Source organism: Sciurus carolinensis, chromosome 8, assembly GCF_902686445.1.
Source record: "Sciurus carolinensis chromosome 8, mSciCar1.2, whole genome shotgun sequence".
Lineage (NCBI taxonomy): Eukaryota > Metazoa > Chordata > Mammalia > Rodentia > Sciuridae > Sciurus > Sciurus carolinensis.
This window is the reverse complement of record NC_062220.1, coordinates 130,756,235-130,898,638: the sequence shown is the minus strand read 5'-3', so window position 1 is coordinate 130,898,638 and position 142,404 is coordinate 130,756,235. Positions and strand designations below refer to the sequence as shown.

Here is a 142,404-nt window from a genome sequence, read left to right as displayed (position 1 = left end):
CCTGAGTGAGTTAAGAGCATATTAAGTAGCTTCCCCAAGCTCCCTGAAGGAGGAAGCGTTACTTTCTGCTTTCCGTAGGCCAGAAATTCTTGGTCCCAGAATTCATTTCAGCCAACCTGCTGGTTGAATGGCCACCCAACAGAGCTCCCCACCAATACACAAAACCCTCTGAGGGCAACCCCTTCACCTCTGGCAGGGGAGCTAAGCAGATCAGAGAGGACGTGTGGGCAGCCAGGGCAGGGCAGCCCATTGGTCCCGCCCCCTGCTTAGCGCCAGGGACACAGGACAGCTGCAGGTGGCTGCTTCACCCGCACCTCGCTGCTGGCTCTGCTCTTGCCTTCTCTGCCCTGAGTCCCAGGGGAAGGCGCCACCCTGCGGGTATAGGTGTACACAGCGTGTAGCACATGCATTTGTACATACTTGGGCGCATACAGCTCGAATCGATTACATGTGTCGTTTCTCTCATCCACACATCTGCCATGTCACCCGAGCTACAAAGGAATCACCTGGACATTGTGGCATGGTGCCGCCCTGGGCCCTTCCCAAGGTGGCCGCCTGTGCTGGTTTTGCAGTGGGTGCCGAAGCCCCACCTTCAGCCCCTCCCTGAACAGGACTCTAACAGACGCCCGGCCGCTGGGCCTTGCTGCGTGAGAAGGTAACTGCTTCCTCCCCTTCCTACACTGTAATTATTGTTTTACAATTGAGTGCCTTAATAATAGTTTACAAATACTGTGTATTTATGGGAAACTGTTAAGCTCTCATCTTTGGTGATTGGGTACTTGGTCTTGGTGGTGGTTGGTGTGGGACGTGAGCTGTCCTAGGCCATGCTTGGGTCGATCCTGCCATGCAGTTGGACATGGCGTGTTCACAGCTACTCCAGGGAGCCTGGCTAGAAAGAGCACTGGTAGTTCCTGCGGGCCAGGCCGGCCTTGGCCATGGCCGCGTCCCACAGTAGCACCCAAAAGAATGCTGTGTGGTTTGCAGCCAGCAGGCGGGTGGCGCAGGCCAAGCTCCCGCGCAGCACCTCACCTGTCCCCCATCACAATGTACCCTGTTGAATAGAGGTGTCATCGCCACCTGGCCACCCTGTTCTTCCTCTCGATTAGTGTCCTAAACTCTTCTGCAACAAACTGTAGCTACAGGTCCCCCCAGTAGGACACCACCGGAAGAGTTAGTCTTTGGTTTTACAGAAGCTGCTGGTGGGTTCCTGTGCGTTGTGTTATATTCATGATTTTTAATTGTTTTTCTCCTTGTTTTTTATATTATATATTTAAAAGGCAGTATCTTTTGTACTGTGAATTTGCAGTAGAATATGCATAATGCACTTTTTTTTTTTTTTTACTTCCGTTGGTGTGTATTGTACATAGTCTGTGTGCTTCTCGTGATGAAATAAACTTTTCTTTATAAACGCCTGAATGACTACGCATTTGTTCAACAGGAAACTACCTCTTCAACCCTGGCCAAGACAGTCTGATGCATCACAGTCCTTCCTGAGTGCCTGCTGTGTACTGTGCTTTGCGTCTAGACCCTGGACAAGTTAGACCAGAGGGGAACCAAACAAAGAGTTGTCAGGTCTTCCCGGGACGCGTCCCTCTCCCTGATCCTGTCAGGAAGGAAGGACAGGCCCTCCGACAGGCCGTCACTGGACACCAGAAAAAATGTTCCTACCAGGATGGGACTTGGCCTTGGGGTGGTTTCTCGAGTAGAAAACAGAAAGCCAGAGGCACGTGCTAGGGACCAGGCTGGTGGGGGCTGAGACTGCTCGCTGCCAAGGCAGGAAGCCCAGGAAATTGTCACTGAGCTTAGCCAAGTCCTACCTTGTGCTCATGTCACACAGGCAGCTCTTGGTGGCTCTCTTCCTCGGTGAGTCAGCTTTCTGTCCCGGTGACGGACACAAGAGGAGGGAGGAACTGTTCCCTCCCCTCCCCATCCACGCTGTTGAGGACCAGAGCCAGGGCCTGGGCTGCCGCTGAGCTAAGTCCCACTCCCAGCAAACTCTGCTTGGGCTCGTGGTTCCAGAGGTCTCGGTCCACGGCCAGTTGGTCTGGTTGCTCTTGAGTCGGGCAGGGCAGAATGTCATGGCCCAAAACGTGGAAGAAGAACGCTGCTCTCCTCAGCGGCTGGGGAAGCAAAGGACCCAGGAAGGGACCCAGGTGGCAGTTTCCCTTGGAGGGCAGGTGCCCAGCGGCTCACCGGCCTCCGGAAGGCTCCGTCACCTCCCCATGGCACCATCAGCTGGGGACCAAGCCCTCAAGACATGACCTTCGGGGAGCCTTTCAGATCCAAACCATAACAGTTGGTAAAGCTGCACAAGCAACCAAATTAACAGCCCCCCAAAATACACACGTGAAGCCAAATCATGGCTGGGAATTGCCCGACGTGTATGAAATCAAAGCAAAAGGTTGGTGTCATCAAGCTGCAGTGCAGGCCTGTCTATCAGGTGTTGGAGGACCCACTCTTAGAGGGCTGGAGGTGCGGCTCAGAGGTAGGGGGCCTGCCTAGCATGCCGGGGCCCCGGCTTCAATCCCCAGCACTGCCGAGGGAGGGCGGGAGGCCCTGGTTTAGGAACTCTTCCTTACAACCTGCAGGTACAAGCCATTCCTCTTTGGGTCCTAAACACAAATCAGAGGGCCCAGCAAGCTGTATGTAGATTCCCTGGGAATTCTGATGGCCAAGTTTAGCAACTACCAAAACAAGACTGATGCAATCGAGCCCGCTTACACTTTACACTTCACATTCCACAGGGGTTCTCGGGAGACAAACCCACATCCCCTAACAGAACATGGGTATTCCCAAGACTCACCAGACACTTGCTTATTCAGGGTTCTCAGAGAATGTTCCATAACTGGCCGGTTTTACCCTGATTTCATCTCAGTAAACATCCAAGGCTGGGTGTGATCCCAGATCACACCTACGGTGGGGGGGTGGTTTGCAGGGGAGGATCCGGTGCCTGTTTAAGTCTGGGAAAGCCCCTCTTGGCAAGATGCTTGAAAAAACCTTCCAGAAGGCAGAGTGCGGAGGATGCCTTCGCATTTTCGGAGGGTTCCTGGGTTGTGTGGAGGCCCTTTCTAAAGGAGATGTCCACCCAGGGCGCACAGAGTGATCCCTGCTCGGAAACACAACTCACCCATCCCCGCACCCTAAAGCCAAGAACCGGAAGGACACAGTCAGTCCTTGGTATCCTTAAGGGACTGATTCCAGACCTTCCTCCCCGTGGATAGCACAGTCAACAGATGCTCAAGTCCCTATGGCAAATGGCAAATGGCATAGTATTTTGTAAGTACCCTTCGCACGTCCCCCTCTGCTTTAAATCGTCTCTAAATTGCTTATAATATTGAATACAGTGTAAATGTTCGGGAAATAATTGTTTATTGTTTAGGGAACAGTGACAAGAAGTCTCTGTATGGTCAGTGCAGACTCAGGGTTTTTTCCTGATATTTCCTATGGCTGTTGAACCCCCAAAGGCAGAATGCAGGGATGCAGAGAGCCAGCTGGGCTCCTACCTCTTCTGTGTGCTGGACATTAGGAATCCCTCTGAATCCTCCACACAACCGGTGCGCATTGTCTTCAGTTTATGGATAAAGAAACAGGCCCGCAGAGCAGAACTAATTTGCCTTTGGTTACATCAAGAAAGCGATAAACCTGATTAAGACTCCTGTCCCCTCTCTGAATCCTTTCCTAGAGCTGAGTCTCCGAGACTAGGAGTAGAAAGAAGCAAACAAGATACATCCTGGGCTGGGGCTACAGCTCAGTTGGTAGAGAGCTTGCTGCGCAAGCGCGAGGCCCTGGATTCAATCCCCAGCACCTCAAAAAAAAAAGCATCCTGATCTCCCTTTAGGTACCAGCAATAAAGCAGTGGGGTCAGAGAGGAAGCCTCCAGCCCTGAAGAAATCAGCCCCACTTCACGCTCCAGAGGCTGTCGGGGCACACAAGGCCCGTCTCCTGCTCCCAAATCCTATTCACCATGCTTTGCCTTTAAAGGGAAACTGCTCATGCATCCTGAAGTATCCTTGTAAAGAGTCCAGTTCCAGCTTTGAATTCCTTTTTTTTTTGTAAACTGTTCCAGCAAATAAAAGATCAACATACACATTAGCAGCCTCTTAATACGGGAAAGGATGTGCTGGCATCTGACACTAAAAGTCCAGTTCTCTGAGCTGGGGATGTAGCTCAGTGACAGAGCGAGTATGTCGCATGCACAGGGAGGGCCCTGTGTTCCAGCCCCAGCACCGCCCATAAAAACAGAAAAGAAAATTTCTCCCTAAAGTGGTACATTGGAGCAAGGAACTCCCTCTGGTTCTTGACATTGGATATCAAAATGAGGCGAGAACAATGCTGTCTACCTCCTGGGGCCAGTAATTTGAGAATTAACTAATAACTGGGATATGCAAGGCCCCTCCCGCATGGCCTGCTGTCCATGCTGAATGGTCACTATTGTGGGTCCTTGTGAAAGAGGAAGGAGCAGAGGATGGTGAGAAGAACTATATCTCTACCAGTAGCAATGGTTTCGTATACAGCTGTCCCTGGGGGATCCCCTACAAATACCCAAATCCAGGATGCCCACGTCCCTGGCGTGAAAGGGTGTTGCATTTGCGGAGAATCTACACGCGTCATCTCTGGGTTACTTATCACGCCTAATACAATGTAAATGCTCTGTAAATAGTGTTATGCTGCAATGTTTAGGGAAGATTGGCAAAAAGGCCTGTACTTATTCCATACAGATGGAATTTTTTCCCCCAAATATTTTCAACCTGAGGTCAGTCAGATCCTTGAATGGGGAACCCGCAGATATGGAGGGCCGACTGTATGTTCCTGGGTTAATCTTTACAGCAGATGTTGAACCTGTTTTACAAAAGAAGAGGTGGACGCTGGGATTAGGTAGCATGGGTCAGAAGCATGTCTCCAGGAAGGGGCAGAGAGCCAGAATGCCCCCAATTACAAGTTCATGCCCTCTCTACCCCACATCTTCTTTCCAAAGAAAATAGCCCCTAATACACTGGGTGCAATGCTTCCTGGGTAGTAGGTTTCAGCGGGTATCTGCTGACAGGGTGAGCCAATGAGACGTACCGTGACGGGAAGCCTCAGCTTCGTTCTCCAAGGCTTTGGAAGTTTGGGGACACCCCTGATTGCTTAAACCAAATTCTTCTGGGACAGGGGCTGCGTCTCCGTCTCCTCAGGGATCCCAGTCAAGGTCTGGCACTTTGGGACTGAACCCCAGGCATTCACTGTGAATCGAAGCACCCTGAGTTTTCCAGAATTTTCCAGAAAAATGGAAAAAGCGATGCCAGTCAAGCCTCTGTATCGCACAGGTGATTTTGGCACCCTTTCCCCGTCTCTGGAGCCCCTGCCTGTGCCAGACGCTGGGAAAGAGGAAGCTCTTCCATCACTGGGGATCCTGAGCCCCTTCTGTAAGGCCCTGCTCACAGCGATGGGGTGGGCGGGAAGCGTTTGAGGTTGGTCGGTTGGTTTTGGTGCTGGGGACTGAATTCAGGGCCTTTCACGTGCCAAGCACACCTTTGAGCCCCAACCTCGGCCCCTGAGTTTCATTATTTATTCTTATAACTGTTTTCCAAAACCCCTGCAACAGGATTATTTTTACTTTTATAAAAAACTAAATATATCATTAAATATGTTGTAAAAATATATATTATCCTGGTACAGTGGTGCACGCCTGTTAGTGCCAGCTACTTGGGAGGCTGCGGTAGGGGGATTGCTTCAGCCCGATAGTTTGAAACCAGCCTGGACTGCATAGTGAGACCCTAACTCTTAAAAAAAAAAAAAAGTTGAATTCAGCATATCATACCAAACACCAACAGCTAGGTGTGGTCACATGTCTCTAATCCCAGCAACTCAGAAGACTGAGGCAGGAGGATCTCAAATTTGAGACCAGCATCAACGACTCAATGAGGACCTAAGCAACTTGGCGAGACCCTGTCTCAGGACAAAACAAAATTAAAAGGGCTGGGGATGTAGTTCAGTGGTGAAGAGCCCCTGGGTTCCAGCCCCAGTTCCAAAATAAATACATAAAAATAAAAAATAAAGGTGCTGGGGAGATAGCTCAGTTGGTAGAGTGCTTGCCTTATAAGCACAAGGCCCTGGGTTCAATCCCCAGCACCACCAAATACATAAGTTAATAAATAAAATAATAAAAATATACATAATAAATTTAGAATATTTTTTTTCTGAATTAGGAAAATGCTAAGATTTGAAAAACAATATGATTTTGTATTGAGCTCACATTTGCTCTCTGACGCGTGGTTCCAGGGTAGTCAGCATAACACTTTGGCACAAGGGTCTCTTGTCCCCTTAATGAGGCACAGGTCCCCAAGCAGACAGAGAACTCTCAGACTGCAGTAGCTCAGGGGTGCCAGACTGGGGCTCCTCTCCTCCACCAGCCCCTCCAGGCTGCCCGTGCCCAGCTCTCTGAGTGACCACAGCTGACAGTGAGCTGCATAGCAGGGTGGGTGCCCAGGACTGGCTTCAGGGTTGCATAGGACGTGAGTCTGCCAAGCCCCCGTGCCTGTTCTAACGCTCTGCCATCACGGTCCTGAAATTCCCAATAATTCTTTTTTTTTTTTTTTTTTTAATTTTTAGTTGTAGATGGACACAATACCTTTTTTTACTCATTTATTTTTATACAGTGCTAAGGATGGAACCCAGTGCCTCACACATGCTAGGCAAGCATTCTTACCACTGAGCCACACCCCCAACCCTCCCAATAATTCCTTAACAGTGGCCCAGCCTTTTCATTTTGCACCGAGACAGACAAATTGGAGAGTTGGTCCTGCAGTATGACAGGTGCATCAAGGAGCAAGACAGCCCTGGGCTCTGATCCCAGCTCGGTAATTTATGCACTCAGTGATTTAATCTCAGTTTCCTCATCTGAAGAACAGGACTAACCTCACAGTGGTGTTATAAAGATTAGAACCGTGTTATGAGTACAAAGTAAACACCCCTGAAATTTTTCAGGGTGGGGGCTGGGGATACCAGGGATTGAACTCAGGGGCACTCGACCACTGAGCCACGTCCCAGCCCTATTTTGTACTTTATTTAGAGACGGAGTCTCACTGAGTTGCTTCGTGAGCCTCACTCCTGCTGAGGCTGGCTTTGATCCTCCTGCCTCAGCCTCCTGAGCTGCTGGGATGACGTACATGCAACACTGCACCCGGCCACCCTGGAATTTTTATATTATGCATTACACATGGAATTTAGCCCAGGTGGTGGCACAAAGTAATGCCTAGAGAAGTGCCTTGACAGTGGGGGGCAGTTGTCCCCTCCCCTCGCCTCCTTGGCACCTCTCTGAAGGGCAGAGGGGTGGAAGCGCCAGCATCCTGGAGAAGGAGGCCCTCAGCGGGGAGGTGTGCTCCTCTGCCACGGACCCGCAGAGGACACGGATCTGCCTCTCTCCAGACACAAACACCATTTGTCCCCATCCTGGGCCTGGGAAGCTCTTCCCCTTGAGCCTTTGAAGAGGGAAACACATGGGCGGCCTGTGCGCGTGGGCTTGTCCCCGCTGTGATCCAGAGGTACATCCTGTTCTGCCGTTGCCATGGTATATCCAAAAACATCTGCCACAACCAGGCTGCGCCTGGCGGCTGGCAGCGGGGCCGTGGCCGGGCAAGGGCCCGGGAGGACTGAGCACCAGAGGCCAGGCCAGAGAGTGCCAGCATGAGCCCGGCCCGCAGCTGGACAGCGACCTGGGCAAACTCCCCGCTGCATCCCACATGCCACAGACGCGGGCACAGAGGCGCCGGGGCCCACACAGGCAGATTCCCCACGGGGAGAGTCCCTAACTCAGTGTTCTTCCTGGAGAGGCTGAGAACAAAGCCCAAGCCAGGGCCGGGCCCTCCCGGCTCTCACCCCGTCCAGTCCCCGTCCAGTTCACGGTCAGGTCGCACCCCAGGTCCCGTCTCCCTCTGCAAATGGAATTGGCTTGTCTGGTTGTCATTTTTTTTCTGATCAACGGGTAAACACAGCCATTGTAACAAATCACGTGACGGAGAGGCGCAAGGGCTGCTGCGAGCTGGCTACTGATGTGGTCTGAGCCATCGGTGGTCACATGCCTCTCCCGAGCCACATGCGTGTATAAAGTGCTCGGCACAGTCCCTGACCCCAGGGCGGTGCTCGGCACGCAGGCATCTGTTAAATCAAACAACTGTCCACATGATCTCATTGGGCCGGACACCCTGGTGATGCGGGTATTCCTAACACGTTGCTAAACAGAGGAGGCGGTTATAGGAACTTCGAGCTCTGAGCTCAGAACCCCTGCCTGTCCCCACTTTCCTTCACTCTTCATCCTCCAGGTCTCCGGGTCTCACTCAGGCTGCACTCCAGCCCTGACCTCATTCCTGCAGGGGGGCTGCAGGTGCACCTGAGATCACACACTGGCCCCACACTCACTGACGTCACGCTGTCTGAGGCCCTCGGGGATTTTTTTTCATTGGTTTACCCCTTGTTCCTGGGGCTCTGAGGGTCTGTCTTCTCCCAAAGCCTGAACTTGGGTGGTGACCACCCCTCCCTGCCAACTTCTTTCTGCTCTGCAGTGGGGGCTCAGCTGGGATCATAATTGTCACTGGGGATGACATCCCTGGAGTCACACTGGACAAAGTGGACTTTGTAGTCACCTTTTCTCAGATGAAGGGATTCAGAAGCGAAATAGCTGGTGAAGGCCCAGCCAAAAGGCAGACAGAATTGCAGGGCCACCTCTTCCAGGAGCCCATCCATAATAGTCTGGTCTAAACTCTGAAGAGACGTCCCGTGGTCTGAACACCCCAAGGGCATGCCCAGGGCTGTGAACTCCCTGAGCGCAGGTCTGGGTCAAGTTCATTGGGGTCTAACCTGTTCCTGACATCGTAGGTGCTTCCTAACGAAGAAGACATCAATAAATAAGTGAACGGTGGGGCTTCTCTTTTTTCTGTCTTTCTTTCTTGGTACTGGAGATGGAACCCAGGGGTGCTCTACTACTGAACTACATCTCCAGCCCTTTTTATTTTCAGCTAGGGACTCCCAGAGTTGCTGAGGCTGGCCTCAAATTTGCAGTTCTTCCTGTCTCAGCTTCCTGAGTCGCTGGGGTTACACGTATGTGCCATTGCACCCGGTTCTTTTCTCTTCTGAGATATGAGGGTTTTGGGGGAGTTAGGTAGGCCTGAGTTAGAATCTTCCTCTGCCACTTCCTAGCTGTGTAGTCTTGGACAAGTTACTTGAACTCTCTGAACCTCTGTCTCCTTCTCTTTAACATAGGGTTATAGTCTATGGGAGGGTCAGAGAGGACCCATATTGACTGACATATAATAGATGGTCAATAAACAGCACTACAGGGAGACAACTCAGGCCTTGAGGTAATCTGGGGTTCAAACCTGCTCCAACACTGACTGTCACTGAGCAACCTCGACAAATACCTTCTCCTCTCTGGGTCTCATTTTCTAGATGCCTTACTTGGGGACGGTAAGAGCACTGACCCCGGGGTGGGGATGGGGATCAACGGAGACCCTCTGCATAGTTAAGTCTCCTGTGAACAGGGTTTCCTTGATTTAGGCTGAGCTCTCAGAGGGCAGGGATGTGTGCCCCTTCTTCACCCCACCCCTAGGGCCTCACTCAGTGCCAGGCACACAGTAGGGGCACAGGCGACTGAAGGAACTGAATCTCCATTTCTGCAGTTGACTGTGGACGCAGAGAACCAGTGCCAGCTCCCAAGACGGCCTCCCTGGCTGGCCTCCCAGGCTGGCCTCCCTCACGTGTTTTTCCATCTCACTTCCTGACTAGGTGGAGACAGAGCAGCAGTCCGGCTGTGGCCTTTTGAGCTGAGTTTGGTGGAGGCTGGTGGCAGCTGCTCCTCCAGGAGAGCCCTGGAGGCTGGGGAGGAAGGAAGGACGAGGGGAGGGCTGAAGGGAGACCGAAGCCTCTACAAACGGACCGGCCCCAAGGGGACCGAGCTGCTCAGGAGAGCAGGACCGAGGCCTCCGCTCTGCCTCCAGCTGTGTGACTGTGGGTGTGTCACTTCAGCTCTCTGAGCAACTTCCTGTACAGTGGGGCTGTTGGTAACCGGGACCCGAGGGGTTGTGGATTGCAAGTGAGCCTGAGGCATACAGTAAGTGCTCCATAAATGTACCAGTCACTTCTGCCCCTCGGAGAGGTTGCAGGGTAGCCTCTGTCTTCTACACATGGGGATACTGAGGCCCAGAGAGGGGCAGTGACTAGTCCGGGGTCGCAGAGCCTGTATCTTGCTGGTTCCAGTTGGGGCTTTAGCCGTCTCCCTGCCTGAGTCCCAAACGGCCAGCAGGGCTGGGCCCTGGGCAGACCAGGCAGGAGAGACGGGTGGACCGAGGGTGGGAGCGGGGACAGGCGGAGGCTTGCCAGCCCCTTTGCTGAGGGCCAAGTGCTTTGGTGGGTTTCTCACGAAATCCTGAAAATCTCGGAAGTCAGTAGCTTCGAAGTCTCCGTCTTACACATGAGGAAACTGAGGGTCAGAGAAGTGAAGCCACTTGCTCCTGAAAGCCCATGATGGTGGGAGAAAGGGTCTCCCGGCCCAGATCTGTTCCTGAATGAAGGAGGAGACAGTGGCCAGGCCAGGTGTGCGGGGTATTTTGGGAGCGAGTCTGCCTCCCCACCCCAGATGAGAGGTGCGAGGGGGGACACAAGGCCAGCTGCATCTGGGCTTGTGATGTCCGCGAAGCTGTCAACGGAAGGGGACGAGGGGCCTTGTCATCCTCATTCCACCCCACCCCTCCCCACCCGCGCCAACCCGGTCTTGCTGTAACAAACCCTGGGAGGCGGCCTAGGCGGTCCCGGGGGCGGGGCGGGGCCAGAAGGGGCGGGTCCTCTCTAGGCCCCGCCCACCAGCGCTCTGGCCCGCCCCCTCAGTGCCGGCATAGCAGCCCCAGGACCTGGTTTATCCCCGGGGCGCGTCATGTACGCGTGGGGGAGAACCCACTGCCTGCGCCTCCAGCACCTCCGCCTCCAGTACGAGGGTCCCCTCGGCGGGCCCCGCGTGCCTGCGACATCGGGACCCCTCGACTCCTGAACGCCCCCAGGGGGCACCGGAAGGCATTTCAGCTTCGGATTCCCCCAGGGAGGCTCTAAGTCCCAAGGTTTGACCAGAGAAGCACAGTGGTCTCGTTCCGAAAAGGCCGAAAAGGTGCTGACCTTTGGGAGATCCCTCCCCTTCACTGGATCTGCAGATTCCGGATACTTTGAATCCAGAGGACGTCCGCAGACCTGAGGTCTCAGGACTGCCACCCACTTGTCCAGTGCCTTTTGGCAAACTCCTAGCGCTCTCTGACCCTCAGTTTCCTTATCTGCCACCAGGGATTGGATTTGGATCTTCCACTCTTAAAACAGACCTGACTTTGTTTCTGTGGGAGGAGGTTTCCTGTGGAGTATAAGGACGGTGTGCATCTGCTCCACTAAACCCCCACCAGATGACAGTTCTTTCTGGGACCACATGTCTAATTCTCACAAGCGCCCTCCAGGGAGCTGCTGGTACCCCATCTCACTGGTATGAAAACCTATGAGTGAATGACAGCTGCAGAACTGGGCCCCCCATCCTGGCCAGGCCTGCCTGCTCGACTTCAAAGCCCCCCTTTTCGCTACAATGCAGGTCATTTCCTCCAGCCCCACAAGGACCGATTCTCTGAAGGGGTGGCTAGGGGTCCTTGCCCTTCTTGCTGGTGGCCCCCCTCCGCTCCTTGAGGCCCACTTCCTGCATTACCGCTGGGGATCCCTGGGGAGTATCCCTCATGGGCGCCTTATCACCATGACCCAAGCTTTCAAACCCAAGGGAGCAGGCCACCCTCACACAAAATCCAGCAGGGACCGTAATTTGGGAATCAAAGGGTGAGGTGAAGAAGTGGGGGGCGTTGCATGCGGAGTCAGAGAAGGAATGTTCCAGCGGGAGGGGCTGGTGCAAAGGTCCTGAGGCGGGGCGAGCGCTCTGTTTCCACCGACTCTAAGCAGGGAGGGGAACAAGTAGAGAACCTGGCCTGGCAGGAAGCGTGGCACAGATCATGCAGAGCCTGGTATAGGCCACTGCCAGGAGGCTGGACTTGATTGGCACCGAGGGTGCTGGGGAGTCATCGAGAGACTGCAAACTCCCTGGGGAATGGTCAGTATGTCCCTCTAAGGCTGTGCTATCAAAAATTAGCCAAATTTAAAATCATAGTTCCATTCCTCGGTCACACATGCCTCATTTTAAGGTCTCATTATCTCCATGTGGCTCCCCTCCTGGACACAAAGACAGCACATTTCCATCATTGCAGAAGGTTCCATAGACAGGGCTGAGCTAGAGAGAGCACTCAAGGTTTGGGGCGGAAAGCGTTTGCAGAGAAGGGAGCCAGGGAGGATAGGTTCCAGGGATTTGGTGAGAGATGCCAGTGGCCAGTTCCTAGCATGGTGCCTGAAACACAGCAGGTGCTCAATGTGACACCACAGTGTGGATGAATGGCCTGGGTCAGAGCAAGGATATGGTGCCCAGTGGAAGAGGCAGGGTGGGTGTGGGCAGCTGGGTGGGTGGTGGGATTGTTTCCCAAGATGGTATCTTAGTCTGTTTTCTGTTGCTATAACAGAAAGCCTGAGGTTGGGTAATTTATAAAGGAAAGTTTATTTAACTCCTGGTTCTAAGAAGCTACAAGTTCAAAATGATGAATGCCTGGGTCTAGAAAGCTGGAATTTCAAGGCCATTGGGCAAGGGCCTCCTGCTACATTGCCTGTGGCAGAAAAGTGGAAGGGAAGCTGGCAGAGGGGGAAGAGACAAATCGAGCAGGGCAGCCTCACTTCCCGACAAACCACTCTTGCGGTAACTTGCCCTGTGGGCGCAGAAACTGTGGTTGTGCCTTTCAGTGACCTCTTCAAGGTCACTCTGCCCTCAGCCCTGTTGGACTGGGACCGAATTTCAACATGCTTTTCAGGGTGGGGGAGAAACCATATTGAAATCATAGCAGATTGGAACCCGGGAGGAAGGGGGACCAGGATGAGCTCACAAGTCAGGGGCCTGGGGAAATGTTCACGGGGACATGTGCAGGAGGCTTTTGGATGTTTGAACCCAGACGTGTGGGCCAGGCTAAGACTTGGGTGAGGACACGGATGCGTGAAGGGGCAGGGAGGGTCCTGGGGTGGTCAGAGGAAAAGGGGAAAGCCAGGAAGACCAAGCCATAAATGTCAGCATCGCCCGGAGAGACTCGATCCAGCCCAGGAGGTCGTCAGAGCCCCAGGAAGGTGGGAAGGGACAGAAAGTCAGAGCAGAAGCTAGAAAGAGGCACGGGGGCTACAGCCTCTTGAAGGATTTGAAGGGGTTAAGGCAGGTGCTGAAAGGAGTTGCGGGAGGCCGGGAAGGAATTTCTCTCTTTGAGATTGGAAGGATCTGAGTCTGTCCACAGGTTAACAGGAAACGGGGTGGGGGTTGTGCTTGTTGACTGAGTCCACAAATGGTGCTTGTGATATGCGTGCGTGTGCATCAGTGCTGACAGCTGATCCCCTGAACTCCGGAGGCAAGATGAGTGGCACACACCTGTCATCCCCGGGGCTCTGGAGGCTGAGGCAGGAGGATCGCGAGCTCAAAGCCAGCCTCAGCAAAAGCGAGGTGCTAAGCAATTCAGTGAGACCCTGGCTCTAAATAAAATACCAAATAGGGCTGGGGATGTGGCTCAGTGGTCGAGCGCCCTGAATTCAATCCTCTGTACAAAAAAAAAACCCAAAAAAAAAAGGCCGAGAATGTAGCTCAGTGGTAAAACGCTCCTGGGTTCAATTCTCAGAACTCAAAAACAAACAAAAAAACACCAAAATTCCCAGGAGGGAATAATTTAGCCAGAGACAATGAGTGAACATGGGAGGCGGCTCAGGGTACTGTGGGTATTTTCAAATTTACTTCCTACCATCATCTTCTCCCAAATATGGTGTCTTGTGAATCTGTAACCCTATAATAATATAATCGTGGCAACCATTTATTATGCTCTATTATATACTTTGCTTAGCATTTAAATGTTATCTTATTATCTCTCACAGCAACAATGAGAGGCAGGCCCTATTATTCTCCCTTTTTGAGGTTAGGAAATGGAGACACAGAGAGGTGAAGTGACTTGGCCAGGGTCACACAGCATACCTTTAGCCAGAGTTGAAAGTTTTTTAAAAAGGGTCTTTTTGTCGCTAAAGCCAGTGCTCATCTGTCAGACTGGTTCATGAATGTTAAAGTGATAGCAGAAAAGTTGATTCTTTTTCTCTATCACATCAAGCTTGTCGACTGAGGTGGGGGAAAGTTATCGCCACTTCTTTCGTTTGACAGGCCTTTCTTCCTTTGGAGGTAACCATCCCAGGCCCCAGGGAAGGACAATGTTTGGTCTGCGGGGAGATTGCAGCGATCTGTCTGGAAGGAGCCTGCACTTGTGATCACAAAAGGCTTTTTGAGACCTGAGATCCTGAGGGAAACAGGGACAGATGGGGCCACCGATCTCTTCCAGAAGTCGTCTCATTTTCTTTGCAATTCTGCATAATGAACACGTTGGGGTCAAGAAAGTGGCCCGTCATTTCCCAATGAACTGGGGGAGTGAGAGAGGCAGGGGATGATTATCTGTAATAATCAACAGGAGTCCATGGCCTTTCTTTGCCTGGGGCGCACAGGGTTGATCACGGCGGGTTACGGAGAGGATCAGAGAGGGGTCTGAGCGCTGACCCCTGACATCCAGGTGGGCAGTGGGCAATCTACCACTGGCAGTCCAGCCCGGCTGGGGGCTGCTAAGCCTCTACTTTGAAAAGGCGCAGCCAGGGTAAGGGGAATTTGAGCCCCGTGTGTATTCAAAAGCCAAAATGCTCAGCTTCGGTTTTCTGGGGTTGAGGGGAAAGCAGCTATGGCAGAATCCGCCATCGGTTCTGCCCCAGGACTCCTGAGCCTCGGTTTTTCTGATGGTACAGTCAATCCCATGCGCCTCCCTGGAAGAAGCCAATTCTGGAAGTGTGATGATGTCTTCCTATCCTTCTCCCGCCACGTCCTTACGGAACACCGTCGTGCACTGGGCGACCGCGCTGGAGTTAACTCAGCCACACTCCTATAATGGAAGAGCACATTGTTTCCCATTTCTTACTATTAGAAACAGCACTGTGCCGACATCTTTGTTCAGCCTAAAAACCCTGGGAGCACCTGCCATCTTTCCTTGGGTCAGAGTCTCAGAAATGATGACCGACTTGCAAGATGGCCCCCAACAAGCCCGGACTTGTAAGTGCCATGCCCATGACAGACTGAATGTGTACCTCTCCAAAATCCACATGTGGAGCCTTAATCCCCAGCATGAGTGGTGGGACTTTTGATCTGGTTACTCAGATTTAGATCAGGCCATGAGGGGTAAGCCCCCAGATGGGATCAGTGTCTTTATAGGACAGTGAAGAGACCAGAGCTTCTGTCTCCTCCAGGTGCAGATGCAGTGAGGAGAGGACCTCACCAGAGCCCAGCCATGCTGGCACCTGGCTCTCAGACTTCCAGCCTCCAGAACTATGAGTGAAAAGTTTCTGGGGCTTGAGCTACCCGGCCTCTGGTCGTCTGTTCTAGAAGCCCCAAGTGCCTAGGACAACACCCTCATGAGACCGTCCATACTGAATTAGGCCTGAGTGGACAATAGCATTTGGGGTGAAAGCAATCATATGTGACCATCAAGGCTAGGTCAACGCAGCTTCTGCCTCCGTCTCTTCAATCTCGCAATCAGAGGAAATCAGCCACCACATCACGGGGACACTCAGCCTGTAGAGATAACCACTTGACAGGATCTTAGCCCTCCTGCCCACAGCCAGCACCGGCGTATGAGTCATGTGGGTTGAACCGTGCCGGGACTGGAAGTGGGGTCTCAGTCAACCCTCAGCTGACTGCGGCCCCAGACGCGACCTGTGACCTCAGGCCAGGCCGTGAACCAGGCCAGGCAGGTTCTGCTCCAGATTCCTGACCCATAGAAATGAGCCATGATTTCGCTGTTTTAAGCCAATACATTTTGGGTGATTTGCTTCACAGCAATAGATAACGAATGTACTAGATCAAAGACCAGAGCTCTTTAGGACTTAAAAATGACTTTTTTTCTTCCCTGTTCATATCACTAGATTGTCGTTCTTCGTTGGACATGTAATCAACCTACATGTGATCTAAGATGGCTTTGCAAAAGGAGTTCCTATCAGCTCTGGGGACGTGGGGTGTATTTGGAAAGCCCCCCTGTGCCCTATAGCCCTTTCCATGCTGTTTCCCAGAGGAAGACTGGTTTTGGATTTGTGGCCGTGAGCACTTCCAGGGCAGGATGCTCACAGCTTGCTACTGTGCCCTGCTGAACCATCTGAAAGCCCAAATGGGACAGTCAAGAAATGGGACAGTCAAGAAAGCCCAGCCTATTTTAAGTTAATTGCTCCTTTCTTCTTCGGATTCTCAAAGTGGGTTTTAGGAAGTGTAACCACATCTGGCTTGTCGAAGAACGCTTCATCGGCTGGGCAGGGTGGTGTACACCTGAAATCCCAGCAACTCGGGAGGTGGAGGCAGGAGGATCACAAGTTTGAGGCCAGCTTGGGCAACTTAGCAAGACCCTGTCTCAAAATAAAAAATCAAAGAGAACTGGGGATGTAATTCAGTGGTAGAGTGTCCCTAAATTCAATCCCCAGCACGAAAACAAAACAAAACAAAAAGCAGAGGCCATGTGATTGAAATAAAGGTCACGTTGCAGGGTGCGGTGGTGCACGCCTGTAATCCAGTGACTCGGGAGGCTGAGGCAGGGAGGATTGCAAGTTCAAAGCCAAGCCTCAGAAATTAGCAGACCCTAAGCAATTTAGCAAGACCTGTCTCTAATAAGAAATAAAAAGGGTTGGGGATGAAGCTCAGGTGGTTAGCACTTCTGGTTCAATCCCTGGTACCAAAAGAAAAAAAAAAAGAAATCATCTTCTATTTCTTTAGCCATATACTCGAAAGATACCCATGTGATGCACAGACTCAGGAATCCCGCATGGGGACATGGAGACATATCTAGGCCTCCATTCATTGATGATTAATATGTTAATTAAATATTTAGCATCCCAGACTCTGTTGGGCTGTGGGAGAATTCAAAGATGTGGCAGTCATCACGGTAGCTGTACTTGAGATTGTTCATAGAGGCGGCACATGGAGGAAAAAATCTTCAGATACTATAGTTCGAACTAGGTTCCAAGTTCAGCTACCCCGTCTACAAACCGTGTGAACCTGGGCAGGGTTTAGACCTCTCTGAGCCTCATTTTCCTCTTCTAAAAGAGAGGTTAATAATAGAGGATATTTTGAGGATCGAATGAGACATGCCCATAAAACATTTAGTGCCCAGCCTAGAGCGGGTCATGTGTTCACACTTGAGATGACGGTGACAATGACGAGGTTGAGGGGTGTGGTATTGGGGATTCAGCCCAGGGACACTGCTTCACTGAGCCACATCCCCAGCTCTTTTTATTTCTTTCTTTATTTTGAGAGAGGGTTTCACTAAGTTGCTTAGGGCCTCGATAAATTGCTGAGGCTGGCCTCCCAAGCCCCGGATTTACAGGCTGGTGCCACGGAACCTGGCTGAGGTGCTTCCTGACTCACCTAAGCACAGGTACCTTGCTGCACAGTTGTGCAGATTATGCGAAGCAATGGATGCATGGGATGCTCAGCACAAGAAGATCAGTGCAGGGAGCTCTTTCTATAAGTAGGGAGAGGAGACCAGAAGGGCAAAGAATGCAGCACCGTGGAATAAATGCTGTACAAAGGTCTTCACATGGATTTGGAGTCCTGATGCAAATTCTGAGAAACCAGGCTGCAGACCCTTTGTATAACTAGGGCTTTTTTTTTAAAAATGGACTTTTTTTTTTTTAGTTGTCAATGGACACTTACTTTTTGTTTACTTACTTATATGCGGTGCTGAGAAACTACCACCAAGCCACAACCCCAGCCCTAACTAGGATCTTTTTAAACTTAAAAAAAAAAATTATTTTTGTGGTGCTGGGGATTGTATTCATGGATCCTCAACCACTGAACCAAATTCCCAGCCCTTTTTTTTATTTTGAGACAATGGCTCACTAAGTTGCTTAGGGCCTGCCTTGCCAAGTTGCCAAGGCTGGCCTCCAACCTGCAATCCTCCTGCCTCAGCCTCCTGAGCCACCACACAGGGCTCCTGGCTTCATTTGCAAAGAACCAGATGGCTGTTCTGCCTGTCAACTGTGTTCCAAGGCTGAGCACAGCTGAGTCTGTGCTTGAATGAAAGATACGGCACCTCTTCCTGTCAGAACTGAGACGTGCATCCAGACGTGGAGGGAGAAGTGCTTCAGGTACCACATGGCAAAATATTGCTCCCTGCTCCTAATAAAGTTGGTGGCAAGAGCGTCTGTGGTCCCAAGCACACGTCCCCCCATCTCGGACCATGGGAAAAGCCATTTTCTCACCTTGGGGAAAAAAGAGGTGACTTCACTTGGGGACAGAACAGATCATCAAATCGAGATCTAACTTCTGCTGGGGAAGGCAACTGGGATGGAGGGCCAGGGCTAAAACCCGGGAGGCAAAAGGGAACCGTGGAAGGACCTGAAGGCGGTGCGCATGCGTGCCCGAGAGCCGTGGCCCGGCGTGAGGCACCTTGGGAATTCCAGGAGTCTCAGTTCTGCAGGGAGGAGTGCGGTCCTGGACGTCGTACCCACAGCCCTGACTCTGAGCGGGGGTCCGTGGGGCCTTGCTCCATTGGCTTCTCCACTTTGATTGATTCCTGAAAGTTTCCATAATTAAAAATATAACAGCAAAAAAAATATAACAGCAGCAATAACTCAGCAATTTGGGCCTGGGGGTAAGGAGAATGCAGTCACTGACGTCAGAAATGTAATCGGATTCCTGGTTGTGCAAGCTTTAGCTATGGATTCTCCAGTTCCTGCCACTTTGGCAGCCTCAGTTTCCTCTTCTGTAAAATGGGCGTGACAATAGCCCCCCCACCCCACCCTTAGCCCCAGGATTGCTGTGAGGGTTAAAGCCACTCTTTCCTGGAAAAACCAGTGAGACTTAGCAAGACTTCCTGTGTCTGAGTAACCAGAGTTTCCCAAAGTTTGGGCCAAAACCCACTTTGTTGTAGGGCGGGGTGGGGAGCTATCCTATGCATTATAGGATATTTATCAGCATCTTTGTCATTCACCTATAAGATGCCAGGAGCTTGCTCCTACTAGTAATAATCAAAAAAATGTCTCTGGACACTGCCAGATGTCCCCTGGGGAAGGGGGAAACAAAACCGCCCCCACCCACCAGTTGAGCCTCACTGGTCTAAGCCTCTGTGGCTTAATGAACAATAATTCTCTTTATGCTAGGCTGAGACGTCTGATTTGAGCGGGGAACGCTGGCCAGGTTGGGCATTGGATGCCTTAGCTCGTGCTTTTGCAGAAAGCACAGTCGCAAGGTTTAGTGCCTTCATAAGAAGATTTATGTAGATGAACAAGCACTTGAGGTGCCAAAATCATATTTGAGTATTTTTTTCCCCAGTACTGGGGATTGAACTTGCTAGACAAGAGCTTTACATATTTCAGTTTTGAAAAATCTGCACAGGTGAATTATAAGGACATCCTTCTAACTGGGGTCATACTGAGGATATCCAAGGGGGATATCGGGCTTGGGGTCTTGATATATATACTACTTTGAATTTACTGGATACTTCCCCATGGTGATGGTTAATTTTTTGTGTTAACTCGACTGGGCCAGGACATGTGCAGACGTCTGATTAGACATTATTTCTGAGCAGGGCATGTGTTGCATGCCTGTAAGCCCAAATGCTCTGGAGGCCGGAGGCAGAATTGCAAGTTGGAGGCTAGCCTCAGCAACTTAGTGAGCTCCTGCCTGTCTTAAAATAAAATGTAAAAAGGGCTGAGGATATAGCTCAGTGAGGGGTAAGCACTTGCATGGTATGCTGAATCCCTGCGTGGAATTCCCAGTATTGAGGAAAACAAAAAGCAGAAAACACTCTTTCTCCAAACCACATTATTTCTGGGTATGTTGGTGAGGCTATTTCCCCAAGAGATAAGCATTTGAACTGGTGGACTGAGTTAGGCAGTTGGCTTCCCCATTGCACATGGCTGTATTCAACTCACTGAGAGCTGCGCAGAACGTTCCACCCGTCCATTTGTGCTGGAACCTCAATCTTCTCCTGCCCTCCTGCTTTGCAGGCCTTTGAACTATACCATGGGTCTTCAAGAATCTCTAGGAATGTGAGATGGCAGACTGTGGGGCTTCTAGGTCTCCAAAATCACACGCGATAAAACACATAAAAATCAATTAGCCAGACGTGGCAGCACATGCCTGCCATCCAGTGGCTTGGGAGGCTGAGGCAGGAGGATCAGAAGATCAAGCCAGCCTCAGCAACAGCGAGGCGCCAAGCACTCAGTGAGACCCTGTCTCTAAATAAAATACAAAATAGGGCTGGGGAGGTGGCTCAGTGGTCAGTGCCCCTAAGTTCAATCCCAGTACCCCTCCATGCCACACACAAAACATCATCATCTATCTATCTAACTCCTACTGGTTCTGGTTCACTGGAAAACACAGACTGATACCTTTATAACCCTAATCCTGTCACTCAGAGATGATTTCTATTACAGTGTGTTTAATCTCTGTGTTTATAAAAATGAGCTGGGTGCGGTGGCACATAACTGTAATTCCAGGGGCTTGGGAGGCTGAGACATGAGGATGGCAAATTAGAGGCCAGCCTTAGTAGTTTAGTGCAGTCCTCAGCAACTCGGCAAGACCCTGTCTCAAAAGAAAAAATAAAAGGGCTGGGGACATGGCTCAGTAGTAATGCCCCAAGGGTTCAATCCCCAGTACGGAGGGAGGGAGGGGGAGAGGGGGAGGGAGAGAGGGGGAGAGGGGGAGAGAGAGAGAGAGAGAGAGAGAGAGAGAGAGAGAGAGAGACTATTGTTTTCTGACTTGTCCTTTTCATCTAACAGCACATCTGGAACATCTTTACATATCATTAACTAACAAATATTCTTCACCAATACTTTTATTTTTCCTGCTTAAGAAGCTTCTTTGGCTCCCAGTGGCCTGGGAATACTTGATCTTTGCAAAGAGAACAGGCTGAGGCTGCATTCCCTCTTCCTGTTGACCTGCAGTCCTTTAGAGACCTCGCCTGCTCAGTGAAGGCCAGAGACCATGGACTTCACCAGTGTGGAGGCCAGCAAGTCATTTTTGCCTCCAGGATGAGGTGCAGACATTGGTACCTGCTGCTCATTCTCAGTCTCTCAGTCTTTTTTCTTTTCTTTCCTTCTTTCTTTTTTTTTCTTCTTCTTTTTTGGTACTAGGGATTGAACTCAGGGGACTTAACCACTGAGCTGCATCCCCAGCCCTTTTTTATATTTTATTTAGAGGCAGCGTTTTGCTGAGTTGCTTAGGGCCTCACTAAGTTGTTGAGGCTGGCTTTGAACTGGCGATCCTCCTGCCTCAGCCTCCCGAGCCAGTGGGATGACAGGCGTGCTCCATGATGCCCCGCGGTCTGTTTTTTCTGATTATCCCGCATTTAGAGCACTGGAGTGTACGGACCCCGCTCCTCTTCTTGTGCAGCAGAGGTGGTTTCCATACCTATCAGTGCTCTGACAAATGTCCATCCCCATACGCAGCTGATCTTCTTTGTGGATTCCCAATTTGTGAACTAATGCTCTCACCTTTGGGAGGCGCTGTGGTTTGGATACGGAATGAGTGAGTCTTCCCAAGTTCATGTGCTTGAGGCTTGGACCCCAGTGTGACTGCTGGGAGGTGGTAGAGACTTTAAGAGGCGGGGCCTAGTGTAAGATAGGCCATTAGGGCGTCTCCTTCGTAAGGGTTAGTGCTGGTCTCTCAGAGGGCATGTGTTCTTGTAAGAGTGAGTAGTTATAAAGGGACACCACCCCATGGACTTGGCCTCTGGTCACATGGTTGATTCCCTTCCTGTTCTTCCACTATGTTCTAATGCAGACCAAGGGGCCCTCATCAGAGGCCAAGCAGAGGGCCATCTAATCTTTGACTTTATTATTTATTATTATTATTAATATTATTATTTTGGTGGTGGTGCTAGGGATTGAACCCAGGACCTTGTGTTTGTGAGGGAAGCACTCTACCAACTGAGCTATATCCCCAGCCCTAATCTTGGACTTTAATCACCAAAACTTTGAGCTAAATAAATATCTTTTCTTTATAAAGTACCCAATCTTGGATATTTTGTTATAGTGACAGAAAATGAACTAATACAGGAGACGATTAGGTCATACAGGTAGAACCCTCACAAATGGTATTACTATCCTTAAGAAAAAGTTTCAGGAGTGACCCTTTTCCCAGGAGAAGGCAAGATCTATGACTCAGACAATGAACTCTCTCACCTGACACTAAATCTGCCTTGATCTACGATTTCTGTGTTCCAGGATCCCATCGGAACACCACATCGCACTTGGTTGTGGTGTCTCTTTGGGTTCCTCTTGGTTGTGAGAGTTTCTCTGACTTCCCTTGACTCTTTTGAAGAATGCTGGTCATGTATTTGTAGCACGCCCCTCAAATGGGAACTGATAGATGTTTTTCTTGTGATTAGAACGGGAGTTATGGGGTTTGGGAAGGAAGACCACAGACGTTAACTGCCAATCTCATCGTGTCATCTCAAGGCTCCAAACTATCAATGTGACTTATGACTACTGATGTTGACCGTGATCTCTGGCTGAAGTAGAGTCTGTCAGGTTTATCCACTTGGGGAAAGTGTTTTCCATATTATACTCCCTGGAACTGCTATGCACAGCCCACGTTGAAATATTGGAGTTATGTTCTGATGTAAAAATACAGAGAGGTTGCATACTGTCGGCTTCTTATTCCCTCCGTGAAATAAAAATCTATTAGTGTTCCTGCTGGGCGCGGTGGCACATGCCTGACATCCCAGAGGCTGGGGAGGCTGAGGCAGGAGGATCGAGAGTTCAAAGCCAGTCTCAGCAACAGTGAGGCGCTAAGCAACTCAGTGAGACCTGTCTCTAAATAAAATACAAAATAGGGCTGGGGATGTGGCTCAGGGGTCAAGTGCCCTGAGTTCAATCCCTGGTACCTCCCCCAACCCACAAAATCTATTAGTGTTCCTATGCAGTACAGCAACTGTTTTATTCCTGTTTTCACAAAGTGCAGAGAGCTTAGACAACTTACCCAAGGACCCTTAGCATCTTGGTAGGATGTTCGCCCAAGTCAGCCTGACCTGACACTCTCAGCCCCTGCATCTCCCTGAGCTTGGGGACCAGGAGAGGGCTCTCCCTTCACTTTTACTCCTAACTCCTGCTTACCTCTTTGTGTGCATGTGTTTTTAACCCAGAGCCATGCATATGCTAGCAGAGTGCTCTCCCACTGAGCTACACCCCAGCCCTTATCTTCTTTTACTCTTCGTTTTGAGACAGGGTCTCGCCAAGTTGCCCAGGTTGGCCTTGAACTTGCCATTCTCCTTCCTCAGTCTCCCAAGCAGTTGGGATCATGGGCCTGCGCCACTCTGTCCAGCTTCCACCTACCTTTCATCTCCTGCCCTCTGATAGGTGCTGTTGTCTCTGGCCCAGAGTTTTTTCTCTGGCAAATAAGATCTTCCCAACCCTGACAAGGTTTCTATCCTAGAGAAAGCACACAGTCTAGCAGGCAGTAGTGTCAATGCCACTGTCAACAGTATAACCAGGGGCAGGTGACTTTGCCTCACTGATCCTCAGTGTCCTCTGTAAAATGGGTATAAAAAGTCATAGAGCTGTAATCCCAGTAACTCTGGAGGCTGAGCCAGGAGGATTGCAAGTTGGGGGCCGGCTTCATCAACTTATCGAGGCCTTGAGCAATTTAGCAAGACCCTGGGAATATCTCAGTAGTAAAGTGCCCCTGGGTTCAATCCCCAATACCAAAAATAAACAAGATTTAAATGGTAACTGCAGTTTTATTCATAAGAGCCCCAAGCTGGACACAACCTAGATGTCCTTCAGTGGGCGAATGACTAATAAACCGTAGTATAGCCACTCCACAGCACACCACTCAGCAATGACAAGGAATGAGCTGTTCATACACACGACAACCCGGGTGCCTCCCCAACACTTGCCCCAAGTGAAAAAAGTCAGTCCCAAAAGGTTACATATTGTATGATTCCCGATTCCACTTATATGACATTCTTTTTTTTTCTTTTTCTTTTTCTTTTTTTGTACTGGGGATTGAACCCAAGTGCACCTAACCACTGAGCCACATCCCCAGGCCTTTTATTTTTTCTTTTGAGACAAGGTCTCACTACGTTGCTTAGGGCCTTGATAAATTGCTCAGGGTGGCTTTGAACTTTTTTTTTTTTCTGTACCAGAGATTGAAATCAGGGGCACCGGACCAATGAGCCACAACCCCAGCCCTATTTTTTTTTTTTTTTTTTTTTGTAGTTTATTTAGAGACAGGGTCTCTCTGAGTTGCTTAGTACCTTGCTGTGACTGAGGTTGCTTTGAACTTGAGATCCTCCTGTCTCAGCCTCCAGAGTCACTGGGATTACAGGCATGTGCCACCACACCCAGCAATATGACATTGTTGAAAGGACAAAATTGTAGAAATGTAGAACAGATGAGGGGTGGTCAGGGGTAAGGAGAGGATAGGTGCAGGATGGGAAGTGGGTGCAATTATAAAAGGGATTGCAAGCGGGCAATCAGACAGATCCTTGTGATGGAAATACTTTGCATCTTGAGTGTATCAATGTCAATATCCAGGTTGTAATATCGTGCTACACTTTTGCAAGAGTGTTACCTTTGAGGGAAACTGGGTAAAGATTTGATATTTGATCTCCTTTATTTTTTTTTCTTGGTAGTGGGGAGCCAACCTAGAGCACTCTACCACTGAGCTAAATCCCCAGCCTTTTGTTTTGAGACAGGGTCTTGCTAAATCGCTGAGTGTCTTGCTAAATTGCTAAGACTGGCAATTTGCAATCTTCCAGCCTCAGCCTCAGCTGGGATTACAGGCATGTGCCACCATGCCTGGCCTTTCTTCTTTCTTTCTGGTGCTGGGTATTGAACCTAGGGCCTTGTGCACGCTAGTCAAGTGCTCTGCCACTGCGCTACATCCTGGGTCCTTTCTACTTTTATTTTGAGACAGGTCTCAGTAAGTTTCCCAGGCTGGCCTTGAAGTTGATCGCATGATCCTCCTCCCTCAGCCTCCCAAGGTCACTGGAATTACAGGTCTTCTTTGTATTATTTCTTACGCTAACATATGAATATATAATTTTCTCAATATGCAAATTTTAACTTAGAAAGGTGCTAAGGTCGGGGGCATGGCTCAGTGGAAGAGCTCATGGTAGCCTACACCAAGGCCAGGCTCCCATCAGTGGGTAAAAAAACATTCCTCAGGCACCTTGGCCAAACATTCAGCAGCTTTCTCGCCTCTGTGTTGCAAAACTAAGTATCCAATGCAGAGAGAATCAAGATTTATCAATGGAGGGTGGATTTTAATATTCTTCAAGCTTCATCTTCTTCTATCCATTAGAGATGTTACCTTCTGAGATTACCTTAGGGTCTTCCAGTCTCTTGTCTATTTAACATTATTATTATTTGTTAATGCTTCCATGGGGACTAATTCATCAGCTTCTGGTTGTCCTGGCAACCTGACTCATAGCCCCGTTGGTGGTAAGAGAAATGGGGAAATGATTTGCTCAGGAGCCTCTGGATGCAGGACCCACAGTGCTCTCTCTTCGTTCATGAGCTGAATGTGGGGTTTAGAAGCATTCTTCATTTTCCTGATCATTAAGTTCCTCTCTAGCATCTGTCACTTTAGGAATTACCAGCTTTTGAGAGTGGGAAAGCACTCAAATCCAGCATCGTACCTGGACTTAATTCTCTCCACTTAGGGCCAATTTGGACAGAGGCCAAGGTGTTTTTCAGGCCCACAGAGGGGTTGTTACAGATTCAGGAAGAGCATGGTAATGGGCTTTTCTTCTAGCAAAGGCTTCTACAATGTTCCTACGAGCTGGCCACATTTGGGGCAGGAGCAGAGGGAGGTGGTGAGGTGGTATTGCTTTTGGCTTTGGAAGTTCCCTGTGCCTGAATCATCTCCTTGAACTCAGGGATAGGATGAGGAACGGAAACTGGCAACTGGGAGGCAAAGTCCTTGGGATCCTTCTATCTCAGCATATTTCACTGATGGCGTTGTGGAGAGGAGATCGGGTGTTACTGGTAGTCCTCTAATTTTATCATTTAAAGAACTGAGAGAAGGGAATCAATATGTTTTAGACAACTAGTATGTGCTGGGTGTTTTGTCCTGCCTTAATTTGTTGATTAAAAGCTTCTGGGAAAGCCAGGTGTGGTGGCGCATGCCTGTAATCCCAGTTGCTCAGGAGGCTGAGGCAGGAGGATCAAGAATTCAAAACCAGCCCAGCAACTTAGTGAGTTGCTTACTCAGTGAGACCCTGTCTTTAAATAAAATATAAAAAGGTCTGGGGATGTAGTTCAATTCCTGGTCCCTGGTCAAAAAACAACAACAACAACAACAACAACAACAACAACAACAACAAAAACCCCAGAAAAACAAAAACAAAAAACAACTTCTGGAACTGGGGGTGTAACTCAGTGATAGAGCACTTGCCCAGCATGCATAAGGCTCTGGGTTCTGTCCATAAAACCCAAACAAAACAAACCCCCTGAAAACTTCCGAATCTTCAGAACCACTTCCTGAAGTAATCGTTGACGTGATCCTCACCGTACAAATGAGAAAAAAGGGCTCAGCCAGGGAAAGTGACTTACCCGGTATCATATGATCTCTGAATTCAGCACGAATTTAAACCCAAGTCTGTCAGAATCCAAAGTCCATGGTTTTTCTTTTTCTGTCATGCTGCCAAAGAGGCAGTTTATTGTCATGACTAACTGGCGGGCTCTGCAGATAGATGGATGTGATTCTACCTGGTTCAAGCCATGTGATCTTGGGTAACTGAACTTCTCTGTGTCCATTTCTTCACCTTCATAGTTGATGATTAAGAATTCTTTTTTTTTGGGGGGGTACTGGGGATTGAACTTAGGGGCACTCAACCACTGAGCCACATCCCCAGCCCTATTTGGTATTTTATTTAGAGACAGGGTCTCACTGAATTGCTTAGCACCTTGCTTTTGCTGAGGCTGACTTTGAACTCGCCATCCTCCTGCCTCAGCCTCCCGAGCCCCGGGGATGACAGGCATGTGCCACTGTTACCAGTAAGAATTCTTTCTATGAAAAAAAAAAGAATTATTTTATGGTCACTGTGTTGTTGAGGGAATTTCAAATGGCTCCACGTGTAAGACACTCAGTCAGTGCCTGGCATATGGAAGTGTTGGATAAAGATTAGATATAATCTGTTTCCAAAAAAAGAGTTTACTCGGTGGTTCACAGTTCCATCTTAAAATGCTTTATCAATTTTCATTTTCCCCAACTACTCAGAATCTGCTGCTGTGGATCAATGCCCTTAAAGATAGGAATTGTAATCTCAGTGGTTTGGGAGGCTGAGGCAGGAGGAATTCAAATTCAAAGCCAGCCTCAGCAACTTAGCGAGACCCCAAGCAACTTGGGGAAGACATTGTCTTAAAATAAAAAAAATAAAAAGGGCTGGGGATGTGGCTCAGTGGTTAGCGCCCCTGAGTTCAATCCTGGGTACAAAAAAAAAAAAAAAAAAAGATAGGAATTGTAAACTGGGTGCTGGGGTGCACATTTGTAATCTCAGCACTTGGAAGGCTGACGCAGGAGGATCGCTAGTTCGAGACCAGCCTGGGCAACTTAGTGAGGCCCTCAAAATAAAATAAAAAGGGCTGGAGGTGTAGCTCAGAGGTAGAGTGCCCCTGGGTTCAATCCTCTGTACCAGGAAAAAAAAGTCATAATAACAACAATTTTAAAAAAGCATTCCCCATTCTAGTGACTGCACTAAACAAACACTTGACCACCTTTATCTCATTGAAATGAAGTGAGTAGCGAGGCTTGCTGTGGAAAAGGTGCTGTATCCCTCTTGTTAGCAGCGCTGCTGCTACTGTTGAGTCACAGCAGTTAAGTGCAACAGGTGCCATATGTTTATTACAAGCCAGACACTGGGTGCATTACTAACATGAGTTCATGGAACACTGAGGGAAGGGGCTGCTATTATTCCCATTCACTGACAAAGAAACTGAGCCCGAGAGTATAAGTAATTTGTTTCGAAAGCTATTTTTGTCTAGGTGGACCTTGTTTTATATTACACTCTCTTATCTCTCTTTTTCTATCCCTCTTTCCCTCCCTCCTTTTTTCCTTCCATTAGGAATTGCACCCAAGGCCTAAGCACACACACACTCTACCACCCATCCACTCCTCCAACCTCTGAAACACAATTTCTGATTGCTTAAAGTGGAAAAACAGGCCCCCTCCCCCCACCTCCTGCACTTCAGTAATTGCAAAGATTCCTTTCTTTGGGAAGGAAATAGCCCTCCCCTTCAGCAGGCCTGCTGTGTCTGTACCCCAGGTCCAGTTTCTCCAAATCTTGGTATTTCACGAAAGGACTCTGGCTTTCAGTTGGACAACTGTATGCTAAAGATTAGGAAATCTTGGCCCCAAGAGGTGAAGGAGCTGCCCCCAGGCCACAGACGGGAGCAGGGAGGGGACTGGAATCCCATCTCTTAAGAACTAGAGCTGCCCAGTTATCAAGACGCTTTTGCGAGGGAAAGGAGGACGCTGAAGTTTCCAGTTCAGTCACCTGCGAAATGGGGTGAATCACTGGCTGTCTTCGTGAAAAGCGCGGGGGCTAAGCGTGTGTGGTCAGCCCACGAGCGGCCACCTGGTAGTAGGAATGGGACCAAGACCGGTAGGCCGAGGGCTGGAGCATGTGGAGTCCTCAGAGGTGGCCGAGGAGGGCGTGGCGGGTGCGGGGCGGAGCCCCCGAGGCCCGAGGCTGGGAGGGCGGATGGGGGCGGGGACTGCAGTTGGAGCCTTTGGACGGGCAGTGGGTGGGGCCGGAGATGCGGCAAATAGGATCGCGCGACCCTGGGCGGGGCTCCTGGAAGTCCCGGCAGGGTTTCGGGTCGCGGACCGGCCAGTCTGTACAATGGGAGGGGACCGGTGCCTGGGGAGCAGGGAGGCCGGCTTAAGGGCTTGATGGGCATGGGCGGGGCCCAGAGGAGCTGGAGTTCCAGTTTGAAGGGTCTCTGAGGGAATCTCTGAGGAGCCGGCGGACACAGCCTGACCGAGCCAAGCAGGTCAGTGGGCGGATTCCAGGAACCCCGCTCCAGGTTCTGAGGAGCACTGGGCGTGGCTCGGGGGTGCCTGTGGGCGTGGCCCCCAGTCATTCAAGGGAGGGGTGCGTCTGGGGCACCGCCTTCTGCGGCCCACTGCATCCCTCGTCGCTACCAGAGGGGGCGCTGGGAGCCCGAGGCGTGGAACTCAGGGTGGGAAGCGGGCTTCCCCTCCCGGAAGTGGGCGTGGCGTGGCGCGGGTCCACGGCCCGGTTGGGCGCGGCGCGGCGCGGGGGCGGGGCCAGCGCGTGGCGGCAGGGGCGGTGGCGGCTGCCCTCGCCCCTCCCCCGCGCGGCGCTCAGTGCCAGGCGGGAGGCGGCAGCGGTTGGAGGCTTCGCCGGGCTTTGCAGCGGGGACTTCGGCGGCGGCGGCGGCGGCGGCGGTGGCGCCTCAGGCACCTCGGCCCTGGTGAGCGGCGCGTGCCCGGCAGGACCGCTCGGGAGCGAGCCGGGCGGGCGGACCTGTCCTCTCAGCATGTGCCGGCGCCGGCTGACAGGAGCCGGCGGGGCGAGGGGCAGGGCCGGTGGAGGGGAGAGGGCTGGTGGCGCGCGGGGCGCGGATCCTGGGGCGGTGTGCAAGGGGTCAGGGCCAGGAGCTGCTGCGGGGGGCTTGGGGTCGGCCCGGTTGGCCTGAGGAGCGGGAGGCGCGGTCCGGGTGGGGAGGAGGCGGCCCAGGGGAGGGCTTCGGGGGTCGCTGGCCGGAGGCAGCGTGAGGAACCGCGGGCCGACGGGACTCCGCTGCTCGAGGGAGGTTCCAGGGGTCAGGGGCCGGCGCCCGGTGGAGCGAGGTGCTGGGTGGGGAGGGGCCGCTCGGGGCTGGGGCGCCCGGGCCGGGGGCGGGGCCTGGGCCACCCCGGGGAGCGAGTGGGTGGGGGTGGGCTGGGGCGAGCCGGGCCCTGCCTGGGAGCGGCGGGCGCGGCCCTGGCCAGGGGGCCGCTTGGCTTTGGGTGCGAGCCCCCCGGGGGCCCTGAAGGTCTGGGTCGGGGTCCCGGCAGGGCGGGGCCGGGCTGGAATTGGAGTAATGATGGTGTGGGGGGGGCGGTGGCCTGGGAAGAGATCGCACGGGGTCGCGGGAGCCGAGGGCTGAGACTGGAACCCAGCAGAAAGGCTGCAGGCTCGGGGGCCTGGGGCGAGCTAGTCAACTGGTGATTCGGGACGTGCTGCTCCATTAGCGGGGCAGCTGGCGAGGGACCCAGTGAAAAGGAGCGAGGTGCAGGTGGGGCTCCGCCGCGCTGGAATGACTGAGGATGAGCTCAGATGTTGAGGGTGGAAATGCAGGAACCGAGCCCTCCCGCCTGTCCCCACAGGCGCACGCACACCCGCTTTTGGTCTCAGACGATTTGAACGTACTGGGGGAAGTGGGAGGCTGCGGGGAGAGCGGAGAAGAAAGGGGCTTCCTCTTGGAGGGTGGTGCTGGCCCTGCCGTCCTTTTTTGGGAGTGTTCAAAGGGTTTTGATCGCTGGAAAAGGAAATGTAGGCTTTACGGCATCGTGGTTTAGAATCACATCCTATATTTGGCTTTAATGTAGGCTGCCCTTGTTTGTGGTGTCTGAAGTGCTTGCTCTACATGTTGCAAACGTGGGATTCAGAGTGAGAAGCAAATTGCAAGTTGTTCATCTCCCTCAGAGTAACAGCATACACTGGCATTTCCTTCCTGTACAGCGTTTTATTTTTTCTATAAAATATTTTAAAAGAATGGAATATAGTGCATATTTATTGAGTCATCCTGGGTGGCGAATATATTTACTCTTGAAAATAGTTACCACAAAATATTAGGCCCTTTTACCACAGCCTTCCTGCCTGGGATTACATTATAAAGCAGTACTTATAGGTCTCTTAGTCACTCCATGTAATAAAGCATCTCATTGTCCTTATCTGGCAGAACTCTCCTGACAACAGGACCTGCTAGTATAGACAAAAACATGATTAAGTTTAAGTACTTGTTTCCTACTGTCTTTTTTAGTTGGGAAGGCAAATACATATCTGTTTAGTATTTTTTTTCCCACATTCTCTGTAAAGCTGAAGAAATGGGCAAACTATTTCAGACTTGACTTTATCATTTCAGAAGACGGATGTAAGAATTCTTTTTTTTCCTAAGCTAGAAGGTATGCTTCATAGTCTTGATGTTTGGCTAGAAAGCCTAATATTAAATGTTGATCTGAGAGCTTGCATAAATAGTAAAAAAGTGAAATAAAACTGAGAATTGTGTTGTATCATAGCCTGAAAGTAGAGTGTCTTGCAGTAGGTGATAGGCATGTGTACTGAGGATTGAACAAAGATTTGTTGTGAAGATTAAGTACACACATTAAAAAAAAAATCTAGAATGTGGCTTGTCTGTATTTTTGATTACTAGTGGATGGTACTCTGAAACCTGATGAGTTTTAATATGCCAAGATTCAACTGCACACAGTTGAATCTTATGATTGTTACTTTGTTTGCAGATTGTGTTAATTAGCATTTATGTTTATTTATGTATAGTTTAGGATTAGATTCAGGGTCAAGAATAGCAATTTTTAAACACTTGGATTTTTTTGATACAAGTTTATGTTTGACACATCTGTCACTTCTGGGATCCACTCCAACCATTTGGAAAGTCACTGTAATGTCTATGAGATGGAATGTTCAAAATGATAAATTATCAGTTCTTAGTTAATATAAGGGGGAATGTGGAAGATTCAGTTCTTTATGATGGCAGAATATTTATTTCTTAATATTTTCATTTGCCACAAACTAGTAATTTAGAAACATAAATTGGACTTCTTTACCTTTGACTTCTTTTTCAGGGGCAGAGCAATAATAAATTTAAGTGGGGCTTTCATATTCAGGGTACAAATCCATGTGATACAACCTTTTAAACTTGGTTTTCATTTGCTGATTTCTCTGTTAGTCTATCCCAGAGTTATGAAAACTCTTTTCGGGCATTAGTGAGTATGTCTTTTTAAACCTAAGGTACTTTTCTGTATTAAAACATGGAATTCTTCATGAATATTTCAGTGTGACCTAGTACCTAGAATGTTAAGTAATAGAATCTCTCTGGGTTTTCATTGCCCTAGTTCAGATCCCTTAAAGTGAGTGAACAAGATTCTTTAGTCCTTTCTTGGCACTTTGCATTTTGACACCATCTAATGGAATCTTTTTTTGTAATAACAGCTTTGTTGAGATATAATTTATGTGGCATTTAAAGTGTACAGTTCAAGCTGGGAGTGGTGGTGCATGCCTAAGGAGGCTGAGGCAGGAGGATTGCAAGTTCAAAGCCAGCCACAGCAACTTGGCCTTAAGCAACTCAGGGAGACCCTGTCTCTAAATAAAATACAAAAAACAGCTGAGGATGTGGCTCAGTGATTAAGCATCCCTAGCTTCAATCTCTAGTACCAAAAAAAAAAAAAAAAAAAAAAGTGCAGTTTACTGGTATTTAGTGTAGTCCCAGAATTGTACAGCCATTAATCATCATAATTAGAACATTTTCATTACCTGAGAAAGAAACCCCCTACCTGATAGCAGTTTCCTTCCACTGTTCTGTCTTTTCACTTCCCACCTAGTAACCACTAACACCTCCTGCAGTTTGCCTATTTTGGACAATGGTGTAAGTAGAATCATTCTGATATTTGGTCTTTCATGTCTCAGATTTTTTTGTTTGTTTTTTGTTTTTTGGTACAGGGATTTAACCAGGGAGCACTTAGCCACCGCGCCACATCCCCAGTCCTTTTCTATATTTTACTTAGAGAGGGTCTCGCTAAGTTGCTGAGGCTGGCTTTGAACTCGCAATCCTCCTGCCTGAACTCTAGCCATCCTGCCCCTTGCCAAGCTGCTGGGTTTACAGGCGTGCATCACTGTGCTCAGTTTATTTCTCACTTCTTTTATTTAGTATGTTTTTAAGGTTTATGTATGTTGTATGTGCAGTACTTGGTTTTTTGTTTTTTTGTTAAATAATATTCCACTGTATGGATATACCATTTTTGTCATTCATTCGATTGATGGACATTTGGAGATTTCTTTTTTGGCCATTATAAATAATACTGATATGAACATTTATGTACAAGTTTGTTTGTTTGTTTTCTTGTCTTCTGGTTCTAGGAATTGAATCCAGAGACATTATTCCACTGAACTACATCCCCAGCCCTTATTTTTTAATTTTATTATTAGTTAAAAATTTTTATTTATTTATTTTTGTACTGGGAATTGAAGCCAGGGGCATTTAAGCACTGAGCCTTATCCTCAGTCCTTTTTATTTTATGACATAGTCTCACTAAGTTGCTTAAGGCCTCACTTAGTTGCTGAGACTGGCCTCCAACTTGTGATCCTTCTGCCTCAAAGCTTCTCAATTGTAGGTGTGTGGCACTGTACCCCGATTATTTACTTTTTATTTCACAGTTTATATCTTTATTTTTCTTTTGGGGAGTGTTAGGGTTTGAACCCAGGGCCTTGTATATGCTAGGCAAGCACTTTGCCACTGAGCTACATCCTCAACCCCCACAATTTAGTCTGGTAAACTAAAGCAGTAACAACATATTTCACAAACTATTTTACAACTTAAGTCTTATGAATTTAATTTCACAAAAAATTAGGTTCATATTTTAGGCTAACCTAAAACCCCAGCTTTATTTTTTATCTTGTGACAGGGTCTCTTTATGTTGCTGAGGCTTAAGTTTCCTTAAGTTTCTGAGGCTGAACTTGAACTTTGTATCCTTCTGCCTCAGCCTTCTTCCTGAATTGCTGGGATTATGGCGTGCACCACTGTGCCCAGCTCATGTACAAGTTTCTGTGTGAACATCTGTTTTCATTTCTCTTGAGTATTGACCTAGGAGTAGTGTTGCTGGATCATATGCTAGCTCTATTTAACCATTGGAGGAATTGCCAGACTGGTTTCCAAAGCAGATGTACCATTTAAAAGTTTCACCCATAGGTTCCAATTTGTCCACATTATCACCAGTACTTGATATTTTCTGATTTTTTTGACTCTTGTCACCCCAGTGAGTATAAATGGTATTTCATTTTGTGCCTTCCCCCCCGGCGGTGGTGCCGGGGATTGAATTTAAGGATATTCTGCCACTGAGCTACATCCCACAGCCCTTTTTATTTTTATTTTGAGACAGGGTTGAGGGCATCATTTGTGATGCTCTTATCTCAGTCTTCTGATTGCTGGGGTTATCGGTGTGTGCACCTGTGCCTGGCCTTTTTTTTTTTTTTTTTTTTTTTTGCGGTGCTGGGGATAGAACCCAGGGCCTTATGCTTGCAAGGCAAGCACTCTACCGACTGAGCTATCTCCCCAGCCCCTTTTTTCCATATTTTTTATTGGTATATTATAATTATACACAATAGTGGGATTCACTGTTACAATTTATACATGCAAGTGATGTAACAATATAGTTTGGTCAATATCACTTTTCCCTTTCTCTCTCCTCCTCCTGGACTCTTTACTCTACTGGTCTCCTTTCAATTTTCCTTTTTGTTTTTTTCTTTTTCCTGTCTAGTTTCCACGTAGAGAATATTCATCTGACCCTTGAGTTTCTGAATTTTTGTCTTATTTCATTTAACATGACTGACTAAAACTCCATTGTGTATATATACCACTTTTTCTTTACCTATTTGTCCATTGGTGAAATTTAGTCTGGTTCCATAATTTGGCTATTGTGAATTGTGCTGCTATAAACATGGATATGCATATATTGCTATAGTATGCTGACTTTAATTTTTTTTTTTTTTCAGTGCTGGGGATTGAACCCCAAGGCCTTGTGCTTGCAAGGCAAGCACTCTACCAACTAAGCTATATCCCCAGCCCTAATTCTTTTAGATAAATATCAAGAAGTGGTAAAGATGGGTAATAGGGTGTTTCCATTCCTAGTGTTTTGAGAAACCTCCATACTGATTTCCATAGTGCTTGTACAAATTTATGGTCCCACCAACAGTGTAAAAGTGTTCCCTTTCCCCTACAGTCTCACCAGCATTTATTATTGTTGGTATTTTTTCTTTTCTTTTCCTTTTTTTTTTTGGGGGGGGGGGGCTGTGTCCAGGGGTGCTTAACCACTGAGCCACATCCCCAGATGCCCCCGACCCCCTTTTTATTTAAATTTGAGACAGGATCTCATTAAATTGCTAAGGATCTTGTTGTTGAGGCTGGCCTTGAACCTGTGGTCCTCCTGCCTCAAGTTTCCAATTCCCTGGGATTACAGGCATGTACTACCTTGCTTAGCTATTGTTTGTATTTTTTGTGTTTTTTTTTTGATGGCTACCACTCTGAAATCTCAGTGTGTTTTTTTTTTTTTCCCTCCAAAGGCACAGACAGAGGTTTATATCAAGAGAGAGGTCTTTGAGGGTAAAGCAAGAAATATGCTTTCAAGGGGGAAGGGAATATGAGCTATCTCCAGAGGGATAGTGTAGTTTTGATTTGTATTTCCCTAATTAGTAAAATGTTGGACATTTTTTCATATATTTGTTGGCCATTTGCATTTCTTCTTTTGTTAAGTCTGTTTAGTTTATTTGCCCACTTATTGATTAGGTGTATGTGAGTGTGCGTGTGCACATGTGCGTGTTTTGAGTTCTTTATGTTTTCTAATTTGTTTTGGTACCAGGGATTGAACCCAGGGGTACTTAACCACTGAGCCACATTCCCAGTGACTTTATTTTTTATTTTGAGACAGTGTCTTTAAGTTCCTTAGGGCCTCACTAAGGAACTGCTGAGGCTGACTTTGAACTTGTGATCCTCCTTGCCTTAGCCTTCTGAGTTGCTGGGATTACAGGTGTGTGCCAGTGTGCCTGGCCTATATATTCTGATTATTAATCTTTTGTCAGAGGAGTAATTAACAAAGATTTTCTCCCATTCGGTAGGTTCTGTCTTCACATTTTTTTCCCTCCCCTGTACAAAAGCTTTTTAATTTGATGCCATCCCATTTATTAATTCTTGGTGTGATTTTCTAAGCTTTAGGAGTCCTAATGTGAAAGTCATTGCCTGTGCCTTTATGTTTGAGTGTTGAATATATTTTATTCTAGGAATTTCAGAGTTTCTGGTCTGATTCCTTGGTCTTTGATCCATTTTTGAGTTGACTTTTGTGCAGGGTGAGAGATAGGGATCTAGTGTCATTCTTTTACATATGGAAAACCAGTTGTCCCAGCACCATCTGTTAAAAAGACTGTCTTTTCTTCAACATATGTTTTTGGAGCCTTTGTCTAGGATCAGATAACTGTAGATGTGTGGTTTTGTCTCTGTATTTTCTGTTCTGTTCCATTGGTCTGTGTGTCTGTTTTTATGCCATTTGCATGTAGTTTTTGTTACTCTACTTCTCTGGTATGATTTGAAGTTAGGTATTGTGAAGTCTCCAACATTCCTCTTTTTGCTTAGAGTTGCTTTGGTTATTCTAGGTCTTTTATTTTTCCAAATAAATTTTAGGATTGTTTTTCCAGTTCTGTGAAGAATATCATTGATAGTTTGGTGGGGATTGCTTTGAATCTGTGTATTGCTTTTAGGAATATCACCTTTTTTTTTTTTTTTTGTGGTGCTGGGGATTGAACCCAGGGCCTGTGCTTGAGAGGCAAGCACTCTGCCAACTGAGCTATATCCCCAGCCCTGGGAATATGGCCATTTTAATATTAGTAATTAATTGCCTGCCCATGAACATTGGAAGTCTTTCCATCTTCTAGTATTTTCTCAATTTCTTTCATTAGTGTTCTGTAATTTTCATTGGAGAGCTCTTTCACCTCCTTGGTTAAATCTATTTCTAGGTTTTTTTTTTCTTTGAAGCTATGATGAATGGGATTGTGTTCCTTGTTTTTCAGTGAATTCATTATTGGTATATAGGAAAGCTATTCTTTTTTTGGGGGGGGGGGCGGGGCAGGGGTATTGGGGATTGAACTCAGGGGCCCTTGACCACTGAGCCACATCCTCAGCCCTACTTTGTATTTTATTTAGAGACAGGGTCTTACTGAGTTGCTTAGTGCTTCACTTTTGCTGAAACTGGCTTTGAACTCTCCATCCTCCAATCAACCTCCAGAGCTGCTGGGATTATAGGCGTGTGCCACCGGCCCGGCAAGCTATTCATTTTGTATGTTGATTTTTCAGTCTGTTATTGTGACTTTGATAAATGTTTCACTGATGGTCAGTGGTATCAAGCATCATTTCATGTGATTAATGGACATTTGTATATCTCCTTTGGAGAAATTTCTATTTGGATGCTTTGCCTATTTTTTTGTTTTGTTTTGTTTTGTTTTGTTTTGTTTTTTTTTTTTTTTTTGGGTGCTGTGGATCGGACCCAGGGCCTTGTGCTTACAAGGCAAGCACTCTACCTACTGAGCTATCTCCCCAGCCCCTCAGATGCTTTGCCTGTTTTTTAAAGGATTGTGTTTTCATTGTTATAAGAATTGTTTATATATTCTAAGTACCTCTTCAGAATTATGATTTGCAAAATTTTTCTCCCATCCTGTGAGTTCTTTTCACTTCTTGTTAGTGTCTACTGAAACACAAACATTCATAATTTTAATGATGCCCAACTTACAAATAATGGAGTTTTACTACTTAGAAACTAATTAGACCTTAAATTTTACCCTCATCAGTATTCTGGTTATACAAATTAAAAGCCAAATGTGAAAGGGTTAGGAAAAGATTTGAATCTGTTAATTTTAAGATATGGTATACATCAAAAAGGGTTCATTGGGAACATGTCATTTGCCTATTCAGATATTCTGGTCTTTCCAACTCCATTGCCGCTGGAATAAGGTTCAGACTTCCTAATATGATTGTAGGTCAAGGTGGTTTCTGAGGTTAGCTCGTCTAACCTGTTACTGCCCTCCTTCCTAAGTCTTCATTGTCATTCCTTAACTACCCCAGCTTTGAAGCGTTGTCCTGTACTTCACCCTTCCTCAGTCCCTCTTGGCTTGGGATCCATGTGATAAGGTTTTCACCCTAGAAAACTTCCTTGTCCACACGGGCAGACATTGTCCCTGTCCCTGGTATCTTACAGTCATGAATACTGCCTGCTACAAGGAACTGGAGTTGATTTGAGTTTATAATTGGAAAGCAGTCTTTCCAGAGGAGGCGAGAGAGAGCGACACTGTGGAAGGCCGACTGAGATCCTGTTGTTCACAGTGTGGTCAGCAGTGTCTGCTGGACATTACTGAGTGAATTATTAGTTTTTGAAGTTAACTGGGAAGATCCTGAGGTCAGTATATTTCTTGATATTAACTTCTTTATTACTTATGTTAAAATAACATGAAGAATAGGGATAATTTTCCTCTGCCTTTCTGGCGATTAAGTTTATCTCTTAACCAAAAACATGCTTAGAAGTAAAATTGATTAAAACATTTTTGGGAGGGCAAACTATTCTTGTTCAGGTTTCTTCCCTCCAAGGAACAATAAGGACTGGCACATAGCCTTCTCAGGAAGGCAGATGGCCAGGGAACACATTTAGTTTGGTGTGATTTAGCCTTTCTGAGTGCGTGGAGGCCAGCCCTGACGGTGTTGGGTCAGTCAGTACTGACACTATCCCTGTGTGCTCCCGAGAAGCCGTGTAAATTGACTTTGAAAAGGAATTACTTTATCCTTTTGTTCATGCCCTCTACCTTCTCTAGGAGTACCTGGCTTGAGTTAGTACTCTTTAATTATATTTTGTGTTCTTCTATTCATCTGTAATACTTCAATTAAAGATATTTATCTTAGTATCTTTCTGAGAATTAGGAGAAATGAGTTGGCCATTTAGGGGTGCATGTCGTTGTTTTGTGCTCCTTAAAGTGGCAGGGAGTAAAGAAGAGAAGCCCCCCCGCCAAAAAAAATATCCATGTTTCTTTGTTTCATTAGGCTCAGTGACCTGTGGGTACATCATAGTGTCTTATGGTAAGGAAGCTGCGACCTGTAGGTCTGCAGGCCAGACTGTTTCAGTTTTGGCTGCATTTCTTACCATCTGTGACTGCTGGTTACCTCGCCTCCCTGAGCCTTGCTTTCCTCCTATGTGGCATGGAGACACTGATACCTACCTTGTAGGGTCATTGTCAACATTAAATAAGGCAAAATATGTGAAGTGCCTAATACAAAGTAGATACCGAATACATTCCTTTTCCTCACACTTTCCCCCCCAGTGCTGCTGATTGAATCCAGGGCCTTGACATACATAGGCACTCCCTGTACCACTGACCTACACCCCAGCCCTGGTCCTCACTCTTAAATGTTAAGGAATGGAACTGTGGAGAAGTTTAATATGTTTTACTTATTCAGAAGTTCAGCTGTTAAGGTGTAGAGTCCCTCTCCCACCTGAGCATTTTAGTCTTTGAATCAAAGTTGAATCACTGAAGAGGGCGAAAAATGTCTAATTTTAGGAGGGGAAGGTAGTAATAAAAAGCAGTTTTCTTACATGTGTCTGAATTGGAAATGTCTATTCAAACCATCTTCTCTTATTCAGGCTTTCTGCTTGTGTTTATTGTATCTGCCTGCCTGTCCATCTAGTTTAAGGAAAGGGGTTTAGTTACTGGCACAAGTTTGATGTTTTCAGAGTTTGGAAGGAGACTGCACTGCTGTCTAGATATACTTATCTGGTTATAAAGTGACTGGCAGTATTGTGATAAAGTGTAACATTCTGTGTGGGGAAAGAGCCCCCATAGTTTTGTAGGATGTTAAATTAGACCAGTCGTTTGAATCTTAAATTAGTAACAAAAAAACAGTTTCTTTTGTTTGCTGCGGTAACGAGAAATCAGATCAAAATAATGGCAACCATCAGATTGAAAGAGAAACTGGAATATAAAGGGAGACAGGAAAACTTATATATTGTATGATTTAAAGCATTAATTTTATAATACATATTTATTTTTCCCTTTGGCCATATACCTATCTAATTTTAAAAAGTTATGAATAATGGATTCTATTTAGCACTGGTATCTCACCATCTCATCACCTTTAAAAAAAATTTTTTTTTAGTTGTCAGTGAACCTTTGTTTTATTTATATGCAGTGTTGAGAATCGAACCCAGCGCCTCACACATGCATGCCACCACTGGCTACAACCCCAGCCCATCTCCTCGCTTTTTGTTTTGTTTTATTTTTGGTGCTGGGGATTGAACCCAGGACCCTGTGCATGCGAGGCAAGCACTCTGCCAACTGAGCTATGTCCCCAGCCCCATCTCATCACTTTTTTAAAGAATGTATTTTTTAAGGAGATTTGGGAGATTATTTCTTAGGTCCAGAAGTGCTCATTCTTAGCTGCCTGTGAGGATCAGCTGTAGGCCTTTGTGAGGACAGCTGCCAGGGTTTGAGTTCCCTGGTGACTCTGACTCATAGCCAGAGTCGGAAACTCTGAGCTGGTCTACTCCTGGTTTTACAGATGAGGGGTCTATGGTTACAGGAGCTTAATAGACTTGCCCAAGATTGGAAACCTAACTGTCCCTTCTTCCTTACCCCTCCACCTCCTTCTATATTAGCATGAATTCATTTTCCTTGTTGGTAGGGTGGATTTATAGTATAGTGTGGAGTTTAAATTTTTTAATTTTTTTTAATTTTTAGTTTTTACAATGTGACTGGGTCATGGCTTTCCATGACTTTCCATTTTTAGTCTTTGACCCAGTGTTACAGTTCTGCTCTCAACTTTCTTCTTCTTCTTCTTTTTTTTTTTTTTCCAGGCTTTAGTATTTTTCTTTTTTTTTTTCCTTTTAATTCTTTTTTGTAGTTGAAGATGGATAGAATACCTTTATTTTATTTGTTTGTTTATTTATTTTTTTTAATGTGGTGCTGAGGATGGAATCCAGTGCCTCATACATGCTAGGCAAGTATTCTGCTACATACAGCCCCAGCCCTCTCCTAACCTTCTGTCGTGGTCTCTTGCCAGACCTGAGACTACTTACAGGGCTTATTTTATTATTATTTTTTTATTTTATCACCATAATTAGTAGCTAATATCTGTATCCCCCCCATTTTTAAGTTGCACATATATTAAACTGTGAAGAGGGTTCCAGGTTTTCAAAAGGATTTTTAGGCGCATTTTTAAGAAACTTAAATACAGGGAATCTTTTGGATAAGCTTTTGGCAGACTTGATTTCCTAAGGTTCTTTGATATTATTTATTTATTTATTTGTCGGGGTTGGCATCTTGCTGGGTTGCCCAGTCTGGTATGGAACTCCTGGGCTCAAACAATCCTCTAACCTCAGCCTTCCAAGTAGCTGAGACTACAGGTCATGCCACTGTTCCTGGGTCTTTAGTAGTATTTTATTAGCTATTTTTTATTTTCTCGATCTTATAATTTGCCCATTAATAAGCAGTGATTGTAAGGATTTGTCTTAGGTGTTTCAGAGGCCAGTTAATATTGCAAAGGTACCCTGTATTGTGTCTTGCCAGAAAATTCTGCATTAGTAGGTTAATGGTATATGAAAATGCTAAGTTTGAACAGGAACAATACAAATCCAGTACTGAAACTACACAGATTTTTTTTTTTTTTTTTTTTTTTTGTACCTGGAATTGAACCCAGAGGATCATAACCACCAAGCCATATCCCCACCCCTTTTTAAAAAATATTCTATTTAGAGACAGGATCTCAATGAGTTGCTTAGTGCTTTGCTCAATTGCTGAGGCTGGCTTTGAACTTAGGATCCTCCTGCCTCAGCTTCCTGAGCCACTAGGATTATAGGTGTGAGCCCTGGCGCCTGGCTGATGCTACGCAGATTCTAACAGGCATAAAGATAACCATTTAGGATTAGCAGAACTTTATCACTGTTTCACAGTGTGGTGGTTCTGTTTCTGGGGAACCAGGATAGACTGCAAGTCTGGTCACATGGTAGTTTGTAAGAGTCTTTCTTGCCCCATTATGGAATTGAGCATGGGTCTCACATGCCAACAATTGCTGAGGTCTTAATCCTAGATGAAAAAAACTATAGTTTTATAGTTTCCTGAGAGACCATAGTAGCTACATGTGGGAAAGGAAGTGAAACCTTTGGGGTGTATTTTCCACTCTTGGTGTGCTTGACAAAATTCACAAGTACCCCCTCCTTATAAGAAATGTTTAATCACCGTTATTTGCTTATTTCACACAAAGATACTTAAATTCCTTTTCATAATGGTCAAGCATTCTTTTCTAGTTAAAGATTCTAATTCCTTTCATTCTTAAGAACTTACAGAATTGAGACTAACTTATTAATATGAAAGCTCACATGCTGTCTGAGTGGTGACTGAGGAACACATGTTAACTTGAGCTGTCATCTCTTTTAAGCAGAGGGATTTATTAGGAGACTCGTCACTTTACAAGCTAGATGGTGAATTAGTTTTGTGGTTAGTAGTATCCTTAGCTTAACATTGTCATCCGAGTTTTTCTTGGCAAGCGAGACAGAGGCTAGAGCCAATAAGGGCTGACCACAGCTCTTTGGGGTGATATTTAATAAGATATGTGTTGTCTATTTTAGAAATAGAGTAACTGTCCTTTAGGCTTCCTCTTATGTGGGCCACTGCTGCTTTACAGTGTGATTGTAGGAAAGGGTAAATTGGAAGCCTTTTTCCCCCTTCCTGAGACTGTCAGTCTAATTTTATGCAGTATAGAGATGTCTTAAATCCACTGGGCTAGACTGTGTTGTCAGGTGAAACTCATGATATATTGTACCTGCAAAGGATAGTTGTACCCTGTGTGGTTCTCTGAAAGTAAAAGATTGAGAACCCAGATGCAGTGTGTATTTTAAAGGCAGTGTTTACATTCAGTCCCTTGCATGGGACTGGATTGTGTTCCAGACTAACACACATGGTGGGTTTTTGTTTGTTTGTTTTTTTTTTTTTTGGTATAGATTCAGCATTTTAAGTGTGGGTAAGTTCCTAGCCTAGTCTGAAAGAATCTGTTTAATTCATGGAACAGCTTTTAAATTGTTTTTGGTGATAGTGGAATTCTGGATCTTGAATTGAGTCTTGTGAAAGAGAAGTAAGGAACCTTGCTCCACCTCCAAATGGCCTACACTCCTGTCTGTAGGCCAGGCAGTATTCAGAGGCTTCATGCCACAGCACTCAAGTTCTTTATCTTTCTTCATTTCTGTTTTTGAAGTTCCTTCTTTCCTGGTTGTCTGATTTTTCAGTTGTAGTAGCCAAGCAAATGAATCAGATTCATTTCCACTAATGTATTCATAGATGATCACAGTTATTACTAGACAGCCATGGTAGTGTGTATTAGGACAATGGGCTTTGTATTGTTTCACTCATATCTTTAACCCTTTAGAGATATAATATTAATATTTTTAAAAAGGGACTTCCTTACTGATGAATTCTCTCTGAAACTTTTGTTGTCAGTTGGTGTAACAAGGTTTCAGGGGAAGAGTTGAGTGAAGGCATGCCTGGTCAGGCAGAGCCCATGCATGGAGGTTGGTCCTGGTCCTGGAATCGGGAAGAAGCCCTGTTTTTGAAAAGTTCTTCTGGTTAACCTCTAAAAGAATGAATCTGTACCTAGTGTGCACAAAGCTCTGGGTTTGATTCCCCCATATCACAACAACAGCAACAACAATAATAATAAAGTATTTAGTAGAATCCTTTTTTTTTTCATTTGGGAACCATGACTTGAAAGGTATATTGGCTTGTTTCTGTGACCTTTGGGAATGGGTCAAGGTAGGGTAGTGATTGTAGGTTAAATCAACTTATGGTGGCCAGATGTAGGTCCTGGTCTCTTTCTATTATTCTTTTATCAACTCTTACCAAAAAGTCACTTCTTTTGTCAAATCATAGGAAATTAACAACAACAACAACAATAATAATAGTCTCTTTTGTTATTGCCTCTGTTGAGAGCTTGGACTATTTGGTTTCCAAGAATTCGTTTTTTGAATTTTGAATTTTTGCAGTTCTGGGGATTGGACGCAGGGGTGCTGTACCATTGAGCTGCATCCCCAGTCCTTTTCATTTGATTTGAGACAGGGTCTTACTGAGTTGACCAGGATGACCTTGAACTTGCCATTCCTGTCTCAGCTTCACTAAAGTTTGTTGTGGCAGTCTTAATGTTGTGCTTTGCTTTACGTTTCTGTATGTATGTATGTCTGTGGTATTAGGGATAAGACCCAGGACCTCATGCATGTGAGGCAAGTGCTCTACCAGTGAGCTACATCACTAGCTCATTTTATTTTATTTTGAGACAAAGTCTTGCTAAGCTGCCAAGGCTGACCTCATTTGCTGTCCTTCTACTTCAGCCTTCCTAGTAGATGGGGTTGTAAGCTTGTGATACAGCATTCAGCTTGATTTACTTAAAGAATGTGTTAAAGGTTGGAAAATATATTGCAAGCTTCCTCTAGTTATCAGCTCTCCTTTTTCTCCTTATTTATTTATTTTTGGTGCTGGGACTTGAACTCAGGTCCTTGGTGTGTGCTAGGCAAATGCTCTGTGGGGAGCTTTATGCCTGACCCCATGTGGCTCTTTGATGCTGAATTCTTTGATATGGACTGAGTCCTGCTGGAATTCAGGGGACAGGTGTTGGAGAGTTAGTGTTTGAGGGATGTTGAAAGCAAGCCCTGCCTGAGGGTGTGTGTAAGAGTACTGGGCTGACTTACAACAGGTATAATTGGGAAAGAGTAGTGCAAGACGGGGGACGGGGGAGGTGGCCCAGATTGTGGAAGGTTGTGATAATAGGTTTCTGGGATATGTTTGAGTAAAATGTAAATATAGTTTGGATATGTAGTTAACAGGCAGATAGAAATGTTAATCTGTGGGTGTTATTAACAATAATGATTTCTATGTGAGTACTAATTATTTTTTTGATTAAATGAGTAGAAATTAAACAACAAATGAAGTTGTTGTTTGTAAATGTGAATACTAGTACTTCTGTGTTCTTTGTTCTTTAAAGATAAAGATGTCTTTATATTTTTTTGTGCCTCCATTTCCCTAGCTAGTGCCTAGTGCCCAGTTAGTGCTTAATAAATGTTAGTTGAATAATTAAATTTCACTTTTGCATGGTATACTTGTGGTAGAGACTACGTTCCTATTTTTCTAGAGAGTAAAATGAATAAAGAAGTTCTGTGGGGTGTAGAAGGAGTACTAACAGTAAACATTTATTAAATTATCTTATGACAAACTAACCTTGTCATTGTAAATATGTTAACAAAGTGTGTATGTGTATATGTCCATATATCTTATTTACTTATTTCTTTTTGCAGTCTGGAGATTGAACTCACGGTACCTGCACCCCCCTTTCTTTTAGTGCTGGGGATTGAATCCAGGGACTTGTACATGCTAGGCAAGCAACTTAGTGGGACCCTGTCCCAAAATTAAAAAAAAAAAAAAAGACAAAGGACTTGGGATGTAATTTAGAGGTTGAACCTCCTCTTGATTCAATCCCTAGTACCAAAAAAAAAAAAAATAATAATTTTTTTTTTTTTTAAAGGGGCCTTTAACCACTGAGCCACGTCCCCAGCCATTTTTAAAAAATGTTTAAATTTTGTTGTTGAGGGCCTTGCTAAATTGCTGAGGCTGGCATTAAACTTGAGATCTTTCTGCCTCAGCCTCTCGAGTTGCTTGGATTACAACTATGTGCCACTGGGCCCAGCTCTTTTAAAATTCTGAGACAGGTTTCATTAAGTTGCTGAGACTGGCCTCTGACGTGCCTCAGCCTCCTGAATTGCTGAGACTATAGGTGTGTGCCACCGTGCCCATCTGTAGTTCCGTGTTTGAGAAACTGCCATTTTTTTTTCTTTTTTTTTTTTTTGCGGTACTGGGGATTGAACCCAGGGCCTTGTGCTTGTGAGGCAAGCACTCTACCAACTGAGCTATCTCCCCAGCCCGAAACTGCCATTTTTCAAAGCAGCTGCACCATTTTACATTCCCACTAGCAATGTTTAAGGGTTCTAAATTTTCTGTGTTCTTTCAATCCTTGTTATTTTCTGACTTTGATTTTCACCATCCTGGTGACATGAAATGGTTCCTCATTGCAGTTTTGATTTTCATATCTGAAATGACTAGTGATGTCCATTTTGTTTTCATATGCTGGTTGAACATTCATATATCTTCTTTGCAAAAATGTGCTGTCACACTGGGCTTCCAGGATACCTTTATTTATTGGAACACATTTTGGAGTTTTGGCTATTTAAAGCACTCATTCTGTTGAAAAGCACAGTGACATTACATTTTGGTGCTTTGTTGCAAATTTACTTAAGTTGGCAGCATGGGGTTCTTATGGCCCTGTTTTGTAGCACTGGTTAGCAAGTTTGATTTTAAAAAGAATTAATGATGTGTACTTTCCTAGTGAAGGCTTGTTTTCATCTGCAAAGTCTGTCAAAATAGATATTATTTGAATCGTGGTTTATATCAAGATGAAGACTTGGAGTCGAGATAGGCCATTTAAAAAGCCGAGTTTCCCTTAACTGTCTTACTCCTTTAGTTCTCATCCTTTGACACACTGACTGCCTAGAAAATGTCCTTACCTCACATTGCCCCTGGAGGAGGTTGTGGAAGTTTGTCTACCGTGAACATGTGAGGGTTTCTGGCCCAACCCCAGAGGAATCATAGGGTGGGTCTTAGGGCATTATAGTGACTCCTGGAGCCACTACAGTGTGCTTGAAATTTAATGTGTTCGAAATTTATTTTACTTGAGAATCTGACAAGGACTGAGAGTCGGAGAGATAGCTCAGTTGGTAGAGTGCTTGCCTTGTAAGCACAAGGCCCTGGGTTCGATCCCCAGTACCCCCCCCCCCCCCAAAAAAAAAGGACTGAATAAGTTATAGGATGAATTCTGCACTGTTTCATTGATTAAATGATCTAATCGCTTAAGAGTTCACTTACATATATTTAAGTTTGAAAAACTGTAGGTTTTGGTTTATATAGTATTTGTGATGTTATAAATGGTAACAAAATGAATTGTTTTGTTATTACATGTGTTATTTCTGGCAGTTTTTAGAGATTACAACAAACTATAAATATAGGTTTTTGTTTCTGTTTTTTTTTTTTTTTTTTTTTTTTTTTTTTAAGCCTGTACTAGGGATTGAACCCAGGGGCACTCTACAACTGAGCTATATTCTCAGCCCATTATATATATATTTTGAAACAGGGTCTGACAGAATTGCTGAGGCTGGCCTCCAACTTGTGATCCTTCTGCCTCAGCCTCCTGAGTTGCTGGGAGATGACAGGTGTGTGCCATCATGCCTGGCTATGTAGTTTTTTAAAAGAATATTAGAACTCGATGAGGTGGCACATGCCTGTCATCCCAGCAGCTCGGGAGCCTGGGGCAGGAGGATCATGAGTTCAGAGCCAATCTCAGCAAAAGCGAGGTGCTAAGTAACTCAGGGAGACCCTAAATGAAATACAAAATAGGACTGGGGATGTGAGTCAGTTATTGAGTGCCCCTGGTAAACCACGCCCCCCCCCCAAAAAAAAAAAAACCCTCAAAAAGAATATTAAAGATGGGAAGCTCTTGATCTTTCTGTTAGTCTTCTACTCAAAATTATTTTAAAATAATTCTTCCTACTTTCATTTGAGGCATAGAGAATTTTTCTTTTAGGTGCTATTTGGTAATTAACACAGAGAGTTAAGTGTTATAATTTTCTTTGCAAGTCTTGGTATCGTTTGGAAGGAAAGTGGATTTTGGATAGTTAGGCTTACATTTTTACCAGCTAAGGCTCTAAAATTTTCTTGCAGTTGAAAGTCATTCTAAGAATACTTGGCCCAAAAGTTTCCTCCTGAAATTGGGCTTTATTTGTTTACTTTTCCCATTTTATTGGAAATGGATGTGTGGTGTTTTCTTTCTAAAGAGAGGCCTTCTAAAGTACTAGGTAGTAGTAAAGTGTTTATTTGGTAGTAACTATTTTTTCCCCAGTGAGTTACATTCTTACGGTTTCTTGTACTTTGTTTCTTGTACTTTGTTGAGGATACCATATTGGGTTTTTTTTGGCATCTTCCCCACCCTCCTTTAGAGGTGAACTGATAAGAAAATAATTAGTAATTTTACTAAAAAGGACAAGGCAGACAAAAACATGTTTCTTAAGGTGCAATGATAAGATTGTAAGAGGTATACTTTCCTGTTTCCATAGGATGTCTGAAAATTCCAGAAACAGATTTTTAAGTTACTAATTCTTTTCAAGTAGCATGTGTAATATGTTTTCTTTTAAGTTCCAGATCAATACCTTTTGGGCAGAGTATTGTAATGTGTGTGTGTGTGTGTGTGTGTGTGTGTGTGTGTGTGTGTGTGTAGGGTATGCGGTGGAGGTGGGTGGGTGTTAGGGTTTGAACCTGGAGCCTGTACAAGCTGGGCAAGCTCCGTACCACCAAGCTATACCTCCAGCTCGAGGTTGGCCTCGAATTTGTGACCCTCCTGCCTTAGCCTCCTAAAGTGCTGGGATTACAGGAGTGTGCCACTGTGCCTGGCTGAAAAGGTGATTTGAAAAATATTTATACATATATTTAAAAACATTTTTACTTTGGTTTTATTTGTTTTGGATGCCCTATTTGTAATGAGAATGCTCTTTGGAGCTGCTGCCAAGAGGTGGTAGGTTTTCCTTAATGCCAGAGAGCTCAAGGAAGGCACTGCCACCGTCTTGCCCAAGTCAATATTCAGCACCACTGTTGATGTGTCCTCATATCTGAACAACTTTAAATTCACTTGATGTCAAGTCTTTTTTTTTTTTTTTTTTTTTGTGGTGCTGAGGATTGAACCCAGGGCCTTGTTCTTGTGAGGCAGGCACTCTACCAACTGAGCCACATCCCCAGCCCGATGTCAAGTCTTTTGATTCCATCTATTTGTCTCTATTTCAATTGGGACTGTCACTTACTACCTGGACAAGTGCAATGACTTCCCTGAATCCTTTCAGAAGTTCCTAACCTGAACACACATTCTGTACTTGCTTTTGGAGAGATCTTTTAAAATGTGAATCTGATTATGCCACTCACATTTAAACAATTTTCTATGGCTTCCAACACTTCTCAGGTAAAAATAAAATCCAAACATGGCCTAGAGAACCCTGTGTGATCCAGTATGACTGACTTCCCAGCCTTGCCCAACTTTGTTGTCTGGGCTACAGCCTCTCTAGGCTTTGTTTAGTAGTCCAGGCTCTGACTGGTTCTGCTTTCCCCCGTCCCCCGCAGAATTGGGGATCGAATCCAGGACCTTGCACATGTTAGGCAAGCTGTCTGTCACTGAGTTACACCCCCAACTCCTTTTATTTTATTTTGAGACATGGTCTTGCTGAGTTGCCAGGCTAGCCTCAAACTTGGAATCCTGCCTCAGCCTTCCTAGTAACTGGTACTACAGGTGTGTGCCGCCACAGCCAGCTAGTGCTTGCTCTTGATAAAGACCCTTTTTGGCAAATTAACTTTTTTTTTTTTTTTTTTTGGTACCAGAGATTGAACCCAGGGGCTCTTAACCCCTGAGCCACATCCCAACCCTTTTTATATTTTTTTTTATTTTGAGACAGTTCTCACTAAATTAATTAGGGCCTCACTAAGTTGTTGAGGCTGCCTCAAACTTGCAATCCTCCTGCCTCAGCTTCTGGAGTCCCTGGGATTACAGGCATGCATCGCCATACTATGCTCGACCAATTCTACTCATTCTTTGTTTTCATCTTAAGTATCATTTCTCTGAGCTAATTCTGTACCCCTGATTGTTGATTCTGATCCCTTGTCATCCCAAAACTTGTCTCAGCAGCACATAAACATTTTTGGGAATATTTGATTATGGTGTTTCTCCACCGACTCTGAGCTCCATGAGAGTAGGGGCTAGGATAGCTTGCTTGCTCACAGTTGTGTCTGCATTGTCTTGTTTGGTGCCAGGCACATGGTCAAAGTTTAATACAGTTGTCAAATAAATGAATGAGTGGAATTTAGAAGCTATTCATCATTCACAGTTGAGTGTATGTGTTATTTGTATAACCTGTAGATGTAATTAATTTGGTTCTTAATGTGTGTGTTTTATTAGGGGTATGTGGACTATATTAGTCCCTTTATCAGTCAGTTTTCCATTGTTGTGACAAAATACCTGACACACTTAGCTTATAATGCAGAAAGGTTTATTTCATTTCTTGGCCCTGAGCCTGTCCTGTGTGCCTATGGTGAGGCAGCCCATCTTGGTGGGGAGTGCATAGTGGAGCAAAGCTGCTTACTTCACAACAGCTGGGAAATGAAAGGGGTCAGGGTCCTAGCATCCCCTTCAAGAGCCTGCCCCAGCAATCACTTCCTTCCACTAGGCACTACCTCCTAAAGGTTGTACCACTTCCCAGTAGCAGTTGCTACTGGCAGGTGACCCAGCCTTTAGCACATTGCCATTAGGGTACATTTTGGATCCAAACCCTCACCAGTCCTAGTGAAAGAAGAAATATCTATAGATGCTTAAGCTTAAGCTTGTTATAGGACCCTAAACATTGTTTTTGTTCTCCCCTTTAATAGTTGAAGGAACCAGCAGCTTGAGGACCAGAATGATTTATAGGTGGGTAGGTGACTGTGTCAGGATAAACTTGTGTTTAATACCCAAATCAGAATTTTTCCTGCTTTCCTGTACCATTCCTTTAAAACATTGTATATGTTCACTTAATCCATTTAATTCATGCTTGCCCAGGATATCTTCAGTTGAAGGTGATTTTTTTTTTTTGGACATTGCTAGTTTTGCCTATGTTTGGCTTTATGAGGGTTTTCATAAAATGCCTTTATTAAAAAAATTATTTTTCTAAAGATCTCAGAGTCCAGTCATTTCATTTCCTGGTATAAGAGGATTGCCAAAGAATTATTAAAATTTTATTCCAAGAGAAACCTATCTGACTAGCAGAAAACAGACTTAGCAAGTTTGGACAGTCGTACAGTTTTTTTTTTTTTTTTAAACCTGTTGATAAGAAAAGTAGGTCATCAGTATAGCAAGAGTATTTCAAAACACACTCATGGATTAGTTTTTAAGTGAGATTGCTGGGTCACTTATGTATGTAAAAGTTCTGCAATTGAGAACTCTTGGGATTAATTTGGCTCTTTGAGTGTGTCCTGAGACACAGAGCCCAGCTTCTGAGTCTGGTCTCCTGTGGTGCATTTTAGGGAGACAGCTGCAGCCTCGGATGGTTTTCTGTGGTGCCACAGTGTTCTCTGGGGCTTTGAGATGGAGGTTTCTTCAGCAGTCCTTCAAAGCTCCAGGGATGGGAGGAAGTAATTATGTTTGTAAAGAGCTGGTGGTAAGCAGAAGACTGGAAAATGCGAGGTACTATAAACATGTCATCTTTGCACATTTTCTTGGTAATAAAAATATATATATCTGACATCGAAGAGCTAGAAATGTCTCCTAAGGTCTTAGCATCTCATGTTTTAATAATTGCAAAATTTCTGTCTTACCATTTTTATCATTTTGGGTGAGTTACAGGGCCCATTATGGTATCTTTTAGTTCATAAAAGGTCTCTAATACAGGTGTGAGAGAGTGAATTTTAGAATTTGTCTTTTCTTCAGGATTGTCGTGGATTGCTGTTTTGCTGTTTGCGCTCATTTCATTTCTTGTCAGATGTGATTTCAGCAGTCATTTTCGTAGCTCCACATTCTAATCTAAATTGTCAGTGATAGTTTATGTTTTCTGTTAGATAGTCCCTAACCTCTCTTTGTAAGAAGTTCCTAAAGTGAGTCGCCATTATGGCTAGATTGGAGCTCAGTGGTATAGTGGCTGTCTAGAGGCAGGGTCCCTGATCGCTTGTACCACCACCACCAACCCCCGCCCCCCCCCCAAAAAAAAAAAACAAAACTCTACAGAGTACTGATTGTAAAAGTATGAATTCTTTTCTAAGCTTTAAAAACTGTGAAACATTCATTATATTTTACATTTTAGAAATTGTCACCTGTTAGAAACAGTCACCTGTTAGAAATATATAAATTTCTACTGTTTATGTTCTTTCATGTTCTCCTGGACGATTGAACAGTCATCTGGCTTAAGCCTAAGAGTTTTGATTCTGAAGTAAAGATTTGCTTCCTTCTATATACCTACTGCTCTCTCATTTGTCTCAGAATACTTGAATTTTTGTAACCAGTTTCTGCATCTTTATTTTTCCACTTTTACTCGTTTATAAAATGTAGGCAAATTAAAAATTCATATTTGAACATTGTACAAACCACCCAAATGGAACTGTGGGCTGTTGAGGGAGCATCCCCATGAAAGAGCTCTAAGGATTGCTGTTTACTAACTGGGAGAAGGCACACTGTGTATGTGATGGTGGATTCATTATAAAAAGCATGGAAGTTCCTGGGGCGAGAAGTTGAACTTGGTGCTTCTCAGTCATTGGGTCCCTCTCAGAAGTTTTTTCCCTTTGGGTAGTCACATAATGTCTCTGGGCTGAAAAATGAAGAGCTTGGAATCGATGACTTTGGCACCCTTTCCGTTCTAGGTTTTTGTGAGACCTGGGCCTGGATACTTCATGGTAGATTTTTTTTTTTTTTTTTTGTGGTGCTGGGGATTGAACCCAGGGCCTTGTGCATGTGAGGCAAGCACTCTACCAACTGAGCTATATCCCCAGCCCCTTCATGGTAGATCTTGCTTGAATTTTCTTGTCTCTTTGTTTCTAGAAACATTTAAAATATATAGGGTTTTTGAATTAAATAATTATTATAATGGATAATCTCATTTTTGGCATTTTATTTTATCTTTTACCTATTTGAATAGTGGGATGAAACTGCTTAGAAGCTTTAATGAGTGTGAGTTTTCCCCCCTTTTTCTTATCATTCTTGGTAAACTGAATCAACATCCAGGCTTTTCCATACCACTAGTTAGTCACCCTAAGTGGTCAGCAGGTCATGTCAGCAGTGGGGTGCAAATCTCTTTCAGCCATAGCTGCTAGTTTTGAGGAGTTCTGTCATGTATCTGACATTTTGCTGTGCTTTGTAGCAAATGTTGCATGTGGTCTTTTGCTTCCTTTTTAAATAGCTTCTGCTAAAGCAAGCAAATAAAGCACTTTTTTTTTTTTCTTGGAATTTCTCATGTATGAATCTATTAAAGAGTTGGATGCAATAAAAATGTGTGATTTGTTAGGAGACTTCTTTGAGTGTCACTGGTGGATTTTGTTTAAGCAAATTTGAAAAAGCTCAGCCATCTCATATCCAGAAATGATGAATGTTGCATTTTATATTTAATCACAGTACCTCCCATATTTGCTTGGGATGTCTGCTCTGGTGAGTATGTATTCTGTGTAGGCTTACATATTATTACATTTTCTCCTCCTCCTTAAAAAAAAAAAAAAAAAAATATATATATATATATATATGAGTGTGTGTGTGTGTGTGTGTGTATAAATGGACACAATGTCATTTTTTATTTTTATGTGGTGCTGAGGATCAAACCCAGTGCCTCACCCATGCTAGCCAAGCGCTGTACCACTGAGCCGCAGTCCCAGCCCCTCTTTTTTTTTTTTTTTCAAATCCTACTGGAAATTGACCACAGGGGTGCTCTACCACTGAGTCACATCCCCAACCATTTTTATTTTTTTATTCTGAGAAGGGTTTCATCAGTTTGTTGAAGCTGGCCCTGAACCTGTGATCCTCCTGCCTCTGCCTCCCAAGTAGCTGGGATTATAAGCATGTATCACCACACCTAGCTTATATTTCCAACTTCTTTAAAAGGAATTTTTAACTATTGGTGTTGCCTTTTTTTTTTTTTTTCCTTAGTAGTAGATGGACACAGTACCTTTATTTATTATTTTAATGTGGTGCTGAGGTTCGCCAGTGCCTCACAAGTACAAGGCAAGTGGACTACAACCCCAACCTGGCATTGCCCTTTAACTATCTGAGTGCAGGACATTTATCTGCTCATCTGCTTTCCTGTATGCCTTCTATTAAATAGACATCTGATTGCTTCTACATTGAAAAGTGCTTACCATAAAAGCAGCAGCTTAGAGAGAACTTGTCCTTGTCCTAATGGGACACTTTGGAGTCTTTATTTCTGTGTTTGCTGCTGACTGAGATAACATTCTAAGCCTACTGAGCACTCCACTAATTGACAATTTAGAATGGTCTGGGCAAATGTGCAGAGCAGGATTTTGCTTTTCCTAGGGGTTTTCCTGTATGTGTTCCTAGCAGGATGCATTTCCTTTCATATGAACCATAGAAATACATCTGCTGAAATCTTTAAACAGATAATTTCTCAATAAACAGGAAAATGTCAAAATTATGTTAATTTTTTTATGAGGTTCATGGAAGTAGACTGAAAATATATATAAAGTAACATTTACTCAGATGTTTTGAATTTATTTTATTTGATGCCATTGCCATTATGACACAAAGACACTTATCTAAATTTCTTTTCCTCCAGCACATATCTTGTATGGGTCCATGAGATAAAATTTCTATATGAAACTCAGCAGGACCATAAGAAGCATACCTTTATATTCTTTTTATATCTCTTTTTAGAGATTGGTGATTGTCAACTGATGGTGTGATGGAAATTCTGTTTTAAGAGTGATTTTAGCAAACTCTTCTCTGACACAAAAAATAAGTCCTTAAGCCACAAAGGTAAATCTTATTTTTACTGGTTAAGAGGCTTACCCAACATGTAAAGAAAATGATTTTTTGTTTCCTTAAATGTTAGATATTGTGAGTATCAGTTATCAGCTTAGATTGTTTGGGAACTAAAAGCAGTAATGTATTATTTGTTTATTAAAATTTTATTGTGATAGTTTTGGGCAATCAAGACCTAATCCAATTCTCTCTTTTGGTCTTCAGCATTACCTAGAAACTTGGGCAGGGAGATAATTGTCCATATTTCTAAAATAAAGGGGTACCACACTACCAGCCCCTTACATTTTTTTTTTTTTTTTTGAGACAGGGCCTCATTAAGTTGCCAAGGTTGACCTCATACTTATAATGCTCCTGCCTCAACCTCCCACTATTGCTGGGATTATAGGCATATTATGCTGCCTGGCTCAGACATTTTAAACAAGCCCCAGACAAAGCATGTCATAGTTGAGCCTGTGGGGTTTTTTTGTACCAGGGATTGAACCCAGGGGTGCTTAACCACAGAGCCGTGTCCCCAGCCCTTTTTTATTTTTATTTTTTTGGTGGTGCTGGGGATTGAATCCAGGACCTTGTGCTTGCAAGGCAAGCACTCTACCAACTGAGCTATATCCCCAGCCCCCCAGCCCTTTTTTATATTTTATTTAGGGACAGAGTCTTGCTAAATTGCTCAGAGCCTCACTAAGTTGCTGAGGCTGGCCTTGAATTCACTATCCTCTTGCCTCAGCCTCCTGAGCTGCTGGGATTACAGGCGTGCCCCATTGTGCCCTGAAACTATTCTTCATGGTCTTTCAAAGGCTTCTCAGTTTTTAATTTAGTAAATCCTGTTCTAGATTAGTGCCAGTTTTATTGGAAATATGGATAGAATGTTTAGTTGCATCTTATAAGGACTTAGGTAAGGTTTGTAATTCCCACATGTTGTGAGAATTAAAAACCACTTTGCATTGTTTTCTACCTAAATCAGTTTTTCTTGAAATTTGTATACATTTCTTTTTTTTTCTTTCTTTTTTTTTTGTGGTGCTGGGGATTGAACCCAGGACCTTGTGCTCATGAGGCAAGCACTGTACCAAATGAGCTATATCCCCAGCCCTGTACATTTCTTTATTTCGCTTTATGAATGACTTATTGCTACATCATCTCTGTTTATTACTGAGATGGTCCAACAATTGCTAAGAAAAGATCCTGCTCAGTTTGAGTTTGTACTTGAGAGATCTAATGAGCACGCAGCTTATTCAGGGTTGAACTGTTCTCGGAAAAGATGTTTGAAATTAAACCTAGTGTTTCCTTGGACTTTGTGCCTATTGTATTTGCTCATAATTTTTTCATTTATTTTTGATATTGAGAATTAGATTCTCTCATATAATAGTTTAGTTTTGGGGGACTCTTTAGTTTTGCCACTTGATCAGTTTGTGACAGAACATCTAATAAAGGAACACCTACCAGGATGCTGTGGTGCATTCCTATAATCCCAGCACCTCTGGTGGGTGAGGCAGAAGGATCCCAAGTTTAAGGACAGCCTTAGCAATTTAGTGAGACACTATCTCAAAATAAAAAAGGACTGGGCTTAATGGTAAAGCACTCCTGGGTTTATTCCCCAGTACTTTGTGATACAAAACCAAAAACACCTAAATTTGGTGAGGTGACATCTTAATTTGGAAATTTATAGCTGCACATTTTAAAAAATTAATGCAATAGTAATACCATTTGGCAATGTAGACAGTCTCTTAAGAAGGGAGCCATGGCTTTGCACGCCATGATCCCTACCACTTGGGAGGCTGAAGCAGGATTGCAAGTTCTAGACTAGCTTCAGAAACTTAGTGAGTTTATTTCTCAAAATAAAATGTAAAGAGGGGACTGGGGATGTAGTGCAGTGGTTAAGCTCCCCTGGGTTCAATTCCCAGTCTGCCTCCCTACTGCCAAAAAAGAAATACATAAACTACATAAAAGTACTTCAAAAATACGTAAAAAGGAGTTTTTGTTTAGAATGGTTCCCATTTCTTCCTTTGAAGAGAAATGTTAATGTATTAAATACTGTGCTGTGGTGGGAGAGTTTAGAATGTTGTAGAATCATTGATAACCATTGCTGGTTCTCTTGTGTGAAAATTATCACTGGAGAATTGATTTAGATTTTTGGGTAGGGAAACCTATCAGTGGGCTCTTAAATAATACTTGTTAACATTTATTTGACAGTATTGTACTATATACATTTGAGTCTATGCTAGGCATTACAGATGTTTAAAAGAAAACAGTTTTATTGAGATATTCACATACTATGTAATTCACCTACTTTAAAGTTTATAATTCACTGATTTTTGGTTTGTTCTCAGCTATGTACAACCATCACTATGGTCAATTTTGGAACATTTTTATTACCTTAAAAAGAAATTCAGTCCCCTTTCTTTAGCTGTAGCTTCCTAACCCCCCTGTTTTCCTCCTGCCTCCCAGAAGCAATCACTGAATTACCTTCTGTCTATTTTGGGATTTGCCTATTCTGGATTCTCATGTATATTTAATTATAATGTATGAATTCTTATGACTGGTTTCTTTTACTTATAATATTAAGGTTCATCAAGTTGCCATATTTATTAGTATTTTATTTTTTTCTTGCAGTACTGGGTATTCAACCTACGAGTGCTGTGCCACTGAGCTATATACTTGGCTCTTTTTTTTTTTTTTTTTTTTTTTTTTTTTTTTTTTTTGAGATAGGGTCTTGCCAAATTGCTGGGGCTGACCTTGAACATCGGATCTTCTTGCCTCAGCCTCTGGAGTAGCTGGGATTACAGGTCTGCACCGCTGTGCCTGGCTACTTTATTTATTTTTTATTGTTGAGTGATATTCTTTTGTGTAGATAATATTACATTTTATTCATCCATTTGCCTAATGAATAATAAACATTTGGATGTTTTCAATCCTTTTGCTATTGTGAATAATGGGTGCTATGAACATTCATGTGTAATTATTTGTTTGACTACCTTTTTCAGTTATTTTGAGTATATCCCTGAGTGGAGTTGGTGAGTCATATGGTAATTTTGTGGGATATATTTTATTTTTATTCTCATTTTTTAGTGGTACTAGGGATTGAATCCAGGGCCTTGTGCGTACTAGGCAAGCTTTCTACTACCGCATTATATCCCAGCCCCCCCTTTTTTTTTTCTTTTTTTGGGTGCTGGGGTTCGAACCCAGGGCCTTGTGCTTACAAGGCAAGCACTCTACCGACTGAGCTATCTCCCCAGCCCCAGCCCTTTTATTTTTATTTTGAGAGAAGTTCTTGCTAAATTGCCCAGACTGACCTTGCATTTTCAATCTTCCTGCCTCAACCTCTGGAGTAGTTGAGATTACAGACATGACAATCATGTCTATAATTCCTTTATAAATTGTTGGATTTGCTTTGCTAGTATTTTGTTGAGCATTTTTCCTTGCATACTCATGAGAGAGATTGGTCTGTAGTTTTCTTGTGATGTCTTTGGTTTGGGTATTAAGGTAATACTGGCCTTATACAATTCATTTGGAAGTGTTCCCTCTTCTTTTTGGTGGGGAAGAGTTTGTGAAGAACTGGTATTAATTCTGTAAATGTTTGATAGACTTTAGTGGTGAAGCCATTTGGACCTTGGCTTGTCAGGTATTGGTTTAAATCCTTGTTTTAGGTATCATTCCCTTCATTTTATAGATAGGAAACTGAGCCTCAGAGAGGCAACAAGTGGGAGAGCTAGGATTTGAGTCCATAGTATTTTATGTTAATTACTAAGATGATAACAGTTGGCATTTATCGCATGATTAGTTTTGTGTATCTAACTAGAGTGAATGCTATATCATAGTAATCTACCACCACTCTATCGTATCACCAAATGCTCACTTAATCACTTCGACTTTATATAAATTGTATCTGCGTTCTAATAGATAATCTGACGTAGAGATTCAGCGACTTGCCCTACTGAACCATGGCCAGGAAGTAAATGGTACAGCTGTACTTCTCACTCAGGAGGCTGTCTGAGTCTGCAGTTTGCCCTTTTAATTGCTATTCTCTATTGTGTGCCTGGAGGGCCTGAGACATTCTGTGCAGCAAAAGCAGCTGTGTCATATGTGGACAGCTGAGCCCAGCTCAGGTTTGACCTTGGATGGGATGGGCTCACACTGCTCTTCAAGCTGCATTTCCACATGCCTGATTCAGCACAACACACTGGAAGCCCTGGCGCCTCCGCCCGCTTCTCTGCTCTGCAGCTAACATTCTGCTCCATGAGGGTAACAAAAGAACCTCTTTATATTGTTCTACCCAGATATAGTTAGGATGAGAATAAGTTGTCACTATGCATAATGTGGAAATAATTTTTAAGGCATTTTAGTAAGTCATCCAGCAGATTTGTGTATTATCTTTCAAAGAAGAAATCAGCATTTTACATATTTAGCTTGGTCTTGTGAAGTTAGATGGTATCTAGTTTATTTCAGTGAAGAAGAAAAAAAGTCTCTTTTTTCAAGTTAGAAGTCTTCCTCTAATTTCCATTCACATTTGAAAGTGAGGCTTTAAAAGCTGAGCTGATTCCCGTGTGGGTAGAGGGGCTCTTTGAGTGGTGGACCTCACTAAGGCCAAGTGAGGTCTGATCTCCTGCAGGGTGAGGTGGGTGGTGTCGGGGTGTTGGAGCGAGGAGGAACAAGGGCTCGGGGCCTCACTACAGAACCAGTGTGCCTCCCCTGGCTTCTGCTGGGGAGGAGGTGGGCCACCCCTGTGGTTATTTAGCCCTGGTGGGAGGGGATCTGGGTGTCCAGCTTATCCTAATTCAGGCTTTCAGCCAGTTCTGTCCTCTCCACATCCCTCTGTAGAGACAGTTTCTCTTCCGAGTGTTCTGGGAATTCACCAGGAACTTGGTGTCTCCTCCTGAGTCAGTCACCTGAGTGGTGGATGCTCACACACTATAGCTTTCCATCTCCAAGATTTTGTTATCACATTTGCCCTCTTGCAGGCTCCTTTCCCGTTCTCTTGTCCTTTGGTATTTATACTGCTTTTATTCTTCTGTTTTCACTTTATACTGCTTATTAGAATTTTCAAGAAGGCGGTAAATCCTTTTTATGTTTTTGTAAATTACTTCTTCATGTGTTGCTCAGTTTTTCTATTGGGTTTTGGTTGTGAATTCGTAAAAGTGTTTTATATATGAAGGATATTGATTCACATAGTGCAGTCAGTCCTTTCTCTTTCTTGGTAACTTACTTTTGAAACACTTGCTAGCAAGGATTCCAGCTTTTATAACTTGTACAGGTGGTTACATGTAGGAAGATGGAGTCAGAGATCAGCTGGCGACTCTACGTTGGCTTTTGTATGGGTATGCTTTCCTTCTTGTTTGCACCACCCCGTGGAATCTCTTACCCAACTCATGCTTGAGAAGAATACATAGTGTTTCATAAATGAAAGACCCTGGCCAAATGTAAGCATATCATTTGCCATCCCCTCTACCTAGTACTCAAAATGTATGGTCCTGGGAATCATCCGGAAAAGTCTAGCAACAACAGCTGGATTGAGGAGTGCGGGTGCTTAATTGCCTGCCAAGGGCTGTTGCCTTAGCCCAGCCACATGCCCTGGGGCTGGAGAGAAACCACTTTTGCACATGTCTTTAAGGGTAAATGGAAGCTCTGGCAAAAATAAATTCTCTCTCTTTGAATTTAGCAGTGGGCCTGGGGCCATGAGGAAGAGAATTAGCAACATCCCACTGTGTGTGCCGTTGGCACAAGTGGACAGGTGTTAGTTCTCCTCTGAACATGGGGATCTGTTTTTCAACTGAGTTGTTGGTGTGACCATATTCCAGTTCCATTTAGGTTTTATCTGTGTTCTTTCTGTCCTAACCAATTTGAACAGAATGTCGTATAATAGCAGATAGGAAAATTACGGAGTGCAGTCTAAGAAACCTTAGTCAGATGGGGCCTGGTGATCCTAAGGCACAAAGCTTTGGATGCACGTGTGTATCAGGCAGTCAAGTGGAATTTGGATCTGAAATGATGCATGAGGAAGCTGAGGAACCTAGCTTCCTGTTACCCCCACCTCTCATTCTCTGGTTTATTGGGAAATGACTATGGTGAATGATGAACTCTGGTGTGGAAACCCATCCTGGTTTCATTTCTCCTCAAAATAGTTCCTGCATTTTTCCTTTCCTTAGGTTCTAATAGCCATGTCATTCCAGTTTTGGTTTATTGTCACAGCTTTCTAGCCCAGTACCTAGCTTTTAGCTTCTTCCTGTCTAATTCCTCCACTATGCTAATGCCAGACTTACTTATCATCCTAAACATGGCTTTGATTGCGTTACTTTTCTTTAAATACTTATCTTTCTAAGACCTGGTTCTTGACCCATTGGGCTGCCTTACCCCGACTTCCTGTTTCTTACCATGTGGCCCTTAGCTCTAGGCAGTTGGAACTGAGTTGTTTTAGATTATTATGCCTGACTTAAAAGGAGGTTAGAAGGCTCTTGAAGACAGGGTGGTTGCCTCTCTCTCTTGAATTCCCCGCTTTGCTTAGTGGTCTTGTGGAAGGAAACATTGGGAAGCAGGCACGGTTTTCAGACAGCAGAGTGCTGATGTCTGGGGAAAATGTTTGAAAACTAAAAAAATTACCTTGGCAGACTAAGGAGAAAGCCACAAAATCAAAGTTTGTTTTTGGACTTTCTTCAGCATCATATCTACCAGATAACTTTGAAAGGGGTGAGGGTTGTGATTATCCATCATTTCCCACACAACCATGAAAAGCTAATTTTCCTTCATTCTTCCCTTTAATCTTTCTCCTGAAATTAAAATTGATGAGCTTCTGGATCTTGGATTAGGAATTTTTCATTTTTCTGCAATCCTTTCCTTGACGCATTTTACAGTTTTCTCTGGATATGTGCTGCTAAAGGAAATTTGGATTTGGAATATGGCAAATTTTTTGGAGAGCAAACAAAATACCATACCATTCTGTTTTCCTAACTTGGAGTTTTTTTTTTTTTTCATTTGTGAAAGTTTCAGTTTGCCACATGATCCTAACATCATTCTCGTTCTTCTGCAGACACAATGAGGCGAGTGGTACGACAGAGCAAGTTTCGGCATGTATTTGGACAGGCAGTGAAAAATGACCAGTGCTATGATGACATCCGGGTTTCTCGCGTGACCTGGGATAGTTCCTTTTGTGCTGTCAATCCCAGATTCGTTGCCATAATCATAGAAGCAAGCGGGGGTGGAGCGTTCCTGGTGCTTCCTTTGCACAAGGTGAGTAATTTGACTTCCTGTGCTGTTAGCCATCCTGTTGTAGTCGCCATATTTTTTCGGTTCACCAAGAATTGTGTGTTTTCTGAGACAGACCCTGATGTAAGTGACGTTAAATTCCACATGCCTTACTAATCACATCGGTTTTTCTCCAACAGAGAATCGTTAAATAGAATGATGACCTCTATTCTGGGTGTTCCCTCTGTGCATAAAGAGATTATGATAATGATGCTATATGAGTGAAGATATTCTTTTGGAGGGTAATTTTAAAAAGTTTAAATGGGTCGATGCTTATAAGATGATGTTCTCTTTTTTTTTCTTTTTTTTAATTAAGTCAGAAGGGCTAAGGCATTTTGGTTTTTGAATAGTAAATGAAACAAGTTTTCATGAAAACCTTCCAAAACAATGAAGATTTTAATTCTGGGCAAAAATAAGTTTGAGCATAGAATTTAAAGAGTGCTAACAAGTGGTAGAAATAAAGAATCTTGACTGAGTTGTTTTGCGTGCACTTCGACTTCAGTGAGCTTCCAAGTTCTCTTTTCCTTACTTTATCCTTTACTCAAGAGAGCCTACTTAAAGGTGAAAATTAAACAGGAATTTTAGCTGGCCATGGTAGTCCCTGCCTGCAATCCCAGTGACTCAGGAGGCTGAGGCAGGAGGATCACAAGTTTGAGGTTAGCCTCAGCAACTTAGCAAGACCCTGTGTCAAAATAAAAAATCAAAAGGGGTAGTGATGTAGCTCAGTGTTAAAGTACCCTGATTTCAGTCCCCAGTACCACAAAAGAAAAGATTGGAATTTTGTGCATTCACTATTTGTACATACTTTATTAGCAAATCTTAAAATTGGAAATAATGTGGGAAAAAACTACGAAGAGTGGTGAAAAACCGTTGTTTTCTAGTTAGCTTGAGGAGCAAAATGAGTTTGGTGGGTCCTGAGCGCTGGTGATAAGGGCTCAGTGCTGCTGATAATACAGATGTTGAGTCACATTACAGCTGTTTACAGAGTAGGGGAAGTGGACCTCCTTTGTATCTGAGCCGTGCTTAGTAGGTTGCATTTTATCATAGTGGATCATGGGATTCTGAAAGTGGTCACAGTAAAGTGGATTTTCTGTCACAGTATTGTTTCCCATTATATTTTTATGCTTTTTCCCTTGGGAAAATTTTTTGGTTCCCTTTTTCTCAGAGATGCTCATGACTAACTTGTTTTATTTTAACATCTATATTTTACTTTAGTGACTGGATCGATGTGATATTATACAATAGAATCATCTCTCTACAGAGGTAGGGAGATGGATGCCTTTGGGGGAAATTTTTGATATGTGTTTCCAAATGCATCTTCTTACTGGCATAAGGTGAATCTTTTCCTTAAATTGGAAAAGTTTTAAAGGAGAATCTTTTCATAGAATTGAAATTTTCCATTTACTTTTATTTTTGCAGAGAAATTTTCTGTTGAATGACAAATAACTACATTACATTATTATATCTGTACTTATCCTAATTTTGAAGTGGAGAGTTGAACTAAATGACATTTGTATTTGTATTCACAACTTTTAACTTATTCCTTCTTTAAGAGCAAGGAGCATCTGGAAACTTGACTTGCTACTGGTGGGTTTTAGGGCAGCCAGCATTTGTCAATCCAGGTCAGGCAGTGGAGCATCATGATCTGTTTTGGAGTTAAAAAGTTTCATTTCCCCTTCTATAAACTAAGGGATGAATTTAAGGTATTTTTTTGTCAAAGAAATGGAACAAGCCTATTAAGAAGCCCAAAATAAGCTTTCAAATGACTAATCTTCCACCAAGGTCAGATAATTCCCTTCGAATTCCACATCTTCAAAATGCTGTATGTGTCTGTCTTTTACAAACCATGGGAAATTTTAGATTTCCCTTACACCATTTATGGGGAACCTGTAGGCAGTTTCCTAAGCTATCTGGCTCTTATGATTTGGTTTTCACCTGCATTAAAAGGCCTATACTTAGTAGTTCTTGGTTTTAATAGTGTGTTGCTCTTTAACCAGCTTCACAGAAATCAGAATAGAATATGTTATTTAAAAATTATGTTTGGATTAAATGTTGACTTTTGGAGGAACCTTAAAGTTTTTCTTCCAGGCTATAATACTCTTTGTAGCTTTTGCTTCTTAAATATTAATTTGTTTTAGAGGAGGTGACATTGGTGTAATCTGTAGTCCAGTGACAGCCAATGCTTGGAGTTACTGACTTACATCATTGATAGACTCACAAGTACTAGAGTGATTTTCATGTATTAAAGTGTGCATCTCACTCTTAGTGTCAGTGTGACATAGAGGAAGTATATGATCTTGGAATTGAGAAGCTGTGGAGCTCAGTCCTGGTTTAGTCACTGACTTGTACTGGGAAATGGATGTGTCTTTCTTTTCCATTTTTCTCTCTCTCTCACATGAGTGCTGTATATAAAAGTGACTTTCTGCCTTGTTAATTCCCAATGATTTCAGAAGCGGTTCTCATTGCTCGTGCTTCTCAGTTATAATTTCTGAGCAGCTGGTTTGGCCCTCAAAATTCAGCAAAGAAAACATTGTTTTCCCTTTTTAGTTCAATATATAACTTTTTGATAGTAGATACCTTTTTATTTTGACTGCTTTTCTACCAAGACCAAGGCTGAGCCTAGCAGAGTGGTCTTGTGGTCCCTCTAGACAGCTCTGTGCTTGGGATCTTTCAGAAGGATCTGCTGCATTGGCAAAACCTGGCCATGGGGCCCTGGAGTGTCAGGTGACACTACCCATTCTTTTCCCAAGATACTGGCTGGCTACTGGGGCAACAGAAACTGTGGAAAATAAAGCATCTTCTACATTGTCAGGCAAACTTATGCCTTATGGGATGGCTGCCCTCTTGATACCTACATTTTATTGTGCTATAATCATAAGTATTTGAGTAAGGATTATGAATTTTACACTTTTGTAAAATTTTACACTTTTATAAAATTTTGTTGATATTTGATTATTTATACAAGTCTTCATTGTTCTTTGATTATCGCGTGCAGTTAGTTGGTTGATCCTCTGTAAGCTGAGTAGGACCTGCTCTGTGCCAGTGTCTTCCCTTCAGGAGTACCTGCATCTAGTTGTTGGTGTGGTCAGTTTCCTAATCTCCCCCAGAAAGCATCCTAGTAGATCGTGGTATTGAAGTGTTTGTCTCCTCTTTAGAAGTGCAGGCTTGAAAGAGAAACATGATTAGGAACCCAACTACCTGTCAATTCTAATGTAGGACACTTTGCCCTGGAAAAGATACCTACAACTTTTGTCTTAGCAACTATGTAGGTACTGCTTTTGCTTAAAAGCAAAGAAAATCCAAATTTCCAAATATAATATGAAGTTATGTTGGAAACATAGCTTTCTATGAAATTTTCTTGAAAACTAGTTAGTGTCAGCAGTAAATAGGGCTTATTGTAACCTCATGAGGTTTGTGGTTAGATTCTGGGAGATTGTTAAATAAGTTAGACATGGTCTCTGAATAAGGATTTAAAATCTAAAATGAAAAGAGTAATAGGAACCAATACATTAAAATACACTTGTACGTGCTTATGTACAAGTATATGCACACATGCAGCAAAAAGAACACTTAATAATATATATTTTAAGCTTTTGGTTTACAAGGTTTTTATTAGGAAGGCTTTATTAGAGAAAGTGGGATTATAAGAGGTCACTGCTTGAGGAATAATGAAAGTCCTCAGCCCTAAGGTGGGGTGATTGAGATTAGCACACGTGATTGCCCATCTCTTTTGTAATTCTTCCATCAAGCTCTGGCATGCCACTTTACTGTGACTTTTCCAGGTGTGGCTTAGTACGTTTTTTTATTCCTCAGTCTTTCAGAGGATGAATAATAAATAGCAGTCTTGTTGAACACTAGTTGGCTTTGTGGTTTTGGCTATGAGGGATGCTTTTTTTTTTCCTTGCCATGAATGCACCATCTGCCTTGTTTGAAGGACTCACAGGTTTCCAGCCCCCCGGTGCCGTCTACCACACGTTGGCACGAGCAAGCCTGTCCTTTGTGGAGTAGCTGCATTCATGATGTGTGACTGAAGCTTTGCCCCCTTTGTGATTGATGAAGGCCTAGGCAGAAATCCAGCAGTACTTCTGAAACTTCAGATCACAGCAAACCATAAATCCTGCCAATTAAATAATTAAGGTGGAGGGATGTTGGTTAGAATTATAGGTTCTTGATCTCTTGGCATTCACTTGGATGGAGGATGCAAGCTGGATGACTCTGTCTTTCCTTATTCCTTTCTCCCTTCTTCCCTGGGCTATTTCTATTGTGAAGGAATTTTGGTGTCTTGGAGTGTGTTAGTCAGCTTCTTGTTGCTGTAACCAAAACTGTCTGACAAGAACAACTTGTCAGGGAGGAGGAAAGATTGATTTGGGCTCACAGTTGCAGAGTTTTGAGTCCATGGTTAGCCAGCTCCATTTCTTTGTTCCTGAGGTGAGGCAGAACATTATGGCAGAAGCTTGGAAGAGAAAAGCTGCTTGGCCCTTGGCAACCAGGAAGCAGAGGGGGAAAAGAATCAACCCGCAGAAAACCACTTAAATAACTGTTTTCCTAGTTCTCGCAAGTATGCCATAGCTAGGGCCTTCTAGATGCACAGAAGAGCAATTAACTCACTACCTGTAAGAGCTGCCTTAGGGCATTAGGACTTGAATCTCTTATGGAGGCTATTTTAAAGTGTTTCTGTCATGTTTATTGAGAAAGCAATCTTGATTGATTTCAGTCAGCATTCTTAGTGCCTATAAATATTTGGTTTCTTCTTACCATTTAACATTAGCTTAAATATTACCTTTGATTTGCTGAGACAGAGCAAATCCTTTGGGTTCTTTTTAGTGGCTTGTTCATACCTCTAGTACCGTAGGCTGTTATCACATTCTATTATAATTATTTTCTTATTCACCTAACAGATGGGAGTAGTGGTTAGAATTGTATGCTCTGATCTCTTGACTCACTTGGATGGAGATGCAAATCAGATGCCTTGTTTACGTGGTAGCCTTTTGTATAGGTTCCAAAAAGTTTTGTGCCATACTGTATTGAGGTAGGCAGCTTCCAGGATGGCCTCCAGTGATTCCCATCTCCTGGTATTCATGTGATTCTGTGGTTCCCCTAACACTAAACAGAACCAAACTGTGTGTAACTACAGGATGTGGTATGATTGGTGGAGTTTGACTTCTGAGACTAGATCCTAAAAGCCTATTGGCTTCTTCTTGGTCTCTTTTGGAACTGTCATGTTGTGAACACACCCACCAGCTCTCCCCAACAGCCACCACCAACTTAACAATCATGTGAATGTACCATTTGTGGGGTAACTTGTTACTCAGCAATTGATAACTAATACATATGTTCTCAGACTGTAGTCTTTGACTCATAAGCTGGTTCACACAGAGCTCACACAAGTAATTCAGAATTGTTTAAAAGGCCTTATGGTCGTTTTAAGCATCATCTTTCCATCTCTTTAAAAAATATGATTAGGTATGTAATATAAACGTGTATACCCAAAGATATAAACATATGAACATTCTTAAGTCTTAAAAATTGAGGGATTCTGTGCAACAGCAAGAAAAAGTTATATTACCTGGCAAGATTTTGTTATCCTCTGTCCATGATACCTTAATGTAACCTAAAAAATTGGGTTGTAAGGCCATAGTCAGGATTTTATGTCTAACTCCATATTATGTTATTTGTTTTTAGAAAAAAGTCTGAAATGTTAATACTGTTACGACTACAGGCGATTTTTATTTTCTTCTGTATAATTACTGCACTTATTCCAAAATATTTTACAATGAACTTATTACACAGATAATTTTTTTCTTTTTTTTTTTTTTTTCTTCGCGGAGCTGAGCATTGAACCCAGGGCCTTATGCTTGCAAGCCAAGCATTCTACCAACTGAGCTTTATCCCCTACATAGATAATTTTTAAAAAATATTATTGGTAATGTTACCAGTCTATTTGGAGCTAATTGTTGCTTAAGCTCTAATGAGATTTAAAACACCAGTTTATTTGTTCATATACTGTTTCCTTAAACCTTTGAGTGCCTGCTCTGTGTCAAGACCTGTGCTGGGTTATTGTGTTTAAAAAACCTTTAGTACTGACTGCCCTGATCACTCCTCTGGGGAGCTTGTGTGTGCGTGAAGTGCCCACTCAATCAGACAGGGCCGAGTCCCTCCTGAGGCTTGGCAGAGGAGGTCCTATTGAATTTAGGTTTCTCCTGTGTGTAGGAGCTAGAGAAGGAGCAGAAGAGGAGCCCCACCAATTTACTGAGCTGAAAAGTTGTAAGAGGTGTTTTTACCCAGGAGGGCAGAGAAGGATGTGGTAGCCACATTCCTCATCCAGATTTTAGGATCTCAGAGTTAGATTTACTTTTCTGGTATTGGAGAAATGGGATGTTTCATGGAATGGGATTAAATCATTGATTCATCATGTGGACCAACATTGGGAGTCAAAGGGAGCGGAAGGATAGCTTTTTGGTAGAAAAGTACACATTTCTTGATTTTTTTTCACCCTTCAATTCCAGTGTGAATTATGTAAATCTGGTATTTTCCTTGTGGAGAAGAACCGATGAGCATTTCAGATCATTGTTATAACTAGATCAACAGGGCATCTCTCCTCTGTATCCTTTTCAGGAAGAGGCAGTGACTTCTGTCATATTCATAAAAGTGAGACTCAACAATGAGATCAAATTGTACTTGGAAGGTCTCCTCAATAAATAGTGTCTCACTTTTTGCATTTGGTAGGGTTGCTATCATTCCTCTCTTGTGCAGTTGCAGAACTTAGAGTTCCCACTTCTGAGGGCTTCCGTTAAGTGCCAGGCTCCATGCTGGTACGCGCCTTCTTTCATGGGCTGGTTCTAAAGGAATGGCAGTCTCCTGATGGTGCTTTTCTATGCAGTCCACAGTCTGCCAGCACCTGCTGGATTTGCATTGGCTGCATCTCTGCCTTGCCTACATGCTGACAGGCAATTTTCATTTCTACAAATAGCAGCTCTGATTTGGATGAGGGTAGGAATGCTGGTAGCCCTTTGTACAGATGTGGTTGTTTGGCACTGGGTAGCTTCGGTGTTATGGACAGAAGATTTTATTCGATGCCTTATCCTGATGTGTTGTGAGCTGTCCAGTCACCACCTACTCAAAGAGATTCTGTCTTCTGTCCAGAGCACCTTAAACTGTCAAGTGTGTGGGCCGTGAAAGGCTGGGGGATGGCATGGGGAGGGGTGGAGGATGCAGGGGGAGGGCACCAGGTGCAGAACAATGACTTCCAAATTACGTCCTGAACTGCCAGCCCCAGGAGCTCTGCATGACCTCCTTACCACATGAAGTGCCACAGAAGGGCCTTTTCATTTTCTCCTAATGCCTGTTTTCCAGTCTCACAGGGAAGAGGAAAAGGGGAGGGACACCCTGCTCACCCCAGTTAACAATGGAGCACAAAGTCCTGGCAAAAGGAATCTCACAATGTGCCCCGAGGCTATTTTTGATGACAGTGAGTGGCCGTGACTCACGGAGAGTATGCCCTGGCAGATGATGGATTCTAACCCCCCTCCCCCAAGATGAGCCGCAGCCTGTCCTTTGTGCCTTCCCTTGGCCAGCTTCTGCTGCTGCAGTTCACTGATATGTCCACAGCAGCCGGCCCTCAGGCCTGACAAGCTCTGACAGTGGTTTTTACCATATATGGTCATCAGAGCTCTGCGGCTGACAGCCAGCCAGGATAATTTCCTTCCTTTGCTTTGATTGGCTGCACAGTGGCTCAGAGAATGGTGGGATCTGGGTGTGTGGTGAAGAGAAGCCACCGAGTCAAGTGCAAGGAATGTTTAACTCTTTCCTGGGTTTCTGGAGAGTGCCAGTCCATGCTGAGCATGCAGGCAAGTTCTGTCTGCAGAATCCCTCTCTGTGGAAAGCAGGTAGCCCTAGCCTGGGAAAGTGACTGTCCCAGGTCAAGAAAGGGTTCCAAGTGCAGAATGCATTCCTGAAGTCATGATTGGTCCAGGAGCCACCTTTTAACCATACGTAGCCAATTGTCTGCTTCTGCCAAATTGAATGTCTCTGCCAGTTAGGTGTAGGATCTGAGTTGAGTCAAGGGAAGACTGCACTGGGAGGCAGCGGATAGGGCACATGTCTGCTTTCTCTTAGGAACAGTGACTCTGGTTTCATTTTTTACAGAGCTTTAAGTAAGATGTAAGCGATGCAGGCTATGGAAGTGGTTCTTACTCCAGTCCTCTTGTTTGTTTGCCACCACTACAAGATGTGAACTGCATGGCCATGGAGCACGAGGCATCACCCCTCCCCCAGAGAAGTTTTTAATGTTTTTCTCTCCTTCCCTTCCCTCCCTTCCTATCCCTTCCCCAGGATGCTCCACCACGGAGCTATATAACCAGCCTTTCTAATTTTATTTTATTGTCTCACTATGTTGCTGAGGCTGGTCTTGAACTTGCAGTCTTCCTGCCTCACCACTCCTGGCTGCTTTTCTGTTTTTTCATCTCTACTTCAGGGAGTGAATTTCAGTGGATTTTCATTTTCAGGCTGGTGGGTAAAACAATGCAGAACTGCGAGTGGAGGAGCTAGCCCTGGAGCTTGCTCTTCACTTATAGAAAGTCCCAGCGGAGATGCCTCTAGGGTCCCTTCTCACTAGGAAGGATTAGGCAGCCAGTTACTCTCCTTTCTGATTTGCCATTGACTGTTCTCATTTCCTGTATTTCACTTATACCCATAGTTCTTTTGCTTTTCAGCTTTTGATTTCAAGCTGAATTTTATTTGACTAGGTTCTGCCTGGTCTTGGGTTCCTGGTTTTTGTTTTTTCTTAGTCCAGAAGCATCACATGGAATTACTGGTCTGCAGTGACAAGGAGGAAATGTTAGGTTTTCACTTTATTATTTTTTTTGTTAAGTCAGGAAATAAGTATAAATTCTCTGGTTGCTATTGCACATTTAGTCATTATTGAATAAGGAAATGTTAAATTTTCCACTTTTTTGCTTTCTGGTAATAAAATATTCATAGCTGTACAGTAACTTTCCTTAAGTTCTTAATAGACTTTAAATATGGCCCATTTAATATTAAACCCAGGTTTTAGAGAGAACCTATAGTGTGAAAATCATTTGCCTGGCGTTGCCCCTTCTGCCCTCAAGACTTCTTTTTGACTCCGGCAACCGATGTCTCCAGGACACACTGCCTCTCCCTGGCAGCGCTGGGTGCTGGCCTGCCTTACCTTACAGGGTAACTCTATCTGTGTTTCATCCAGAGCACCTCCTCTTACCCTAAGTGTTTTTGGTTTCCTTAAAGGAAAACTTCCTTGGAATGTTTTGTCCCTTCAGTCACTAGATTGTTAACAAATTGTATATTGGGTGTGGCAGTCCTTTTGGTCTGCTGCTGAGTCCCTGTCTTGTTGAACCTGCCCTTATCCCCTGTCCCCTGATCACAATCACCATAGCTCCTTCCTATGGAGCAGCAGGGGCTTAAGAGATTCCAGCAGAACATGAATCCACATAAATAATTCTGTTACAAGAAAAAGGAAGTTGGGGGAAAAAAAAAAGGAAAACCCACTTCAATAGATATCCTTTTTTGACTCCTTTGAACTTTGCACAGTGTGAGTGAATGGAGCCCTTTATGTTTGGGCTAAAAACTTCCTCTGCTTTCTGAGCCTGTGTTGGACTTCCCATTCTACTGAGGATTCAAGAATCTCTGAGTTGAAATTTGGACACATCAAGTGACTTTAATACTCATTATTTCCTAAAATGAAAACTTTGACAACTACAAAGCAGGGGCGAGCAGTTTGGAAAATATTACCGTCCCTTTGTCCCTGAAGTTGGGTAATGGAAGCCGCCTTTCGCTGCCATCCCAGGACGGGGTGGAGGCTGTTTGGGCCCTCATGTCTTCAGTGACTCCTCTGGTTAATAGGCCCAGAGACTGGGAGTGAGTGGCCACCTGTGCGGGTTAAATGAGGGAGCCAAGTCAGAGAGCAGGAAGAGGCCCTGCCGCAGACAGGGCGGGATTTGTCATGAGCTCCAGAGTGTAAACGAGGAAGAAATTGTGTGTGGAATATCTTGAGCGTGTTAAGGGTAATATTTGATTGATTCAAATGTGTGCACTTTTTATCGCCATGGAATTCATTAACCTTGTGAAAACATACGTTAGTTTTGAGAAAGAGTAAGCCTACTGGGTAGAGCAGTGCGTGACTTCAACAAAAAGTTGCATGTCTTCATTCTTGAAGGAACCAGTTGGTTTATTTTATTTATTATTTTTGCATCAGTCTGGGAATCAATCCCAGGGGTGCTCTACCACTGAGCTACATCCCAGCCCTCCTTTATTTTATTTTATTTATTTTTACTGTGATCCTTCTGCCTCACCCACCCTAGACACTGGGATTACCGGCATGCGCCATGCACCTGGTGAAGAATCACCTTTATAGTTGAGAAATAGTCATTCTGCATAATATTTTTTATATAATACGTAGGACATACTGGAAGCATCCGGAAGTTGAATTTTGAGGACTTAGAAGGGTGAAAATGTTTGCGTTTATATCTATGACACAATATCATTAACTCTTCTAAAAACTCATCCTAGAGTAGAACTCCTTTATTGAAACAGCTGTGAGAAATTTTCTGTGTGTTTGTATGCATTTAAGATTGTGCAATTGCACAGTAGTACGCCTGCAGTGTGTACCAAGAGTACACTTCTTAAATATAGATTCCTTTTTGGCATGAGGTGGGAGACACATAAATAAGATTCACTATTAGGCTTAAGTGGAAAGAAACTTGTGCTTTTCCATTAACTGATGGAAAATATCCTTGACTACAAATATCATCTGAAGAGTTACATTGGATTTTTTGGTAAGAATGGTGTTTGCAGTTATTTAAATTACAGACATTCCTCTTAGAGCAATTTGAGACAGTTTACATTTACTGATGTTGGCTATATGCATTTTTATTTTCACCCCCACCCTCATATCCTTTGGAGGAAGATATTGCATAATTTGATGAGTTTCATCGAAGCTCCAGTGTCTAGGAGTCTTTTTGGCTGCTTTGAAATCTTTCAGGACTTTCCCCACCCCAAGCAAATGATGGTGCTGGTGTCTAGGATGCTTTCTGCCATGATGGGAGTTACTGGCTATAACTGTTCAGAGCTGTCGCCCTTGGGCCAGCCGTGTGGAAATGGTGCTGCTGCCCCTCTCCCTGTGCCAGCTGTGCACATCCTTCAGAGGCTGACTTTCCTCTTGGGCTCAGGTTGCTTGGTTTTGGGCAGGCTGCTGGATCTTTTGGGTACTAATGACTCTGAGCCAGTGTCCTGACCTGTTTCACCAGTGTCCTACGAGTTCACGAACTGGGCTCTGAGCCAGAGCCTTTGGGAACCTTAGTGTTGATCATTTTTGCCAGGTAATCCTAACCACTTGCAATTTTATATAGAGAGGCACAGTAAAAGCCATCCTATGGCAAGTGATTGGGACTAGTAAGTAATGAACCAAAGTATTTAAAGGAGACTTAATGACTATTACATTTAGCTAAACCAGTTTCTATGTTAGAAAAGTGGTAATATTCTAGATGATGTAACTAAAGTGACTTTCCTTAATGAGATAGTACGCTGATGAGCTAGTAAAATGAAATTATTCTGTATATGACCCTTGGAAAATTGATGAAACATTTTAAAAATAAGTTGCCTTTTAGTAAAAAAAAAAAAGAAAAAATCCAAAAGCTGGCATTAACTTTTTGTAATTCATCCTTCCAGCCTCAGTAGTCATTTAAATGCTACGAGGAGGTGCAGGTAAGCTGTGCTGTCACCACATCATGTGGGGGATGGCTTTCTGAATGACCCTTCACAGTGTCGCAGATTAGACCTGGATTCCTTGTTTTATTCACTAGTGGTAAATGAGTGTGTGTCAAGACTTGAATTAGAATTGCATTCTCATTCAATCCTGGCGTAAAATGACTTTCAGAAGGATGTTTCCTTATCTTCACCATGTAAGTTCATTATTAGTGTTATCTCCTTAAGTCTCCATGTATTTGAGCTCTTAGAAGTTTACAAATGCCCAGTTCTGAAGTTTTAATGATATATACTCATTTGAAAAAGTCTATTGTGGTTTTGTTTTGATTTGGTTTTGTTATGAGTAAGAAGATATTTGGAGATCTAAGTCCTTGGAAAGCTAGAGTGCTGATAGTCTGTAAGCATCCAGTGTGTCCGACCATCAATGTACATTTAAAGTATAATTTTTTCGTACTTTCTTTTCACTTTTATTCTTTTATCAGTATCAGTTCTTAGTGAATTCTCTTCCTCATGTACTGCAATACAATGTTACTTTCCCTGTTTTATTTGTCATAAGGATTTATGATGGCATCTCAACCAGAGGAAGCAGCTGCTTGCAAAATATGATTTTTTTAATTAACTGTGTTTCTAGTGGCCAGCTGCCAATAACTTTGACATTACTTCTGTGCCCTTCTCGTTACCCTGGCATACTGGAAATGTTCTTTCCCTATACAATCTAGCATGGATGGTCGTGCTGTCTTGCTGTCTTAGAGCTCTGCTTCTTGACTTTCTCTGTGCCTCATTTTCTTTAGAGAATGGGGATAACAAAGTTTCCAATTCATAAATGGATATAAAGATCTCCAGATAGTTCCTAGCTTGTAGTGTAAATAAAAGTGTTTTTATTATTGTTTGGTTTTGATAGTAAGATGGACTTTCATGTCCTGGGAAAATGTACTTTATAAGTACTTTTATGCTGTAGACTTTCGGGGATTGAGATGGGAATGGCAGAAATGCTTATTATTATTCTCAAATAGTCCATTTGATTGAAGATTACTGGTGAATTCCTATTAACTTTTAGTCAAGATTGTTTAATATGTGGGGGAGGAATTCATTCAGCAAACTTCATAATATTATATATTCAGCACAACTGGTACTAGTAGTTCCAGAGTCCCCTCAAGATTGCTTTGTATATGAACAAAAATTCTCCTATCCCAGATTTGGGGGATACAATCATTTGTTGTTCTTAAGTTCCTATTCAGGCTAGGTGTGGTGGTGTACCCTTGTCATCCCAGCAACTCAGGAGGCTGAGGCAGGAGGATCACAAGTTTGAGACCAGTCTCAGCAATTTAGTGACACCCTTCACAACTTGGTAACATGTGGCTCAGAAAATAAAAGAGGCTGGGGGTTTAGGTCAGTGGTAGAGCCTCCCTGGGTTAAATCCCAGTGAACCCCCCAGTCCCACAAAAACAGTTCAAATTCAGTATTGTACTTTTCCATTAAGGATGCCAAATGTGGTTTGCTGGGGAAAGCCTAAGAATGTGAGACTCTGAGATGGAACAATTCAGGTAGGAAAACTTTTTCTTGGAAGCAGGGAAGAAACTTTAATATAAAATCAGTAGCAAAGCATTGATGTGTTTCTCAACTTCACTACATTTTTAATTTTTTTTCAAAATAGGGACTATATTAAATAAAATAATAGGATACTCAAGTACTGATCTGAAATATTAAACAGATTTAATTTTTCACCAGGTTTGTTTCATCTCTCTTGTGGGGGGAGGGATGAAACATAACAGATGTAGCTAAAAATCCATTCCCCTTCCTTTCCCCCCCAGAAGCGATAATATCCTCAAATATGTCCATATTTTTGTATTATTATGTGTGTATATCTCTGTGACATTTATTTCTGTAAGAAACTTTAATGTAAATATTTATTCTCCTACTGAAGGATAGTGAACTGACTTCTACTTTTGCCACTATTTCTAACAGTTCTTCAATAAATATTCTTGTAAAAGTTATGGGACCATTTCTCTCACTTAGACCACCTAGAAGTGGCACTGCTGGGTTGCTTATCACTTCCACCCATTACCTTATTGCTTGCTGAAGAAATTGTAATGGGACATTCTCCTATGGGCTCTTTAAGAAAGGTTCTCTTTCTGACATTCTTGCTAGCACTCATATTTAGACTTTACATTTTCGCCAGATTTGATAGATGTAAAATATTCTCATTATTTTTAATTTGCAGTTTCCTAATTACAAGTGAGACCAAATATCTTTTCATGTATCTGTTGTTTTTCAGGTTTCTTCTCTGAATTTTTTGCTCATATCTGGCCATTTTTGTTAAGATTGTTCACTTATTGAGTATGCGTATTGCGTATATCTTATCCTGTTTTGTAACTAGTTTTTTCACAATGCTTATTGCTAATGTGCTTTTTTTTTTTTTTTTTTTTTTTTTTGAGAAAAACTCAAATTGCTGAATTTGGTTTTCTTTCTTTCTCTTTTTGTTTTTTACCTCAGTCTTTGTGGCACATCCCTTATGTAATGAGCTCAGTGGCATTCCTCTTTCTGTCCCCTGGAAAAGTCTGAGATGATCTCTCTTGAATGTTTGGTAAAATTCACCTATAAAACTATCAGGGCTTATTTTGTTTTTTTTATTTGATGATTGATTAATTGATGAGGGTAGGTGATGGGTGGAGTTACACCTCTGATTCTTTTATGATGTTCATGGTTTGTAATCTTGAATAAGTTTTGATGAGTTACATTTTCCGCTAAAATTGTCTCATGAAGTCTTCAGATTTCTTATCAAATGTTATTCCTGGTTATTTTCATACTCTGTAAATTTCTACCATAAAATTCCTGGTATTTGCTCCTTTTTTCCCTTGATCTATTCAATTTAATTGATTTTTTTAAAAGTTTCTCTTCTGTTAATTTTATATTCTTTGAGTGTACTCTTAATTTTCTAACTTCTCAGGTTAGATGCTTAGCTCATTAATTTTCAGTCTTTTCTAAAACATGTTTAGGACTTATAAAACTTTCACTGGGATCTGTGTTAGTTGTATGCCACATGTTTTGATATGTCATATATTATTCAGTTTTAACTTTTCCCTTATTCATTATGATTTTTAAACTGTGAATTAGTGAATTTAATTTTTTTCTAGTGTATTGGAGATTTTTTATTAATATGTTCCTATTAATTTTTAATTGTGTTACATGGTATTCAGAGTATGCTTTCCATGATCCTGACTCCTTGGTATTTTTTGAAATTTGTCTTGTGGTCTCATAATTGGTCATTTAAAAAACTTGTTTAATGTGTGCTTGGAAAAAAATGTATATTTTAAAATATTGGCTACAAGGTTATATTATATAGTTTTTATTTTTCTGTTAATTTAGCCACTTTGTATTTTTGATGTGCGCCCTCCCCTTTTAGATACTTTTTGGTGTCATTACTTTAAAAATGTATCTCTTTTTTTTTTGGCACTGGAGATGGAACCCAGCTAAGCATTCTAGGCAAATGCCTGCCACCCAGCTGCCTCCCCAGTGCTAAAGGTCCCCGTGTCTTGTAGCTGGGTTCTGCCTGCCTTGGAGACCTGCCTTTAGCTAGTGAGGTTAGGCCGTTGCATTTACCCCAGTCGTGATCTAGAGGAGTTTGGTTTCCATCATCTTATTTTGTGCTTTCTAGTTTTCATGCTTTTTACCCCTTTTTTCCTTTTATTTCATCTTTGTGGGATCAAAAAATTTTTATTCCTGCTGTCTCCCCTCCTCCGGCATACTTTTTGGAAGTATACATTCTTTTTCCTTTTAGAGTTTACCCATAATTTTAACCTGGTTGTATGACTTGGAATCATGTCAACTAGTTGGTTTTCTTGCTCTTCCCTAGAAAAGGGCCCTGAGGCCCTTTGACTCGGAACACACACCTTCTACTTTACCTGCCTTCCTTTGATCTGTACTGCACTTTGTCATTATTACTGCTGTTTTACATAGTTATCTATTTGTGTTTATCATATTGACCAGTTATTTTTTCTCACTGCTGTTTGGTGTCCCAGTCCTTTTCCTGGTTTACTTCCTTGAACTTGGTAACTTCTTAACATTTCCAACGTACTTCTCTATTTCTTTGTTTTTTTAATTACTTTTCTGAAGTTTGTCCATAGTCATTGAGACATCATTCAGCCTTCTTGTCTAGAATGCTTAAAATTATAAAATACCACACATTCAGAAGAGTAATGATTTCTGTACATACAATAATATTTCCATAAAATAGAGTGAACACTCTAAACACAGCGCCACAAGCTTGAGCACAGAACATTACTAGGGGTACAAGTGAAATGACCATCTCTTATGGTTTTTATGGGGATGCAGTAAGAGAAATCAGTAAAGCTACCTGGCTTAGGTCCTTATTAGCTGTTCCTTTAAGGAAGGACATGATCTGAGTTGTGTAGAGTGAATTCCAGTATTTGTTAAATTTTGGATAGCATCTGTTGAGCACTTCAAGTGGTGAAATAGTAACAAATGCTTTACCTTGATCGTCTCATATTGTTTTTCCATCAAATCTTAAAGAATGAATTATTAACACACTGGTATTACAGCTAAGAAACTGAACTTGAGAGCTGGAGTAAGTTGGCCAAAAACTCACCGCTAGAAAATAACAGAGACATGATTCCAGCTTGGGCAGTCTGGTTCTCAGCTCTTTCTGCTTTGCTGCCTATAAATGACCCAGATGGTGCCTTTTTATAACACTTGGATTTTATGTAATATGATGTTCATTGATATTTCTTTCTTTCTTTTTTTTTTTTTTTTTGGTCATATTGATGGTGGGTGGGGATTGAGCATGCTAGACAAGTGCTCTGCCCCTGAGCTACATCCCCAGTTCCTGAGTTTAGTGAGTAAGACATGAAAAAACCTAGGCCTTAAGTCTTTGGAGAAGGCCATCTTTAAGTCTCATCTTTGAAATTGCCCTTCTCAGCTGACAAACCTTCCCAAGACTCTGACCCTCCACAAGCCTTGTTGAATGTCCTGTTTCTCTGCCCCTCCTCCTGCCTGCATGGGCCAGGTCTTGTGCTGCACTACAATCGGCCATTTAAATGACTCTCTCCAGTTGGATTCCAGTTGTCCTAGCTCAGCTAGCCCAGGGCTGTTTAGATCTGCACCTCCAGGACTCAGCACAATGTCTGGCCCATAAAATTTCATAAATAGTATACATTCATTAATTCTTAATAACAAAGTAATATAAATACTATGACGGAAGAACTAATAATCAGTGACAGTTTGTTATTGAGTTTTTATTATAGTCCAGGTACAATAATTAAATTTTTTACATATTTTACACAGATAATTTTAACACTGAGCTATGATTTACCTAAACATGTTCTCTCATATAATCCTCACCATAATCCTGGGAGTTAAGTATCTGTTTCACAGATGATGAACTGGAACCAAGAGAGATTATTTGACTTGCTTAAGGTCAGCTGCTGTTTAAGTAGTGGAGCCTGGATTGAAAACTGTGTCTGTCTTATTCCAGAGCATGTGGTTTGGCACTTTAGCACTTTGCTTCTCTGGAGATTTCCACAGTTGAGTCAAGTTGGAGAAGTCATAGAGTTTACTGAGCTTGAAAACTTGCCAAGAAGCCTGCCCCAGCGTTGGGACTGTTTGCTAAAATAGGAGAGCAGTGACAACAAATGGGTTCAGTTACACAGTGCAGCAATTCCTTTTGTGCCCCTGCTCTTAGAGCACACGTACCACCTCAGCAGGGCTTGGTTCTGACCTGTAGAAAAAAGGAATAGCTTTTTTACACCTGTTGTATAACAGCAGTTGTCTTGGTTGACACCAAATTGGTCTGATAAGACTGGTTGGCTTGTTAGATTCAAATATGTAAAATGAGAAAATTGTGGTGGCTACAACAAACATTAAATATTTTATTCTTAATGAGATGTGGATCTGGAGAACAGATGAGGTCTAAGTTAGTGCTGATTAGACTGGTTGGCTGGCATTTCTGTTGGAGACAGAGATGGAGACATTAAAATATATGTCCTTAAAGCTGGGTGTGGTGGCACACATTTAGAATTCCTGCTATCTGGGAGGCTGAGGCAGGAGGATTATAAATTCAAGGCTGACCTGGATAATGTAGCAAGATCGTGTTTCAAAATAAAATGAAAAGGGCTGGGAATATAGCTCAGTAGTAGAGTACTTTCTTAGCACATGCAAGGTCCTGGGTTCAGTCCCCAGTTCTAACAAACAGAACACATGCACACAATTAGCTAAAGGTTTTAAAAGAAACTTTTACTTTAACAATGCCAATCATTTCCAGAACTGTTAATTTGTATATTCAAAGATATTATCCTTTTGTATTATGTTTCACATTTTAAGTAATACCAAGGGTTCCCCCCAGCCCAGGTGAAACCTCTATAATTTATAGTTTGGCTGTTCTGGTATTATAGTTTGGCAAAAGACTTATGAATTCTCTGTGCTATGTTTATTAGTGCAAATAAAATCCTTTTTTTGAGATGCAAAAAATAAAATCTTTTTTGTTTCTAAAAATTTTTATTCTTGTAATTTGACAAATGTACTTGGTAGTAACTAATTCTACAAATGAAAGCTGACCTGTCTTACTATTGGCCTTGATGCATGTGAATGTCATCACATTTAGACAACTGAGAGTTTTGGGTAGAATAAGTAAAGAAGGTATAGGCCTGAGAAAACATGTGAGCTCTGTGACATTGATGTTATACAGGTTTGTTTCTCTCTTCTTTCAGACTGGTCGAATTGACAAATCCTACCCCACAGTATGTGGTCACACAGGACCAGTGCTGGATATAGACTGGTGCCCACACAACGACCAGGTCATTGCCAGTGGTTCAGAGGACTGCACGGTTATGGTAAGCTCCTAGTGTGTTGTCTGACGCCAGCCAGTGAGACTCATTGCTTTCAAGTGTGTGTACGTGTGTGTGTGTGTGTGTGTGTGTAGGCTTAAAAAGGAGAAAATCATAGCAGTTTTAACTATCCATTGGATTATATAAGGATTTAGCTACTTTAAAACTTAACTACAGATAAGCCTTTTACAAGCCCTTACATCGACTGGTTGTGTTATATTGTCTTCAGGGTTTGTGTGTGTGTGTGTGTGTGTGTGTTTGAATGTATATGTGTACATGTTATTGACTATTGACATCTGATCTATAGGAAGATTTTGGAGAAAGTAAAATGATTTTCTAAAGAGTCTGTGAATGCTTTTTGACTACATGACACCTCCCTCCCCTATCCAAATAAAAAACTTGCTTGCACAAACTCGCATAATGCAGTAAGATGCCAAAGGTTATGCAGATAAAATGGGAGCTGTAACAGGTATTGAGAGATAGTAAGAGTTTTCATGAAGATACACAATTAAGCAAAAAACTTAAAAGTTCTTTACATTCCTTCATTTAGATTCCCAAAGTAGCTTATGTGTGAAGCCAGACTTGGGGATGTTGTTCTGTTGTGTTGAGGCAGGTTCTTGCTATGTTGTCCAGGCTGGCCCAGAACTTCTGTGGTCAAGCAGTCCTTTTGCATGAGCCTTCCCAGTACCTTGGACTACAGGTGTGTTCCTCTGTGTCTGGCTCCAGGGTACTGTTTAATGTAAAGCTTCTTGTTCTTGATTAAATATGAGGGTAGGTTCGGATCAGTTTTCAATACCCAAAATATGTTGAAAAGTTTAGCTGTAAGTGTAGGGAGCACTGCTGCCCTTGAAATAAGTGAAGCTCGACTCTAGCGAACCTGCAGGGCGACTCACAGATGTCAGGTCGCAAGCTCGAAGGCCATGCCATGCCACGTGTATTTTCCTTTCTGTTATTTGTGGACTGAAACATTGTTTGGAGTACTTCATTAATTAAAACTATTTTGCATAAACAAATTAATTCCTGAACTGTTTTTTAAACATCTACCCACTTTTCCTCTTGGGCTTTTGGCTGAGGATGACTCCTCCTGTGATATTATGATTTTGGCAGCTAAAGCATATTAAAGAAATATGCTGCTGCTAAAAAGAATTCTTCTGTTTGATATGTTTTGGTAAGCTCATCTTTTTAATGGCTGCAGACATACTTTGCTAAGGGAAAAGACCATCCTTTAGAACTGATGCCAAAGCCCTGTGACTTAGTCCTGCCAGTTTAAAAACCTTGATATGTTGTCTTAAGTCTCATTTTTAATCTGTAGGTTCCTCCTCCATCCTTCTCCTTACAGCGTATTGTAGGGAAGAACTCTGGCCTTTGACCCATGCTTTTCTGGATTTGGTGGATTGCATGTTCTTTTGTCTAAATTTCTTGCAGTTCGACAGCCAGATCCCAAAGTGTGGTCAAATCAAGGCTCAGTCCCTGGGCTGTTGTTAGTGTCAGGTTCTTCCACCAGGATCCACTGAGAAGCACATGATGTGTAGTTTTCATTCTTTTTCATTTGTGTTTAATGCCTCCATCCAGTAATTCACCAGGGGCTTGCAAGACAGTGATATTCAATGCTTTCATTTTGTTTTCAGCTTTTAACTGGTGAGGTAAATGCTTGATTATCTCCTTTAATTTACCTAGTTTTCAAGATAACAAATTGGTTCTGTCATCCTCAGAAGGTGTGACCTATTACTTTTGTGGGTTTTATTTTTGTTTTGTTTTTTTTTTAATTTTTATCTTTTATTTATTCTCTGAAGAATGTTATTTTTATGCTGAAAACTCTACAGTGTACTTTTAACCCAGTTTGGTGGCAAGTTCTGTAGCCTTTGCTTTTTCTAGCTTGGCAGTTCAAGTTACAGGTTTGGACCAGGAACATTATCCCCCTGGTGATGGTGGATCTCATATCTGCCATTGTAATTGGTCCTAATAATTTCCACAGGCTTAGCCAGAGCTCCTTTTTCTTCCAGGTTGACCTGCATGAAGGCAACAATGGCATAGGTCTTGCTGCAGCCCACAGGTACCAGTGTGGCCTTCCCCTTGATGATGCAGTTGGGTGACAGCCTTCTTGGTGTGACACAGGGCAGGCAGGGAGATAACCAGTTCCATGGGATCCACATCATGCATAGTCACCTTAGCTGAGCCTGTTCTGCACCAACAGGATTGATGGCATTAATCCCTCAAAGACAGGTGGTCCTTTTTGCTGGCAACTCTCTTCTCAGCCCAGGCCAAGTCTCTTGTTTCTTCTCTCACTTTGTGTCTCATCTACAGTTGTGGGCCAGCTTAAGCGCTGGGTAACTTTTAGACCAAAACCTGGTAAACTGGCAAATTACAGGAGGCACTTGCAGTTGTTGATGCAGCCAGATGTAGTGGGGACAATTTACAAAATGCTAAGGTCCCTTTTGGGCTGGATGTCCTGTCCAGTGCAGTATTCATAAACCTGTCCTAAGGCAGGGAATTTACCCTCTCTTGGCCTGCTTCTTCTCCAGCCCATGCTGGGGCCACCTTTTCCCCTTGGCTTTCTTTCCTCTCAGCATCTTGGGCAGGCAGGGAAGAGAGCGATCTTTTTTTTTTTTTTTTTTTTTTTAAAGGTGCATTATTTCTTGTGTTTGTTTATTCTTGGTTAATCCTCATTTTCAAAGTGATTTTTCTTTTCTTTCTTTTTTTTCTTGTTAAGTTCTGATTTATTTTTCCTGTCTTAAGTTGTTTTCTTCATGTATTTTATCTCATTTTGAAATAGTATTATATCTCTTATCTATAAGCTATGTTTGTTCAGCATGCTTGTATTATCTATAGGGTGTTATTCTGTCCTTAATTCTTTAAAAGTCATTTTGTGGTTCAGTTTTCTTTTTTCTTCTTATTTTTGTATGATTTTTAAAATGTATTTTTTTTTTCAGCACAGGTAAAATGTATTTTTGTGTGAAGATTTCCAAGCTTTTCTTACGGTGTCTTGGCTGAGATCATTGTCCTAATTTCACAGAGTATCTTCAAGCCATGTTCACAAACATGGTGGCTTGCTTTTCTAAGATTTTTCTGGCCTGTTTTTCCTTGTCCTTTCTCATTTCTTTTGTCCCTGTTAATGCTGCTCTAATTTTATTCCATTCTCTGGGCTTCTCCTTAGTGTGTGTAGTGCCTATCTTGGAGGGTCGGTTTTGAGACTCCTGGGTCTAGAGTACTCTTGCTCCCTCAGACTTTTTTTATTGCAGGCTCCTGTGGTCACTGCTGTTGGAAAAGGCAAAACCACTCCCAGTTTCCATTGCTGGTCTTAGCTCTGACAGGTACCCCACTGGTGTTCCCTCTGCACACCCAACGCTGACAGCAGGCAGGTCACGTAGCTGTTGGTGATTTGCCTCCACACACTTGTGTTTTTAGTCAGCACCAAATTTTGTTATCTGAAAACCCTGCTGCCATTGAGACCAGCATCTTTCCAGAATTCTCTCATGTTGCTCCTTTATTGTATTTGCTGGAATGAACATTCTGTAAATTAAAAAATGCCTTGGGGTGAGTCTTCCAAAAAACCTTAAGACCCTTAAGAATGGAACTGATACTTAAATCACTCTTTAATGACTAGTGATTCCCAAATCATGTTATTATTGGGTAATTGAATCTTTTAAAACTTAGCAACTGAAATGAAATTTTAAAGAAATATTTGATCTCCTAGTCTACCTGTTTCTTAATACCTAATTTTCCACTTTGCTGTCCTACAGGTAAACAAACACTGTACGATAGGTCGAATGATTTCACACAACACCTTTTTTTTTTTTAAACAGAAAAACTTTCAGTAGTTTCTTAAGTGTAGGCTATTGGTAGTAGCTCATGAATACAAATAGTAGATAGTCTAATATGGTCTTATTCCAGCTGGAGAAGGACACCAAGAAGAGCCCGAGTCAGGGAGTTGGGGCTCAGGCAGGTTGCTTAAACCCTCTCAGCCCCAGTTGCCTTACATATAAAATGGAGATGTAGTAATAATGCCTATTGAGGATCAAAAGGAAGCTATCAATGTATAATGATTTTTAAATGAGTTTTGATGTGTATCTATAGTGAATTAAGGGCAGCAAGATCACTTTAAATGCATTTTTTGGTAGAAAAACAGGAGAACCAGTTTATCAAATAAAAGGATAAAATTAATTTTGAGATTGTTCTTTTGAATTACTTAAAGTATAAAGTCCATTAAATCCCAAGCACCTAAGTATTGATTTGTTAATTTTTTGAACATTGATTCAGTGACAGTTTTTATTTTGAGACAGAGTCTTGCTATATTGCTGAGGCTGATCTCCTGAGTAGCTGGAATTGTAGGCATGTGCCACTATGCCCGGCCAGAAGCCACATTTTGCTTCTAAGTTATTCAGATTTTTGTTGTTATGAGTTCTTTTTCTTTGACAATATCTTCACATAGAGTTTTTGAGATTGTGGTCTCTGAGTATTTTAAGTGGAGAAATTTTAGCTCCAAGAAAATGATAGTCCTTTAAACAATACAAAGAGCAGCCAAGTTTTGTTTAGCAATTACCCTTATCTGCAGGGTAATAATTAAACATAAATGCAAAAAAAAAATGACAAATTCAGACAATGGGGTTGCATAGTTGTTTCTTCTAGAGTCTGGGAGATGGAAAGATATTTACAAGCCATGAGTTTTAACTGCTTTTCCATGTCCTGAAGAATCCCAAAGTATTAAGTGAACACTTTTCCCCTTCTTCCAAATGAGTCTTATTGTCCTACAGAAAGGAACAAAAATAAACTCCCTGTCTTGCTCATTTTGCTTCTATTGTATATTACCCCAATAAACTTTATGCCTTAAAATAGAAATGGCTGTGATCTGATTCCTTTCAGTCATTTTTCAGGACCTTATAATAGTTCCATTTTGTGCAGATTGCATCTGGGTCATTTACCTGTGGATGTTCTGACCTTGGAAGATCAGAACCCAGCACTCAGTTGTTGGTTTTCCCAAATCCAGTGTTGCTGTCCATGTTGTCATCCATTTGGAAGTGTCCTGCAGGGCTACTGGGTCAGTGTTTTCTGTAGGGGTTTGTGCTGCTCTGCAGCTGCTACCAAGTCTGTGTGCTTCTTCCTCTCTCTTAAGATCATGTCTCCTTTATTTTCCCTTTGGAATTGGTTTAACTTTTTAAAAAAATAGGACCTTTTGAGGGAATGGCCCTTTTTATGGCATTTACTATAGTGCTTAGCCCAGTAGCAAGTCCATGATGGGTAATTAAAATAGGAAAGTAGGGTCTGGAAATGTTTTGTGTGTGCTTTAAATCTGTGCTGTGTTTGAAAAATAAAACCATTAAACTAATTGTCCTTTACTACTTGAGAAAAACCCAAGTTTCTTAATGTTCCTCGTTTCTTGTGGGAACTGTTCTGCGCTGTCCTTCTGCCATGTGCAGAGTTCCACGTGTGAAAACGATGCCAGGGCCACAGCAGCTCCCAGCATGTGGCAAGGCTTTTCCCTGGAATCTGGATGGGTTTTCAATGATTGATTCACTTTTTCATCTGGAAATCCTTGAGATTGATTGTTTTTTCTTTTTCAAAACAAACTAAAACATTGTCATAGTAATGTGTTGTCCAAATAGAAAATTTCAGAACACACAGTGTATTTATTTTTGAAGTGGGAGGGGCAGTCATTGTCACTCCCGCTGTGCTGAGAGGCCCACAGGGCACAGTGGAGGATGGGCGTGTTTTCTTCCTTACTCCCAGCATGTTTTGAGAAAGCTGATTGGTTTTAGAGGACCATTCTATCTGTAGCCATGGGGCAGAGAAAGCTCATGGGCCGCAGAGATCAGGTCTGTCCCCACACAGCTTTCAAACATATGATATCTTGAATGTAAATGTGTATCAGTTAAGTACAGTACTGAATTAGTTGGAAGACAGTACTCATTCCAAGAGATCTTGATGTTCAGACCTAAAAATACACATGGGTCGTAGTGGACATAACCACAGCAGGAAGAATAGTCATGAACATGAAGAAGACTTCTTCTGCTAGCTGGTGTTCCAGGTTTTATGTGCGTGCTTCTATTTAACCATTGTAATAGGACAGTTAAGGCCAGAATATGAGATACTTTACAACTTAGGAAATACAGGTCCAGGGCATGACAATTCTGTCAAAGGTCACACAGCTGATGAGAGAGATAACCAAACCTGATCTTTCCAGCTGCAAAGCCTGTGCTCCTCCCTGTTAGTGGTATTTCCCATTAGGCTAGTGTTATATGAAATGTTTTAGCTCATTTGACCCTTCCAGTAACTCCTCTGCAAGCACAGCTGGTGCTGTTCCCAGTATCAAACAAGGAAATTGAGGCTCCCAGAAGTGAAATCCTTTTTAATGCTAACATGGCCAATTAGTGTCTCAGTCTGCTAGAAGCTGGGGTCCCAGATTATGAAAAAGACTAAACTTGCACCCAGTGGTGTTTCTGATCTTTGTTGTCTCTGAGCTGCAGGAGGCAAGACCTTCAGTTCAAGAAGTAGCAGACCACGCTAAAAAGAGCGGAGAGCCACATCATGACAGGCCTGTGAGTAGGGCTTGTAGGTCACAGCTGGAGGACATGAGTGCTTAATGGAAAGACTCACAGCTCTTCCCACAGCCCACAGTGGAGAGCAGCACCACCTGTCTTTACAGCAGACCCCAGTTCTGTTGTCTTCATTTCGTCTCGCAGACTGTCTGAGTCACTACCTCCCTCTGCCGTCAGTCCCTGTGCCTGTGCCATTACCTTTTTGACTCTAGTGCCTCTTCTCTGCCTTCCCCTCAAGCCTCTTTGAGATGTCGTTTGATGCTGCACGCACTTTTTAGAAGACTGTTTTATGCATCTGTGCTCTTTTATTTTGAGATTGGATACTTGATTTCCTGTTTTCATTTCCTTTCATTAACTCCTTTTCGTTCTTAGAGGTCGTCTCCTTAGAGGGCCTTCCTGGTGGACCAGGCTCGCTTAGCATGAAGGTGACTGGCGCCACGTGCATTTTCATTCAGCACTCAGCTTATGCCAAAGTCGGCACAGTGTTGGCCACACTGTGTGGTCTCCTGGTGAATAATACAGGGTGACAATAGCTAATGCTTCCTGGGTGTCTGCCTTAGGCGGGGCGTTATTCTCAATGTGTTAAATTCACATTACCAACTTAGTTCTTCAACCACCTGCTGAGGGCCAAGTTCATTATTATCCCATTTTATATAGATGAGGAAACAAAGCCCAGAAAGGGGAGGTGAGTGTCGCCAAGGTCCCACCCCTGGTATGTGGCAGAATCAGAGTTTTCACCATCAGTTTGGCTAGAGCCCATCTCAGCTAGTGCTCTACACTTTCCTGCTTTGGGAAGCATTTTGGTATGCCAGGCCCTGCTCCAAAGGACTCTGCACTCTCAGTCCCCGCAGCAGCCCTGGCAGGTGTAGGGATGACGTTACATTTATGTTGTTTACCCAGTCCTGGGCAGCGTTTCAGCCAGGGCTCACTAGCTCCAGAGCCTGTCCTGTAACCTTTATGTCACACCATTTGTATTTGCTGTCTTTACTTTTTCAGTCCAATAAAAACCCTGTGCTTTCCGTTAGACCATTAACTCCCCTTAAAGTAGGGCCCACATTTAGTCTCCTGGTGCCAGACCTGCATTACAGTGGCTACTCAGTGAATGTGTTGCATGAATGTGTGTCGAGGTAGTACAGTGGGTTAGGTGCCTGTATGAAATGCCTAAATCTAGGAGGGACCATTATAGTGCCTGAAAGTGAGTTAATAAAAGAACATCATTTCTTCATTAAAAAATTGCTCCATCAAAATTTCCTCAGTTCAAGCAAGAGATAAAGGAGAAACTAGAGAAAGGAAAAGATGAAGCTCTGTTAAGAGCTCTGTTTCTGCTGCTTATGATCAAAGTCTCCCATCACTTCACCCTCATTCGGGATTTAGAAAGCACGGTGCTTAGTTGATGGTCAGTTAGGCAGAGAAGGTTTGGCAGTCCATGTTCAGGGTGCCATCTGCAGATGGCAGGTGGTATTACCACTCTTTCAAGCCTGGGTCAGATTGATCTTGCAAAATGCATTTCCTGTTGAGTCACTCAAGTCCCATTTCATAATTGTTTCTCTGCCAACCTTATGCTTTGATCAAATCAGTAGCCATTGTTTTCTGTTTGTTCTGCTCAAAATTTTATTCAAAAAATTTGAGTAGCCAAATTTAATTCAGAGCTATTTTGTTAATCATAAAATCCTTGAATAAAAATAACATGTCAGGCTGGGTGCAGTGGTGCACACCTATAACCTCAGCAACAGTGAGGCCCTAAGCAACTCAGGGAGACCCTGTCTCTAAATAAAATACAAAAAGGACTAAGGATGATGCTCAGTGGTTAAGTGCCCCTGGGTTCAATCCCTGGTATAAAAACAAAAATCAAAAAAAATGTCAGGATGAAAGCAAATGTCATGCTGAAGGGGAAGCAGTTGGGGTGAGGGGGGCGTAGTTCAAAGTCTGCCCAGTGGGAGAGGCTGTGGCCTGGGTGAGGAGAGGGCAGGGGAGGCAGTGCTTTTGTTCTCTGTGCTTATTCACACCTGCCTTCTGTAAAATTTGAGTGATGGGGGCTTCTGGGGCAGTCAGGTGACATCTAGGCCTGGGCCCTCAAAAGGCAGGTTTGTTTTGCAATGATTTACATAAGCGGTTATACTTGGCTGGAGTAAAATTTAGCCATAGTAATGAATGAATCTCTCAACTCAGAATCTTCTCCTACCCTTCAGGATGGTGAACTTCATTCTCATTTTTTGCCAGATAACAGAAACAAGTTGAACCTTAAATGTACCTCTAATCTAAATTCTCTGCAATCTCCTCAGTAGTTGAAAATGAACAGTTTTTCATCTCTTTCTAAAAAATCTCAACAGGGATTCCAACACTTGTTCCACTGTTGAATATGATTTTCACTGACTGGTTCTAAGTTTTTCATGAACTATTTCCTTAAAATCTTTTTTTTTTTTTTTTTACTGTAAAATTACTTATTTTCATCCTCATATAAGAAAATAATTATTTTCAACTTGAGCCTTTTCACAAATTTAAATATTTAATACCCTCCAGGGTTTTCAGTGCTCCTCAGCTTACCCTTATCTAGGTCCTTCCTTCTTAAAGGATATTTCTGCTTCTTAACCTTTAAAACCATAGTCTCCTATTGTCAAAGCCTCTGGTTCTTCCATTTGGCTACTTCCCGTTACCTTCTCCCCCTGCTGCCTAGGCGTGTCCCTAGTTAAGGTGTGGGGATCTTCTGCATGTCTTCACCGGTCAAGAGGATTAAAACAGTGACAGCAGCCTTACTGAGAGATGATTCACACAGAACTCACCCGCTTAAAATGTGCAGTTCAGTGAGTTTTAGGAAATGCATGGAAAAATACAACCATCACAATTTTTTAATATTTTCGTCATCTCAAGAAGAAACCCTGTATCTTTAGTTATCACCTCTCATTCCTGCTCCCCAAACTAAGCCACCACTCCTCTTCTTCCTCTCTCTTCCTAGTTTGCTCTTCCAGACATTTTTGCCTATGAAATGCTACCCTATGTGACCGTCTGTGTCTGAGTTCTTCCTCTTTGCATGTTTTCCAGGTCCGTGCATGTTGTAGCATTTATCAGGGCTTTATTCCTACTTATGGCCAAGTGGTATTCCATTGTATGTTTGGACATTTATCAGTGGAGGGACATTTGGGTCGTTTCTACCTTTCGTCTCTTATGAATAATGGTGCACAGCTCCACTAAGACCCACTAGGTCTTAATGGGACTTGGTGCACTCCTGAAATTCCTGCGACTCAGGAGGCTGAGGCAGGAGAATGGCAAGTTTGAGGCCAGCCTCCGCAACTTAGCAGGAACCTGTCTCAAAATGAAAAATCAAAAGTGCTGGGGGTTAAGTGTCCCTGGGTTCAACCCTGGAAGGGGGGGTATTTTTTTTCTGGGCTCTCTGTAACTCCATGTGTAATCATTCAAGGGACGGCCAGATTGTTTTCCAGAGTGGCCATATCATTTAACATTCCCACCAACAGTTTCTGAAGACTCTTGATTTCTCTACATCTTTGCCAACACTTTTCATATTTTTAATAATAGAATGAAACTTTTTTATTCTAGCTATCTTAGGGCTGCGTGCGAATGATACCTAATGACTGATTTGCACTTCACTGTGACTAACAGTGTCAAGCATCTTCTCACTGCCTTGGACCATTCGTATATCTTAAAATGTCTTTGTAGTTTCCTTGCCCATTTTTTCCTAAAAAGTATTTAATAACAACATTTGCAGTTTTAAACTATTGATGTTCATTATGTATGCTGGTCCAATGCCACATTAACTTAAAATTAGTATTTTTAAATTAGTTTTGAAAACCTCAAACACTAAACATTTTGAGGCAATTTGGTCCTTTCCCATTTTTAATTGGGTTATTTGTCCTTATGTTAAGTTTTAAGAGTTCTTGTTATACTCTAGATACAAGCCTCTTATCAGCTATATGATTTGCAGATTATTTTCTCCCATTCTGTAGGTGGTCTTTTCCTTTATTGTGTCCTTTGAAACACAGGTTTTTATTTTTATTTATTTATTTTTTTGGGGGGCTACTGGGAATTGAACTCAGGGGCACTCAACCACTGAGCCATATGCCTAGCCCTATTTTGTGTTTTATTTAGAGACAGGGTCTCACCAAGTTGCTGAGGCTGACTTTGAACTCTTGATCCCCCTGCCTCAGCCTTCTGAGCCACTGGGATTACAGGCGTGCACCACCATGCCTGGCTAGGTTTTTTTTTTTTTTTTTTTTTTTTTTTTGGGGTGCTGGGGATCGAACCCAGGGCCTTGTGCTTACAAGGCAAGCACTCTACCAACTGAGCTATCTCCCCAGCCCCCCAGCTAGGTTTTTAATTTTGATGAAGTCCAATTTTCTCTCTCTTTCTTTGGTTAGATTTACTTCTATAGAATATGTTATAAATATTTTCATCTTCCAAATGTAAAATTATAGAAAATATGTTTTTAAAACTGCACCATCACCTCAAAAACCACAGATGTAATTAAGGGTTTTTATTCATTCCTGTGGTACTTTTAAGAGTATTTCAATCATTTTGTGTTTTATTTCAATTTTTTTACATTTCTAACTGGAGAGTTTTAAACTTCATAAAGAAGTTTTTAAAATCCCAACTAATATTAAATAAAAGAGGAGAGGCATGTTTTATAGGCCTTATTGATATTCTGATCTCAAATATCATACTACATTTTAAAAATAACTGTCCACAGTCATTCACAACAAAATGTGAAATGCCTTTCCTCTAAACACTATCCAGTGCTCCAATTAGAGAGCAAGTCTTCGAATTGGTTGGTCACGGTAAAAATGATAATGAAAGGTGATATGGAGCATCTTCCTTCCTTTTCCAACAGGTATGGCAGATCCCAGAAAATGGACTTACCCTTTCCCTGACTGAACCTGTGGTGATTTTAGAAGGCCACTCGAAGAGAGTTGGCATCGTGGCCTGGCATCCGACCGCCCGCAACGTCCTTCTTAGTGCAGGTAGGCACGCAGCAGTGCTTCCTTGCCTCTGGCCTGCCTTTCTCACGGCCCTGTGTGCAGGCAGAACAGATGTGTTTTGATTGTGTGCTGTAGACAGTTTTGAAGCAGAGAAGTCGTGAACCATGGCGCGGTACACTTACATAAATTATTTTACACAGAGGTGAGTTTGTACACTTCACATATGACCTGCTTTTTGCATTTAGTGGTACATTGTGATCCTTTTCACGTACCATTAAATGTTCTCCATATAATATTTTTTTAAACATTAATCTGCTTTTTTTAAAAAATTTTTTTAGATGTTGATAGTCTTTGTTGTATTCATTTATCTATATGTGGTGCTGAGAAATGAACTCAGTGCCTCACACATGCTAGGCAAGCGCTCTACCACTGAGCCACAACCCAGCCCATCTCCATGTAATATTTGTAATGACTTTCCAACAGTTCATTTTCTGTCTGTATTTATTGAATCAGTTCCCTATTTCTGGACAGTGATGGTTCTGATTTTTCACTGTTACACAGCACTGTAGTGAACTGGTATTAGTGTGCTTACTGGTTTCTCACTTGAGTGTTTCTGAAGTTTGACTCACAAAAATCTTTTCCTTTACTCAAAACCTGAGTTTTTAAATTTTCTTCATAAAATCAAAACAGAGGGCATTAGGGAGCTTTGGGAGTGGTGGAAAGGTTCTGTGACCTGATTGTGGTAGGGGCTCCTTAATTATATACATTTATGAAACATTCTAAGTTGCTTAAATTGCTGCATTGTAGTGTATGTAAATTATACCTTAATATACTGGTTTCTTTAAAAAAAATACTAATGTTAGTGGCAGAATTTTTAAAGATCTTTCCCCTCACCAGTAGAAAAGAGAGAGTTAGTTTAGTTTTTAACTGGGAGCAGAGGATGTTTGTGACTTATGGTGAATTAAATAAATTTAATGCCAGGAGCCTACTGAAACCAAGGACCACTTTTTGATAAAAGATTCCATGTAGGATAGTTTTTTTATAAGCACTGGTTGACCTTGCTTGGGAACTGTTTTAGTCAGCTATTTCCCTGCTGTGACTAAATGATCTGACCAGCACAATTATAGAAGAAGAAAGATTCATCTGAGGGCTCATGGCTTCAGAGGTCTCAATCCATAGACCGCTGACTCCATTTCTCAGGACTTGAGGTGAGGCTGAACATCATGACAGAAGAGTGTGGCAGAGGGAAGCAGCTCACTTCATCAGAAAGCAGAGAGAGAGCGAGAGACTCCACTCACCAAATACAAACATATATATACCCATATTTATACCCCTAAGCCACGCCCCAGTTCCCACCTCCTCCAGCCACACCCTACCCACCTCCAGTAACCACTCAGTTAATCCCATCAGAGATCAATCCACTAATTAGGTTAAGACTCTCAAAACTCTATCATTTCTCCTCTGAACCTTCTTACATTACCTCACACATGAACTTTTGGGGGACACCTCACATCCAAACCATAACAGGAACTGCCCGATGATCTACTCGGAACCTCTGGTAAAGGAAATGTCCTGGAGGTAGAATTCCATCATAGAAATTCTGCTGCCCTTCTCATTTAGGTCACACATAGGATGTCATGAGCAGACTGCTCCTGGTTCTCCCTTTTACAAGTGAAGGGCAACATTTGACTGGAGTGGATTGCGTATTTTAAGACTGTCTGATCCGCCTGCAGTGGCTGCAGTTACCTGTTTGCCTGTGAGAGCAAGGCAGAGAAAGTGTTGACTCTCCATCCCAGATCTTGCTCCAATTTTTTATACTGTTGTGCAGGTTTTTTTATTTATTTTTTTCTTAAATGTCCTACTTCTCCCCATTAGGTAATTTAGGTATCACAGGTATTAGTGATTAGCTTTTCTAAATCACTTATAAAAATGCTTTATTGGCTAGAACTTACCTTTAGGGTATTCTTTCTTTATCTTTGAACTAATGTTCTGGAAGCAACACATGATTATTTACTTACTTGCGACAGTACTGGAGATCGAGCTCAGGGATGCTTTACCACCAAGCTACATCCCCAGCCCTTTTTTAATTTTTGAGATAGGGTTTTGCTGAGTTGCTGAGGCTGACCTCAAACCTGTGATTCTCCTGCCTCAACCTCCCTGAGTTATAGGCATGCACCAACATGTCCAGGTGATACCTTGCTTTAAAGGATATTGGGACAAGATCCTTTAATGATTTTTATTTCTATTATGTATCCTTTTTTCTTTGTCACTTTTAGTTTTCAGCTTCCAGTAAGTAGAGCCCCTTATCCTCACCTTCTTTCCATGCATTTATTTATATCCTCATGGTGCTTCTAGTTTTCTTGCACATATTGTTGTACAGGGGTTTCTGTACAACAGTCTTTCACTTGTTGCAGGCTGTGACAATGCCATCATCATCTGGAATGTGGGGACAGGGGAAGCCCTCATAAACTTGGATGATATGCACTCAGACATGATTTATAATGTGAGCTGGAACCGGAATGGCAGTCTGATCTGCACAGCTTCCAAAGACAAGAAAGTGAGAGTGATCGATCCCAGGAAACAAGAGCTTGTTGCTGTGAGTATGCTGGGACACAGCCCGGTGGTGTGGCGCTTCAGTGACTGTGAACTCCGTGCTTGTAAGGCAGGCAGAACCACTGACTGGTGGGCCTTGCTGAGTGCAGACACCAGCTGTGAAGGAGCAGAGGCGTGTCCCGCTTCTGACGTCCGCTGTCACGTTTCCCTCCAGAGGTGTACATTTGCAGCCTTTACTCACTCACCTCTCTCACGTGGTGACCATTTCTCATGGAGAAACAATTTTCTCAGTTCACTGTGTCCTTAAAGAGTTCACGATTCTGGTGCAGCTAAACCAGACTACATTCTGGTCTTGGGGCTTAGTGCTGACTATTGATTAGTGGTTCTGTACCCTGTTCCAGAGTGATTGCTAAAGAGCCTTACAGAGCTGCAGCAGGTTCTCATCAGGTCTCATCCCCATTTTGGGGAGCAAAATTGATGAAAGGTGGACGTTTGGGTCTTTAATCAGGGTTGCAGTGGCACATATTGAATCCAAGAACGTCTTATTTCAGCCGAGCTCTGAGACCCTTCCTGAGATATGGTTGGTCTGTGGTAGCATTACTTCTGAAGGGTAGTGTGACAGTTGTGACTAGTGATCATTGACCACTGGGGACTTCCCAACCCCGTGCAGCCCTTTTCTACCCAGAATCTTCCTAGGGTGGGTACTAACTAGCACACTTTACTACGTAAATGAGGTTAAAAAAGGGGTTAACTAGCCAGGTGCAGCGGTACACACCTGTAATTTCAGGGGCTGGGAAGGCTGAGGCAGGAGGATCCCAAGTTTCAGGCCAGCCTCAGCAACTTAATGAGGCCCTAAACAACTTAGCAAGACCCTGTCTCAAAACATAAAGAGCTGGGGATGTGTCTCAGTGGTTAAGTACCCCTGGGTTCAATTCTTGGTTCTTAAAAAAGAAAGAGAGGGGTTAATTAGACCAAACTTCTTTATGTCTGGTGGTGTTGGTAGGAATTATAGACTACACCCAACCTTAAGGTTATAATTTTCTTGAAAAATAAAACATTTGGCAGAGTCCTCTTGTGTTTTGTGTTTGCAGTGCATGGACTTGGGGTGGCAGCAGGATGTGGCAGGAGGATGAGGTTCTTGAGTCAGATCCTGGAGCTCTCGCCTGTTAGCCAGCTGGCAGACCTTGGCAGTTCACCTGTGTTGCTCTGAGTCCTCACGGGGGTGGGTCCTGGCTAACACTGGCCTCTCCCATCAGGAGAGTGTGGATGCACGTGGGGGGAGGTGGCGTCAGCATAAGGCTTCCCGCCCACCTTTCTTTCTTGCAGTTTGAATGTAGCTAACGTGCCTCTTTGCTCTCACTGCAGGAGAAGGAGAAAGCACATGAGGGAGCCAGGCCCATGAGAGCCATCTTCCTGGCTGACGGCAACGTCTTCACCACTGGGTTCAGCCGCATGAGCGAGCGGCAGCTGGCGCTCTGGAGTCCGGTGGGTCCCCTCCCAGCTTCCCTCACGCCTTCACTTGAGCTTTCTGTTCCAGGCGGGGCTCTGGGTTGTTAAGTTGTAATTGTGGGATTCCAGCATAGTGTTCTAAACTCCTCCTTGTCTTGAGCTGAATGTGAAGTTCCCATCCTCACTGGGGATAACTGGTAAATGTATTTAAAAAATACTTTCTTTTTTTTTTTGGGGGGGGTGCTGGGGATTGAACCCAGGGACTTGTGCTTACAAGGCAAGCACTCTACCTACTGAGCTATAACCCCAACCCCCAAAAAATACATTCTTGATACTCCCATGGAGTCTTTGCTGACTATATTTTTTTAAAAAGAATGTGCAAAGAATTCAGTGTTTTAGATCTAGGAAATCAGTTCTACACTAATCTATAATCAAATGTCTAAATCAAAATAGTCATGGGAAAGCATTTGTGACTAGCAGAAGTGGAAAAGCAGTCCTAAACTACAGACAGTTATAATGTTCTTTATGTCTTTGAGCTTTTTGAAAGTATGTATACATGTTCATTTTATAAGGAAAAATATTTTCAAAAAAGAAAATGCTCTTATCTTTGTCACACAGTCATACTGATGTGTGCATTAATTATGTTTTCAAATCGTATAATTTTCAGTGAGTTTGATCCCTACTGGTATTTATGTGAATGAAATTATATGTGCATTTTTCAAGCTTTGTATTACTTTTGAAAAATAGCTCACTTAATTCAAGAATGTCTAATAAGGTCATACAAATTTGTCTTTTAAAAATGTATATACATATACATGAATACATGAATATTTTATTTTCAGAAAAACATGCAGGAACCAATTGCTCTTCATGAAATGGACACTAGCAATGGGGTTTTGCTGCCTTTCTATGATCCTGACACCAGTATCATTTACTTATGTGGAAAGGTAAACTGATTCTGATATTCAATTGAAAAGTCCTCACCCATTTAGTGCTAGGGATTAAACACAGGGTTCACGTGCGCTAGGCAGGCACTCTACCACTAAACAAAAGCCCCAGCCCCATCATTTAATGGTTTTGATTTGTCTCATTTGTGTGTCTTAAGCTGAGATAAGGACAGATAGTTTGGGCATGTTTTGGGTCCCTAGACTGCCAGTTGTCACTTGTCAATCATGTGGTAATAACATTCTGTGTTCCATACTTTTGACTGAAGCACAGATTGGGCTAGAGTTTTGGGATGGATGCAGTTGGGAATCTTCACTCCAGCACTCTAGTGAAAAAAAGAGGACGTGCCTGGACAGGGTGCAGCTCACTGCGTCCAGCATGTGCGAGACCTGGCAACACAGACCACAGGAATCCTCCTATGTTCTATTCCCACCTGAGGGTCCTGTAGGATGGTGGTGGTGTCAGATGTGTGACTGGTCTGAGAACCATCAGGTCGCCCTAGATGAGTGTGGGTGTACTCAGTGCCGCATGCCGTGGGCCTGTGAGCTCTGAGCCTCCAAGACTCTCCAGGATCTCCTGGGTGGTTCTGGTTCCCGGGGTTCAGTGGTAGAAACCTGGGCTTAAAGATTGTCAGAAAGTTCCAGAAGGTGACAGCTGTTAGGTATAGGAAGATGCCACACTGCCGTCAGAGCACCTTCTCCTGCCTTAGGACCTCAGTGTCGCTCAATGGTTGATAGCTTCAATGCTGTATTATTTCACTTTTGTAGATGGTAAACTCACAGTTCCTTATTCTTTTGTAGGTTGAACTCCTTAGAACCTTTTGTAGTTGACATAAAAGTTAATAAGAACAGTAATCCTGATGTATGCCCCCAAACTGTTAGAAAGCCACCTTTGTGGTCGATGTTTTCCTTTCTGTAGTTGATGGAGCGTGCTTCTGAGCTGCTTTGCATATTTTTTTAGATCAGTTACCTAGAGTCTTAGGTCTTGTCTGTTTCCTTGAAAGTCACTCTGCTGCAGATGTTAACAGCTGTTAAGTACATATGCCTTAACCTTGCTGCATCAAAATCAACCAAAGGAGCACGTAGCAGGGGTTACTGATGTGAGGTGGAAAATCACTTGGGGTATGCAGAAAATGGCCAGCATGTGCTGAGCTTCGTTTCCATTGCTCTAGATCTTTAGATCACTGAAACAGATGGAAATCCGAGAACCGAGAGTCTGCCTAGCTCTCTGTCTAGTGTGCACACGTGCATGCGTGTGTGTTCTCTCTCCCAGGTAGGGCCTCCTTCATGGTTTAGGTTGGTGTAAGGGTGTGACCATTATTTATACTTAGATTAGCATATGCCTTAGACTTCAAATTTCCCCAAAATATGACTGTTCTAAACAAGGAAACTGTAGAATTTAACACATTGCAATGAGGTAGTCCTATTTTTTGAAGTTTAAGAATAGTCATGAAAACTGATGTTTTTTAATTAGAAGAATCTCAGTTTTTATTGTTATCTGCTTGTCTGGTATTGATGTTGTCAGGCCTGTGAACAGTACTGTCCTGGATCAGTGAGCAAATCATTAAATCAGTCATTGCACGCTCAGCAATTTGACTCCTTTTGTTTGATCTTTGTGGAATTGCAGGGCAGTTTTGGCAGAGATGCAGAGGAGATCTTTAAAGGGCGTGGTAGTGATCCATCAATAGTGAGGGCTTAACCTCCGAGGAAAAGAAACGTGCCTACTTCAGTTAGGCCTCTTTATGAGGGAGAAAAGGTCAGCCACTGAAGCTTGGTCCCCATTAATGCTGGAGTCATACAGGAGAGACACCTCCCAAACCAGACGTTTCAGACACCATTAAACAAACTCATCTCTGATTTCTTGCAGGGAGACAGCAGTATTCGCTACTTTGAGATCACGGATGAATCCCCATATGTCCACTACCTCAATACATTCAGCAGCAAGGAGCCTCAGAGGGGCATGGGTTACATGCCCAAGAGAGGACTCGATGTTAACAAATGTGAGATTGCCAGGTAAAGAACGGCCCTGTGAGGTGTCACAGTTGTCTGTGCCATGCTGCGTGCCCAAGGCGCCCCCCCCCCCCCCGTGGTATGGAGTCACAACTCCTTTCCTGCCCGTGCAGCTGGAAGCACAGCAGTCCAGTGGCAGAGCCGAGTGTACTGTACACTTAATGAAGTAGTGAGACCTTCCTCTCTTGACCTCGAGTTGAGGCTGTGGCCACTGTTCCCTGGTAGGCAGACGGCTGAGAACCTGGCCCTGGAATGGAAAGGGGGTGGCTTCCTGCTCTATGGGGGGATAAGAGCAAGTTCCACTATAGACTGTGGATCCCACTGGTCCTAAACTAGAGAATTCAAAGGTTCTACAATGAGTTGTGAGGTGAGTTTGATTTAGGAAAGTCAGCTAGGTCATGCTGTTTTTGCTTGTCTGTACTACTCTTACATTTGAAGTGTGTATCCTTTAACACTAGTGGGCTTCCCAGGGGCCCATTTTTTCTCAACTGGCCAACAGTAGATGCTGAAAACCCCATGGCCCTGACCATTTTAAACAACAGAATAGCACCACAGTATCAGATATGAGGTCATACCACACATTGGTTTAAAACAAAGTTCATATAGACTTTTAAAAGTTTATATGGGTTCAAATCCCAGCACCCTAAAACAAGCAAAGCAACAGCAACCAAAACGTTCTCTCTTCTGGTCACATGATTAAGAATTGATGCTTAAATCTTTAAAAATAATAGGAAAACAATCTTTATAGACTTTAATTTATTTAATCATTATTTTTTTAATAGCTGGGGTAAGGAAGGAAAACTGTCCCAGATAATCTAAAATTCCAGTTTGACCAAACTAATCAAAAGTGAATTTAAAAGAAATTGAATCTGAACTTAAGATTACACCCAATTATTTAGAAACACATTTATTTTACCACCATCTAAACATTTAAAAAAGCCTGAGCACAGCTGTTTGGGACCTTCCTGTCCGTCTGTGTGGAGCCTTGATCACGTGTGGGACCCTGAACCCAGCTCCCTGCGTGGATCGCCTCTTCTGCGTCTGGTGATGACCTGGGACGGAGTGTTCTTATGCCTATTTTATGGAGGGGAAGCACGGGGCTCGGGAAGCTGTCCTGCAGAGGTCGTAGTCGCAAGCCCGACATCAGTGCTGGCCGTCTCCTCCACTGTGTGGTTTTCACTAAATCATTCTTTAAAAAGACTTTTGGTTTATCTGTGACCCAATTGAAATAGTGAATAGGCAGGTGCGACATGTCAGTTTTTTTGTTTTTATTTATTTATTTATTTATTTATTTTGTGGTGCTGGGGATCGAACCCAGGGCCTTGTGCTTGTGAGGGAAGCACTCCACCAACTGAGCTGTCTCCCCAGCCCATGTGTCAGTTTTTTAAAGGGTTTGGTGAACACCTTTCCCACAGAGCTACACTCGACTCTCTTTTGGTCCGAGTGTGTGTCCCGGCAGCCTGTCGCCTCTGCTGCAGCTCACTGTGGCTGCCTCTCTTGCCAAGAACTCTAGAGAGAACTCTCGATTATGCTCCTTCCTGGCTGGAAATAAATTGGCTTGCTCTCATCACTTTCATTATAATTTTTTGTTTTGTTTCTTATGAGATGCAAAAGAAAATTCTACCCCTTTCCCCCACCAATTAGAGGATAATTTTTTGCTCCCTCCATAGGATAATGCAAGTTTCTTTACATTTCTACTCTTTCCACATTTTAGATCATTTCAAATTTTCCTTGATTTAGTTTGCTGGATATCAAAATGTTACCAGGTGTGGTGGTGTACCCCTGAAATCTCAGCAACCTGGGAGCCAAGTCAGGAGGATTGCAAGGACCTGCTCCCCCCACAAACAAACAAACCAACAAAAAGTTTACCCCAAATCAAAATCTTACTTTCTAGGATTGCTTTCTGTTTCTTTTCAAAAGTTGTATTCATACTTCACAAATGTTTGATTATGTCAAGCTGGCAGAAGACATAGCATGCAGGGCATAGAGACTGCCTCATGTCAAGGGTGTGTCCTCACCTGTTCGCTGACATGGGAACTTTTTCACAAGTGAATCATTACCTGGGTTGCTACTATTTCCACCACGATCCACCTGCCCCAGGTAATTGCAGTCTGGCAGTCACAGTAATCCATGGACCTCTACTCATGTTCTTGTCTCCAGTCTGCCATTTTCTGGCAGAGATTCTCTGAGCCTTGGTTTTCTCATCTGTGAAATGGGAACACCAAGTACCAGGGTGGATCAGAGGTGAGGGGTAAAGATGCACTCATATCCCATACAGCACTGTGGAGAAGTTACTGATCCTGTTACTCACAGTCGTATTTCACTTTATGCAACTTTGCCTTTATTTTTCCTTTAAAGATTCTTCAAGCTTCATGAGAGAAAGTGTGAGCCTATTATCATGACTGTTCCCAGGAAGGTGAGTGCCCAGTTTTCTAGGCAATCCCTGTTTGTTTGTTTTAAATCCCAGACCCAGAACTTTCTCCTTGCTTACTGAAGTGTTTCCCCAAATGTCTTTGGCAGTCTGACCTTTTCCAGGATGACCTGTATCCTGACACCGCAGGGCCCGAAGCCGCGCTGGAGGCAGAAGAGTGGTTTGAGGGACGGAATGCCGACCCCGTCCTCATCTCCCTGAAGCACGGCTACATTCCAGGCAAGAACAGGGATCTCAAAGTGGTCAGGAAGAACATTCTGGACAGCAAGCCCACTGCAAACAAGAAGTGTGACCTGATCAGCGTCCCCAAGAAAACCACAGACACGGCTAGTGTGGTAAGGAGCACAGCAGCTTGAGGAACGTACCTGGCTGACGCCAGCCGCGTCCCCTGGAAAGCCCTCTGTTGTCCAAGGCATTGTCAACTAGTGTTCCCCCGTGGACACCCGGGGGTTTTCAGTAGCTGATAACGTGGACGGGGCATATGAAAGTCCTGGGGCATGCGACTTGATGGGTCATGGTCACCCTCGGCTCCTTCAGCTCTGGTTATTCTCTGTTGATTATCTGCTTATTACATTATGTCCTCATCATACACACGCCTGAGTAGGTCAGTCCACTACCATCTTTGAGAGTGAATAAGACATTTGTGGGTTTTTCTTAACGGTCTTTCCCCAAAACCACCTGATTTGGGTAGAAATGAAACAACAAGGGGGTGCAGGGTCACAGGAGCCAGGAGGAGGGTCCTGAAGGAGGCTGGGTGCTGCTGCTTGGCATGGTAATGGCAGGACCGGGCGCTGTGTGGGCTCACAGCAAGATGCCCTTGGCGAGAGCCATGGCTGAGGGACGGAAGTCAGCCTGCCTCTGAAGACCTGAGGCGGCCGCTACGGAAGATCAGGCCCTGGCGAGAGACGCACAGGCGGTGCCTGGGCTGTGGAGGGGAGTCCGGGGCAGAGGGGAAAGGGGCGGGTTTTGTCACTGAGAAGGGGAGAGGAATGAGGAGGCTGAGCGCCTTGAGGAGCCTTGACCTCAGAGCCAGTGCCCGGCCTCGGTGGCTGTCGGGTTTCTGGGTCAGCTCCAAGTGAGGCTCAGTCCTCTTTAGGAAAGATCGTTATCAGAGGCCCAGGAATTCCACTCCAAGGCCTCCCTCGGGGATGGAAGGAATCACCCCTCACCTGGAAGGGTAGTGGGGATGCAGGGCAGCCTTGAAGGAGCCAGTCTTATCCTACAATTTGTGACCTGACAGAGTCCTTGTCTGGCTCAGTGCACAGGCATGGGGACAGAGGTAGTGCCATGGGACGGTCGTTTTTCTGTGGAGTTTCAGAGGGACAGACCAGCATCAGCTGAGTACTCATCAGGCTTACATGCGGCAGTTTAGACTTCTTTTTCCAATTTGGTGACTTTGGCTTGCCATTTGCAAAATAGAAAATTACGTTTAAGTCTTAAAGTCAGAATTGTGTTGAAGTTTGTTTACTGCTTTTTAATTGATGCCCCCTTCTTTATTTTTAGCAAAACGAAGCCAAGTTGGATGAGATTTTAAAAGAGATCAAATCTATAAAAGACACAATCTGCAATCAAGATGAGCGTATTTCCAAGTTAGAACAGCAGATGGCGAAGATAGCAGCCTGAAGGTCCCATCCCCACCCCTCGGAAACATGGGAGCAAGAACTTGTGCTTTGGTAGCTGGTTGTTGGTGTGGTCCTAGGGAGGGGAGAGGGAGGCACTGCCATTTGGAGACATTCCATTTCAGAGTTGTCAACCACGGTGATAGGCCACATTCCAGTAAGAACTCGATCCGTCTCCCAAATTTGCAAAAAAAAAAAGAAAAAAGAAAAAAAAAAGCTGAGCTTTTTATCAGAAAGCTTTTTTGATGTTTTAAGTGTTATGTGACTTGTTGAACTCTTAAAGACAAAAGTGCTACTTTTAAAATTCCAGATATTCTGAATTTTAGAAAACAAATCAATTCCAATTCAGTGTCATGCCCAAGTACCTTTTTTTTTTTTTTAAATGAATAGGGACCAATGCCACACTGCTTTTTATATTTCTTTCTTTTTTAATGTTGCCAAAACCAAAAGTAGCTTTTTTTCTTTGTATTTTGCTACTTTGCAGTATTTGTGTGTGATTTTTTTTTTCCTTAATTTGAAAGGGACAGCACTGTGTATGTTTATAAACTAGATGAAGATATTATTTTGTATAAACATTCATCTGAGAACAATCAGAGCAGTAGCCACACGGTGCTGGCTCGCTGGCAGCACAAACCTGGTCATCTTAATGACTGTACAGAAGGAAGACTTGAAAATCATGTGGACCCCTCTTACTTCCCCCCATTCTGTTGAGTCTTCTGATCAAAAAAAGCTCTCATCATATCTCTTCCTTTCTTTCCTTTCTCTTTTTTTTAGAAATTGGGTGGTTGTACCAGATGAAATTTTGCTCCTTGATTCTGTGCTTCAGATGATTATAATCTAACCAAACTAGCATGTGTTTCTGCAGTTTGTTACCCAGAGTCTCACATCCAACCCCACCGCTCAGGCTGCGGTCCTACTTGACAAGGGCACCGGGACGAGAGTGTTGCATCGTCGCGTGTCCCCTCTTGCCCAGCTCAGCAGCTTAGCCGGGCAGGGAGCTTGGAGGGGAGCTCTCACCCCTGGTGGCCTCCACTGTCTGAGCGTTGCTGGCGAAGGAGCGGCTCCCCTCACACCCACAGGGCCCCTGCCTTCTCCTCGTGGCTGCTGCGTCTCCCTCGGGGCCCCAGCAGTCCTGCCTGTCTTCCTGCCTTTTAGCCCCGATCACATTCAGCAAAATGAGGCCAGAGGATGCTGTCGAATGTTGAGACTGAGGAGAATGGTCTAGAATGAAGCAGAAGAGGGAGAGCAGACCTCTGCCCTAGCTTGAGCACGTGTGGACATGCCCCTTTGCACCCCGCACACAGAGCAGGCTGCTGCAGCTCACTCACAGCTGCGGTGAGGTACGGAGGCTCCCTGGACCCGGAGGAGTCAGGAGAGTGCTGGTCCCCTGTTGCCATGTTCTCAGTTGCATGTTTGCAAAACCAGACTTAACGATCCTCTGTCCTGGAAGGACACGGGCCATGGAGGGGACACTCCTGTGTGTGTGCACTGGGCGGGTGCAGGGCTGACTGGAAGCAGTGTGTCCAGGAGCCAGGATGGAGCGGAGAGTGGTGGCAGCCGGTTAGACGGCACGACCCCACTGGGTACTGTCCCAGCAGAAGAGGTGCCATATTCTTGACCAACAATATTGGGACTGCTGTCTCCTCAATTTCAGGGCATCTGAGTGTTCGGTTTTGTGTGTATGTATGTGTGTGTTTTTAATATAAAAGTGGATAATGAGATGTAAAGAAAACAATAATTACAGTGACATAAGTCAAACTTACATTTTTTTTAATCAATGTAATCTGCTGAGGACCTTCATTTCTAAGATTCAGAAATGGTTTAAGGTTCTGATATCAAATTAAGTAAAACAGGTTGTGGTTGGTGGAACCCTGTGGGGAAAGTGGTTTGAAGAGGAGAGGGAGGGCGAGGGAAAGTCACCCCGACCTTAGTTTGTAGCTTCTGACTTATTTAATGAGCGGATGCCCGTCCAGGCCCAGAGTAGGTGCCTGAAGCCTTGTGGATTACTTTCCTGTTTTGTCTTCTTTTTTAAAAAATGCCGTGGCATCCCGGAGGAGGACGGCGAGTCACTCCTCGATCGGCTCTTATAGAGCGCCATAGTGTCCTGTGAAAACACTTGCTTCCATTTTCAAAGATAAAAGTCATGGATTACAAATCGGTGTCCCGTGTTTCTTTCACGCCTCGCTGTCTCTTTGAGGCAGCCTAGGCCTCTCTGCCCTGCGCAGTTTCTCCGAGTCTGGGAACCAGCCTGGTGACTCTACTCTCTGAGGTAAGGACGGGGGCTGGGGCGGGCGGCTGAGTGCACAAGGGGCCTTTCAGGGAGAGTTCCTGCTCCAGACCCTGCAGACCAAGTCTGGCCCTGCAGCCAGCTCTGCTGTACAGCTCGTGGCCACCAGGTCGCGCTGATTCCTGGCGTGGCAGCAGTTAGTATTCCCGAAGTGTCTCGGTGCCGGTTGAGCTGCACGGTCTCTTTTGACTTCCCTTTTTATATTTCTCCATTGTCTCATGACATTTCAGTGTTTGTAGCAAAGAATGTCCCACTGTTGATCTTTTTCTGAGCGTTTGTAGCCATGACAAACGGTCGTCACGAAGGTGCCTCCTCAGTACCTCAGGCTAGGTGCCTGGTGGTGAGCAGAGCAGCCGCCAAGGCTGTGGTCAGCCGAGGCTGCAGGAAGCAGAAGTTGGCAGCCACTCTGGCAGACCTGCAGTCAGGGGGGAGACGCATGGTGGTCTGTTTACAACTGGCTTGGTTTCTGGCTTCAGCTGCCTTGATTCTTTGCCAGAAGACCTAAAATGCCATCATGTTGTCCCCAGACAGCCAGCCAGACCTTGTCTGGGGAGAACTTCCATTTTTTAAAGGTTACTTCCCTTGCTCTAGTGTCCTGTGTCCAGAAAAACTGTGTGGGCTCTTAAGAATCTGTTGACTCCAAGTGACCCTTTTTCCTTCTGCGGACACATTAAAATGAGTTGTCCTCAAAGGCACAACCTTCCTTCCTAAGGAAGGTACTTGGTGCCCAGGCTGGACAGTGCCCTGTGTTCCAACCCTGCCTCCAGAGGATGCCAGGGTGCTGGGGCTTCGCTGCACTGCAGGGTGGCAGCACCTTCCTGGGGGGCAGTCGGCCAGGCCAACCCACAGTCAGGATTTTCACCTGTGGGAATTCTGTCTCCCAGGAGCCAGTGGAAGGTAGATGAAAGTTAGAAGGAATGTGTTTGAATTACGTGTTACCTGTTACGTTGAAACACTGTAACATTGTGTGGTCATTTACAGTCACTTTAAAAAAGTATCACATAGGAAATAATGAATACATTGCTGAATGCAGTTGCTTCCAGTTTGGGGCTCAAGGATGTTATTTCTGGGTGTTGAGTGTCACCACCCACCGTTTCTGGATATTCGAAGTGTCTCACCATGAACTATGTTGCTGATATCAGAAAGAAAAGTTAAATTTGCGTCTAAAACGTAGTTGTTACATCTCTCCCGTGAAACCACTTGGCCATCAGTGACACTGGGTGGCTTATCTGCTCAGCAGAGACGTACAGGAAGGTGGTGCCTGTTAGGACTTTCAAGAACATAGACGGGCAGGCTGCTTCACTCAGACAGCTGCTTTGTGACAGAGCCCTTTAAGAATCTGTGTGAGCAGTTCACATTTATGTGTAGAATAAACACCAGAAATGTTCCTGCAAGCTGTAGGTAGAAGTTGTGAGTCATTATTAAATTCAGTTTTTCTTTTTTTTTTAAAAGAAAAGAGATTTAATCCAGGGGCACTTTACCACTGAGCCACATCCCCAGGGAGGGAAGGTCTCGCTAAATTGCTTAGGGCCTCACTAAGTTGCCAGTGCTGCGTCTGGCCTCAAACTTGTGATCCTCCTGCCTCAGACTCCTGAGTTGCTGGGATTACAGGGGTGTGTCCCCACGCCTGGCTTCAATTTTTCGGAAGGGTTTTTGGTTAATTTCTTCACTTCCCAGAAAGAATAATTAAAGTATTGGTGATAAATGAACAATTATTAAAATAAGCATCATAAGTTAGTGGGATATAAATGGTGCCATGGCATTAACCCCAAAGTGTGGAGTGAATCACAAAGGAGACGTTAGATTGACCCCACAAAAATCAAATTACTTAAGACTTTAATATGGCAAGAGATAAAGGCCACAGAAACTGGGCAATATGTTTTTAAAAATGATAGGGATTAAATAGACTTTGCTAGGCTTCATCTCGATCCCAGCTGTCTCCTGATTATCACTGGATGGGTGTGTAAGATTTTAAGTCTGCGCTGGGTGCGGCGCTGTGTATCTAGATCCCAGCAACTTGGGAGGCTGACGAGGAGAGTCACAAGTTCAAGGTCACTTAGCAAGAGCTCCTCTTCAGAAGGGAGGGGCTGGAGCTCGGTGGTGGAGCACCCAGGCTCATTCCTGGTGGTGGGGGTGACGTCTGAGTTGGCCACCATGAAGATGGGGAGCGGGATGTCACGCCCTGCCCCGAAACCAACAGGCAGCACACATTCTTGGGGAGGGAGTTTGCTAGGAGGCGTGAGCCTGGGGCCCTGGTGAACCGTTTGCCAAGGTGCTGGGGGGCTGGGAGCTCCCCGGGTGCCTTCCCGATAGCCCTGCTTCTGCTCCTTCCCCGTTTCCCACCCCACCCCCACCGCGCCCCACTAGGCCCCTTTTTTGCATCTGGGCATCCACTGGATGAAGACTTTTTTTTTTTTTTAACCTTGTTAATATATATTTTTAGTTGGTGCTGGACCTTTATTTACATGTGGTGCTCACACCTGGGAGGCAAGCACTGCACCACTGAGCCCCCCCAGCCCTGAAGGCTGCTTTTGGCAGAGTGTGAAGTGGACCAAGTGTCCAGCCGGGAAAGGTTCAGACTACAGTGCAGTGAAAATCAGCCATCGAGATTCCAGCCACACATTGCCAGCTTTGGGGCTGCGGTGGTGAGGTCAGAATTGGGAAGTTGCTTCTACCTGACAGGAAGTGCTGCGAGGCTCTGGGATAGCCGGTGAAGTGCCCCTTCATTTGCAAACTCCTGACTGCTTATTACTGCCTTCAAATACAGTTCCCAGAATGACAGATGGGTCGTTCCCAGACCCAGTTTCTTCCGGGGGTTCACAGTTCCACGGAAGGAGACAGGCGGAGGTTCTGAGGGCCACCTGCCAGGCACCCTCCTCCTGCCCCACAGAGAAGCCAGACCGTTGCCTGAACAGCCTCGTAACTGGTCTATCTCCAGCAAGCTGTTCCCTTTTTCACTTCCAAATAATGTTTTCTAGAACAATCTGTCAAGGTGTCTGAAGAAGAGTGGTTCTCCCCTTGTCTAGCACACAAAGGCCACACAGTGTTTGACAAGCATCTGGGTGCCCGTTGCCTGGCAGCAATGACCAAACTCGCCATCATAGCTTCCTGAGCAAGCCTCCTTCCCCAGTCTGTTCTCAAAGCAACAGCCAGGCTGACTTTTGAAGGTTAAAAAGGAAAACTAAGGCCAAATCCACCCTGCTGGAAGTTTCTATATGGCTGGCCCATAAAATAAGAATGGGTTTTACATTTTTAAATGGTGGACGGGGGGCAAAGGGTGAGTGGTTGGTTGGTAGAAACGATGTGCAATTCAAATGCCATTTCCGTAAATAAAGTTGATTTGAGCACATCACGGATTGTCCATGGCTGCTTTGACTCTGTTCTCAGAAAACTTGGATGGTGGCAGACTGTATGGGAACAGCTTAAGAAGTCCATACTGCCCAGTCACTAAAGAGTGCCCAGTGGCCCACGTAGCTAGGCACAGCGCCCTCCGTGGCCTCCTGTTCCACTCAGTAAAACCTAAGACCCTTAGGATCGGCTGCGAGGCCCCGTGTGACCTACCCTGCCACCTCGGCCCCTCAACCGATGCGCCCGTTGGGGGGTCCATCCCTCCCCAGCTCCAGTGTCTGCACCCAGCATTCCACCTGATACCCCTGGGAGCTGGCACCCTCCCTCCCCTGCCCACATTTTCCCACGACAAATACCTGACCCCCGTGGGGTCAGCAGCTCACTGAAATTGATTTGTTTCTCAAATGAAATATAAGCTTTATAAGGACAGGGACTTTTTTCCTTAATTGGGATCCCCAGGATCTGGCACAAGGTGTCAATAAATATTCGTTGGTTGAGAACAGCCCTGTCTGGGGTGCGGCGTCTGTGGGATTATCTGCTCAGCTCTACTTTTTGTTCCAGAGTATGACCTCTGACCTTGTCAAGCTCAGGCTGGGCCAACCTCCAGGGCCACCTGCAGTGGTGGCAGATAGGAGTTTTCCTTTACGGGGACCTGGGACTTGGGGAGCATGTGGGCAGAGCAGGTGCACAGTGATGGAGGAGGGGCTCCGGGCTCTGGTTCCCCAAGTCCATGCCCGAGGCCCGGCTGCATTTCCAGCGAGGTACCCTAGGACGCCCGTTGCCATGTAAGCCGGTCTGAGTTGAGTTTGCAGCCAAGACACAGGCATCATCCGGAGAGATGCCCCATCAGATCTGCAGACTCCTTGCGATTTGAGGTCTCTTCTGCCGGGTGCCAGCATAGACCCGGTGCTCAAGGACACCTGCCCAAGCCCTGGGTTCCTCCTGCAGCCACCCTTGTGGACAATCACCGGGTTAGGAGCGTGACGTTTCTTTGCCCTTCAGCCCTCCAGGTTTGGGGCCAGCCCCCTCCTGACCTCCGGTTGCCTAGGCCGCCTGCGAGCTGGGGGAGCCCCTGTTCTCGTGTGGGGATGGCTTTACACTGTCTCTGCAGCTCAGAAACCAGCTCCTGGTGCTGCAGACGAGCAGCTGGAATCTGGGGCTGGAAGTGAACCCCTGAAGTTCTTTTCCCACTTGAGGAGGGGAATTGAATCCTGGCCCTGGCAAGCCCCAAGTAACCATTTCCTCTTCTGATGCTTCAAATCAGCAAACGCGGGTGTCCCTGAGGGCGGGGGGGAGGCGGTGGGGGAGGGCGGGCAGTTAGGGCCACTCGCTCCCAGGTCTGGGCTTTTTGGAGGACAGCAGCTCTGCTCTTGGCCTCTCTTATGAGAGCTTTGCTGAACACAGGACTGAAAACAAAACAAAGACCCACTGCTCTGGAGAAACGGACCGCAAGACCAGCTGGACTCGGGAGGAGGCCGGGGGCTTGCGTTACAGTCCAGCCACCCTGGGCCTTTGCAGAGCCTTGGCTTTCTGGAGGAGAGTGGGCACTGGGGAACACAGGGGGCATTCTCTAAGGGCTGTCCTCCATGTCCCTCCCACCCCCGGTCACGGCATCCTGTTGGGGAGCAGCAGCAGTTCCCCATGAATTAAAGACAGGTTATAAAATCATAGGTAATACCTGACACCTCAGGTGTGGTCCTTGCCCATCGCCGTATTTCCAGGATTCCACACGTGCTTAATTGTTTTTCCTCATTTTCCTTAACTGAATATGTGCTTGACCATCCCAAACAGCAGGTTGCAGCTCAGCGGCTCTGGCTTTTGGTCACACAGTGCTTCCTCTTTGTTCTGTGGGATTATTAGGTTTTTATTAGAGCAGTGATTGAACAAATTGCAATCTGAGGTCACTCCACAAATGCAGCTTGCAGGCCACAGGGGTGCCCAGGGGGATGTGGTGCCCTCCAAAAGCTATGAGCGTTTTTATCTATCCACCGCTCAAATAAGGGAGCCCGGATTTAGTGCAGGGACTAACCCTTAGGAGTGTCCAAGTCGAACGAGGTTGTTTGACAACCAAATCTTGCACAGGATCTGCTTGCAGCAGAGCTTCAAGTAGCCATGTCTTCTGCTTTAAGATGGGGCTGTCGTGACAGTATCAGGCCCTTAGTCAACACCAAGGGGCACACTTTCCCCAGAAGGCCCACAAACAGCCCTTGGTTCCCAGGCTAGCCCACTACTGGGCTCCAGTACAGAGGAATCTAACAGCCACTGGCTGAGCTGACTGCGGTTCCTTCTCCACCCCGGCAGTTCTCATGCAGGGGAGGGAGGTGGGAAGTGTTGCATCCCCACCGACCAATCCCAGCAAGCATGCTCAGCAAACGATGAGCCAGACACACCGTGTTCTTCTGGAGCTTCCAGGGAAATAGGCAACAGGCAAGAGAGGGTTCAAAAACCATGGAGTAGGGGTGGGATCTGAAGAGCAAGTGGCAGTTGTGGGACAGTCAACAGCCAAGAGTGCTCCAGGCAGAGGAAATTACATGTGCAAACTTAAGAGGACTTGTTGGGCCCCTGCGATCCCAGTTACTCGGGAGGCCAAGGCAGGAGGTTCATGAGTTAGAGGCCAGCCTCAGCAATTTGACAAGACCCTGTCTCAAAATAAGTCAGGGGGGTGGCAATAAGTCTCAGATGCTAGGAAGGGCACTTTCCTAGCAGGCACGAGGTTCTGGGATTAATACCCAACACTGGAAAACCAAACAAAACTGAACAGAAAGAGCCATCACAGAACAAAGGGACAGAGGACAGAGAGTAAGAGAGAGATGAGCTGGAGGAAAAGAAGGGTGTCAAGGCATCTTGAGAATTTAAGTCTTTAATTTTAAAAGCAATGGGGAGTCATTGACTCCTGTGTAGGGAGAGAGTCTCTGTACTTGGAGCAGGAGAAGGGCTTCTGTTCCTGATACACGGCACACCAAAGCCTAAAGCAAACTTTGCTCTTAAATTTGACAAGAGAAAGACTCAGGGAGTCCGAGGTGAGGTGACCGGGCTGGGTCTACATCTGCAGGGCAACCTTTGCTGATGGCTTGTTTTGTTTCACATTAAGAAAGGGGCTGGGGATATAGCTCAGTGGCAGAGTGCTTGCCTAGCATGTGTGAGGCACTGGGTTGGGTTCTCAGCACCACGTATAAATAAATGAATAAAATAAAAGTCTATCAACATTAAAAAAAGATGGCTGGAAATGTGGCTCAGTGGTTAAGTGCCCCTGGGTTCAATCCCCAGTTTAAAAAAAAAAAAAAATGGGGGCTGGGGATATAGCTCAGTTGGTAAACTTGCAAGCACAAGGCCCTGGGTTCAATCCCCAGCAACCCCCCAAAAAAAATAAAAATAAAGAATTCAAAACTGAGTCAAGCTCAGAGAGCCCAAGCAAATTCCCTGCAGCCACACAGCAAACTCAAAGCAAGGATACAATTCTGATTCTCAGGCCTAAGTTTTTGACCCAGTCATATGCAACAGCCCTGGCTGGTGGCTTTTGACATGACCACTAATGTATAGGCCCCACAAGGGCAGGGATGGCACTGCCCTGTTTGTGGCTCATCCCAACTCCTGACACCTGTTAGGACTCACTAACTCATTGCTCCAGAGACATGATCTGGAGCAATTCTGTTTTAACTGCCCATCAGCAGGGCAGCGGGGCATGGTGTCCACTTTTTTAGGTCAGCCCACTACAGCCCATGAGTCCATTCTGGCCCTCCACTTGTTTTTGCAAATAAAGTTTTATTGAAACGCAATTTTGTTCATCATTTACATATCAATTGTGAACGCTTTTATGATATAATGACAGAGTCAAATAATTGTGTCAGATCCACAAAGCTGAAGAGTTTACTCTCCGGGCCTTTCTAGAAAAAGCTCCCTGACCCCTCCTCTCAGTAATGAGTTGCTCTTTGGGGGTTCAGTCCATGATGTCTGATCAGGTCCCTAAACCCCTCCAGAGAATCTTCTGCAGAGACGATGCTGAGGAACTTTTGGAGAAGCGATGGGATTGGACCCCTGGCTGTGACAGAGCAGTCCTGGGAGGGACAGTGCTGGGAGCCCCAAGAAACACAGGGAATCTGGCGTTTCTTTCCAACTACCCTCCAGGTGCCCACACAGCTGAAATTGCGTGGCTCCTCTGCAGCCTTTCTTCTCATTTTTTATTGGTGCAACACAGTTGTGCACATGGATGGGATTTGCTGGTCCGTGCTTGTACGTGCACACGGTGCAGCCAATGTCGCTCCCCGGCACTTTCCCCCTCCCTCCCACCCCTTGTCCCTTTTCTCCACTGATCTCCCCTTGATTTTTAGGAGGCCCACCCTCCACCTTTCTTTTCCTTTCTCCTCTCTGGCTTCCACATAGGAGAGAAAACATCCGACCCTCGACCTTCCGAGTTTAGCTTATTTCACTTAACATGACGGTCTCCGGTTCCATCCATTTTCCTGTAAATGACATAATTTCATTTTTCCTTATGACTGAGTCAAACTCCAGTGCGAATACATGAAGGTCACATTTTCTTCATCCAGTCATCCAACGGTGGACACCTCGGCTGGCTCCACAAACCGAGCTGCTGTAAACACAGGAGTGCGCGTGTCACTGTAGTAAGATGACCTTAGTCCTCAGGGTAGATATGGAGGGGCGGTGTGGCTGGGTCCTCGGGGCTCCAGTCTAGCCTTCTGAGGAGCCTCCACCCTGACTCCCACGGTGGTGGCACTAACGTACCGTCCCACCCACAGAGTGAAGGTGTTCCTTTTTCTCCTCTCCATCTTTTTAAAAAAAATTTTATTTTATTTGTTCTGATTAGATGTCCATAACAGTAGAATGCATTTATACATTTTGATAGATCATGCATAAATAGTGTCATCTCTCATTTTTCTAATTATACATATTGCAGGATCACGTCCGTCATGCAGTCCATCTTTTATTATCATTATTATTATTATTTTGGTACAGGGACACTTAACCACTCAATCACATCCCCAGCCTTTTTTATTTAACTTGCAATCCTCCTGCCTCAGCCTTCCGAGTGGCTGGGGGTAACAGGCATTTGCCACCACACCAAGCAGTTTGTACTGGTGTGAGGTAAAATCTCAGGATAGTTTTATTTTAAATACTTTTTTAGTTGTCGATGGACTTTATTTTATTTGTATGTGATGCTGAGAATCGAACCCCGTGCCTCGCAGATGCGCCGCAAGCGCTCTGCCACTGAGACACCACCCCAGCCCCTTGGGGCGGCGTTGATTTGCATTTCCTTAATCGCTAATGATGTGGGAGATTTTTTCATATATTTGTTAGCCATTTGCATTTCTTCTTTTGAGAAGTGTCTGTTTAATTCACTTGCCCACTTATTAGTTGGGTTATTTGAGGTTTTGGTATCAGGGTTTTGAGCTCTTTATATATTCTAGATATTAATCCTCGGCCAGAAGAGGAGCTAGCAGAGATTTTCTCCCGTCTCCTAATTGTTTCTTTTGTATAGTCTGCCTTTCCGTAAATGCTTCACCTTGACAATGACTTTAATGGTCCACCATCAAGGACGTGTTTCCACATTTACCAAATTTCTGTGTTTTCCCCTGATCTTTGCTGCAGGTGCCGTGGCGCACACCTGTCATCCCTGTGGCTTGGGAGGCTGAGGCAGGAGGATCGTGAGTTCAAGGCCAGCCTTGAACTTAGTGAGGCCCTCAGCAACTTAGCGAGGCCCTGTCTCAAAATAAAAATAAAAGGGCTGGGGATGTGGCTCATGGGTAAGTGCCCCTGGGTTCAATCCCTAGTACCAAAAATAAAATAAAGTAAAAATCATTGCTTCCATCTTTGAAGGCATCGTGGAGGCTCTCTCTGGGCTCCGTTCCTAGGAGCAGAAACCCCGTTTTGTTTTGATAGCATTGATCCAGCTGCAGCCCGAGCTGCCCGTCTCTGAGGAAAGCCCGACATTGATTCCATATTGAGCCGGGTGGATTCAGGTGGCAGATCTGGTAATGGTGACCTGCCCATCAGCAGCTCCTTCCACTGGGTTCCCAATTTTGTTCCAAGCCCAGAAGGCTCTCATTGATTTTGGCACCTTGACGCCCCATTGTGTAGCCAATGGAATCTTCCGGAATGGCAGGTTGGTGAGAAGTGGTCTGAGCGGATGCGAGCCGACCAGCACGGGGCATCATGGGAAGAGGAGGCCTCTGCATTGCCGGCTGGTGCCGCTTGGCCAATCCCAACTGAGGCTCGGCATACCGGAGGGGTCGCTCCAGGTCAAGGTGGACGCACGTGGACAGGGCGGTGTGGGGAAAGCTCGCACTGTTGCAGCCTCTGCTGTCCCTGTCCTGACCACCTGCAAAGGAAACGGGAGAACGTGGCTGGGGCTGGTGCAGGATGGTCACGTCCTTCAGGGCGACTCCAAGGTGACCAGGCAGATGTGCTGGACACCACAGTGACAGCTGCTCACGTGAGTCCAGGAGCACAGCCCCTGTGCTCTCTCCTATGTCCTTGATCTTACAACCACTTCCGTCCACGACAGAGCCTCAGCAGCCAGCAGGGACCACCAGCCTCAGGATGACGGGGGGTCTGCTGGCGACTGTGTCCCCGAGCTGCTGATGTCCTTTCCCAGTGTGTCAGTAATCACAGAGTGACATTTAATACACCTTCGATCACACCCAGGAGCTGGACTTGGAGCGGTCAAGGGTTTGGTCACTGGTGGGGGTGAGAGCCAGTAGCTGCAGGTGCCAGGTAACTTGCGGCTCGGGCAATGTAAAGGGTGTGTATTTTGAGGTTTCACTGGTGAGACAACGCCTCGATTCTGCTGTCATGGCGTGAAAGCCACCACACCACAGACAACATGAGCAGGTCAAGGCTGTGATCCAAGAACTTTACTATCACACCGAAGCTTGGCCAGGTGCGGTGGTGCACGCCAATCATCCCAGTTACTCAGGAGGCTGAGGCAGGAGGATCACAAGTAGGAGGCCGGGTATGGGAGGAGGCGGGGCCAGGGGGTGGGGAGGACGAGGAGGAAGGGAAAGAGAACTGGGGGTAGGTGGTGGGCAGAGCCTGCGGCCACTGCCTCTGCTGGTCTGGACACCTGTTCATTTCGAGTGCTTGAGGCTCACAGGTGTGTTAAGATCTAAACTGGGCCACATTCAGATTTTAAAGGGTTTATTTGTGTAAACGATAATTCATGAACTGGGCAGCTCTGATCAGAAGGATCTCCACCGAGGAGACCCGGTAGCAGGCTTGTCATGGACAGGGACAGAAAGAGTAAAGGAAGCGCTCTAGGTAGCTCAGGGGCAAAGGGCTTGCCTAGCATGAGTGGCCCTGAGTTCCAGTCTCAGCACTGCAAAAACAAATTTTTTTTCTTTTTAATTGGTTATAAAGGTTAATTGGTGGCCTTACGTGATCTGTGTCATTGGAGGGTTCCTAGTTATATGATCTAACTTTGTTTGCTACTTCCTTTTTTGTTTTGGTTCTGAGGATTGAACCCAGGGACGCTTAACCACTGAGCCACATCCCCAGCCCTTTTAATGTTTTATTTTGAGACAGGGCTTCACTGAGTTGCTCAGGGCCTCGCTAAATTGCTGACGCTGGCTTTGAACTTGCGATCCTCCTGCCTCAACCTCCCGAGCCGCCGGGATTACAGGCTGTTGGCTATTTCTGATTGGTTCAGTTGTTTATCTTCAATCCAGGCATTTGCAAGAAATAGCTTAAGTTTTGCTTATGTTTGCAAATCAATCAAAGCCTTGGTCACTCAGAAGGTCTAACTGTTTTTGTCTGCTCACAGATTCTTCCTCCCTGGTCTCCATTTTCACTGACTTTCACAAACATAAATATGACTTTCACTTCTGAATCGCATTTCATCAAGGGACAGATTCCTGTAGAGTGGGACTTCTGGGGTTTTCTCCAGGATTTCTCTTACGTTAGCTATCGTTGCTTTGATTTGGGAAGGCGTCGTAGTCTTTTCTGGTGTGTCTATTCCTCGAAGCAGAACCCAGCCTGCTGGGGACTTCTGACAAGTGCCAGGTGTGGCGAGATGTGGTTTCATGGTCATCACACAGCTGACGTGAACCGGAATCTTCTGAGCAATTCTTGATCCTATAAAAAGCAAGTCTAGGGCTTAGGTTGTGGCTCAGTGGCTCTCCCGGCACGTGTGAGGCTCTGGGTTCCATCCTCAGCACCACATATGGTTATGGGGCGCAACCGAAGACGGATCACCCCTGAGAAGTCCAAATTTGAGGGTCTTTATTAAGCCGGCCGGCTGACTGTCTCACACAATGCCCCAAAAAATGGCTATTGGAAAAACAGCCTCTACCACAGGGTTGTAGGGTTTCTTATACCAAAAATCACATCAATCATAAGTGTCTGTTGCTATGATTCGAAATTACACATTAACTTCATGAGATCATCGACAGAGGGGGACGTGGGTCAGAATGACCCTTACCTAGGTACAAGCTAAAGAATGGTTACTAACATCCACACAATCACTGTTCACATGGTACATTGTTTAGGAGCAATAGGAATCAAAAGAGAGCGATTCTTTACTCCATAGGAGTCGCCATTGTATATTATCAAACATGTCACACCAAGTAACTGAGGATGGGCACAGAGGCGGGGTGTTCCCATGGGAGAAGCTTATTTCCTACATAACATGGAGTCTCAGAGCAAAATGGAGTCTGTTTAGTCATTTCCTTAGAGTCTGGCCTAGAACATTCTCACGGAGCCAGATCTGTCAGCCCATCACAATATAAATAAATAAATAAATAAAATAAAGATATCGTGTCCATCTACAGCTAAAACTATATATAAGTAAGAAGCCAGTCTAGCTGCTCGGGTCTTACCTTGGGATAGCTCACCTGCAGCTGCGCGAGACCCTGTCCCTTACAACGAGAGCTCAGGGCTGGTGCGCTGGGCGAGCTGCACACCACAGGCTGGAGGTCAAGGTCTAGAGCGTTAATGTCTGCCTGAATTTGAGTCCCGCCCCTGCTGCTTCCCTTATATGTGTGTTCTCTCTCTGAGCCTCAGTTTCCTTATTTCCAGTGACCGAACAGTCATTGGAAGATTATGTGAGCTGATTGGCGCAAAGCTCCAGCATCCACTAGTGGCTCGGGCAACGTGAAGGGTGTGTATTTTGAAGACTTGCAGGTGAGACAATGCCTCGATTCTGCTGTTATGGCATGAAAGCCATCACAGACAACACGAGCAGGTCAAGGCAGGTAGCTGTGTTCCCAGAGAACTTGACAATCAAACCGAAGCTTGGCCGGGTGCGGTGGTGCACGCCAATCATCCCAGTTACTCAGGAGGCTGAGGCAGGAGGATCGCAAGTTGGAGGCCAGACTTAGTGACTTAGCTCTCAAAATAAAATCAAAAGGCCTGGGGTGTAGTAGAGTGCCCCTGGGTACAATTCCCAGTCCAAAAAACTCAAAGCAAACCAAAACAAAACCAGAACCTTGAATTTCACAAAATGTTGTGTCACAAAACATACTCCAACCATTTAAAAATGTAAAAAACATTTGTAGCTTTCAAGGTACACCCCGCTCATGGGAGCAGGCCTGGCCTCCAGCTCCCACGAGGGTCTGTTCAGTTTCTCAGCCCCTGAGACCGAGGGCTGGCGATTTCTAAACCTGCTGGGAAGGAGCGCGAAGCAGGGTTCTTGGGTTCTCACTTGCTTGCTGGAGGCCTCCGTCTCCTGTGTGGACAGGCGGATGAGTGTCTGGTCTCTTCCAGCTGTAGCTTCCCAAGATGGTGGAAGTCCTGTCATGGGGAACACCTGCTGGGTCTCTGGCTTTCATTTTTTAACTTTAATATCAATTTTCTTGATACCAAGGATTGAACCCCGGGGTGCATAACCCCTGAGCCATACCCCTGGCCCTTTTTATATTTTATTTAGAGACAGGCTCGCCCTGAGTTGCTCAGGACTCTTCTAAGTTGCTGAGGCTGGTTTTGAACTCTACTCCCGATCCTCCTGCCTCAGCCTCCCAAGCCGCTGGGGTGACGGGTGTGCGCCACGGAGCCCCGCTTCATTTCATTTTATGTTTTTTTGCGGTGCCAGGATGAAACCCAGGTGACCGGATGACCCTGGCGTGCCAGGCCAGCGCTGGGCCGCTGAGCCGCACCCCAGCCTGCTGGTGTTCCTTCTAAAACAACCTGTGTGAGGCCGAACGTGGCCTCTCTGCCCGTCCTGGGCCCTGCCTTGTGCGGGGTCTCTGACAGAACAGGCGAGAAGCAGCGGCTCTTCTCTCGCACCTGTTCCTTTGGGGAGGGAGCAGCCAGGCTCTCGGGCGGCCGTGGCCGATGCCGAAGGTCAGGGTGGTGGCTCACCAGGCTCATGGAGAAAGGCCGAGCAGGGAGCCACTGGCCCCCAGGCACTGGACGCCGCCCGCCAGGTTTTTGTGATTGCATTTCACAGCCGGGTCTGGTTTTGCCCTCGCACCTGGCTGACCCGGCCTTGGCCAGGGCTGAGCTGGCCCTGGGCCGCCCCTGCGTTCAGTGCTTGGTCATTTCGAGAGTCACTTCTCCGTGGAGCTTCTCCTGACGGCCCTCTCCCGAGCCCCTCCCTGCCCACACCAGGGTGCACTTCCCACCCGCTGGGTGCCTGGGTGTCGTAATGGTCTGTGGGCTTGTTTACCTGCGGTCCTCGGTGTCCCGCGAAGAGTGACAGGAGACGGAGGACCCGGCAGCGTGGCCTTTGGGTCTCCACGCAGCCGGCCGAGGGCGGCAGGGTGGACCCAGTGAACAAGGCGGGAGGGCGAGAGATAAAAAGAATCGAGAGCCGTCCTCCTTTGCATCTGGCCACTCCCTCCCCTCCAGGGTCCCCTCTGGCCCCAACCGCCCCTTACCAGGGGCCTTTGTCAGCGGGTCCCACCTCCAACCTCAGGGCCGCGCCCCAGGAAGCTTGGGCTTGGTGGCTGGTGTCTTCAGGCTCTTGGGAACCAAGGCCGGACGTGGGACCCGCAGGTCCCTGTCCTGCTGCCCACCCCTCTGCCAACGCCCAAGCTGTCACAAACAAGGGGGTGTGGGCTGTCACGTGGCCCGGCATGAGTAACCACATTCTCGCTTCCTTCTTTCGCGCTCTGCCGTTGGGGGTTGGCAGGGCCCCGACCCCGGTGGAGGGTGCACCGCGGGGCCTGGCAGCGTGGGCTGCGCCTTGGCTCCAACGCCGAGAAGGCACTTCTGGGCCCGCCAGGCGGCTGCTCATGGTCTGCTGAGCGCGGTAAGAACTGCTTTGCAGAGAACCACAGGGAGTGGCCGGGGGGCCCAAGGGACCAGGGGCCTGCCTTTCGGTGACTAGCAGGTCAGGCTGGGACCAACGGGTCCTTCCTGAGCTGCAGCCCCTGGGGAGGGCCACCCCCGCCTCGGCGGGCTCAGGACCAGGGGCTTCCTGGAATCGGTGGCCTCATCCTGTCTCTTCCGGGGCCTGTGCTGGTAATTTCTTTGCTTATGGCTTCAGCCTTGGGGGCACTTTGGAAGCGAATTTTAGCAAAATCACATGCCTGACCCTAAAAATTGTCCAAACTTTTCCTTTCATGGGTGGGAAACTGAAATCCAGAAAGGCAAAGGGATTCGCTGAGAGGCAGAGCCGAGACCAGGTCTGGAAGATTCCAGAAAGGAGGAGGGGGTGCGGGATCCGTCTTGAAGCCGCATAAGTTTTGAAGCCATGAAATTATCATCCTGTGACACTTTCGATAGGATGGGGAGAGGGGCACTGGTTCATGGCACGTGACTTAAATATTAAAATCGGGTCACTATCGTGGGCAAAAGGAAATAGTGAAAATGTTAATTAGCAGACTCTCATTCATTTGAAGCCGGGGTACTTCAGGGGCGCTGAAGGAGAGTAAGAGGGGCTGGGAGCCCAAGCTCGCAAGCGCACACGCACAGCCTGCTGGTTGCCTGGAGTCCCTGGTCCTTCGCTGACCTTTTTCCTCCTTTCCTATCTCTGACTTCAAGACCCCCACGGCCTGGTCTCTCAGAGGGCAGGGGGCTTAAGAGGCGGCTCCCAGGTCTGGGCACCAGAGCAGCTTGCTCCTGGGCACGCCCTGTGTGAAAGACACCTCCTCACTGGCCTTGGCCTCCAGCCAAGCGAGTGGAAACCCAGAGAGCGGCAGGGGCCAGCCGCCTGCAGGGCCAAGTCCCTCCTGAAACATCAGCTGGGCCCAGAGCCGGGTGGGCTGGGCCTCATCAGAGCACCTGGAGGGGGGACTGTGCCCCCTTTACAGATGAGAAAACCAAGGCTCAGCCAGAAGAAGCTGCTCCTACAGCCATATGGCTAGGAGGTGGCTGAGCTTGGGCTTGCCACAGCCCCGTGGGGACCAGCCCCGGCCTCTCAGATCCCGCTGCTGACCTGGAGCAGGAGGATGTGGGCAGCCGGGCAGTGGCCGTGCCCATGCCTGTGCCCAGGTATCTTCAGAAAACCATCACCTTCCTTTTTTTTGGTACTGGGGATTGAACCCAGGGACGCTCAACCACTGAGTCACCCTCCCCCCGGGCCCTTTTTAGTTTTAATTTTGAGACAGGGTCTTGCTAAGTTGCTTAGGCTTCACTAAGTTGCTGAGGCTGACCTCCAACTTTCGATCCTCCTGCCTCAGCCTCCTGAGTCACTGGGATTATAGGCGTGTGTCACTGCACCTGGCCCACCATTGCTCTTTAAAAAAAAAAACTCTGTATATTTTTAGTTGTAGGTGGACACCTTTGTTTTTGTTTATTTATTTTTATGAGGGAACCCAGTGCTTCACACACCCTAGGAGAGTGCTCTCCCGCTGAGCCACAACCCCAGCCCCACCAGCGCTTTTAAAGTAAAACCGGCTGCAGGTCTCTTCAAATTCATTTGTGCAAAATACGAGGACTCCTCTACACGAGGCCAGAACATTGGGCTTCCAACAGGTGAAACGTGGTTCTTGGGGAAGAAGGAGCCCCCCAGTTTGCCCAACACTGCGATTTGTGGGCTTGGGAAGGGCCACAGAATATCAAGCAGACCTGCGGCATTAAAATGTCATAGGCTGTGGGTGGAAATTAGGGGGCAAACTGAGGTTCCCGGACGGAGCAGGGAGATGAGGAGAGCAGACCGGGAAGTCAGTCGACAAGGGACGTGAACAGTCTGGAGGTGGCTGGTGGCTCTGCAGCCCTCTGCTGGGAACCTGGCCTCGGGGCCATGCCCATTCCTCAACGGGCATCCACCCAGCCTGGGGGGCCAGGCCTGTTGGTGCTGGGGACCCCGGGGAGCACCTGCCCTGCAAAAGTTCACAGCCACAGCGCGGGGAGCCAGGGCGCCAGCCTCTGGAGAGGGGCGTGCGGGTTCCGCCCATCAGCTGTGCTGGGCACAGTCAGCAATGCAGCTGGGAGCTGAGGGGCCCATGTGCTGCATTTTTAGAAAACATTAGAAAAGGTGTGAAGACCCGTAGGAGGGTGATGGTGCCCAGGCAATCTGGGTCGGCTTCCAGGAGGTGGTGCTTCTGCGCAGAGGCTGCACGGAGCTCTGGAGGAAGTCACCCTCGGTGTCCTCATTTCGCACAGGGCGTGTCATGGTTCCCGTCCTGTTGAGGCATCCGTGGGACCGCGCGCGCGAGCTGGTAACTCTAATAGCTCGTGCCCAGAACTCAGAACAGCACCTGGCACGCTGTCTGCCCTCCACACCCCCAACGGGGCTTCTGCCTCTGAGAGAGAGAGGCGGAGATGTCACAGCCTGTCCCAGGGTGGGAGCTTCCCCCACAAGGCAGTGGCTGGGAAGGAATCCCCTGTCCTAGGCCGACTGGCGTTTATTGAGCCTCGTGTGCCAATCACCCTACATGGACCGTCCCCCTCCAGCCCTCCAGCGCCTCCCCCCGCCCCCCAGCAGCAGGGCCGCTGCTGCCCTTAGACACGTGGTCCCCGCTTTTGGAGGCGGATTTTGCACAGGGCGTGAAAGCGACAAATATTCAGTAGAATCTGTACTTGGATTTTTTAATTTTGATCTTTCCCTGGGCTGATAAAAAGGGCCTGGCGTTGGGTGATTGTGCCCAGCTGCGGGCTGATGTAAGCGTTCTGACGTAACTCTTCAGTGCATTTCTGATTTGTGATTATTTTCTATTGACCATGGGTTTAGGGGGACCTAACCCCACTGTAGATCAGGGGCGTTTGTATTCCAGATGAGATACCCGTGGCTCAGAGAGGGGAGTCAGGTTGCTCAAGGTCACACAGCCCGTGCAGGGATGGCGTTGGGATTGGACCGGTTCGTGCATCTCAGACTGACCTACTTGGTGATCGGGGGGTTCCCTTATCTTGTGGCTGCCTAACCGACCTCCCCCCAGAAGCTCAGGCCTGTGGATTCTGAGATTCCCAGAGGTGCCCGCCGGGACTCGGAAGGGGAGGTTTCCTGAGCATCTCCGGGGCTGGGCGAGGGCTCCTTGCTCCTGCCCGCGGCCTGGGCAGGGCAGAAGCAGCTGGGTTCAGGGCGAGGCAGGAAGCAACCTGGCCCACCCTCCGCACCTCACGTCGAGACCCTGCGCGCGGCCGGGCGGCGCCCTGGGAGAGGAGACGGGGGCGGGGCCTGGCAGTGACCCCGCCCCCTGAGCCCTCTTGCCTCCCTCGTGTGCCGGGGGACCTAGACGGTAGCCGGTGCTGCACGGAAGGCGAGCGAGGTCACCCAGGGAACGAGCCCAGGAGACGGGGACTTTATTTCTCCACCACTTCGGTTACGGCACAATACGTTGATTTTTAGCGAATATCCAAGAGCCGGTCCCCTGTCTGCCTGGCTCAGTGGGTCAGCTCTGCTTTTCCCTCTCGGGCTGCGTGGTCTCCATGGCGACGCAGCATCTCATCCTTCCTGCCCAATGGGCTGATGGCCTGGCTGCCTGCCCAGCCCAGGCCTGTCTCGGGCTGCGAGGTCTCGTCCTGGTCCAGCCCAGGATGGCAGGGACCAAGCCTGGGCTGGGGACCTTCAGTACTCATACTGGGAACATCTGGGACAAGCTGGTCACTCCGGGCAGGCCCAGGCAGGGGGATTTGGGCTTTCCCAGAGAGCCGCGTCTGATCTCCACAGAGGAGGCCTCTGCTGTCACCCGGACCCGAGTGGCTCTCCTAGCTGCCCACCGTGGAGCAGGGAGGTGGCCTCTGTATTGTCCCTGAGTCTGCGCCCTCCCATTCTTCTGTTCCTCTGCCTGCAGCCCTGAAGAGGGTCTTCCAGATGACATTCCCGCTCCTGGAAGCCAGCATCAGGGACTTCGGCGCAGCATCCCCCTCGAGTCTCGCTACTGCTCTTGAAGCCCATTCTACAGGTGAGGAAACTGAGGCTCAGAGAGGGAGGGGCGACATGCTCAAGTCAGTAAGTGGGGGTGAACTGGGGTCCAGGCCCTGCTTCTCCCCTTCACCCTGGGCCACTCTGGGCGCGAGGCATTGTGGGCAGCGAGTGGTGAGCCCGCCTTGGGTCCCTAGCTCTCCAAGGTGGGCCCCAGAGCGGGAGGGCTGGCCTCGCCTTTCTGCCCCTCCCTCCCTTCCTCTCGCTTCCAGGAAGCAGCTGAGGGCTCTGTCTTCCAGGAACTGAGAACTGCCCCGTGGGGGCAGCGGTTAGGAAACGGTGACTCTGCCTGGTGGCTTCTCCTCTGGTTCCCAGGCCCAGAGAAATGGGGCCACAGTGGGGCCACGTGTTTTTCCAGGGAGTAGGAGCTCCGCTCCAAGTGCAGAGAAACTCCGCCCCTCTGAAGGCAGGGTGGGAGGAGAGATGCATGCGCATGTTCCTTTGTGTGTGTGCCACATTTATTAAGCACCTACTGTAAGCCCCAGACTTTTTTTTTTTTTTTTTTTTTTTTTTTTTTTTGTGGTGCTGGGGATCGAACCCAGGGTCTTGTGCTTGCAAGGCAAGCACTCTACCGACTGAGCTATCTCCCCACCCCCCCCCTTTTTTTAACGTATCTTTATTAGTCGTTGATGAACATTTATTTATTTGTACGTGGCGCTGAGGATGGAACCCAGTGACACACATGCTAGGCAAGCGCTCAACCCCTGAGCCACACCCCCAGCCCCAAGCCCGGGACTTTTGAATCCGTCTTCTCATCGCATTCTCTCAACGACTTTATGAGAAAGTTCACACAGCTTGTAGGAAACAGAGTTGGGACCTCTTTTTGTCTGATCCCATAGTCTGTGCTTTCAATCCTACACTTTATACTGCACCTGCTAAATAGGGAACTGAGCTCTCTGGCGAGGCGCCTTCAAAGTCCTTTTTCTTACTCTGCCCTCTCTCCCCACCTGGGCCCCCACCTCCAGACACAAACACACAGGCTAAGCCTTCTTCCGACAAGCATTTGTCTCTTTTGTCCCCTCATAAAGCCTTCCTGAATCCTTACTGGGTTCCAACCCCATCTCGGCCACTCACCTGCTGTGTGTCTTTGGGAAAGTTGCTCCACTTCTCTGAGTTTCAGTTCTGTACTCCATAAAATGGGGATCACTGTGGGGGCCAGATGTGTCTGCTGAACGTTTGGTGTAAAAAATTCTTTTAAGAGGTGATTGGATTTGCATTTTAGAAATCCAATACAATTCTAACTGGCACATGAAAGAGTCAGAGGGAGCCCAGAAGCAGAGGGCCATGGGTAAGTTCCAGTCACCCAGGGACCCTTGAGCAACTGCTCTCTCCTCCAAACCACAGGACGGAGGGTGAATGGACTAGGATGTCTTCTGCGGCCATGCTGCTGAACATACTGTCGTCCAGGGAGCCAGTGAACATAGTTGTCACAAAACCACAGGGTTTTCTTTCTTTCTTTCTTTTTTTTTTTTTTTTGCGGTACTGGGGATCGAACCCAGGGCCTTGTGCTTGCAAGGAAGCACTCTACCGACTGAGCTACCTCCCCAGCCCAGGGTTTTCTTTTGAAATGTTTTATTGCGATGCAATAGAGATGAAACACGAAATTTACCATTCTACTCATTTTTAAGTGCAAACGTCAGTGCCATCGACCACGCCCACGGTGTCCTACCCCGATTCGCGCCTGTTCCCCACGCTCTTCCCGGCGCTCCACCCGTGAGACCCTGGGGAAAGACGGGTCTCCCGATTGTGCGGTCCAGCTGGTTCCGCTGGGCCTGAGCTTTCCAGCACCGGCTGACGTGGGAGCCAGTGCACTAACCCGAACCTCACCCCCGTCGGGGCCGGCTGATCTCCGCCGGGGACACGGCGCTTCTCCTTGTGAATAAGGCCCCGAGGAATCTGATCAGCCCGCACCTGTCCCAGTCTCTGCTTTCAATTCCTGGGAGTCGGCGCCTAGGACTAGAATCCTGGGGCCTAGGACGATGCTTTCTCCAGCTTTGGGAGGAACCACCAAGTTGTTTTCCAAAACGGCTGCCCAGTTTTCTGTCCCCACCAGCCATAGAAGAGGGCTCTAGTGGCACGTCCTTCTCAACAGTTGTTATTTTCCATTTTTTCTTACAGCTATTCTGGAGAGTGTGAAATGACCCATAATTTTGACTTTATTACTCAAGAAAAAAAAGGTTCAGTGCAGTTTATATTAAAATTTAAAATATTTTTTGGAAAAAGCATGCCATAAATAAATCAAAAGAATAATGTTATATTTGGGGAAAAATTGTAATGCAGATGAGAGAAAAAAAGTCACATGTATATAAAATAATATATATAAAACGGTTCAAAATGACAACGATCCAAAAGACAATTAGACAGGGAATACAAAAACTCAAACTATTATAAATACTCAAAAATATATGACAAGAAATGGGTATGGTGTTGTACACCTGTAATCCCAGGAACATGGGAGGCTGAGGCAGGAGGATCTCAAGTTCGAGGCCAGACTCAGCAACTTAGCAAGACCCTGTCTCAAAGTAAGAAATAAAACTGCCTGGGGGTGTAGCTCAGCAGCAAAGCACCCCTGGGTTCAGTCCCGTCTCCCTCCCCCAACACAAGATATTCAGGGACACGGAAAGCACAATAATAATTTACATGCATCCAACTGCCAAAAAATTCAAAGGGACGATGACACCTGTTGCTGGACACATGGGGACAAGAGAAGGGAAGCGTATTGTTAGAAGTAGTTGTGGCAGCTTTTCTGTAGAGCAACCTACAAATCTCTATTGGCTGCCATAGGGTGCAGGAACTGTCCATCATGTGGAGGAGGAGGGAGCCTTTGTCCATGCCAGAACATTCAGTGTAGCCTCACTTTTAGAGGCCACACATTTTGAAGTACAATGATTTACTGCCATTATGACGGTAATAGCATACAGTCTGTTCACACCACCACAGAATTCTCACGGGCAAGGTTTTGAATTCTGGAAACACCAGTGAGCGCAAGGGAGAGAATAAGAGCCAGGAGCCAGGAGGAGAGGCGTCCTCCTCCCTCGACCCCTGGAGAGGACAGCACTCCCGTGCAGACAAGCCCGATGGGTGTAAGCTCCTGGGGACCGGGCTGTTCTGAAAGGTCCGAGTGTCCTCCTGGTCCCAGAATGCAGTGAATGGCTCAGTGTGCAGTGAATGGCTCAGTGTGCAGTGAATGGCTCTGGGCCCTTGCGGACTTACGGGGGAGGTGTACTGGAAGAACCAAAGCCCTGGACCCCTGGAGAGCTCGCCACGGGGCTGTTTTGCCCACATCATGTCATTCCATCCTCAGGGCAGCCTCAGGGGTACGCCCTCATCCCCACTGTCCAGGAGAGGACACGGCCAAAGGAAGCGGGACCAAGCAGAGATGCTGAGGGAGAACCGGGCAAACAGGGACCCTGAGAACTGGTGGGAGCCAAGGGGGTGGGAGATGAGATAGAAGTGGGCAGAGGGGTGCAAGCTCGGGCAAGGGCCGGACTCAGAGGCCTTGATGTCTGACCAGCAGCTTTACCTGGACCCCACCACAGCGTGGCAACCTGTGCATGCACGCTCTGTCTATCTCTCTCTCTCTCTCTCTCTCTCTCTCTCTCTCTCTCTTTGCAGTGCAGGGCATTAAATCCAGGGCCTCATGCCTGCCAGGCAGGTGCTGTTCCACTGAACTACGTGCCTTGCCTTTTATTTTATTTTATTTTTGAGTTAGGGCCTCACTGGCTTGCGGAGGCTGACCTCAAACTTGCCGTCCTCCTGCTTCAGCCTCCCGAGTAGCTGGGATGGCAGGCATGGACCCTGTGTTTGCCTGGCTGCATGTTTATCTCTTTATGAGTTGAATACAGGTACGACTGTGCTCTTAAGGTAAATTGTTAATATCCACAACAAGAGGAATTAAGAAGGGAAGACGTGAGATGTTAATAGGACCATAAGCTCTAAGACTCTCTTCCTCTACCCCCATGAATTATCTTGCCCATAAATAAAAAGTTTTAGCCAAAAAATGTTAAGGACACGGTGAAGTTTCTTTATACCCTAGGGAGGATCCTGGATGGTTTGATGCGTGTTGATAAATTGTAATAGTTGCTGCCGCCGCAGGGTCCGCTCCGTCCAGGTGCATCCTGGCCGGTGGGGACGCCCGTCTCAGGCAAGACTGGCTGCCAGGGGAGGAGCAGGGTGGTCCAGGCGGGAGGTGTCCTGACGTCTGTCTGCCTCCGTGTCCTCCAGGTATCATGCCCCGGCACCTCCTCCTGCTGCTGATGCTGCTGGAAGCAGGCTGCATCCTCCAGCTGCAGGAGAAAGCGGACGCCGCAGCCCCAGCCCCGCGGCCTGCTCGGGGACGGAGACAGGTCACCCTGGAGGACTACGAAGACGAAGACTATCCCTTAGAAGCCACAGACCCTCCAGAAACACTCGACAATCACACCGGGAGCGTGGCTGCAGATCCCCAGCTTCTGACCACAGTGGGCACCTCGGAGCAGAGAGCTTCTGCAGGGCCCGGGACCCCCGAGCCAGCCACAGGGCCCTCTGCTGGCCTGGGTGCAGGAGGGACAGTGGGGGAGGAGCCAAGCACAGAAACGGCCACGCTGCGGGTGCCAGGCACAGAGCTGACCTCTGCCACGGCTCCCATCACGGGGGCTCCAACCACACTGGGGGCTCTACCCGGGGAGGCTGTGGGCGCGGAGGACCTGTCCACAGGACCAGCAGTCACCCAGGCAGAGACCACTCCGCCTGGGGCCACCGGGGCCGAGACCAGTCCACCCGCTGCCACCCAGGCAGAGACCAGTCCGCCTGCGACCACTGAGGCAGAGACCAGTCCGCCTTCAGCCACGGATGCAGAGACCAGTCCGCCTTCAGCCACGGATGCAGAGACCAGTCCGCCTGCGACCAGCGAGGCAGAGACCAGTCCGCCTGCGACCACTGAGGCTGTGTTTGTGAAGGCTGTGGTCGTGGAGGCTGAGTCCACAGAGCCTTTGGCCGTGAAGCCCCGGTCCACGGAAGCCCCCGCCGCCCCTGTGACTTACCAGGGCGCCATCGCCACCACCCGCCTAGCGGAGAGCACCTTGCAAAGTCGCGAGGCGGGCCCGCCTGGGAGCCCCACGGCGCCCAGCCCCGCCGGCGCCTCGGGCCTCATCCCGGTGAAGCAGTGCCTGCTGGCCATCCTGGTGCTGGCCCTGGTGGCCACCGTCTTCCTCGTGTGCACGGTGGTGCTGGCCGTCCGCCTGTCCCGCAAGGGCCACATGTACCCGGTGCGCAACTACTCGCCCACCGAGATGGTCTGCATCTCCGCCCTGCTGCCCGACGCCGGCGAGGGGGCGCCCACCGCGGCCAACGGGGGCCTGCCCAAGAGCCGGGGCCTGAAGGCCGAGGCGGCGGAGGACCGCGAGGGCGACGACCTCACGCTGCACAGCTTCCTGCCCTAGCCCCACGGCCGCCAGCCCTCGCGCCCGCCCTCAGATCTGGCCTTCCCCGGAGACCCTTGGGACTCCGGGTCTTTAGGGAAGGGACTTTGACTGCTCCCAATGGGGCCCCAAGCAGCCAAGGTCCTGGGGCTGCCTCCTGCCTCGGAAGCCTGGCTGCCCCGGGAACCATGGCAGACAGCCTCGTTGCCAGACCCTCCCCACATCCCTGGTCCCCATGTGTCCTGAGGCCCCTTTAAGCCTCTGACTTCGTCCCTCTTCCAGGCCCCTGGAGCCTCCTCCCCACTCCCACCACCACGTTGCTGTCTTGTCTTCTTTTTCTTTTCTGGTGCCAGGGATTGAACCCAGGGGCGCTTAACCCCGAGGCCAGGTCCCCAGTCGCTTTTATGCTTTATTTAGAGGCAGAATCGCGCTGAGTTGCTCAGGGCCTCACTAAGTTGCGGAACCTGGCGATCCTCCTGCCTCAGCCTCCCCGGCTGCGGGGGTGACAGGCGTGCACCCCATGTCAGGCCCCCACTGCTCTTTTCTTCTGGTTGCCACGGTCGCCATGCAGAAGGGGCATTTCGGAGAGTACTGAAGAGTGTGTGTGCCTGAGCCCACCCCACGAGGTGCTGCTTGGGTGGTCTTGGGCGGGTTTCTGGGGAACCAGGGCAAGGCCTCAGCCTGAGAAGGCTGGAGTGGGGTGGGGGTTGGCAGTAGACCTGTCTGGGGGGCTGTGTGGACCAGCGAGCTTCCATCTGGTGACACAGGAACCCCATGTGCTCCCTCCCTCTCACCGCTCCCTGTGGCCGCCGTTCAGGGTGGGCTCTGTCTCCTTCTCCGTAGTATCCCTCCCCCACCCGGGACCTGGCCCAGAACAGGCACTCAATAAATGTGTGATGAACGAATGCATGATGGCGGAATCCTTCACGTGTCCAGGCTGCCGCCTCCAGGAAGCCTTCCTGGCATCCTCCACCCCTCAGTGTGAAGGGCTGGCTAGATCGCAGCCCTTTGCCTCCGGCCCCAGGCCCCTTGGGAAGCTCATGAAGGGCTCGACTTCCGTATCCGCTCCTGGGCCATGGGGGCCTCTTGACCCATCCATGAGCAGCTAGGGAGGTCTCAGGCTGTCGGGAGGAAATAAGAGGCCGTATTCACCCCCCATGACCCAGTTGTGACCTACAGAACTACATTTCCCCAGGCTTCAGACAAAAGTGCCTCTATGCGTCCACGCTGTCCTCCCTGGAAGGCCACCTGACTTCTTCTTTCCACATGGAGCGTGTCTCCCACCAGTGCCCGGGGTCAGCTCTGGGCTTTCCCTCAGCTTGTAGGAAGGGTTCTTCAAACTTTGGGGTCATCAAGCCTTTTCTTCAAGGGCCAGTCGGTCAACATTTGATGTAACTCATAAATGAATGAGTGTGGCTGTGTTCTAATAAAACTTTATTTACAAACAGGTGGCAGGCCGGATCAGGCTCTGTAAGTTTTCTGACTTCTGATCTCAACGTCGGGTGACCAGCCTTCCCAGGTGACCAGGCATCCGAGTTTGCCTGGGGCTTTCTGATTTATTTATTTGTTTATTTATTTGGGAACTGGGGATTGAACTCAAGGGTGCTTAACCAACTGAGCCACATCCCCACCTTGGTCTCACTGAGTTACTTAGGTCCTCATTAAGTTGCTGAGGCTGGCTTTGATCCTCCTGCCTCAGCCTCCTGAGTGTTGGGATTACAGGGGTGCACCACAGCACCCATCTCCCCAGGGGTCTCGTCGCGGGGTCCTCCTGGAGGTTTCCTTTCCCTGAGGGCTTCTTTCCGGAGCATTGTGGCTTGAGGATGCTGTGTGACTGCACAGGTTTGGCTTTCCTTCTCTGTGGGAAGATCGCGACCCTCCGCGGCTCTCTCTGTTCCAGTCTCTGTCCACAAAGGTGCAGGATTTAATTCTGCATTGCTGATGGGTGCTCAAAACAGCCAGCAGGGGGCGCCCGCCACCAGCTCCTAGCGCCATAGACGACCTGGTGCCTCCTTCTGTCGCGTCTTGGAGGAGGAAGGAGCCTGCTTTAGTCAGGAAGGGGCTCCAGACCCACTGAGCGCTAACACCTGGCTCCCTGGAGGGAAGAAAGCCTGATTTGTAGCGTTTGCTTAGTCCTCCGTGGAAACACCTCATGGCCAGTTTTGAGCTGCCAAACGTTAAGTAGCAGATAACAATGACAGGTGTAAATAACCTTGAGATCATAGATAATCATAGGATGGAGTGAAGAATTTAGGAAGTGGTGAGTTTTGAGCGTCGATGACCTTGGTGTGTGTGTGTAGAACGGGGATGGAACCTGGGGCTGGCCCACGAGAGGCAAGGTCTCTACCACTGAGCTACGTCGCCAGCCCCATGTTGACCTTGATTTTTATTTAATTAATTGCTCTTTTTGGTACTGGGGTTTGGACCCAGGAGTACTGTACCACTGAGCTGTATCCCCAGCCCATTTTATTTTTTGAGACAGGTCTCGATAAATTGATGAGACTGACCTTGAACTTGAGATCCTCCTGCCTCAGCCTCTGGCACGGCTGGGATTACAGGCGTGCACCAGAGCACCGGCTGACCTTGGTTTTTAATGTAATATGTTTATTAAACTGTGGACTGAAAACTTGACGAGTGGCTTCCGGGCAGACACAGGCAGGCTCTGGTCACTACTGTGTCCTTCCTCTGCACAGTGACCCCCTGCCCTTGAACACTGCTGGCTCGAATCTCCCCACTCAGCCATCCAGTAAACACATGCTGAACCCACAGACATCTGTAGCTTCTCCGCAAACCCCTGGAGCAGCCTTTGAGGGATGTACTTCGATTCTCTCCATTTCACAGAAAACCCTGATGCTCAGAGAGGTGACGTCACCCTCCCCAGCTCAGGCGTGAGTATCTGGGATTGGAACCCAGGCCTGAAAGGCACATGCGTCTCCACGTGGGGTTTTGGGGGAATCCCGTGCTTCACAGTCTCACGCTGCTGACCTTCCCCCGGCCCTGGAAGTTCCCTTTGGTCACCCTTTGCGCTTCTTGAGGCCGAGGAAAGGCTCTGTTCCTTGGGAGGGCGACAGAGCCCTGCACCCTCTGCAGAGAGCGGGTCGCAGCGGAGCCAGGGCAGGGACGAGAGGCAGGCAGAGGCCGGGCTGGCATCAATAGCTCTTGCTGCTCGCCCAGCTCCTTGCCAAACGCGCCATCGCATCGTCTCATTCGGGCCTCACCACGACCCCACGACGGGGACGCAGCCACGATCCTGGGTTACTGCTGGGGAAACTGATCCCGCGAGCCGAGCCCCGGCTCCAGCCTGTGCATCTCCAGGAAACCCGACCCTGCTGACTTCGGCGCTGCTGGCAGGGAAGGAAGGAAGGAGGGGAGCCAGGAAGTGGGGGGCAGGCGGTCGTCTGGCTGAGTTTCCTCCGGCACCCTCGTCGCCGACCAGCTGGGGCTGCCGCCACGCTGTGGGGGTTCACCCAGCGGCTGCTCTGAGCAGGGAACCCCCCGTTTCTCTCCTCATGCCCCATCCTCATCTGCCACTCAGGGAGTGTGCCAGGCACCGGGCTAGGCCCCTCGAGGCCACGTGAGCGGGACAGGCTCATGCGTCTGGAGGAGGTCCTGGCGAAGGGAATGGCCCCCCAGGTCGGAGGGTGTCCGCGCACAGGGCCCGGAGAGGCTGGGGGCTCGAGCATGCGCAGTGGGGCACACCTGTGGGGCGGAGGCGGGAAACCCGGCTGGGGACCCGAGGAGCAGAGCGGAGCGGAGGCCTCGCGAGGGCGGAGCGTTCCGTGCGCCCCAGGGGCTTGCCTTGGGGACAGGGGCGCGGGGACCGAAGAGGCAGAGCAGGTGCAGGGAGGAGCGGGCGGCTGTGCGAGGATGCGGGGCCCTGGGTCGGAGCCGGCGTGTGGAGAGGGCCTGGGACAGAGGGAAGGCGGACTCTGGGACTGGGCGGCCAACTCCGGTTCCGATCGTCCTGGCGAGGCCCTGGGGTCGCCTCCGACTGACCGAGGTGGAAGGGGCAGGTCGGGGTCGGGGTCGGGTTGAGGGTAGCCTCCTGAGTCAGGTGGCGTGCCTAGGGCCTGGCGGGCCTCCGGGTGGGTGTCCCGAGCCTGGTGCAAAAGGCGCTCAGCATCCCCAGCCAGCGGAGGAAGGCCGACGACCACCCAGGGCTCAGAGCCCCCGCGGCGGGGACACTCGCACATGGCTGTTGGGCACCACTCGGGGCGGCCACTTTGGAAACCAGTTTCCAAGTTAGATGCGGAAATCACGCTCCCAGGTGTCTGCCCAAGAATGACGACGTCCGGGCGCATGAGAGCAGTTAGAGTCATAGCCGCTGGGCGCGCACCTGCCATCCCAGCGGCCAGGGAGGCCGAGGCAGGAGGATCGCAGGTTTGAAGCCAGCCTCAGCAGCTTAGTGAGACCCTGACTCTAAGTAAAAACGCAAAAAAAAAAATGTTGAGGATGTAGTTCTGGGTTCAATTTCAGGTACAAAAAAAAGAGCAAACCTGGAAACAACCCCAATCCAACTGGTGAAGAGTAAAATAACCCGGCTGCCTGCAGCGTGGAATAGCGCCGGGAAGGAACAGGAACAGTACTGAGCGCAGGTCTTCATGCAGGACGCTCAACATGTTCCGCTGAATGACAGAAGGCGCACAGAAGCCCAGCGTGAATGGTGGCTCCTGGGATAGGGAGACCAGGAAGAGGCCAAAGGCATCTGTCTGCGGACAGTGATCCAGCCGAGGTCACTCTGGGGGGCAGGGAAGCAGTGGAACCTTCTGGTGAGGCGGGAGCACACTTCCTCCTGGTCTGCTAGAGGTCACGGGCACCCACGTTTGCCTGGACTCAGGGTCCTCTGTGCTCCACATGCCTCAAAAGCAAGCCAGCCAATCAGGGAGCCGCCTGGACATCTGCCCAGGCTGTGTGAGCAGGGTGCTCGGGCAGGCTTCCTGGAGTCCCAGACAGCCACCCCTGGGGTGGCTTCCTGCCCCTTCCTGGGACTGAGGTCGGGGAGGCCAAGGAAGCTGCAATTGCTGGGGGAGTCCAACCCTCCTACCTTCCGTGGTTGCTCCCCTGCTCAGAAACCATCAATGGCTCCCTAGTGCCCGAGGTTAAAAGAGGTATCCAGCTTTGTGACTGACTGCTCACTATCCTGTCCGTGTCCCCCTCCCTCTCCCTCTGCCTCCTGTCCTCCTGCCTCTGCTCCTCACTCTTTAGGGCTCAGCTCCTCCAGGCCCTGCAGGCGCTTTTGAGCTTTGGCTGGACCTCGCCCTGCCTCCGCTTTCTTTGCTTCCCCCGCTCTCCCTCCTCCCCAGGTGGGGGGATGGCATTGCACCCCACCTTTGCCCAGTCCTGGGCCTTGATCTTCCCATCTGCCCAGTGGGTCCTCTGTGTCTGCTCCTGTCACGTAAATGACCCGAATACCATTCACCTGGGTCAGCAGTGACCAGAACTGGGCTCCCTGGGGAGCGACTGGGAACCCCCCAAATCTCCGTGCTTTCAAGCCGGGCCCTGGGCCTGACTTCATGCCGGCCGCAGAACTCCTCCCTGGGGGCCACTCGGAACCCAGGCCATCTCCGTGGACGGAGGGTGGCGCTGCGGGAGGTGCTGCAGAGGGTCCCCAGCAGCCCAGGACTGCACTCTCGCGGGCCCCAACTTCCCGCGCTGTAAAATGGGAGTCTCCATGGTGGCTCCCTGTAGGGACAGGAAGCAGCTGGGCGAGTGACCCAGGCCTGCCCTCTGTCCCGCGGGAAGCTCTCCTTCCCGGCGCGTGGGCCCCAGGACTCAGCTCCGTGTGCACAGTGAACCGAGGACCCACCCTCTGTGTGTGGACGCGAGCTCTGAGCATGGTCACCTTGACTTCTTGGGTGGGCGGGGGTGGGTGCGGGCAGCCGCCAACCGCTGAGCCCTTTGGGACGCCGGCCGCTCTCAGGTCCTCACCCGCACGCACCCCTGCACACAGGAGGAGTGTGTCCGTGGGCAGCCGCGGTGACTCTCTTTGGTTCCCAGCCTCTAGTGAGTCCTGGTGCGGAGCAGGTGACCGGGGTCTGTTCCTGGAGTATTCCCACCATCGGGAACAAAGGAAGGAAGGCAGCCCAGCTCCAGTCCGTAGCGCGTCCTCAGCCACTGAAAACGATGCTGAGACCTGACCCGGACAAGCCGACGGCCCCATGTGAAGTGGACTCTGGGCCTCAGTCTCCTCATCTGTGCAAGGGGATAATAAGGGGCAAGAGGAGGATCAACGAGACAGGCATGGGAAGCTCTAAGCACCGGGCTTTGGCGGAAAGTAAGTGCTCAATAAATCCTGGCTATTGGGATTATCAAGTGGAGGGAAAAGACCAGAAGGAAACACGCAGACTGATTAAGAGAGAGTCTGGCAAGATGGATGACGTGGATTGGCTTCTTTCGATTTGTCTGTTTTTCTAATATTCCTCCTGGGACAGAATCAAACCCTAAGTATTAGGAAATCTGGGGACCCAGCCTCCCTGGCTGGCGAAACCCTGGTCCCAAGGTTCCCGATGCCCAAACGGGAGGGTTCCACCTGGGTGGGTCTCAGCTGAGGGCAGCTCTGGCCTGGGGACTTCTGTGTGAGACGCCCCAGGAGATGTGGGGTCCTGAGTCAGCTGCGCCCCGGGGACAGGCTTGGGGCGTCCTCAGCAGGGGTCCACAGAGCTCCCTTCCCAGAGGTTCCTGGAAACGAGAGGGGCTTGTGTCACCAGGAACTCGGTTGTTGAGTGACCTCTCCATGTCCAAAGGCTGTAGCCCTTGCTGCCCCTGATTTGCCTTCGGGGACCTGCGTGCCCAGGCCTGGCGGAACCAGGACATGGCCACTGAGCGACGTGGTGAGACACGCCTGCTGATGCTCTGGCCAAGGAAGGAGCAGGGAAGGCGGCCTTGGCAGGGAGACCTGGGCGGAAAGGTGGCCACCGGAAGCCCCGCAGGGTGGCCGGCCTCCACCCCCGCTCTGGGCTGCCCACGGCCCTCCTGGGGGAGGTCTTTCTGGAGGCCCTGTGTCCAGCCTCGGAGCCCCGAGAGGGACAGACAGAGGTTCAGTTCGGCAGCCCCTTGGCAAATCACAGGATGCAAATGCGTGTGTGGGACAGCGGGAGCCTCTGGGCCCCAGCTCCTCCTGTGCCAGGCCCTGTCTCATCTCGTGACACTCCTGTTGGATGAACAGGGACAGCTCCTGTCCCCCCGCCCCGTCTGGCTCTTCCTCAGGTGCTCTGCCTCAGGGCCTTTGCACCCGTGGTCCTCGCACCTGGCACTCTTCCCAGGGTCCCCGGCTGACACCTTCTAATCTTTAGGTCTCAGCTGGACAGCCACCTTCTCAGCCCCCAGGGAGTCACTAGTCTGTGCTCCTCTGTCCCTTCCCAGGGACCTATTGAATGGCACCGTGAGAGGGCGGGACCTGTGTTCCTGCTGTCCCTGTCATTGCATGTGTGTGGCACACAGTAGGGGGACCCAGGGACCATCCGTGGGATGGAGGAGAGCACAGGAAGCTTTGCAGGAGGGCCCAGGCCCAGGCAAGGCAAGGAGACCGCGGGAAAGGAGGCCCCGGAGGCGGGGACGCGGCGCCTGTTTGGGTCCCAGCGCGGCCGCCTAGCGACGCGCCACGCTGGCCTCTTGGGGGCCAGGAGCTTCTTCTCCCGGGGCTGCAAGGCCAGGGGACTGGCCGGCACCCCGTGGGCGTCCAGTCGGGCCCATCCCGAGAGCGTCCCGCCGTGGCGCGGGCGGAGCCTCCGAGGGCAGCAGCGGAGGCTTCCGGGTGGCGCTGGGCCTGTGGCCGCGAGCTCCGCCCGCCCAGCTCTGTCTTTCGGCCTAAAATTAGCTCCCGCATTCCTGGGCTGCCTGGCCCTGCTTCCAACCGCGATGCAAACCAGATGTCTCCAGCTGTCGGCCCAGCCCCCAGCACCGGCCTCCTCCCGGCCTCCTCGCAGAGGCCCGGGGCTCAGCTGGGGAGGTCGGTCTGGCCCCTGGGGCGGTGCGCACCCCCCCCCCCCAAGGACCGGCACCTGAGGACCGCCAGCCTCCCGCGTCTGGGGTGGGGGCTGGGTGGCTGGCGGCTCTACCCCTTCCCGTCTCTGCCTGCAGGGTGTCAGGCCCGGGTTGGCTGCTGCCCCACTGGTGTGGGGAGTCCCAGCCCATGTGTCCCTGCGGTGGGCGGTCACTACTGGCATGGTCTTTAAATGCTGGGTGCCTAGGGCTCCTTTTGCACTCCCAAGACCACAGAGAAGTGCATGTGGCCATCACCCTCCTCTTACAGAAGAGGACACTGAGGTTCAGAGTGGTCCACTTGCTTAGGCCACCCTGCTCGAGAGCGGCAGAATGCGGTGGTCCCTGAAGCACGAGGGTCTTGGCTCATGGTGATGATTTGCCTTCTGGCTCCCACCCCACTTGGCCTGTTTCCACCTGTTGGTGGGTCTGGGTCTTGGGGAAGACCCTCTCTGTGAGGCTGTTGCCAGGGCATTTCTGGGCCCCGGGGAAGAGGGCTGACTGGTGGCAGCTGCCAGGAGGAGGGGGTCCTCAAGCGTTGGGAACAATGGTGGGCCACCCCTCACTCACAGCAAAGCCAAAGCCGAGCCCCTGCAGAACCCTCGCCATCTGCCCGGGGACCTTGCAACCTCTCATCCCTCTGCCTCCCCTGGCTCACTGCTTCAGAGACCCCAGCCCCTTGTCCACTCCTGGAAAATGCCAGGTGCCGCTGGCCCCAGGACCTTTGCACAGCCCTTGCTTCTGTCTCGAGGGCTGCTCCTTGGCTTAACTCCCTGACTCCCTCTCTCGCTCCACCGTCCACAGCCCCACAGTGACGCCACCAAGCGGTCCCCTCCCCGTCCAGTGCCCGGAGCTGAATCCGGGGCCTTGCCCAGGGGAGGCAGATGCTCTGCCGCTGAGCTCCGGCCCCAGCTGTCATTTTAGTTTTGAAACAGGGTCCTGCTCGATCGCCCAGGCTGGCCTTGAACTTGGGGTGCTCCTGCTTCAGCTGGGATTGGAGGCGCGCACGGCCCCTGCCTGGCTGCAGGACCGTCTTCGAGTCGGCCTCCTCTTCCTAGAGGGTAGCCTCGCCAGGACGGGCGTGTCCTCTGCTGGCCTCCAGTGCCTGAAAAGCGCCGTCCAGCTGTGTGTCCGGGAAGCACTTGGAAAACGGGAGAAAGACAGCGGGGGAGGGGGAGAGGGAGGGCGGGGACTGGAAGCAGGAGAGCTGCGCCCACTTCCCCAGGGCTGGTGGCCGCGGCCCCTGGAGGTCAGCCCCTCGCACTCTCTTCCCTCTCAGCAGCCGCTCCCCTGCCCGAGGGTCCGTGGCAGTGCAGGGTCCGGCCCCGGGGCGCTCGGCGGACGCTGAGGCCAGTCTGCAGCGAGCCCAGGGCTGGCCTCTTAAAACCGCACCACACACGGGCCCTGGGGAATGTAAACGTTTACAAGGGCGCGTGCAGCTGGCTGGGCCACCCGGGCCACAGGAAGCTCCTAGCCCCCAGCCTGAGGGTGTTGCCCCAGAAGAGGCCGATGCAGGGTTCCTGGGTTGAACCCAGGGTCACTCAACCACTCAGTCACATCCTCAGCCCTTTTATTATGTTGAGACAGGGTCTTGCTAAGTTGCTGAGGCTGGCCTCCAACTTGCGATCCTCCTGCCTCAGCCTCCCAATCTTTTTAACCTTGAATTGAGTCATAAACTACGTAAAGTGCACAAGTCTGAAGCGTCTGGCTCCCTTTCCCGGTATCCCCAGAACACGAACCGTGTTTCCAGTACCAGAAGGTTCACTGGGCTCTTCCCCAGCTGGTACTTTCCAGGGATCACTGTTCTTCTGACTTCTGACCCCACAGCTAAATTTGGCCTTTGTTTTAGAACTTCAGGGAAAGGGACACGTCCATTTCTTTGGCTCAGTGTGTGTGTGGGACTCAGTCACATCTGGCTGGTCGTGGGTGTTTGGGCTGTTTCTGGTCTTTGGCTATTAGGAATAAAGCCACCGGGGACACTTCTGACCCTTCCCCTTCTAGGAAGGGAAACGGAGGTGCAGGTCATGTGGTGCATGAGGGTAGAGTCTGGAGCTAAGGTAGGTGTCCCAGTTTACAAGATCTAACGCTCCCAGGTGAGAACTGGTCAGCGCCGAGTCTTACTTCCCTGGAGGTGCTCTCAAGGGGGAGGGAAGCCCTTTCCTGCCTCAGGGCCTTTGCACTTGCTGCACCCTTGGCCTGGATGCTCTTCTGCCTCTGCACACCTGCTTCCCTTATCCTGCAGCTGTCAGTTCAGATTCCTTTCCAGAGGTGAAAGGAATGTGTTCCTGACCACAATTGCTAAAATAGCTGCCCCTGCTCCTGCCCTCTCCCAAGCTGTTCCAGCTCATCCCTTCATTTCCCCAACAGCAGCTGGCAGTGTTGGGTGGTCTTCCCTATTTGCTGGTTGACTCGTTTTCCATGTCTCCCCTGATAGCAGCTCCCCTTGGTAGGGCCTGCTGTCTTGTTCCCACATCCTCCGGTGTCCACGCGGGAGCTGGTGCAGAGCAGGTACCCAGGATATATCTGTCTCAAGGACCCAGGAACAAGCACCATGGCACCCGCGTCTCCCTGTCTGTCTGGTCCTTCAACGTCTATGCCAAGGCCCGGTGGCACTGCCGTCTTGCAGCCGGTGGGTGGGCACTTACTGAGCACCTACTGAGTCCCGGCGCTCGGGATGCCGGAAAGGCCCTGATTCCGGTCCTGCGAGGCCCAGTCTCCAGGGAGAGAGGCCAGCACAGCCCCGTGTGCTCCGGCCTCAAGGGGACACCCCGGGGGGTGGCGGGAGCGTGGGGGAGGCCGCCGGTCTCCCTGCCTGGAGGCTGGGGCTCAGTGAGGGCCTCCTGGGGGTGGGGTGGCGGCGATGAGCGGGGTGCTCGGGCCACGCGGCCAGGAGTGCCCGGCTCCCTCAACCGCAGAGCAGGACGTGATCACGTCCCGCTGCGGACGAGGCCCCCAGGCCCGGGGAGGCTCCACCGCGCACCGGGGCTCCGTCCTGCCTGGACGCGGCCCCTGCGCCTCCTCAGAGTGCCAAGCGGGAGGCCACCAGCGGCGTCCCTCTGAAGCCGGGCCTGTGCTGAGCCGGGGCCAGGCCTCTGCAGCCACATGAAAGGCTCCGGCTATTTTTGCCCAGAGGGCAGGTCCCTGTGGCCTCGGGCGCTGTCATTAGCAGTGGCCCTGGGCCCACAGGGGCTGCAGCTGGGGGCTGTGGTGGGCGGGCGGCTCTGGAGGGAGGGTCCTGGCAGAGGCCCAAGGGGCGAGCTCCTCCTGGCCTCCCGGCCTCCGAGGCTGCGGCTCTCGCGGCACCGGGGGCCGGGGTGGGGTCTCTGAATGGCTTCCAGGCTGGGCAGAGGGCCTGGCGCTGTTCTGTGCCTCCGAAATTACAGGTGGTCAGAGGGTGGTCCAGCCGGCTCCGTGCAGGCCCTGGGGAGCGTCCAGGCCAGGCCGACACGCGTCCCAGAGCCCGGGACTCAGGGGTGGGCGAGCGCGCTGGAATGAACTCGCAGGGTTAGGCGGGAAAAGGCCGCACACGCAGGTGGGGGTGACAGGGCGGTCACCTCAGGGCTGGAGTCAGCGTGCAGAACTGGCTCGCTGACTCACGCGTGCAGTGACCTTTAGGAGCTGCCCTGGAGGCATCCCTGTCCACCGCAGGCCCTTTGCACGTGCTGTTCTTCCTGCTGAAAACCCCCCTGCAGCCTCGCGTCCCTGCAAGCCTCTTCGTCAAGGGCGGCTGGAAGTCCCCTACCAGGCCGGAGAGCACACCAGCCCGGTGGCAAGCGCGCCCCTGACCCTGAGCTGCCCCTCCCCACTCTAAGCCCAGGGTGCAGTTAGGGATTCTTTTGTTTGTTTATGTGCTGGTGGCAGGTCTCCCACCTGTCCCCTGAGCTCCTCGCCCGTCGCATCTCCCAGGGCCTGAGTGAAGCCTGGGCGCAGAGCAAGGGCTCAAGAAATATTTGTAGATGAAAGAAATTCAGGGCCTTTCTGGGTTGGAGCCTGTGGCTGGCGGGCTGGCGACATGCGTCTAGCCCGAGTCCACATTTAGCTGCAGGCCGGAGCCGGGCAGGGATCCGCGCAGCTGCCCACAGGGGTGCTGCAGCGGGCGGGGCTCCTGCAGGCGAGATTGCTGTTCCCGCCTGGATGGGGGAGTGCGTGCAATTTAAAAGGAAGCGTGCGTGTGTGTGTGTGTGTGTGTGTGTGCGTGACCTTGTGTGAACTATGTGTGTGTGAGGACAGGTGTGCACGTGTGTGCGTGGGTGTGTGTCGTGTCTGCGTGCATCCCGTACGTGTGTACGTGTGTGCAAGTGGATGTGTGTGAGTGTCGCTGTGGTCTCATGGTCTCTGGCCAGGCAAATGGAGGCAGGAGAGAGGCTCCACTTGAATCTGGAGGCAGGGGTGCCCATCAATGGGTGCCGTCCCTCGGTGGACAGTCCCTGGTCCTCGGTCCCTCCGGAATTCAGGGCTTGGGAAAGTCCCTGATTTTATTTTCCTCACCAACGACTCTTCCCAGGCTTTGGAGGTGAGGAGGGGCTGACGAGACCACCCAAAGGAACAACCCAAACCTAGAGCCCCGGCCTCCAAGGTGGATCCGAGCTGCTGATTCCGGCTCCTGCTCCACAGCGTCCTAGGCTCCCGCCAGCCTCAGGCTTCAGCCAGGCCCCTGCGACTCCCCCAGCCTCTGCCCCCTGCCCTTTCCTTTGGGCCATGCCCCAGCCTGACTTGAACACAGCGCCTCCACCCTTGCTGGCCCTCCTGCCTGGACCGCCCCTTCCAGGGTCTCCTTTTGCTCACAGGGATGATGTCCCTGGGGACCAGCCCCTCTGTCTGGGGTTCCAAAGCACTTAGTCTTGTCTCTTGTTTTATAAAAAAACCATTTTTGCCTAGTGTGGTGGTGCATGCCTGTCATCCCAGGGACTCGGGAGGCTGAGGCAGGAGGACCAAAATTAGAGGCCAGCCTCAGCAAAAGCGAGGCCCTTAGCAACTCAGTGAGACCCTGTCTCTAAATAAAATATAAAAAGGGCTGGGGAGGTGGCTCTGTGGTCGAGTGCCCCTGAGTTCAATCTCTGGTACCAAAAAAAAAAAAAACAGCAATTTGCATAGGAAGGTTCTCCTGTGAGTCAGTAGGTGAGTGTCCGGGTGCCTGTGGCTCCTGGAGGCCGGGTTGTGTCTGAGTCTCCTCTGGAGCCTGGTTGGCGCAGGGCCTGGTGCACTGTAGATGTACTGAGCATCTGCTGAGTGGATGAAGGAAGGAAGGAAGGAGGGAAGGAGGGAAGGAAGGAAAGAGGGAAGGAAGGAGGGACAAATGGGTGGATGAGAGCCGGTTGAGGCCCACTGGATTCC

The 142,404-nt window shown here is 46.9% G+C and overlaps 2 protein-coding genes, 1 non-coding gene and 1 pseudogene across 4 annotated transcripts; 3 read left to right on the top strand and 1 right to left on the bottom strand.

Moving 5' to 3' along the window:
* The first annotated feature begins 6,038 nt into the window (after positions 1-6,038).
* On the top strand, positions 6,039-6,117 carry Trnai-uau (transfer RNA isoleucine (anticodon UAU)). Its single transcript has one exon. It is a non-coding gene; the product is annotated as a tRNA-Ile (tRNA).
* A 22,860-nt stretch (positions 6,118-28,977) lies between these two features.
* On the top strand, positions 28,978-104,827 carry Coro1c (coronin 1C). Of its 2 annotated transcripts, none has more exons than XM_047560351.1 (11): positions 28,978-29,133; positions 61,544-61,743; positions 80,217-80,339; positions 91,707-91,836; positions 94,209-94,390; positions 95,713-95,832; positions 96,639-96,743; positions 98,608-98,753; positions 101,109-101,166; positions 101,271-101,516; positions 102,685-104,827. In XM_047560351.1, exons 2-11 carry the CDS (start codon positions 61,549-61,551, stop codon positions 102,802-102,804), a joined length of 1,425 nt encoding a protein of 474 aa, XP_047416307.1. In that variant the 5' UTR covers positions 28,978-29,133; positions 61,544-61,548; the 3' UTR covers positions 102,805-104,827. The 2 variants fall into 2 exon arrangements, with proteins under 2 accessions (XP_047416307.1, XP_047416308.1); XM_047560352.1 differs by lacking the exon at positions 28,978-29,133 and adding an exon at positions 29,446-29,577.
* Positions 104,828-114,163: 9,336 nt separating this feature from the next.
* Positions 114,164-118,752, bottom strand: LOC124991519 (poly(rC)-binding protein 2-like; annotated as a pseudogene).
* A 728-nt stretch (positions 118,753-119,480) lies between these two features.
* Selplg (selectin P ligand) lies at positions 119,481-130,530 on the top strand. Its single transcript, XM_047560353.1, has 3 exons — positions 119,481-119,635; positions 123,561-123,671; positions 127,916-130,530. Exons 2-3 carry the CDS (start codon positions 123,581-123,583, stop codon positions 129,109-129,111), a joined length of 1,287 nt encoding a protein of 428 aa, XP_047416309.1. The 5' UTR covers positions 119,481-119,635; positions 123,561-123,580; the 3' UTR covers positions 129,112-130,530.
* Positions 130,531-142,404: the final 11,874 nt, after the last annotated feature.

Bases quoted from the DNA above. Each gene is read 5' to 3' on its own strand.
- Coro1c (XM_047560351.1), top strand. From the start codon at position 61,549: ATGAGGCGAGTGGTACGACAGAGCAAGTTTCGGCATGTATTTGGACAG. The intron at 94,391-95,712 runs GTGAGTATGCTG...CTCTCACTGCAG, and splicing joins GGAAACAAGAGCTTGTTGCT to GAGAAGGAGAAAGCACATGA. The intron at 96,744-98,607 runs GTAAACTGATTC...GATTTCTTGCAG, and splicing joins TCATTTACTTATGTGGAAAG to GGAGACAGCAGTATTCGCTA.
- Selplg (XM_047560353.1), top strand. From the start codon at position 123,581: ATGACATTCCCGCTCCTGGAAGCCAGCATCAGGGACTTCGGCGCAGCA. The intron at 123,672-127,915 runs GTGAGGAAACTG...CGTGTCCTCCAG, and splicing joins TCTTGAAGCCCATTCTACAG to GTATCATGCCCCGGCACCTC.